The 144179-nt window shown below is 34.1% G+C and overlaps 12 protein-coding genes and 2 pseudogenes across 17 annotated transcripts; 10 read left to right on the forward strand and 4 right to left on the reverse strand.

Moving 5' to 3' along the window:
• The first annotated feature begins 7773 nt into the window (after window positions 1-7773).
• On the forward strand, window positions 7774-12133 carry LOC145585636 (LOB domain-containing protein 30-like). Its single transcript, XM_081642341.1, has 2 exons — window positions 7774-8142; window positions 11489-12133. Exons 1-2 carry the CDS (start codon window positions 7795-7797, stop codon window positions 11894-11896), a joined length of 756 nt encoding a protein of 251 aa, XP_081498467.1. The 5' UTR covers window positions 7774-7794; the 3' UTR covers window positions 11897-12133.
• Window positions 12134-14640: 2507 nt separating this feature from the next.
• Window positions 14641-28962, forward strand: LOC145586737 (brefeldin A-inhibited guanine nucleotide-exchange protein 2-like). Its single transcript, XM_081643644.1, has 11 exons — window positions 14641-16075; window positions 20539-20856; window positions 21282-21627; window positions 21998-22420; window positions 22517-22806; window positions 23575-23848; window positions 24714-25213; window positions 25300-25621; window positions 26426-26804; window positions 27174-27859; window positions 28007-28962. Exons 1-11 carry the CDS (start codon window positions 14829-14831, stop codon window positions 28613-28615), a joined length of 5394 nt encoding a protein of 1797 aa, XP_081499770.1. The 5' UTR covers window positions 14641-14828; the 3' UTR covers window positions 28616-28962.
• Window positions 28963-30113: 1151 nt separating this feature from the next.
• Window positions 30114-31440, forward strand: LOC145585637 (putative calcium-binding protein CML18). Its single transcript, XM_081642342.1, has one exon. It carries the CDS (start codon window positions 30279-30281, stop codon window positions 30966-30968), a length of 690 nt encoding a protein of 229 aa, XP_081498468.1. The 5' UTR covers window positions 30114-30278; the 3' UTR covers window positions 30969-31440.
• A 2543-nt stretch (window positions 31441-33983) lies between these two features.
• Window positions 33984-37725, forward strand: LOC145585638 (NADH dehydrogenase [ubiquinone] 1 alpha subcomplex subunit 2-like). Of its 2 annotated transcripts, XM_081642344.1 has the most exons (5): window positions 34039-34106; window positions 34207-34297; window positions 34421-34517; window positions 34711-34817; window positions 37281-37725. In XM_081642344.1, exons 3-5 carry the CDS (start codon window positions 34432-34434, stop codon window positions 37382-37384), a joined length of 297 nt encoding a protein of 98 aa, XP_081498470.1. In that variant the 5' UTR covers window positions 34039-34106; window positions 34207-34297; window positions 34421-34431; the 3' UTR covers window positions 37385-37725. The 2 variants fall into 2 exon arrangements, with proteins under 2 accessions (XP_081498469.1, XP_081498470.1); XM_081642343.1 differs by lacking the exon at window positions 34207-34297 and having other exon boundaries at window positions 33984-34106.
• An 11950-nt stretch (window positions 37726-49675) lies between these two features.
• On the forward strand, window positions 49676-50800 carry LOC145585640 (AT-hook motif nuclear-localized protein 22 pseudogene; annotated as a pseudogene).
• A 5079-nt stretch (window positions 50801-55879) lies between these two features.
• Window positions 55880-67607, reverse strand: LOC145585641 (kinesin-like protein KIN-UB). Of its 2 annotated transcripts, XM_081642345.1 has the most exons (19): window positions 67137-67591; window positions 65407-65507; window positions 65151-65273; window positions 64168-64353; window positions 63788-64009; window positions 62319-62466; window positions 61947-62096; window positions 61603-61691; window positions 61052-61255; window positions 60764-60886; window positions 60427-60561; window positions 60186-60317; window positions 59792-59927; window positions 58595-58687; window positions 58344-58469; window positions 58067-58192; window positions 57403-57546; window positions 56627-56755; window positions 55880-56533 (listed from the first exon to the last, which is right to left on the reverse strand). In XM_081642345.1, exons 1-19 carry the CDS (start codon window positions 67285-67287, stop codon window positions 56373-56375), a joined length of 2679 nt encoding a protein of 892 aa, XP_081498471.1. In that variant the 5' UTR covers window positions 67288-67591; the 3' UTR covers window positions 55880-56372. The 2 variants fall into 2 exon arrangements, 1 of the variants encoding a protein (XP_081498471.1); XR_014100698.1 differs by lacking the exon at window positions 55880-56533 and having other exon boundaries at window positions 58029-58192; window positions 67137-67607.
• A 6834-nt stretch (window positions 67608-74441) lies between these two features.
• LOC145585642 (uncharacterized) lies at window positions 74442-82936 on the reverse strand. Of its 3 annotated transcripts, none has more exons than XM_081642349.1 (13): window positions 82531-82936; window positions 80693-80877; window positions 80383-80492; window positions 80168-80248; window positions 79813-79916; window positions 79564-79650; window positions 78626-78828; window positions 78062-78263; window positions 77923-77973; window positions 77732-77785; window positions 77508-77567; window positions 76625-76749; window positions 74442-75832 (listed from the first exon to the last, which is right to left on the reverse strand). In XM_081642349.1, exons 1-13 carry the CDS (start codon window positions 82795-82797, stop codon window positions 74677-74679), a joined length of 2685 nt encoding a protein of 894 aa, XP_081498475.1. In that variant the 5' UTR covers window positions 82798-82936; the 3' UTR covers window positions 74442-74676. The 3 variants fall into 3 exon arrangements, with proteins under 3 accessions (XP_081498475.1, XP_081498474.1, XP_081498472.1); XM_081642348.1 differs by having other exon boundaries at window positions 76625-76746; window positions 77687-77785; XM_081642346.1 differs by having other exon boundaries at window positions 77687-77785.
• A 1450-nt stretch (window positions 82937-84386) lies between these two features.
• Window positions 84387-87479, forward strand: LOC145585643 (uncharacterized). Its single transcript, XM_081642350.1, has 2 exons — window positions 84387-84411; window positions 86149-87479. Exon 2 carries the CDS (start codon window positions 86279-86281, stop codon window positions 87317-87319), a length of 1041 nt encoding a protein of 346 aa, XP_081498476.1. The 5' UTR covers window positions 84387-84411; window positions 86149-86278; the 3' UTR covers window positions 87320-87479.
• A 643-nt stretch (window positions 87480-88122) lies between these two features.
• On the reverse strand, window positions 88123-91233 carry LOC145585644 (peptidyl-prolyl cis-trans isomerase CYP18-1). The gene is made up of 5 exons (XM_081642351.1): window positions 91155-91233; window positions 90947-91021; window positions 89226-89387; window positions 88684-88842; window positions 88123-88440 (listed from the first exon to the last, which is right to left on the reverse strand). The coding sequence occupies exons 1-5, from the start codon at window positions 91155-91157 to the stop codon at window positions 88357-88359; spliced, it is 483 nt and encodes a 160-aa protein (XP_081498477.1). The 5' UTR covers window positions 91158-91233; the 3' UTR covers window positions 88123-88356.
• Window positions 91234-93710: 2477 nt separating this feature from the next.
• LOC145585645 (uncharacterized) lies at window positions 93711-96414 on the forward strand. Its single transcript, XM_081642352.1, has 4 exons — window positions 93711-94054; window positions 94762-95001; window positions 95134-95351; window positions 96140-96414. Exons 1-4 carry the CDS (start codon window positions 93776-93778, stop codon window positions 96321-96323), a joined length of 921 nt encoding a protein of 306 aa, XP_081498478.1. The 5' UTR covers window positions 93711-93775; the 3' UTR covers window positions 96324-96414.
• A 1193-nt stretch (window positions 96415-97607) lies between these two features.
• Window positions 97608-103458, forward strand: LOC145585646 (uncharacterized). 2 transcript variants are annotated; one of them, XM_081642353.1, is made up of 7 exons: window positions 97608-98065; window positions 99379-99836; window positions 100284-100398; window positions 101502-102158; window positions 102424-102507; window positions 102731-102841; window positions 103032-103458. In XM_081642353.1, the coding sequence occupies exons 1-7, from the start codon at window positions 97745-97747 to the stop codon at window positions 103311-103313; spliced, it is 2028 nt and encodes a 675-aa protein (XP_081498479.1). In that variant the 5' UTR covers window positions 97608-97744; the 3' UTR covers window positions 103314-103458. The 2 variants fall into 2 exon arrangements, with proteins under 2 accessions (XP_081498479.1, XP_081498480.1); XM_081642354.1 differs by having other exon boundaries at window positions 97609-98065; window positions 102970-103174.
• Window positions 103459-106976: 3518 nt separating this feature from the next.
• Window positions 106977-108500, forward strand: LOC145585647 (fasciclin-like arabinogalactan protein 10 pseudogene; annotated as a pseudogene).
• A 4098-nt stretch (window positions 108501-112598) lies between these two features.
• On the reverse strand, window positions 112599-117111 carry LOC145586739 (uncharacterized). The gene is made up of 2 exons (XM_081643645.1): window positions 116887-117111; window positions 112599-116649 (listed from the first exon to the last, which is right to left on the reverse strand). Exon 2 carries the CDS (start codon window positions 116597-116599, stop codon window positions 112778-112780), a length of 3822 nt encoding a protein of 1273 aa, XP_081499771.1. The 5' UTR covers window positions 116600-116649; window positions 116887-117111; the 3' UTR covers window positions 112599-112777.
• An 18388-nt stretch (window positions 117112-135499) lies between these two features.
• Window positions 135500-139047, forward strand: LOC145585648 (growth-regulating factor 9-like). Its single transcript, XM_081642356.1, has 3 exons — window positions 135500-136339; window positions 137529-137975; window positions 138466-139047. Exons 1-3 carry the CDS (start codon window positions 136108-136110, stop codon window positions 138882-138884), a joined length of 1098 nt encoding a protein of 365 aa, XP_081498482.1. The 5' UTR covers window positions 135500-136107; the 3' UTR covers window positions 138885-139047.
• The last annotated feature ends 5132 nt before the right edge of the window (window positions 139048-144179 follow it).

The raw sequence follows: 144179 nt of genomic DNA on the forward strand, positions 1-144179 counted from the left end.
TGAACTGAGCTGAGTTGAACTGAATTAAAATGAATATTTTATTAGAGAAGGAAATTAAACTTAACTAAAGCTGAAAAGAATAGACCCTTATTATATTTTTACTATTATCATAACTCATAAGTAGTGTTACTATTTCTAATTTAACTCTAGAAAAATAAGTGGCGGATGAATCAAGCAAATATAGAGATTGTCAAATGTGGGAGTTGAGGAGATTTCAACTACTCAAATATTTAGCTAGTTTACATTAGTCACGCATTATATTCTTTGGTTGAGAGATGGTCTCATTTCATGTATCGTAAAAATCAATAATAAGATTTGTAGAAGTTTCAAATCTAATTTAGTTTTTTTTTTTTTTTTTAAAAAAAAAAAATTAGGGTCTAATTATGGTAAAATTATGGTCTAATTTAGCTTCTCCATTGATACTTCTATTACTCTTAAAATTTTTCGATATAAGCTATCTAACCATCATATACCTAATTAATTTGCATTATGTTACCAGCGTTAGATTTGATATTCAACTAATGAAGTTCGTAAAAATTAAGTTGGGAATATATATGAAGTATTACATAAAAAATGTTTAATTCAATTTATTCGGACTTATTCTATAAACTTATGTAAGAATAAATAAATCATTTCTAAAAAAAAATTGCTTGGACCTATACGTGTTATGTAGTACTTATGTGTTCCATTCTTCTAATTAATATTCAGTGTGATATATTTTTATTATTTTTCAAGCTGACAAAACATTTTATAATCCATATCACAAATATATAATACTGGATTATTGATCTATTATATATATTGATGTATATGGGACGTTATTAAATTAGATCAAAGTCATATTCTTAATATAGTGTGATTCATAGTTTTTATATATACTCATGTGATAAAATCAATCCACAAAAATGAAATTGATTTTCTTGTTAAAAATTGTCATGCTATTAGAGCCATAAATAAGTCATATGACATCTATAAACACTATACACATATGATTATCAACAAATTTGTAGAATTAACTCAATAATAAATGACTTGCTATTATTAGTTGTATGAAAAAATCATACAACAACGTAAGCTACTAATTATATATATATATATATATATATATATATATATATATATATATTTACAAATAGTCTAAAATACGTGGCATTAAGTATGAAAGCTTAAAATTGAACATTGGTTCATTTGCCCACCGTACCACACGGTTTGGACAAGCATCGAACGGCGCGGTATAACCCCGTAATGAAGTATCACCATTCACCAAATAGAGGCATAGTATAGACCATACTTGCTACTTTCTTTTTCTGCCTACATTCTGTTTACGTGGTACTACACCTACTCCTCTACTATACATCACCATTTTGTTTGCCCTACCCTATATAATTGTTTGTCAATAAATCATTCCATCTATCCAAATTAAGATTAACCTTATTCTAGGGTAATTAATGTATAATTTCACTTAATAATAATATAAGCGTATAATCAAATATGATTGCTTGAGGTTTGATCGATATTATTAGGGTAGGTTAAGTTCAGCTTAGCTTATATATATGCTTAATTTGAAATAAATAATCGAATCAGATTGCAATTTTGATTAATTTCATTTACTTATTGCTAAATATCGATCTTTACCTTCATATTTCAAATACTTATGCAAATTTCATATTTTAAAAGTACACTTCATTATTAATACTACACAAATCTAATGTAATAATTTTTTATCTTAAGGAGTGATGCATGTACAAATTATGTCGAAAGTTAGTCAAATAAGAAAAATTTAAGTCAGTCTAATATAAGGGTGTTTTTTTATTTTATTTTTGTGATTGTAAGTCATATACAACACACGATTACTTATCAAAATAGTTGTCCTTGGCAAAACACATGACATGCAACAACGAATGAACTCACTACTCATAGCATCACCTATACAATCAACTAAAAATAGTTACTCCGTATTGATCAGTAAATATCATGTCGCTGGTTGATCATTGTATGTGCAATTAAGAATTCAAAATGAATATGAAACCAAAAATTGGATACACTCATACACACCATCAATTCATTTCATAAGCCATTTAGCCAATAGTCATAGGGTAATATGTGCAAGTGTGCAACAAATATGCATATGCATGTAACTAACGTTCCATACACCTCATAGGAATTGGAATTGGGGAATGAGGGTTGTTATTTGTCGCTCCCATTTTACCGGGTAACGCTCCCTTTTTTTCTTGAAATTCCAATTTTACCCCTAATATATAAATACGGTTTTTTCCTTCCCGACCAACATTTCTCACTTCTTTACTTCTCTCTCTAAATCTCTTACTCTCAAACTCTCTTACTCTCTAACTCTCTAAAACAATTTTTTTTAAAAAAAAAAAAAAATTCCAAAATTGTTCTTCATTTTTTAAAAAAACAACAATCATCATAAACACAAAAGAAAATGAGTGATTCGAGGCGGATTAGGCTGAGATTCGGAGGGAGGACCTTCGGCGGCGCTGGTGGCAGGGGCGGAGGCGGCGGCGGCGATGGTGGAGACGAGGTTTTTTTTTTTTATTTTCGGATCCCAGGAACTTCCGCCCAAAATTTCCGGATGTTCCATGGAGGATCCGGAAATTCCAAGCGGATCCTCCATGGAACTTCCGGAAATTTTGGGCGGAAGTTCCAATTTTTTTTTTTTTTTTTGGCCCGTTAATAAAATTGTTAATTTTTTTTTTTTTTTCGGATTTTGTTTTTTTTTTTTTTTGTTATTTGGAAGTGTTATGGTGATTATTGTTGATATTATTATTATTGTTGTTGTTATTATTGTGCTTATTATATTTTAAAAAATATGATAATTTTTATTATTTTGTTGATATTAGGTTTTTATTATTAATGTTAAGGTTATTGTTGTTGTTGTTAATTTGTTTTTTTTTTTTTTTGGATTTTGTTATTTTTGTTGTTATTTTGAAGTGTTATGGTTAGTATTATTATTATTGTTGTTATTATTATTGTTGATATTATTATTATTATTATTATTATTATTATTATTATTATTATTGTTGTTGTTGTTATTATTGTTATTATTATTATTATTATTATTATTATAATTATTATTAGTGTTATTATTTTTAAAAATATGATTAGTATTATTATTAAACTAATTTGATATTAGGGTTTTTATGGTTATTGTTGTTGTTTAATTTTTTTTTTGTTGTTGTTGTTGTTGTTGTTGTTGTTATAATAATATTATTATTAGTGTTATTAGTAGTACTATTATTAATATTTTTAATTATGATTAGTATTATAGTTGTTGATATTAGTGTTATTATTATTGTTATTATGGTTATTGTTGTTGTTAATTTGTATTTGTTGTTGTTGTTGTTGTTGTTGTTAGTTATTGTTGTTGTTAAGGTTATATTTGTTGTTGTTAATTTGTATTTGTTGTTGTTTTTGTTGTTGTTATTATTATTGTTGTTATTGTTACGGGGACATCTCCATCCTGAAGTCATTTCGGCAATTGTAAATGTGTCGGATGTTTGGATGATCATCAGGAAATTGCTCAGCAATAGTGGACATGATGTTACGGGGAGCAACCTTGGACTTTGTCATGTTCCGCACAACCTGTTTTGCACCCGGACTCAATCCGCTCACTTTACGGTGACCCTCTGGGTACACAATCATTGGGTGGTTATGTGCCCCGGTGTGATCATTTTTCGCAATGATCTTCCAACTTTCGGTGCTGACATCATAATATATCTTGATGTAGAATGGACAACCATTAGCTTTGGTTTTGGTGTCCTTCCGTATCGCGTTCTCCAAATCTCTCGGCTTGCTCCTTCGTGACCGATTACATCGCAAATACCGATACGGCCGACCATATCTGGTTTTGTTATAAGACGATTTCACCAATATAAATCCCAATTTTATGGAAACACCATCAGCCCATGTAACAGCATCGTCAAATGTAGGAAAAAACGTATCGGTGACAAAATTCCCACTATAATTCACACCGTCACCGCCTTCCTCAGATTCCATATCCTATACAAATTAAACAAAACATGCTTTATGTCAAAATAATAATAATAAAAACAATAATAATAATAATAATAATTATAATTAAAATAATAAAAATAATAAAAACAATACTAATACTAATAATAATAATAATAACAATACTAATAACAATACTAATAATAATAACAATACTAATAACAATACTAATAATAATAACAACAAATACAAAACAATAACAATATTAATGATAATAAAAAATTATAACAACAACTACAAAACAATTTATAAGACCATAACGTTAATTAATAAATAAATAATAATAATAATAACAATAACAATAATAATAATAATAATAATATTATTAATAATATTAATATTAATATTAAAATTATATTTCTACTAATTAATAATAACAATATCAACAACAACAACAACAATAAAAATAACAGCAACAACAACAATAATAATATCAACTACAACAACAACAATAATATCAACATATTACTAATAATAATAATAATAATAATGAAACAAAAAATAAACATATTACTAATAATCATATTAATACAACAAAATTACATTAATTATCAAATACTAAATCACAACAATAATCACAAGACCACGAAAAAAAAATACATAAAAAAAAAACTTAATAAACGTACTTAACATTTAAAAAAAAAAAAAAAAAAAAAAAAAAAAAAAAAAAAAAAATTATAGGGACATCCGCCTAAAATTTCCGGATGTCCCTAGGTACATCCGCTTGAAATTTCCGGATGTTCCTTGGTACATCCGGAAATTTTAGGCGGATGTACCTAGGACATCCGGAAATTTTAGGCGGATGTCCTAATTACCGAAAATAAAAAAAAAAAAAAAACTTACAGAATGATCCGACGCATTCTCCGGCGTACGTATGTTCCACTCGCCGTCCATGACCCAAGACCCGTCGGCAAATTTAACGATTTTTGAAAATAGAAAATTTAGGTGGTCGTGGGGACCGATTTGGTTGCAAGGTCGTGGGGACCGATTTTGGGAAGCTCGGGACAACAATGTCGTGAAGTAAGGGGACCGTTTCATGTATTGTGTCCAAATGGGGAACAAGGTCCTTTTTATAACCCAAATTGCATAAAGGGCATAGTGGTCCATTCAAGTCAAAAAGGGAGCGTTACCTGGTAATTTGGGAGCGACAAATAGCAGTTGAGTTGGGGAATTTACTTATTATCTCAACAAATTAAGACGTCACCTAATTAGTACGATACTCTTAAATGTTTTGGGTGTTCAGTTGAATGCGCAAATTTCATTACATACTGCTCTCTAGTTTGAATGATATTTGTCGCTTCTTTAAATGGTAAGATACAAGATTTTTAAGTGACAAACAGCATTTTACCACTTTCATGTATGTGCAATTTGCACTTATTACGGATGACATAGAGCCTAGCTAAATCATGTTTTAGATTATTTAGCAACACGGAATATGTCATTTTGCGACCATATTTATGTGATTGACGTGTACATGAACGCTCTATGTGTTGCAACCCAAATTATATATTTTCGGAGCAAAATTCTAAATTATTATCGTTAGTAGAAAACTGTACACGATGGGTGCATTGAATCAATAAAAAATTTTAAAAAAAATAAATTTGTAGTGCTTACATAAAATACGAAGTATTTGGCGATAGAACTATTTTAGACACAAAAATTTGTGTATACCCTCTCTGTCTTAAATTAGTTTGCCTAATTATTCAGTATTTGGTGATAGAACCATTTTACTTTGGTGTTTAAACATCATTTACGGAGAATTATCTTAATAAAAAAGCTAGATGTGAAGAGAGATGAGTGTTGGGCCAAGGGTAGAGGCCTAGAGGGGAGAAGTAATAAAATAAAATTCAACTTAAACATTAAAATGTAGCTACTACTGAAAAAAAAAAAAAACCACTAATCAAAATAAACTTATTAATCACAATTTGTAAACCATTTTGTTACTATGTATGTTTATCTAACGGCAAACATAAAGTAATACATACCAAAATAAAACCACTATTAAAAGTAACGGTGATTTTTGTTTAATATAACTTGTGGGCGTCTGGCGATACCACCAATAAATACGCTAAAACATGAGTTGGACAATCGACAATCGACAATCAATAATCAACAAATGTATCTCCTATTGGCAAGAAGCTTTTCAGTTATAAACTTTAAATGAATGAATAGTAATCTTTCTAATTACACAAACTTAGAATCCATAAATTACGCAAATGATGAGTCCTTTTCAACAAAATAGAGAGATCAAAGATTATAATCTTTGTTAAGAGATGATTTTGCATATTTTGCCCTCTACGCAGCTTCAAACACGCAGCTAAGGGAGGCAAGTTTAGATCGACCCTAAAGGACACGTTCCACACTCTCCCTACTCCATACTTTTCTTTGAAAAACCATTGAATAAAAATAAAAATAAAAATAAAATAAAAAAAATAAATGTGAATGAACACGGAGTACTAGTAACAGTCTTTGCTAACAAACTATAGTCTAAAAGACTAAAACAATAAAATTTAAGAGCTAAAGGTTTACTTCATGACATCATAGAACATTTCCTATAACTGTTACATGCTCTCTTTGACGAAATTAGTTATAAAGAGATGAAACTAGCAAGTTAGATGAAATAGTAAAAGTTGGCTACTGAAATTGAGAAGTTAGTTGATTGCATGAGCTGTTTGGACTATAAAACCGTGTTTTTTCATTATTCTTTAATATTTATACATTGGTAAGTGAAAAATCCAACAAATTCAAGTACTCCGTTAATATTTTTGAAAGAAAAGTATTATTTAAATCACTAAACTTATTAAAATAATTAAAGATATATTGAAGAGGGCAGAAAAAAAAAATAAAAAAATGTAGCTCCATGTTTTCAAAAGCTTCTCACTTAAGTCATTAGTAAATTCCTAATTTTTTTTTTCATGATACATTCATGCCAAACAACACTAATTTAATTATTCAAAGTTTCAAACACATTAAAATTAAATGTAGCCTAACAATTAATGGATTACCAAATAGAGCCACACATAATACAACATATATCGAAAATGACATAATTGTGTAGATCTCAACTGATAGAAATTGAAAAATAAAAAGAATTTCTCGTGAGTTAAAACCAATTGTAAACAACTAACCAGATAACACTGTCACATGGTATTACAGATTTACAGTAACGGAAATACCTCATGTATCACACATATGCAACATAAATAAAAATCACCACGAGTTTAAGAAGGTGCAATTACAAAGAAAAGGGACTCTGAGAGAGACATAAACTCAAAATAAGAGAGAGAAAACCAAAAAAATAAAAATAAAAAAAGCATGTAATGTAAAGTGCGGTGCTTTGGGTTAAACTAAGCTAGGACTCATCTCATGTTTGCTTCACGTAAGCAGCTAAAATGTGTCTTTGCTTTTTCGCGTGGCTTTAAAGATTTGTCCTCCTCCTTCTTCCTCTTCTTCTTCTTCCTCTACTTAAACATTTCGTTTCTCTCAACCCCAAAAAAAAAAATATTTACAAAAAATTTAGTGAAAAAAAAAAAAAAAAAAAAAAACAAACAAACAAACATCATTCATCCCTAAAAAAACAACCAACCCAATAAAACACTCACCTACTTTTACATACACCCTTCTTCTTCTTCTCTTATATCAACCCTCTTCTTAATTCTTTCACCACCAAAAAATAAAATTTATGTAAGAACCCTAGTTAAAAAAAAGTCGCTTTTGATATTGATCTGTACTGAATTGAATTGAATTGAAGTGATCGTTACAATGAGTTGTGCAAACCCTGGGAGTAGTAGTAGCGGAGGGGGAGGAGGAGGAGGAGGAGGGAGTGGAGGAGGAGGAGGTGGTGGCGGACCGTGTGGTGCTTGCAAATTCTTGCGTAGGAAATGTGTGGTAGGGTGCATATTTGCCCCGTATTTCGATTCGGAACAAGGGGCTGCTCATTTTGCTGCGGTGCACAAGGTGTTTGGAGCAAGTAATGTGTCAAAATTGTTGTTACATATTCCTGTGCATAAGAGGCTTGATGCTGTTGTTACCATTTGTTATGAGGCTCAAGCCAGGCTTCGTGACCCCGTTTATGGTTGTGTTGCTCATATCTTTGCTCTTCAACAACAGGTACCATTTTATTAATTATTTATTTATTTAATTAATTAATTTATTATATCCTCGAAATTTAAATAAATTTAAACTTTGTGGAATTTTTATTTTTCAATCTAAATTGGTTGAAATTCAAGTTGTTTTTTTGATGAATTATGGTGTGGTTGTATGACTTGTATCTTGGTGGCTTTGTCCTTTTTTTTTTTTTTTTTGATGGGTTAAGTTGTTCAAAACTCATTTTCATGAAGCTCTATCACTTTTGAATTAAATTTAATGTACAAGCATTTGATTTGTGTACATACTTGTATTAATTAATGATCCGTTTAAATGGTAAAGTCTCGTGAGGTATGAGTAGTAATTTGTTTAATTGCATCATTTTCTTGTGTAATTGATTTGTAACGAATAAAGATAACAGTTGTCTATTGCATGTAATGATGTTCAGTTACCAAAAGAATACTCCGTATGTGGTATTCACATTTAACCCACTAGTTTGTTCAAATTTTATTAAAATTAACGGGCGAATTTATGTTTAGAAGATTCATTTTCATTCCTATTTTTCTAGAAAAAAAAAACCTATTTTTTTTTCAATTATATACGCATGAAATTTTCCTCCAAAAGAAAATCATGTAATCAAGATTTAATTTATCATAATTAATTAAGATGCTTACTGACTTATTTTTTTTTTTTTTTTTTATCATTCATTGAATAATTAAAATTGAGTCCATTGTCCTTGTTCATTTAGATGACATACAGGTCACATTTTTGTACAGTTTCATCTAATACATATAATCGAATTAAATGCAATTGATCTAATTCTCTCTTATATATAGGATACATCTATATATAGATTTAGAACATATATAAACATTATTGAATTATTAGGGAAAATGCACTCTAGGATAAGACCAATAATATGGTCTATCTTATTATATTAATTTCATATCAATTAAGCATTAAGGTGTCTTATATAGTGCCATTATTAAATGAAGAATAAACTACACTAAGTAACTTCTAAGCAACCTAGCTATAGTTGAAATTATATTCAATGTTAGTATACAAGTTCTAGTTAACATTGACGATTAAGAAAATCATTAATTAATGACTTAACCAAAGAGGGAAAGAACAATCTAACACTACTAAGCTACATTGTTCATGTACCTCCAAAAAATTCACAATTTAGATATGTAAACCATATTACTTGTCAAATTGGTTGGCCCACTAATTTAAACTTTCTACAAAGAGAATTTTTTTGTAATTATTAATATTGTTCCAATTAGAGAAATTCATATAATGTACCACTTATTAAGATATATGTATAATCTCTTATGTCTTTAATTATAAAAACGCATCAGCTCATTTCATAGTCTACGAGTATGTGTAGTGAGAAGGTAACATTATTAGATCATTACGGAAAAAGTTTAGTAGAAACTTGGGGCCGGGGATAGAGAGAGGGAATAATAATGATTGTGGTTAGGGGAAACAAGTATTCAACTGCGTTACTGAAATTGAGGATACATTTGGATTGCCATAAAACAAAGAAAAATAGTATGTTTGGAGGATCGAAAACTGCAGCTAGCATTAGTAATATTTGTCTGGTATTGTGGTGTTAAAGGTTGGTTAGCCAATTTTTTTGTGCTACGTGAATTTAGCAGGTAATAAGGAATTGGTCGGTTTCTCCTTTATTTTGTTTATTTTTCTTCTTTTTCTTTATTATTAGGAAGATAATTTAATTTTCTAAACTAATTAGCAAATAATTTATAAACTACATGCGTAGTATTTTTCTTTTCGATAAAAGGGTGATTTATGTATTTATTTTCTAAATTAATTTTGCTAGAAAAAGAGTTAACTTTACCCTTGTTAATTTAATTTCTAAATCACCATTTTTTATGTATGTTGGCTTACCAATCCCCCACATGCTTCATCAATGGCTAAGTTTGTAGGGACATTATGTGTCATTTTGACTTCTAATTGAAAATTTTCTTCCCTCATTTTTCTTGGTCTTGAGTATTCACTAAGGTTAGTAGTTACCTTGAATTTATAAAAATAATCCATCATAATTTTGTGATACTAATATAGTTGATTTTGAAAAATTATAAAGATTTGATAGATTTGGGACCATTAAGCATGAAAAATACTTATTCTACCTATTGAGTCTATTACTCATTGAATGTGGCAAAAACACACAAATTAGGATGCATTTTGATCACATTAAAAAACCATAATCCAAGCTAATCAGTTTTAATCAAGATTGATCGGTTTCAATCATGTGTAAATATAAAATAAATATCACAGTTAATCAAGTCTAACAAGTGAAGATTAGATAAAAAGAATGCACCAATACTTAAACAAAGATACGAAAGATAAACATAATTGTTGTTAAACTCAATACTATATACTCCGTGGATGATTTTAATTTTTTTCTCAAGGAAATAATACGCATGTAGTTTATAAATTATTTGCTAATTAGTTCTAACCGGGTTTTTTTTGATTAATTTTCCAGCTTATAATATGGTTTTATGATTGTATGATTTGCATACATGTTGCTTTTTTCTATGTGCTACTTTTTAATGTTTTCAAGAAGAGGTGGATCGATGATCCATATGTTTATGGGATCGAAGTACCATGTTAGCGTATTTATGCATTCAAGTTAAGATAATTTGTATAGATTTTCCGCAAAGTAGCTGAGAAAGAGATTGAAAACAAAACATGTAATCATATGATTAACTTGGAAGCATACTCGATCTAGAGTTTATATTAAGATTCTCTTGAATATATTAAGAAATAGTATGTACATACAAAACTCCTTGTCTAAATTATTTATCCAACATCAATTTTAATATGTGCTTTAGAGTTATCTTCTTACACGTTAGTCTCATATATATACAATCTTCATAAACCTTGAATATAAATTTATTCTTTTGTGGAGAATATATTACACTTTTGAAATTGATCTGAATGTCATGGTGTCTTGACCCTTGGTAGTAAAGAAAATACAATCCCCGTAATTCTAAAGTAATATATTTATAATATGAGTGGCGGTTTATTATTCTCGAATTTCTCAGTTTTATTATTTTATACGTCTATATTAGTAAAGAAAGAGTAGGTGATGTTTGAATATCATTTCATCTCATTTTTCTTTCAGTATATAATTATTTTTATAAAAGGCCAAGTTTTTTCGTAAAGAAATAAAAAAAGTATAATTTACTATATTACAGGATGAAAGCAGTACACCATATGATTTACTATTTTAAAGGATGAAAGTATGAAAGTATCGCATCAACATACTAACGATAGTTTCTGTTAAGAATTATGTTAGTTAATTTAGTTGTACTAAAATTTTTTAAACATGTTTTCTTACTCCAAGGTTGTGAATTTACAAGCGGAGCTCTCATACTTGCAAGCACATCTGGCACACCTAGAAGTACCAACACCACCACCTCCGCCGCCACAACCACTAATGCCGCCACCACAACTATCAATCGCCGACCTTCCATCAGCATCTACCGTGCCCGCCACCTATGACCTATCCTCACTATTTGACCCAATGGTCCAACCATTGTGGGCCATGCAGCAACAACAACAGCAACAACAGCGAGGCCCAATAGACCAACGCTCATATGGATCAGGTGAAAGAGGCCCAAACATTGGGCCTTCATCTAACATTGGAGGAGGTGATCTACAAGCAGTGGCACGTGAGTTCCTTCATAGACATGGATCACCAAGTTATGGGCACATGCATGATCCATCACCTTCATCAGCCATGTCTAAATGAGATAATTTGACTCCAATTTAACATCAAGTACTTGACCCGAAACCGTTTTGAAATGGTTCAGATTAGGGAATTTGGGTTTATATCAGCACAATTTGGATAACTGATTTGCCCTTTGTCGTAATTATTATTGTTACTATTAATTTTTTTTTTCTATTTATCTTTTATCTTGCCTTAATTGGAATTTTATGTTATATAAACTCTAGAAAAAGAATTAAATTTTCGTTAATTACATATAGGTTAAATAGAAAATTCAGTACTTTTTATGCTGTCTCCAAATTTGTTTTAAAAATTTGCTTTGCCTCATTAGTTTCATGCTTTTAAAGGGTTAATCTTAACAAAATTTACTGACTATTAGAAAAGTGGATCCTTGCTACTTTCATCTTTAGCTCTAATAAAATTAAACAATGATCCAAATAGAAGGCCAATGTGCAAAAGAGGGATATTAGCTAATTATAAATTTGGAAAACTACAAAACCCTAAAGTTTATGGTGGGGTGATCAGGCCACCATCTTTAAAAGTTAGTCGTTTATGAAATCTATCAATAATTGTTTAGACTATATTTGACATCTTTCGTATGCGTGGATGTTCACCGTTAATAGTTTGAATAGTTACCTAATACTAAAAGTTATGTTTTATTCAATGTTGAAAGTTGTTATCTTGAATTCTAATACATTTTTTTTTTGTATTTGTATCTAAATTTATTTTAAGAATTCAAAATTTGTTGCAAATCAAAGTAATCACATGTTCGAGTTTCATATATGTGTGATGGTTTGTATGCAATATTGTATTAGATACACTAACACATATGTATCTATAACTGAATTTTCTTTGAATAATAATATACTTAAATAGTACCTTCTCCAAAATATCAACATAAATTTATAAATATTTAACAAAATTGTTAGAGGATCAACTCAACCAAAAGCTTAAACTGATGGTTGAGACCCAGGAATATGTTTTTATACTCTATCACTCCCCCTCACATGAAAGGCCCTTTGGGCTTGAAATGTGGATGCAACACAGACCCACCCATACCTGGTGCGAATTAATTCCACTTTGAAGGAGGGGTGGATGAGATTCGAACCCGTGACCTTTGTGTCACGCTGGCTCTTGATACCATGTTAGAGGATCAACTCAACCAAAAGCTTAAACTGATGGTTGAGGCCCAGAAATATGTTTTTATACTCTATCACCATCAGTTTAAGTTTTTGGTTGAGTTGATCCTCTAACAAAAATAACTATGTAATTATGATAATTATTTTATCGTAAAAGAACATCAGGTAATGCACGTTGTTTTGACTTTGACCCAAGCCCAGCAGCTTGTCCGTCCAAATCCATTAAATATTATCTAAATTCGGGTTGGCTTTGATCCAATATTTGACTGAAAAAATATGTCCAGTCCCAAATTTTCTTTATGCTAAGGCAATTTGGGATATGCTCGTGTATTATACTTCGTATATTGTACCTACATGTACACTTTGCCCTTTTACATAATGCCACAATTTCACACTACTTTTAACAACAAAATAAAAATTAATTTTAAAAGGAAGAGCATATTATACATCAAAAAGAGAAAAATCTCTTATTTGGATGACTAAGTAGTTCAAATCACAACACAACAAAAGCCAGACAAAGCTATAGTCGATCGATAACTAAGTCTGAAACTGATCAGACTTGGAAATTTGGAGTTAAACTCCTTACAAACATACATGTCATATTGGCAATTTGCCATAAGGTGTTGCTAACTGATGCATGGGTCATATCCAGAACTAAGGCACATATACCCTGTTAACTGTTTGTCACAGTTTCATGCTCTAATAATATACTAACGCACATATCCACACCATGTATTGGTATGTTTCAACAACCAAAATGTAGCTTCAATATGCAATAGCACCATCATATTTCTCCTTAGTGGACTCACTTACAAATTAATATTGTCCTCAATTTATGCATTATGCTCATTATCTCTCTAACGCATACATAAAAAACCAAAGTTATTTTTTGGTTAAAGCTAGTTTAAAATTTGTTGTATGTTTCCATGGGTTGTTCGTGGGTGTGATAGTTGGGTTGACACGAGAATGGATGATGATTACTAGCATTGGGTGTAATGCGGTGTTGATGTTTGTGGCCATTGGGTGAGCTTCGATACTATTGGTTGTGACAACTGATAAGTGAAAAAGTGAGAGAAGGATAAATATCATCTTAGTGGTGTTGATAGATAGAACTTGTCGATCGCATTTAGTAGTTCACTTTGGATTAAGTTTTTAAATATAGGTTTATTAATTTTGCTAAATTTATCAAATAAAACCGTTGATATATCCACTACACAACATTACTAGTTGTTAAATTATCTCAATCGAAATTAAAAATAGTAGATTATGTTATTGGTTGCAAAACTTTATGTTTCCAACCTATTAGTCAAACTTCCCAAGCTATCATTTATCCGATGCCAACAAAGATGCATGATTCCCACAATTTTAATAGTTTTTCTTGATTCATCATTTTATTTGTTTCTTTTAAACAATCTCCAATTCCATGTGGAAGAGAGAGAATTAATCCCCAAATTTAATTAGAAAAAAAAAAAAAACACCCTTTAAATTTTTAATTATTTTGAGATGTAACTTTAATTATTTTCCTTTGAGTGATTCACAAACAAAACAAATTCATCCAAAAAATAAAATTAGAAATAAAAATAAATTCATCCAAAAAATTGGGTATGACTTTTAACTGAGCCACTTCCTCACTCACTAATAAGCACAAACAAAAAATCAAACAAAATCCTTCAAATTTCTCGATCTAAAAATTCCCCAAAAATTTCCCGATTTCTCTCTCCTCCGATCACCAATTTTCCGATCAATTGCCGGAAAATCGAACCCTAATTCCCAAATTCAACCTCTATTTTCACCCAGATCTCGACGATTAATCGGGAATGGCTTCTTCGGAAGCCGATTCCCGGCTGAAACAATTGCTGGTGCCTTCTCTTGAGAAGATCATCAAAAATGGTTCATGGCGGAAGAATTCGAAGCTTGTTCATGAGTGCAAATCTCTCCTCGAGAAGCTCAATTCCTCTCAACTTCATTCTCTCTCCTCTTCTCCTGAATCGCCGTCTTCCGCCATTGTTACAGCTGGTCCGGTTGTCGATAGTGGGACCCACGAGTATTCTCTAGAAGATTCCGAGCTCATTCTCTCTCCTTTCATCAACGCTGCTTCGTCTTCGAACCCTAAGATCGCAGATGCTGGAATCTCTTGTTTACAGAAGCTAATCTCACATGGGTATCTTCGAGGTGAGGCAGATTCAACTGGGTCGAATCCCGAGTCGAAGTTGCTTTCCCGAGTTATTGACTCGGTCTGTAAGTGTATTGAGGGTAATAGTAATGATGAGAGTATGGAACTTGTTGTGTTGAAAACTTTGCTTTCTGCTGTTACTTCGACTAGTCTTAGGATTCATGGGGATTGTTTGTTGCAAATTGTTAGGACTTGTTATGATATTTATTTAGGGAGTAAGAATGTGGTGAATCAGACGACATCGAAAGCGTCTTTGATTCAGATGCTTGTGATCGTTTTTAGGAGAATGGAGGCTGATTCGTCGTCGGTTCCTGTTCAGCCGATTGTAGTTGCTGAGCTCATGGAACCGGCTGAGAAATCGGATGCCGATCCTGGGGTTACTCAGCAGGTTCAGGGGTTTATTACTAGGATAATTCAGGACATTGATGGGGTTTTGCATACAGTGAATGTAGGTGGTGATAAGGGTGGTGGTGGAAATGGTGGGGCGGTTCACGATGGAGCATTTGAGACGAAGGTGAATGCCACGGTGGAGGGAACGAATCCTGCTGATCTGCTGGATTCTACGGACAAGGATATGTTGGATGCTAAGTATTGGGAGATTAGTATGTACAAGACCGCGTTGGAAGGAAGGAAAGGGGAGTTGGCGGATGGGGAGACCGTGGAAGGGGCTGCTGGGATCTTGGAGAGGGATGATGATATGGAGGTTCAGATTGGAAATAAGCTGAGGAGGGATGCATTTTTGGTGTTTCGAGCTTTATGTAAGTTGTCAATGAAGACGCCTCCCAAAGAGGCAATGTCGGACCCTCAGCTTATGAGGGGTAAAATTGTTGCTCTAGAGTTGCTTAAGATTTTGCTGGAGAATGCTGGCACAGTTTTTAGGACCAGTGACAGGTAACATTCTCAATTTGGTTCCTTCTCCAATTTGATTGAGATGCTATTCATTGCACTTAAAAAAGAAAATAGAATGATGCTTAATGCCCTGAAGCTTATGACTCGGTGATGTGTAGGTGCAACTATTACACACGCATTGTGCTATAGAACTGTTCTTTAGTTGAAACTTAGATACATTTTTTTCATGTTCATAGTGGATTTATTAAAACAGTCATTGGATTTTGGGATGGCTGAATTGCATGCTGTCTCACCTGAAATTTGGGAAGGCAATATATTCAATGCCAAAGGGAGTGTAGACTTGGTATATCCTTGTATACTGCTAACACCATAGCTGAAGGTCGTATAGATTTGATAGATGATCTTGAGCATACCCATGTCAACTCATTTAAGAACAAAAACTCACATATATAGGCGACATTTCATCGGGCAGGACTTTTAAGCTGAAACTTTCTCTTGAAATTTGATAACCATAGAGGCAACTACTTAGATTATTTGTTTCCTTTTAGCTCCTTTCTTTAAGTGCAGGACCTGAGAGCCAAGAGTATTTAAAAAGTGTTACCTGGTCAGATTCTAGATTTTTCTTTAGATGAATATAGAAGGTGTATAGGAACATATGCTTATCCCCAGTTCCTACAAATTATCATTTAATTTTTTTTTTTTTTCCTTCGAAAATATTATTCCCATTCCTTTTTGTCACTTTTCTTTCTTCCCTCATTTAAACACCATTGGGTTTGTCATTTGTTGGGATGGGTGCATCTTTGCATGTGGTATGATATGGTGATATTGGGGTGAAGAAATCTGATTAGAAGTTTATTTACCTTTTCCTTTTTAAAATTTTATTTAACCTATAGTTATGAACTTATGACTACAGCTGGTGTGGCATATAAGTAATAATTTGAATTGATTGGGTTATCTTGGAAGTTGTTTGTTGTGCTAGAATGTGTTAGGTCTCTAACCTCTGCTTTGTGAACAATTGAACATACTTTTTGACGGATTTGGATTATAGCTTATTAATGGTACCTAGATGATGTATGGTTTTGGAATAATTGCTGGTTGGTGGCGGAGCGGATTTTTTTTTAACTTTTTATTTATTTACTGTGTTCTTTTGAATATTTGCTATTTAAGAGTTGTTCAGGCTGGAATATAGTGGTTCATGGTCAATAGGAGCTCCTCTATAGGACTAGTGGTGATGTCATGTTTAATTTCTTGAATATCCCAAGTGCGGCTTGGTTCCTTTCAGTCTAAAGAACTAAGGTTTTGGAAAAACAAGTTCTAATAAAGTTAAATCAGTATAAGGTGTATATAGTTAAGGTAAGGGTTACCAAGTCCAATTCACAACTACACCGAAAAGGGGTTTCAGGTGAAAAAAACGTAACCTAGGAAGGCTGCTTTGACAGTTTAGTGGTTAGCTCTGAAGTTAACGGGCTACTGATTTTTGCGGATATAGTTTGTGCTATCAGATGTTTAAGTGTTTTTTTTTTTTTTTTTTTTTTTTTTTTAGCAGAGTTACAAATGTTGGAGCTAAGTCATCTTCCTAATGTCCTAGTATATAAGCAGTTTTGGTTCTATAGGGTTGAATCCTGTGTGCAGTGTGCTTCCATGTGAATGTTTTAGTGCTGCTGTTCCTATCATGACACCATCCTAGGCAGGTTAAGAAACTCCATGAAGATTTCTCTATTCCCACATGGCTTGGTAGTATTTTGGCCTGCCATTTGCTCTCTGTCATTGGTCCATCTCTTTTCATGAATTGAAGAAAGAAGGTCTTCCTATTTTTTCAAAAGCTCTGCCATACTTAAAAAATTTGATTGAAATAATTAAGAATTGCAAAGATCCAAAGAGATCGATAGTGTCTGTGCATAGTCCTACCAACAAAAATGACAATGACAGAGATATTATAAACGTCACCAATCCATTGGCAAGTTGATGTATGGGAGGGTGTTTTAAAAATAGTATAGTGGGGGGAATGAAATAGGTGAGAATGAATATACAGATCTCCATTATGCTGTTTCTCATAGATTCAGCCAATGAAGGTACTTGGTTTATAGTAGAGTACTAGAGTGGGGTATCATTCAACCCCAAATAGTAGATTTGACTAATGAATAATTTGTGGTGGTGTACGTTTTACAGTAGAATGGGCTTAAATCACATTTTTTCCGATCCTATATGCTATTAAGAGTAGCATATCGAGGAGTAGAATTGCTTTACTTAAATAAAATATAGAAATCTAATTTATTACATACAAGCAGTACATCAATCAACACAACAAATTTTTGATTTTTTTCTGTACGTATGTTTTTATTCTATATTTTAAATGTTACTCCCTCCATCCTTTAATCACATTCCTGCTTTTCTTTTTGGGTGTTTCAAAATTACATTCCTACTTTCCCTTTTTATTAAGTGAATTTTTACCAAATATCCCCAAATTATCCCTAAATAGTTGTGATATGACATTACTTTAATTATTTTTCTGTTTTGCAATTAATGGTTGCACAGAAACCATAATTTTCTCACTCATAACATTCTGAATCCATGTGCAGCACTATAATTGAATATGATTGGTCCTTTTATTTTTCATAAACAAATGTTATTGGTCCTTTTTCTTTTCAAAGGATTGATGACATGTGTTTCATTTAATATCATTCTATCTTTGTTTTATTCTAATACAACAATAAATGTCTTGTAATTCCCATTGTACTTTCTAATCATGGGTTTTAAGGTTTCTTTAAGTTCCTTAATTCCCGTGTAAATTTAGAAATAGGAATGTAATTAAGGGACGGAGGGAGTATAAAAAACTGCCAATAGAGAACTGCTAGTTTACCAAACAATTTCGCAAAACATGGTATCTAAGACAGTAATTTCTACTGCTCATCAAATCAGTTATCTCTTTCTCTCTGCAATGTGTGTTATTAAATATGCTCTGGGCAACTTGCTATCCGCTGTTTGCCAAATAGGGACCGTAACAGGATCATAAATGATTGTACTTTTTTGGTGTAAAACCGAAATGCCTAGTTAATCCTTTGAATATTGATTGTATTTTGTACTACTGTGTTAAACAGAATGTACATGTACCTGTGTTCATTTACTAAGTCTAAACTAAAACATTAAACTGCTAATTGAGCATTTCTTACATCCTTCTGCAATGATTCTTATATAAACTCCAATCTACTAATTGCTAAATAGGGCCTAACTCTTGGCAAGAACATCATCTATTTCGAGCATGTTTTCTTACTTCAAAGTTTACACACCAAAAGGATTAGAGAAAGGCATTACTTCAAAGCTGCATCTTTTACTTATTCTTCCCCAAATTTTTGATATGATAGTTGGTAACACCAGTGAATTGCCACTTGTATTTTTTGGGTTGGCTGGTTCAAGTGGCTGAAGGCTTTGTTTTATTTTCCTTTTTATATTGCAAATATTAAGCTCTTATCCTTTGTGCTATAACTATACATCGAAAATGTTGTTTTAGTAGTTTCAAGTTTTACATTTTTTTTTAAAATGAGTTATTTTCTGAGCACTAAATCCTACAAGCATTTTAACTTAAATAATATTTATTTCAAACTTTGGAACTTTTGCAGAGTTATTTTCTTAACACTTTGTTTGGATTGAAGGAAATGGAAGGGAAATGGAGGGATAAATTATCTTTCATTTGGATAACAAATGAGGAAGGGAATTGGAGGATTTAAATTTTAAAAAATTGATCTCTCCAACAATGGAGAGATTTGGAAGGAAAACTAACCTTTCTTTCCTCCCCTCCCTTTCTCTACCCTTCCCTCCCCTTCTACTCCCTCCCCTTCTTTTCTTTCCCATTTTCTTATCCAAACACACCGTAAATGCTTTTACCAGTAAGCTGTCCTCAGTCCTTACCTATGATTCATTGACCACTGACCAGTGGTTTTGTAATTTTCCTCATTGGTGATGCTCACAGTTTTCGTTTTAAACTATGATGGTATGAATCTTCTGAAATATCACATGCATCATTTCTGTTTAAGTGGAAATAAATGTTGGACTAAAACAGTTCAGTCTCTTCGTTCTGAGAGTTTGAGCAACCACTTCTTGGTGTATATTGCAAATTTGCCATATGTCACCAAGGGTATTGTTACTTGTGCATTGTGGGGGTTTGGATTGCATAGTCATCAGGATCTGTATTTGGAGCTGTGGTTACTATAAAATCTTTCATTCTTCTTCCAGGCTTTGCAAATTTATTCTTTTGCAAGTTTCTTGCTCTAAAACGTTTACCTATGTGAACGTCTTTTCCTGTATTCTATTTCATTGTTTTTATATCCTCTCCACATTTTAGGCCCAGGTCAAATTTACTACTTGGTGGTTGTCTACCTGTGTCTCATTGATGTTTGCTCTCTTATATTTTCTGAAGCTTATATTCTTCTAATGTATGGTGTTTTACTTTACTCATATATGTTATTTCTCTTTTCATATTTGTTATTTCTGTTTTTTTTTTGACGCAGATTTTTGGGTGCTATCAAGCAATATCTATGTTTATCATTGCTTAAGAACAGCGCTTCAACTCTCATGATTGTTTTCCAGCTTTCATGCTCCATCTTCATGAGTTTGGTAGCCAGGTTTAGAGCTGGGCTGAAGGCTGAGATTGGAGTATTTTTCCCTATGATAGTTCTAAGAGTTTTGGAAAATGTTACTCAGCCAAATTTTCAGCAGAAGATGATAGTACTGCGTTTTCTAGAAAAACTGTGCGAAGATTCTCAGATCTTGGTGGACATATTCATTAACTATGATTGCGATGTCAACTCGTCTAATATATTTGAGAGGTACACCTTTGTTCCTTTATTTTCTTCTCATTTGTAATCTTGACACTATTCATAAGATGATAGAATCTTCACAATTACTCTTTATGTATACAACATAACATAGTCAAGTTGGGTCTTATTTGATTTGTCTTAATGAGCAGTTTACTAATATTCAATTCTTACATTTTTTTTCTTCTAATGTGCAACTAATGATATTTATATTTATGGTCAAAGTCTTGCACTGACAAACGCACATAATCAAAATGGGAAGGACTTTTGGGAATGGAGGGAGTATGTAGTTCAGTAGTTGTAGAAAATCCTTTAGATCTTATCATTCTGGGAAAATCTCCTCCCTTCTTGAATTTGATGCTGACCTATAGAGAAAAGTGACTTGATTATATCGCTGTTAAGAGGCAATCTAGTAATTTATTGCCTTATTGTTGCAGAATGGTCAATGGCCTTCTTAAAACAGCTCAAGGCGTCCCACCTGGCTCATCCACTACATTGTTGCCACCACAAGAAGAGACGCTGAAATTTGAAGCGATGAAGTGCTTGGTTGCTGTCTTAAAATCAATGGGGAACTGGATGAACCATCAATTACGCATCCCAGATCCTCATTCAGCAAAAAAATACGAACCAGCAGATAGCAGTCCTGAAGCTGGTAGTCCTCACATGGTAAATGGCCATGGGGATGAGCCTCTTGAAGGATCTGATAGTCTTTCTGAGTCTTCAAATGATGTTTCTGATGTGCAGACAATCGAGCAGCGCCGAGCATACAAGCTGGAACTTCAGGTATACTATGAGAAATTGCCATGCACACTGTATTTGGATTAAAGGAAGGAAAAGGTTTTTTTTTTTTTATTTTTTATTTTTTTTTTTTTGGGGGGGGGGGGGGGGGGTAGTGGCTAAAGTTTTAATTTGCCGGATGAACTATGGGACTCCGTATTCTCTCTTTAATAACCGATTTGGCTAAAAAACCAATCATATGACTATAAAGACTGTATTTTTTGTTAAAATTCATCTTGTATTACCATTTCTATTTCACCTATTCATGATGAGAACTTTTCCTTAAAGTACTGCATCTAAAGTTAAGCTTTTATTTTCTTTGAAATGCTTTTGTTTATGCATTTAGGTGTTTGTGCTAATGTATAATATATGGCAGGAAGGTATATCTCTTTTTAATAGGAAACCAAAAAAGGGAATTGAGTTCCTTATTAGTGCTAATAAGGTGGGCAATTCTCCGGAGGAAATAGCAGCGTTTCTGAAAGATGCTTCTGATCTGAACAAGACTTTAATTGGTGATTATCTTGGCGAAAGAGAAGATATGTCATTGAAAGTGATGCATGCATATGTGGATTCCTTTGATTTCCAAGGCAAGGCGCTTGATGAGTCAATAAGGGTCTTCTTGCAAGGCTTCAGGTTGCCTGGTGAGGCCCAGAAGATTGATCGGATCATGGAGAAGTTTGCTGAACGTTACTGTAAATGTAATCCTAAGGCATTCTCTAGTGCAGACACAGCATATGTACTTGCTTATTCAGTTATAATGCTCAACACTGATGCCCACAATCCTATGGTTAAGAATAAGGTATAATATGTGAATTTCTTTTCCATTTGAAACTCATCTGATGTTTGAAGTTAGTTTCCACTTAGTCCTCTTTTCATTGTATTTCTAATTATGCAGATGTCTGCTGAAGATTTCATCAGGAACAATCGTGGTATTGATGATGGAAAAGATCTTCCTGAGGATTACATGAGATCCTTGTATGAACGAATAACCAAAAATGAGATTAAGTTGAAAGAAGAAGATCTAGCTTCTTTGCAAAAGCAGTCTTTGAATTCTAATAGAATCTTAGGCTTGGACAATATCTTGAATATTGTGATCCGTAAACGAGATGAAAATTACATGGAGTCTAGTGATGACTTAATAAGGCATATGCAAGAACAATTTAAAGAAAAAGCTCGCAAGTCCGAGTAAGTGTCTCGTTCTTGCTTTATATATTGCTCCCTCATTATATATTTTGCTTGAAGGTTTGAGATAATCGAGTTTATACTCAAGTCCAATTATCATCGCCTCTGTAATAACGCCTTTCTTGTTGAGGTCTTAGTTCATGAGATTTGATGTAAATAGTGTTGGTGACAGTTTGAGATACACTCTTTCTTGAAAGTTCTTTTTGAGCTTATTTACCTTATCCACATTGTGCAGCACTCAGTTGTTGTAGGCTAAAATTGTCTTCAAGAGGGGAATTATCTTATGGCAACTTTTAAAATGGCTTAGACTCTTGCTAGTAATTAGAATATTTCCAATACCCATGTGCTTTGATGATTTAGAATTTTAGCAAGCTGTTGCTCAAAGAAGGGAAAAGGGAAAAAATAATGGTATTGAATGTGAACTTATTCTCTTTCACAAACCAAAGAAGGGGAGCCCATGTTTCATAGTTCATGTTGTTGAATGGTATGCAACTTATTCTCTGTTGTATCTTGTGTGGATAAACAATGTGATGATTTGTTCTTAATTTTTTTTTTTTTTTTTTAAATAAAAAATTATAGCTGCCTACTTGGTTTTGTCTGTCTGGGGCCTCTGGGCCTTCTTTAATCATTTTTAATGATACACTTGGCTTAGGATTTCTTGTTCATTGTATCAGTATTTGTTCTTGGTAGGCTCTTGACAAAAGTAAAGTTTGTTATGTATGTAAGGTTGTTGATTGGTTTTAGTTATTTACATTATTTAGCCATTTGCAGGTCAGCTTATTATGCTGCAACAGATGTCGTAATTCTCAGATTCATGATTGAAGCTTGCTGGGCTCCTATGCTAGCTGCTTTCAGTGTTCCACTTGATCAAAGTGATGATGAAGAAATTATAACCTTGTGCCTAGACGGTTTCCGCTATGCTATCCATGTAACATCAGTGATGTCCATGAAAACTCATAGGGATGCTTTTGTGACGTCACTTGCCAAGTTTACTTCTCTACACTCTCCGGCTGAAATCAAACAGAAAAATATATATGCTATCAAGGTTAGTTACTTTCTTAGGTTCCCGTGTCAATCACTTGAAAACATTTAGCATTCTTTTTGTGTAAAACAAAAAAAAATTATTTACAAAACAACCAAGCCATACAATTACTGACATATACATACTTCATACTTGCATCACTGACTAGATACTGTGACGTTTCAATTATTGAGTGGATGAGCTTTGGATTGAAACCATATTTCTAATTAATATCTGTTGTGAAGTATTAGGTGTTTTGATCACATTTCTTGTTAAATATCTAATTGAAACAGCTTCTCTGCTGACTGCAATTGATGTATGACTGCTTATGTAAGACCCCTTTTATCATCTTGGAGATTGTAGGGCCTTGTTATATGAACTAAAGTATGCAGACTATTGACCAGTATTATGCCGCATGCTATATAAAGAATTTTTTCCTCGATTGGATTTTCCCTTTTTACCATCCTCATTTATATATGCTATATGTTTTTGCATGTCTGTATAGTATTATTCTTCAAACTAGCTCGAATAATCCTTGACTCCTTATCTGCCACAAGGGGAAACTATGGTTAATTTTCCTCATATTTTTGAATACTCTCTTTGTTGTTCTTGCTCACAATCATTGAGAAAGAATAAAATGAGGTGCCCTGCTAATAGTTGCTTCTAATTGGTTTCCCGCTACTGTTTATTGTAGCTCCTATTGGTAGTGTGAATGTAAGAGGTTAAAAGGAATTGGATTTTAAATTGAAGATTAATGGACATGTGCTTCACCCAATACTTCAATGTTTACTTTTCTTTGTATTTTAATGCATATTTTGCCCTTCATTTTCCCTTGGAGGAGATTTTGGTGATCTGCTCACAGATAATGTGCTTCCTTTCTGCTTCACAGGCAATAGTTACAATTGCAGATGAAGATGGCAATTACTTGCAAGATGCCTGGGAGCATATTTTGACATGTGTTTCCCGTTTTGAGCATTTGCATCTGCTTGGTGAAGGTGCTCCCCCTGATGCAGCTTTCTTTGGTGCTCCTCAAACTGATCAAGATAAGTCAAAACAAGCCAAGTCCAATATTCTTCCACTTTTAAAGAAAAAAGGTGCTGGAAAAATTCAATATGCTGCAGCCGCTGTGAGAAGAGGCTCTTATGACAGTGCTAGTATTGGTGGGAACACTTCTGTTACATCAGAACAGATGAATAATTTAGTCTCTAATTTGAACATGCTTGAACAAGTTGGAAGCAGTGAAATGAATCGTATATTCACTCGAAGTCAAAAGCTAAATAGTGAAGGAATAATTGATTTTGTCAAGGCACTCTGCAAGGTCTCAATGGAGGAATTACGATCTGCCTCTGATCCACGAGTCTTTAGCTTGACAAAAATTGTTGAGATTGCGTAAGCGTCCCGTGATATTGCTATCATAATTCCTTTTGATCTTTTTGATGTCTAATACTTTAATTTGTTCTGAATCTTGAAAACAGGCACTACAACATGAACCGCATTAGGCTTGTATGGTCAAGCATTTGGAATGTGCTTTCTGATTTCTTTGTAACCATTGGATGTTCTGAAAATCTTTCAATTGCAATTTTTGCTATGGATTCTTTGCGCCAATTATCAATGAAGTTTTTGGATAGGGAAGAATTAGCTAATTATAATTTTCAAAATGAGTTTATGAAGCCCTTTGTCATTGTGATGCGGAGGAGTAGTGCTGTTGAGATTAGAGAATTAATCATCAGATGTGTGTCTCAGATGGTGCTATCTCGAGTAAACAATGTGAAGTCTGGATGGAAGAGCATGTTCATGGTATCTGCTTCATCTATTATATTTGCTCATGTTGTCTACTCTTTTTACTCTTTCAACAATATGACTAATGATGACCCATGTTTTGGAGATTCAGTCTGCTGTGGATCATCACTTCCTATACTGCCTCATTTGTATATCTCTGCCCAGTTCTTCGGGTTGTTCTACCTAAATTAACAAGAATTGGAAGCGTTTTTAATTGATAGTGATAGAAACAGCCTCCTGCATTGCCCATATATCATTGTCGCTTCATGTTTAATCTTGGAATTTCTCTCTTTGACTATATGTGTGGCAGAACTGAGAATTGATCAGAAGTGAGTGTGTAAAAATATTAAAACAATGTTGGTGGTCACAGATCTTTCCTTCCGTGGCTTGCTTTTCCTTTTCAACCATTTATTTTTATCTAGGGAAATAACTCGGGATTTATGATGGCTGAAAGGTTCCCAATACATTTTCTTGATTAAATAACAACTATTTTATTAATCTACAAACAAGTATACAACAATCTTCCCATCAATTGTTTCCCAGTATCTTTTGTTTAGTATCATGATATCCCCTAGCTTACATGAAATGGATTAATTTTATATTGGTGATGTGAAAAAGAATTATTATTGGTGAAAAGAATCACAATTGTTGATAGGGAAATCCTGTTGCTTATGGTTTGATTCATTTGATACGTCACTCCCATGCCCTACCCCCAGAGAGACGTTACAGACATTCTTGCTTCTTAAGATTTGGATATTCTGTTATTGTTTCAGACAATTGTTGTGTGTGATTTTTTGACCTATTCGTCGTTTTTATGTGTAGGTTTTTACCACAGCAGCATATGATGATCACAAAAACATAGTTCTGTTAGCATTTGAGATTATGGAGAAGATTGTTCGAGACTACTTCCCGTATATTACTGAGACAGAGTCCAGTACTTTTACAGATTGTGTAAATTGCCTTGTTGCCTTTACTAATAGCAGATTTAACAAGGATATCAGTCTCAGTGCCATTGGCTTCCTGCGCTACTGTGCAGAGAAGCTTGCTGAGGGAGATCTTGGTTCTTCAGGCAAAGATAAGGATAAGGAAGCTTTGGATGTCTCTCCATCCGTATCGCAAACAGTGAAAGATGGAAAGATGGAAAATGGAGAGTTGGGTGACAAGGTTGACCATCTGTATTTCTGGTTCCCATTGTTGGCTGGTAAGATACATGTTTACAGCTTAACATATGGAGTTGTATTATTATGTTTGTTTATCATACTTTATAGATGTGTATTGTAAAGTTTGAAGCATTATAATTGAAAAAATGAATCTGTGAGCAATTTTACAACTGAACATTGTGTTCATTGATTTTTATACTAAAGATATCCTACTACCTATATTCTCACTTGTATATAGAGTTGTTTCTAAAAAAACATAAAATAAAATTATATAGAGTTGGAGTTTGTCTAATTAAACTTTCTTATGTTTCATTTTGTCCGTGGGGTGTTCTGTATTACATGCTGCAGTTCTTAGTGATAATAATGGTGGAGTATGTTTAGGAAGTTGATTATTCCATTCTCCTTTGTAGGCCTATCAGAACTCAGTTTTGATCCAAGACCAGAAATCAGAAAAAGTGCGTTGCAGATTTTGTTCGACACTCTACGTAACCATGGCCAACACTTTTCGCTTCCTTTGTGGGAGCGAGTGTTCGAATCGGTCTTGTTTCGTATATTCGATTATGTTCGCCAAGCCATTGACCCATCCACAGAAAACTCATTTGGAGAGGGTGGTGATGGCGAAATAGCTGAATTTGATCAAGATTCATGGCTGTATGAGACTTGTACATTGTCTCTTGAACTAATTGTGGACCTTTTTGTCAAGTTCTACTCTACTGTTCATCCCCTTTTAAAGAAAGTTCTGATGCTGTTAGTGAGCTTCATTAAGCGACCTCACCAGAGCCTTGCTGGCATTGGTATTGCTGCATACGTTCGATTGATAAGCAATTCTGGAGATCTCTTCTCGGATGACAAATGGCTTGAAGTGATCTCTTCATTGAAAGAAGCAGCCTTATCCACCCTTCCTGATTTTTCCTTTATCTTGAACGAGGATAGTTCAGTTAGGAATATCGAAGAGTCTGGTGGTGGACAAGATCTTGCTGAAACTACCGGGACTGGTACACATGATTATGATTCAGAGAGCTTAAGAACGCAGCAATTTTATGCTGCTGTGTCTGATGTCAAATGCCGTTGTGCTGTCCAGCTCTTGTTGATCCAGGTATAAATACTTGAATGTTCTGTTGCATGTTCTTAAATAATGAGTACATAGAAATAATTGTTAACTCTAGGCACGTGGCAAATCTTGGACCAATTTCTATTATGATGATTGCAGAATTTTGAAAGCATGCCTTGTTTAAATTTGCAGGCTGCCATGGAGATCTACATGTTGTATAGGACACATATTTCAGCGAAAAATGTTAGTATACTTTTTGATGCTTTGCGGGCAGTGGCATCACATGCACATAAGATAAACTGTGATGCAAATCTATGCTCCAAGCTACTGGAGATTGGATCCATTACCCAAATGCAAGATCCTCCACTTTTACGCCTTGAAAACGAGTCTTATCAAATGTGCCTCACACTCCTGCAAAATCTTATGCTTGATAGACCTGCAGACTTCAATGAGGAGGAAATAGAATCCTACCTTGTCAATCTCTGCCGAGAGGTTCTTCAATACTACATTGAGGCTTCATCTGGGCAAGAAATTGAGCCTACTACTGGTAGCGGAGCCCATTGGAAAATACCCTTGGGCTCTCGAAGACGTAGAGAGTTGGCTGGACGTGCACCTCTTATCGTGACCACTCTGCAGGCTATATGTAGTTTGGCAGAAACTTCATTTGAGAGGAACCTAGCACGGTTCTTCCCTCTGCTTTCCACTTTGATCAGCTGTGAACATGGATCTAAGGATGTCCAGGTAGCCTTGAGTGAAATGCTTAATGTGTCAGTTGGCCCCCTGCTGCTGCGATCCTGTTGATCATTTCTGGGTTTCCTCCAGCAGAGTTAGCTGTATTATATAACTTCACCAAGCACCAGTTACGATTTTGTTGTCATTTTTGCTTCAGAATATTTCTAGCTCTGAGGTCAATATTGTAGTTTATTTAGCTACTATATCATAGTTAGTATGGCCGATCTATGTTTCCCGTTGCTTCCATACTTCATGTGATATATAACTAAGGTATGGCGTGGCATCAGGTTTCATTGAGTAAGATTACAGGCTTACATCGGGAGCTTTGTTGTATGATTTTTTAGTCAATTAATTTTTTTGCATACATTCAGTGTAAAAAATATTTTTCTTCAATGAGCAGTCACAGGTTTTGGCAACTTCCCATTTTTATGGCTGAAAAATATAAATTATCTTAACATTTCGAACATTTATTCGTCATTTCTTGGATGAAGATTATGCCAAGGCGATATCATATATTCATATTCAAGACGATTACACAATCTTCACCCTCCTTTATGAAAAATATGGTAGATAACTAGATATGCTGCAAAATTTGTTGGTAAGGTTCCTAGTCTTTTGTCAACTGCTGGGATCAAATAATTGTCCAATAATGAAGCTCAAAAGCATAAAATCTCATACACAATTCAGTCATAATATGCACTTCTTTCTAAACTTCATGATTAACAAGTTGTTGAATACAGTAGGAAAACAATTATTTGTGAAGAGAAGAAGAATAAACAGAGGAAGGGAATACGAATCTGCATATACTACGTAATAAAAATCATCAATATGAATTTGGATCGTTGTTCAGCCAACTTCGCCTCAACTTGTGGATGTTCATCATAGTACTCCGTAGTCCGTATACCCAGAATAGGCTGTGAATGAGACATACCCAAGTAATTTTCTTAATGTGCGTGCCAAGTTGTACGATTATTATATTTAATTAAGATTTAACTTTTATCTGAAACTTACACATAGTATAAAACAAGTTAAAATAAGTTTGGACATAATATAAGAAGTTTATTACGTAGCTATGGTTTTCTATCTATCATGATCATTTATAGTATGGTAGGTACTAGGCATTACCACACCAGCCACGCACCGGCCACTGGCCACCAAGCTATTAATTTATTTGGTTATTTGGTTGACGATAACAAGTGTAATTTCATACGAGATTAATTTATAAAAAAAAAAAAAAAAAAAAAAAAAAAGGTTTGAATTTCCCACCTAATGGTGGAATTACAAAACCCAATCATACTAGTACAATAATTGGAAATAGATACAAATAATCATGAAAAATCATTGAATGTACTGCATTTCCTTTCTTATGATAGACAATTTGATTACAACAGAGGATCCAAGAACAAAACTATTACTAGATTTTTAAGTGGCTGACCTTTTCTAGAATCTGGATTATTCCAATGGTGGGTCATACTTATCTTTGAAATCATTCGGTATTATTTTAGAACACAGACTAATAATAAAGCTCAGCACATGGAATTTTCACATGTATATCCTTACTCTTAGTAAGCATCTTATCATATTATTACCACTTTTTATATCATATTTAAATTAATCCAATGTGTATTGTATATATAAGTTGTCATCTCCTATTAAAACTCCCAACTTTCCTCAAACACCCCAAAATAAAAATATCTTCTTTACTAAAACCCTCCTTAAATCTTGTATAATCATGCTGAAATCTATCAAAAGTTCCTTGATTTCGACACGAAAATCGATGAAAGCCCTTGTTTACCAACACAAAATTCTCAAGAAGTTTATGAAAGCATGCAAAAGTAAGTCCAAGAACAGGGGATTTAATGGGTTTGATGGAATGAAAACATCATTTGCAAACATGGAAATGAGTAGACAATTAGAGTTAGTGTTCAAATTTATTGATGCAAATGGTGATGGTAAGATATCTCCTCAAGAATTAAGAGAATTTCTCTTGTGTTTTGGGCATGATAAGTCTAAAGTAGGTGATGAAGTTGCTACCATGTTAAAACATTTGGATGCTAATGGTGATGGTTACGTTGATTTGAATGAGTACATGAATGTCTTCATGATAAGTGATCATCGCGATCATGATCATGATGTTGTTAATGGTGAAGATGATGTGTATGTCGACGAAGATCATGATGATGGTGGTGGTGGTGGTGGTGGGTTTGAAGAAGATGATCTAATGGATGCATTTCTTGTATTTGATTGTGATAAGAATGGTTTAATTTCAGCCAAGGAATTGCATCATGTACTAAAGAGGTTAGGTTTTGCTAATTGTAGTATTAAGGAATGTAATCTTATGATTAAAGGGGTTGATAAAGATGGAGATGGGTTTGTTAATTTTGAAGAATTCAGGCTTATGATGATGGGTTATGCATGGTAATTATTGATGATGATGAGATTATTGATGATCAAACCAAAAGAGGATGACTTCTTTTTGTGTTTGTTTTGTGATGAAGGAAGAAGCTAACTTTTAGATGCTTATGTTTTTTTTTTTTGGATATTGTTAGTTTATGTAATTTCTTTGATTTTGGTTATTTCATTTTTTTTGTATAGAAATTTGTATAATGTGTGGTATAAAATTATGCAGTATGACTGCATTTGTATCTCATTCAGTGTTGTAGACTTGTAGATAGTCAAAGTGGTTTGCTACTGTAAGAAATAACAAATATCAATGATTTTTCTTGTAAAATGTCATTAGACTTGCTTGTTTTTCAGCAAATGATGTGGTTGCATCATTTTGTTTGACAAAAGCATATATAAGAAATTAAACCAACAAATTGTTGATCGTGTGCTTCACTCAAGTTTAAATACGCGTAGCTTAACTACACTTTTCTCATTAAGATAATTTAAGATATTTCGCCCTTACTATTTTCCTAACCAATTAGACAAGACATTCTCTAACAACTAAAGATGTTTGAAACTACACCAGATATTACAAACGTCGCTCTATGCCTCTATGTATACTTTAGTTCATAATAGAGATGTTTTGAGAGAGGACATGGAGGTAGGGCCTGCAATGAGCCTTAACAAAAATAATTGTAGTTGGTCTTCCTAGTTCAAAGTTCAAACAACGGGTGAAAGGATCGATCCAACATTTGTGCTAAAAAAACAATAAATACTTGTGTGTATCCCTATCAACTACCAAGATCCTCTTTGGCTTCTTCTAATAATTGGATTGGAAGCAAGAGTAAAAATGGATTGGAGCAAGAGTAAAATTGGTAGTTAATTTTGTTAACCAAAATCCTTGTTTTTTTTTTTTTTTTTTTTTTTTTCGAGGGCAAGCGAGCTATTGCATATTATTATTAAACAAGGAACAAAGTGAAAGGGGATTTTGGATGATAAATTTCACCTTTCCGAATTACCCCTTTCAACTTTTAACTACCATCATAAATTGGGAAAAAAAAAATTCCTATCCTTTAATTTATTATAAAAATAAAATGTTACCTTAAATTTTTTTTTTTTTTTTTTGACGGGTACCTTAACTTTTTAAGATAACACGGAGTACTAATCAATCGTTTTTTAATTACTCAATAAAAAAATTATAAAAAAAAAAGGAAAAAAGCTCTAAAATTTTATAACCTTTTTTTTAATAATTTTTTTACCAACTGTTATTAAATTTACAAAAAGGGGAGAATGAAATTTTATAGGCTTCTTATATTGCTCACATCCGTTCTTAAAGTAAGTTTAGCCCTAAGTCTTAAGACTTGGTTGTGACATCATTTTTGGTGGTCCCCATTGAAAATGATATTATCAAATTCTTGTTAAAACTCACTAAGACTTGCACAAATTTATCACTTTAGCCCTAAAACTCAAATATATGTCATATTATACGTAGAAAAGTGTAAAAAAAAATAAAAATAAAATAAAAGTGAAGTGGGTCCCAATCTCAAGTCTTGAGTTGAGTCTTGGAATTTCAAGACTCAACTTGAAACTTGCTTGAGATTTAAGAAGAAAAATGGGAAAAGTCTTAAACATAAATCTTAAGATACAAGATGATGATGTCACCCCAAGTCTTGGGGTTAAACTTGCTCTTAGCTTGTAGAAATAAAGAAAAAAAGGTTAAAAAAAAAACAAAGTATATAAAAATGGGGGTTGTTAAACGTAGCTCCCCTTTTACTAGGCATCGCTCGCATCTTTTTTAGGATTTTTCATTTTTACCCCTATCAAATAAATACCCACGACTCACCCCACGGCACTCATAACTCTCATACTCTCATTCACTCTCATTTTATTTCTCTAAAAAAAATAAAATTAAGTAAAATCAAAGGGAAAAAAAAAGGCACAACATTGATCACAACAACAATAAAAGTACTAGTACTAATTACTCAATTAATCACAAAATTAATAATAATCATAATAAGAATTATAATAATAATAATAATACAAAGATTACAATAATAAATTTGATTAATTAATCAATAAAAAAAACTACATACATCCGCCCCAAATTTTTGGATCCACCTAAAAAATTAGGATTCACTTAAAATTTTCGGATCCACCAAGGAAGATCCGGAAATTTTAGGCGGATGTGGGAGATCCGCCTAAAATTTCCGGATCTTCGTTGGTGGATCTGGAAATTTTAAGTATATCCACCTAGGTGGATCCTAATTTTTTAGGGGGATGTTTTATTTCAAATTTTTTTTAAAAAAAGTACGTCGACTTAGAATCCTCGGACGAAACTTTCGGTGTCCGAACATTGTCATCATCCATCGTCCTAAACCCGTCGCTAATGCTTAATAATTTTTTTTTTTTAAAAAAAAAACTCGGATTTTTGGTGGTAGATCGAATGCGGTGGGCCAGGGTCGGATGTGGTAGTGTCGTGATTTTTTTTTACCACGTGGTAGTAAGTGGAGGGGTCGGGAATGATATTATACCATCATACACTACAAGTTACACAAAGGCAATATCGTCCTTCCATGTCAAAAAGGGAACGATGCCCTGTAAATGGGAGTGTTGTTTAGCAGTTCACATGATAGTTTTTACCCAAATTTCATTATTTAAATCTAGTACGAATTACTTTTTTTTTTTTTGAAGAATAGTACGGAGTACTTATTTGCACAAAACTTAGCTATTTGAACTTTTAAGTGTTTAATTAATTATTTAACTCATTTGAACCTATAAGTGAAATCATGGTAAGAAGAACTAGGTCTATACCTTAGTTGTCACAAATCAATCACGTATTATTACAATTGAACATAAAGTTTACGAATTGATTGGATCAAGTCATCGAACTAGACTTAACATTTTTTTTACCAATCCTAAATGAGAACAATTTACCATCCTATAATCACCTCATAGATGGGTTGGATGGCTTGGTCAACAAAAGAGAGGAACCGGAATAGGGTTATTTTGCAGTAACTCGTAAAAGTGGTCTTATAATAGTACTCGTATATTGGTTTTATACAGCGATCCCTATCAAACATTGACCATACCAACCATCCCGTAAACCTGATTGAAGCACACTCCATATTCTCCATTGAGGCGATTTCTGATATTTCTATCCGAAGCAGCTTCTGAGGTAAGATGTTCATTTTTATTTTATTTTTTTGTAATCATTGAATTTCAATTTCGCAATCTAGGGTATACCGTTGATCTAATTCTCAGTATAATCAATTTAGGGTTCTTCTAAAGTCGATTATTGAACTATTGCTTATAATTACTAAGGTGTGAAAGATCGTAACGACCGATTTTGTTGCTAGAGAAGAAAATGTATGTTATTTTTCGAGCGTAATTTGATAATTGAATCAGTATATGTAATCTGGGTTCTTATTCTTGTAGTTTTTAGAGTCAAAGATGAAATTTTTCTAATTTTTTGGGAATTTATCAATGTAGTTTGAATAGTCATGGCTTGGAGAGGAAAATTATCCAAGAACCTGAAGGAGCTTCGGGTCCTATTTTGCCAAACTTCTCCTGCAAGTGCTGAAGCACGGTACGCTTTCGAGGATTTTTCGGATTGCTGATTAATTTACCCCATTAAATTTGCGATTCCTTGAATTTGTATATTTATTTTGTATTATGATATTGAGTATGATAATGGGAAAGCCTTAATTAAGCTGCTTTTTTGTGAATTTGGATTTGAGCTGTATATCCTTTTTCTTACACTTGCCTTTGAATTGTCTTAGAACTTTTGTTGAGAAGAATTACAAGGAGCTAAAGACATTGAACCCTAAATTGCCGATCTTGATTCGCGAGAGCCGTGGTGTTGAGCCCCAGCTCTGGGCTAGATATGGTAAGGATTAAGGAATCCTACGCTTATATTTGATTTAATCCTTTTCTCCCTTCGCATTTCATGCTCATCTATGGCCTTTCAAATTCTGAATATATGTGAAATGCTGGTGAAGATAATTAGTATTCCTATCAATATGTCATTTCTGCTATTTTGTTATCATGGTGAAACTGTGAAAGTCTCTTTTCGTACTTTGTATTTTTTCTTCTTGGTTTTGTAAGTCATTGAATTTGTGCAGTTTGATCTGAGAAGGGTAATCCAAATTTCTTTCCTGTGATATCTTAAATTTCGCTTTGTTTCTATTCATTTCTTTCATTCTGATGCCCTTTTCCCCTTTTCTTAAAACCACATTGGGAAGAAAATCTTAAGCCTGGAAAATCTGTTTGAGGGATTATATCACAACTTAAGTCCTGTCCATGGTCCTTAACTCCTTATGTTAGCGCTAGTGGTCAATGCCAAGTGATTTACACCCCCACTGGTCACAATTGTGAAGTTCAAGAAAACATTGCACATAGTCTAGAATTAGGATTGCCTGCTCTGTGATGGTACCTGGGGCTGTCACCTTTAGGAATTGAATCCACATAGAGGAGTTTGTATGCTTCTACCTTTTGTTAAACATTGACCTCAGCAGCCACTAATCCTTCACACTTCACTCTTATGCTATGTGAGTGGAGGGGAAAAACCACCTTGATACTGTCAGAATTCAGTCAGGCCTTGCTGTTGGCATGATCTGGGCATGGAATGTGGTTAAAGGAGAGAGAATGAAAATAGTATTGATAAATGGGGGTATGTAATCAGGAAGGATATCCAGAATGTAGTCCTTATCTCATTCATTTGGGTTGTATTGTTGAATGGTGATCTAATAGCACCTTTAATAAAGCCTCTGCTTCTCTATTTTCTCATGCTTTCTTTCTTTTCTTAATTTTGTCATAAATTCTTGCCAGTCTCTAATTATCTCAGTCCATTATCAAACCACCCTAAAACGGTTATGATGCGCCTGTTGATTAATCATCGCAGCTCAAGTTTTTAGGATATTTTTGGTCATGAGCTCTCTCCACTTTGAAGGCTCTTAAGTTCCAATATGTTAGGGACTTAGGGATTCCAGTTGTGGAACTCTTGAGCATTCTGCTGTGCTCATGACCACAGTTTAGGTGACTATGTTTATGCCAGACTTCATTGTAGCTCTGATCTTCTGACCAAAATCTTAAGATACCGGCAGATCTAATGACATGGAATAACACACTGCTAAGCTGGCCATGTTTTAACTATATATCCTGAAGGTCATAGGACCAGCGGTTTGTGAGTGAGTATGTGCTATCTGAAGATTGTATCCATAAAACCTTAATTCACAACGGAGTGCTTGGGAATGAAGTTAACAAACTTAGAGGTTGTTTGGTTGGATCATTTGGAATGGGTTGGAATAGAGTTGGAATCCATTCCATCAATTTTTTTTTTTTTTTTGTTTGGTCGAGCTTTTTAAGTATGGAATGTCATTTCGGGGGCTTGATTGAATCCTTTGCGATGGAAATGCCCTCTTCCCCCAATCAACTAAGGGCAATTCTAACTCTATTCCATACCTGTGGAATCCCATACCCACCACTCCCCCTAGAATCCACACTTTATACTATTAATGAAGCATATAATCCGTTCCAACATTACAAAAAAACTTTAGATTAGTATGGGTTTTAGAATCCATACTTTTCTAGTATGAGATTCCATACCAATCCATTCCAATTTAATGAACCACTCTTATTCAATTCCTCTCAATTGCTCACGTTCAGAGTTTTTTAATTTTTTTTGGTAAATACTCGTGTTCAGAGTTAGAGTACATTATAGCTATCAAGAATTTAACTATTGAGGACCTCCACCTTTTCTTTCTGCATACTTTTCATTTTAAATCTAACCTATAATTTGACCCTCAATGTCCCCTTTATACTTGCATTGCGATACATTACTGTAATATTACCTTCTTTTGGACATTTCAAGTTTTCTAGAAATATGTTGGACGTTGCTTGATTAATAGAGAGTGATTATGAACTTATGTGTTTATCTACATTACTTGAGAAATTATTTGTTAACAGCCAAAATCTGATGTCAAACAAAGCAAACCTTAATTAGACACTGGCTTTTGTAGTTCAGGCTATCAGCTAAAAGCACTTATGTTAAATTCTACATGATACTCGCATGATGAACGATGGAAGCACTTTGTTATCTATGCTGTTCTAGTAGTAGATTAGGAACACACATTGTAGATGTGTCCAAAGTAGATGAAAATTTTCTATTCCATTGGCATTTAGGATTGCTGTCAAATCTGATGCTTAAAACTGGTATTGGAAGATTGAAAAATTGTGAATGATATGTTTCTCATCGGTGACATTTTTTGTCCCAGCAATGTCTTCACTCTTTGATTGGCTACTTCTGAATTTTTCCACCACCAAATTTGACATATTTTACTGTTTTGTGTAGACTTTGGTGTTGAAAAAGGTGTCCGATTGGATGGCATGAATGAAGGACAGATTTCAAAGGCGCTTGAGGATCTTGTGAAAGCTGGGGAAGCTCTTAAAGCTTGAGACTTCTTCAGTTCTTCTTTGAGCAGTTGGACCCCTGCTAGATGAGCCGAACTGTCTGTCAGTTCCCTTATTTGCGTCAACCATACTTAAGGGAGTGAATTGCATTTTGTTCTTTTCTTATTTTCCCTATATTATCGAAATGAACTAGCATTTGTCCTCTATTATAAGCAGCAGAAGGGCATGAAGCTACAGTCACTGTTCAACTGTTGCCTCTTTGGCTGTTTCAGAGTTGAAAACTGTAATAAGCATCCTATAAATGCACCATTAATCATTTGGGATTTGTTCAGCAAATTTAACCAAAATTTTTGTCTACTATAACAAGTTAAGATCTACTTGATTGTTATTTTGGGTAGGACTCAATGCTTAATTACCAAGCCCAATTCCTTGTCTCGGCCCATTGAAGAAGGGCTAGGCCCATATTCTAATCTGAGCTAGTTTTTTTTTTTTTTTTTTTTTTTTTTTTTTTTTTTTTTGAAAGAAAGATCTAATCTGAGCTAGTGATTAGTCCATGTTTATACTAATGGATACCTTATGTAGCTAATTTGCCTCCATTACTATTTATCTTGAATATACGCTTTTTTCTTCCTTTTTTTTTTTTTTTTTTTTTTTTTTTGTATCTGAGGTTATAAAATGTATCGTACGAAGTACAATCAAATATAACTAAATAAATTAAAAACTGGAGATGTCCTTTTCCTTCTGGTCCCTGTTCTACCCCTTGTAAAATTTTCACTCAATCAGGCTGTTTGCAGGTTTTCCTTTAGACAATAAATTTCTTACTATATTCACCTTATTTAGTACCTTAGATAAGTCAACTTTATGACAACTGAATTCGAATAATCTCAATTATACTTATGTTTTAATAAGCTAACTAGATAGGCTAAATAAAAATAAGTTCAAATGAGATTAATAAGATGTCATATGCACCAATGAAGAGTAACTACAAAGCTATTATAATTAAGAAATTTGCCAAATAGACTGAATTATTGAGTTACTAGCATAGTAAATTATAGTCTTCTTTACTTACACTATTTTAACAAAATTAAACTTCAATTTTTTCAATAATCAAAATTTACTTTATGTAGTCAAACATTACCTCATATCCACTAGCAACTTGGCTAAATCTTCATCAACTATCATCCAGTTGTTTATATTTTAATTTCAATGTGATTCTCTACTTAATTATTCAAAATTAAATTGATCATTTTCTACTAAAGTGTACTTGTTTCATTGTCTGTCATATGGTTAGTTACCATCTAATTAATTAAATTGCCTAAAATATCTTTAATATTTCTATTTTTATACATCATATCTTACTTTATAAATAAGGAAAGTGCATTATTCATTCCTCGAAATAATATTCATAACCAATAGGTAAGAAATGTCAGTTGATTAGGTCTAGATCAAGCACCACTTTTACTAATTTAAAATTAGATTAGGCGGATAAATTTTTTATTAAAATTAATTAATTAGATCTCTTTCTAAGATTGATAATTAAATTAATTAACACTTTGAACAATTGTCGTAGGTAATGATTAGCCTCTTTCCAATGTTAAAAAAAATATTGGTTGCTTAGAGATTACTAGATTAGAGACTATCTTATTCATATTCATATAATCATACATAAAACTTTTCAGAGATAAACTATATTTTTTTGTAGTAAAGTATTGGACAAACATATATTTCTCTTAATTTATCAGTACAAAGTTGTCGAAAGATTTGCCTATAAATGGCTACTGAATAATTAAATGCTTTAAATAATGCAAGTACCTGATTTTGTTTGCATACAACCTATGCTATGTTTATGGAAGGTTCCAATTTTTATAACATTTCCAACGAAGTTGGAAATACATAATTAAACACGAGCCTAGTCTCCCACAAATAAATGTACTAGTACTATAATTTAAAATGTGCAATTTTTTTTTTTTAACAAAATTTTATTAATTCCCATGATAATTAATATGAGCATGACATCTTTTGTTATAAATAGTTTGACATAACATGTACTAAATCAATGGTCTTATACTCAATTACTCTTCTTTTTTTTTTTTTTTTTTTTTTTTTTTTTTTTTTTTTTTTGAGAACATACTCAATTACCCTTCTAATACAACTATATAAGATACTAGCCAAATTTATAAAAATTTTCGCAAGATTTTAGTTAAACAAATACTTTGTAATATTATATTCATCCTATCAAAACAATTTTGATATTTTATTCTCGAATTTAACATATCTTATTTGCCCTGGAGGAGCAGGGAGGGCGGGGGCTTGGTCGCCCTCCGTTGCAAATAATGTAGGTCTTAATTAATGCTCATCTAGCACCAGACCAGTAGGAAGTATCAAATCAATAATTTAGTTTGGGAGACACAGAACACTTTTAGGTAAGACAATTAAGACTCTTAATCTTATTGAGGATTATAATTAGCTGTTAATGCTTTGTTATTACTTTATTTTACTATCAATTTATCAAATCATGCCTGTCAATGGGTCAAATCATGAATACTTATCTGGCATCAGGGGATTTAGGAAAGTTGATCCTCTAAAACCTCTTTTATTCTAGAAAAAGTATCCGAGATTGTTTCACTTAGCTAATTTGACTGCAAAACCTTTTGAGTACATTTGGTGCATAGTAAATTTACCTACATCAACTAGTTGTACAATAATTATTTACTAATTTGGGATAACTTTTAACCTTTTAACCTAATTTAGGGTAATTATTATTCGTTAAATTTTTTTTATTAAAATTTAGAAGAAAATATTTTAAGGACATATAATTTTATAAATCACGAGTGTTTTTTATTTACAAGGTCAATCTCTTGTAAAGAGAGTATTTTAACTATTGTACAATATTTAATGTACAATATTAATTGTACACCCGTTTTGTTTAAATTTTATATTAACACAAAGTGACCTATAAAATATAAATATTGTATATTTTATCATCTTAATCTATGAAGTTTAGATAGAAAAGTTATTTGGAGATGGAAAAATGAAATACTAAAAAAATAGAAAGGGTAGCTTTTTATTTATTTATTTTTTTAATTTTTTTTTGTGAAAATAGCTAGATTTTAAACCAGGCTAAAAAAAAAAAAGAAAAAATAAATAAATTAAAAAAATTATTTATCAACACTTTTTTCCCTATTCATAAAATCATTTCTACATTTAGTACCTCCCTTTAAAAAAAATGATTAGAACACTAAAAGTCCATATATTAAACATGGCCATTATTTAAGACTAAATATATGGGATTCATGCCTAGCTAAGTTGTTTATCTCAATTAAAAAAGGATTTGTAACATCATCATGAACGGGCTTAAGCTTTTTTTATAAATAGGAAAATGGACAACTATCTAATGAAGATTGTAGTTCTAGTAAGAGAGGTTTTTTTTAACAAAATACGTATGTAATCTTTTCATCCCTTAATTAATTAAAGTGCATCATATTCACAAAGTTTTAAATAATTTGAATATATTAAAACTTAATTTAGTTGTAATTGGTATTTGAATTATTACCATGGACTAGTTGTAATTGGTATGTGAATAACTGAATATTAACCTTAATTTAAATTTAGTGTTTCATAATTGAGTTATATAAGGTGAACAAAATATAACCTTACTTAAAACATATGATAGTTAAAGATAGTGCAAATTCAACTTGACTAACTTAATATTGGATTTATTATCAGAACTTATAAGCTAGCTTCTTGAGTACTAAGCTAATTTATTTTTGATATGATGGAGAAAATTGCAAAGAAGAGAACTACCATAATAGGTTTATGTAACAAAACTACAACATGTGAATCCTTAAGTATCAAAAACCAAGCAAATTAAACTTTATGATGAGACGGAAGAAATACTCTATATAATATTAAAACTTCTTCCGATATATAACAATACAATATTAATTTAATAATATGGGGTTAAAATTAACAATACGACAAAGGAATCTATGATATGTAAGCAACAATTAGCGTTGACAAAAAGCCAGCAAGAAATAGATCAAAGAAAGAGAGAGATTATTGATGAACAAAGTAGTAGTTGAAGTTGTGATTAGAATGATTCCAATTACCACATCGCTATCCATCACATGGAGACCTCATCACCTTAATTTTTGGTCGGTTGTTTAATTCTTTTATTATTCACTAAATTCAACGCTAGTGCCCAATTATTTTACTAATCCTCTTAATTACATTTAACTAATCAAGGTTTTGTCCTATAATTAAAGGACCACTTTTGGATTAAGTCTTGTAATTGGAGGATAAGTGTTAGGGGCGGGAAAATTGGAACAACCTCAAAATCACTTTCCACCCTAAAAAAAAAAAAAAAAAAAAAAAAAAAAAAAAAAAAAAAACAGTAAAGAACATGCAACATAATGCAAGATTCGAGGGAACTTAATTAGGTGCTCATCACATGTGAACTTATTTCTATGTTTTTGCTTAATGTGGTCCATAAACTATATAATAATATATGTATAAAATGTAATGTATCTTTGCATAATATAAAGTAGCTTTCATATAAAAACTATAGTTTATTCATTGGTAAGTGGAGTATGGGCTTTGATTTCTTATGCTTCACTCTTATGTGTATGTAGTGATAATTATCTAACTAATTAAAGGAGAGTTGATTAAGACATGGTTTAGAGTAGTTAGTTTATTACTTCTGTTTTTCTACCAAAATAATTAAAATAATTTGTTTGAGTTGGCATATTTCACCATATAATTGCAAGTTGCTACAATTTTCAAGGTGTATCTCTATATTGCTAAGCTAGCTACTTCTCTCTAAAGGGAATGCTCTCTTAGCTGTTTTTGTACACCAAAACTTAATTGTTTTCTTGCTCACTAAATTCAATGAAAATTGATCCATTTGTTTTTAGAGATTGTGAAGCATGGCATCGTTTATTTTATTAGATTAATGATTAGTTTGATTAAATAATTAGATGCCAACATCGTTATAATATTGTTTTCTTGAAGATAAATGACATATTATAACACAGACCGGAAAAGTAAAGGAGAAATTTTCAAATTAAATGTGAGTCTGATAGTATCGAACTCTGACATCTCGTCTAAAGTTCTTCGATCAACTTGGCCAATTGCTAGATCAAAGTTGCTAGTTGTAATTAATGACATGACGAAGGGCCTAATATTCTAATATTAACATTGATTTCATGCTAACATACATGTCTCTAACCCTTAATTATTTGTTAAGTGAAAATATCAATAAGATTTTTTTTCCCTCTTTTATTTGAAGAGTTTTATAAGAAAAAAGAAAGTTAGATAATGGTCACATCAAAACCGCACGAGAGGGTATATATATAGGGGAATGTTTTTATATATACTTCGTACTCATTTTGATATTATTATTATTACAATATCAAAAAAAAAAAAAAAAAAAAAAAAAAAAAAAAAAAAAAAAAAAAAAAAAAAAAAAACTGTTTATAAATCACTAACAAAAGTGGAGTTGCATGGTTAAATAATAGCTTATTCCGTATGATTTTGTCTCTTTCGATATTGGAGCATTTTGTGAGACAATTTGGTATATATATTAATTAATATATAATCTTTTTTTGACTACATTAGCATGGAAAAAATTGTTTTATATAAAACAGTTAATTTAAATTCATACTCTAAAGAAACAATCATTGTAATTAGAAGAGAAGCTATTATTTTAGCCTTTTAGGAGGTTTGATAGATTTGATTGAATAACGCCTTTTTATAATTCAACAAATTAAATCAAGTTCCATTGACTTCGAAGATCATGTATGATTGAACTTATATTAGGGTAACAAAACTGTGGATATTATTTTTCTCCATCTTTGACTAATTATAGTATGAATGTATGTAATTATGTGAAAGGAGATTTGGTTAGTGTGAGGGTTGACAACCTTATACGAGACAAGATAGAGAGGGTTATAATGAATATTGGGTATTTAATTTCAGACTTTTTTTTTTTTTTTTTTTTTTTGACATTAAAAACTATTCCGTGTAGTAACAATATTGTGATCAGTTGTGTTCTTATAAGATTATTTTGACTTATTTTAGAAAAAAAAAAAAAAAAAAAAGATTTAGGTAAAATAATTTTAGACACAACAAGTTCAGATACAGTCAAGAGTTTAAACAAAATAAGTCATAAAGATAAGTTCAGGCACAATAATATTACATTCGATGAAACGATTACATTGGATGAGGAGAGTTGAAAATTTTAAGGTACAGGCGGTGGTACCATGCTTGGTACATACAAAAAACGCAGAAAGAACATGTAGCTAATTTGTAAAGAACGTACAACTATTTTGTAAAGAGTATATATCTGTTTTGTAAAGAACAACTATTTTTTTGTTATTATTTTTTATTTATCTAAAGAACATCTATAATATTAATAAAGAACATTTTGTCAAAAAGAACATGATAATATTATGTTATAAACATTATTTATATATACCCACCATAATTTAAAGATGAAATTCAAAGAACATTTCACAATAAGCAATGAACATAATATTACAAATAAAAGTACATTACACTGACAATAAAAGAACATGGAAATATATTCTTTTCACTCTTTTTTGGTAAAAATACGTTCTTTTTACTTTAGGTATGTGTTCATTATTATTTAATAGTATGTTCCTTTCACTATAGATATATGTTCTTTACATTTGTATAATATGTTCTTTCCGCGAGAAACGTCTGTACAATGCATAGTATAGGCGCCTGTAGAAACCACGCACCGGAGGAGAGTTGGCTTAGCTAGGCGCGTAGTATGATTATTGGATCGAGTGAATTGCTAGCTCTTGGTGTAGGTTGGTAATCGATATACTGCAGCGTGGGAGTTGAGGCCAGGCTGAAATGTGGATGAGCTAGCTTAGTGTAACACGGTTTGGATAAAGAACGTCATATTGAGCTCACTTAGCAGCAAAATTACTTATTATGTAGTACTCGTGCTTTCTTTAATGGGATGTTCCACGTATTTGCTAACTCATTTTCTTCTAAATAAAGGTGTTAAAAACTAACATAAGGATCGACCCAGCCTAAACAAAACTTGATTTAAATTTTGATTTGCACAGATACAATAATATAACATGACTCAAATTGAAATAGATCATGCATACCCGATCTGATTTGAATCAGATCCCCAAATCGACACCTTTAGTTCCAAGACATCATAACCTTGGATGAACTCTTTAATACTTATGTCTAAAGCAAGAAATAAAAACTTAGGAATTATCCAATGTACAGTAAGTTGTTGATGAAAGCAAATAAGAAGAAGAAAAAGGGCAGCAAATGCAATGCATCTGACAGACATAATAGCTTAACGAGCATGTCCAAATCCATGTGTACTACTCCTTACTCCGTAGCAGATAAGCCTCATTGCCCCCTTTATCTCTCTATTCCCCACTTTACCCTTACATTCCGCCATTGAAACGCAGCGTTTTGTAGGTGGCAAAGACCGCGTTACGATTAATGCGCAGCGCTTTAACTTTTCCTTTTTTTTTTTTTTTTTTTTTTTTTTTTTTTTTTTTTTTTTGGGTTTTCTTAACCTTAGGGCACGTGAATGAGTTATGACTTGACTGTTTCTTGTAACATAATAAATATGCTGCATTGCTGCCATATTGTCTCTCTAAAACCTTAACCTATTTGAATTGGCTGATAAGAGTATTGTTTCAACTTAATTAAAGGTCTTATATTTGATCAGGAGACACTACACAATAATATAATTTGTCGGTCGGAAAAATTTTCTGCCAATTATGGATCCATTTTGTTCTAATTTGAATTAGTCTAACTAAGAGTCTATTCTGATTTACTGAATTGAGTTGAACTGAACTGAACTGATTGGAGGTGAACTAAACTAAATTGAACTGAATAAAATAGAGCTGAAATGAATTGTTTATGAGCTGAAGAGAAGGAAATTAGGAAATGAACTGATTGAAGCTGAACTAAAGTGAACTGAAGTGAAATTAAGCTGAACAAGCCTTAAGTAATATACGTAGTAGTCTTCTTATATATTGAATAGAATTTAAAGCCTTTAAGTAAAATATTCATGCTACTTGTTTTTAACCATATTTTAAAAATCTGTTATTACTACTATTACTCTAGGGTGTGCATTACTACATAAACAAATATCAGATCAAATGTTTGTTAGTGAAAAATAAGTATTTTTTGCAGTTTCTTACCGTAAATATCAAGTTTATGTAGTATTTGAAAATTGAAATTCTTTCTACTCCTACGGAGTATTATTTTTACATTTTTGGGAATTATTGATTCAAACTGAACTTTGGCCCATATATTAACCGTTGAACAAACTTTAGACTCTGATTTCAGTGTCAAAACTTGTATCGTTTCTTTCAACAGCTAATGCATACGTGTGTGTAACAATAATCTTCATCGGAAAAGTTAATATTAACTCTTACTATTTCAAAATGGAATATTTGACTCATATTAACATGGAAACTTACTTTGTATCATCTACTACTATTGAATATTTGAATTGACACAAGTGCTTTATCGTTACACTAATCTTAACAGCACAAACTATGTACTACAGTACATTATTCTCATCTTTATAATTAATCATAATTTATATGTAACGAGTATCTTTCTTATTTGGATTGATCTGTCAAAGTCACTAATTAATAAGAGTTGTAACCATTAATCAATCCACCACCTTAAGGTTGTGTTCTATTAATTAAACATGTTCAAATAAGTTTAAATAAGATAAGTTTATGAAAAGTAAGTAAGTTATGAGGAGTATTAACAAGAGCTACTTAGGACTTGTTCTTTTCAATTTAATTTCAGTTCAATTCAGTTCAGTTCAGTTTCTAATTTTCTTCTCTCATGAACAATTCAATTAAGCTCACTTTACTTCAGCTTATTTTAGTAAATCAGAACAAAGTCTTAAAATGCAAGTTATAATAAGTTCATTTAACCTCAGTTTAAATCAGTGAAAATCAGGTGAAAAAATCCCCCTAAATTACATACTTCGTACATGATATGAGCTCACCGGACCATCCAAAGTTACAAGTTAATTCCTCCATACATCTAAACCACAATGTATCATATTATATTACTAATAATTTAAATCAAATAATGAATCTACGTAACTATTAATTCCGGACCTAAGTCATGGTTAAGAACAGTAATCCCTGGATGGGAATAAAAGTGAATGGTAATGAAATTGGGGTAAAGGGACACGTGGTAAGCATATGATAAGGGTGGGAGAGTGGGACCCAAAAAGAAGAAGGGAGACGGCCATGAGACACGGCCTGAGCAAGAAAGGGTGTTGAGACCCGTAAAACGACTCCAATTTCCCATAATCAGATCATCCCCCCATCATCTTATTAGCTCTTCCACATGCACCATTCTCTTTCTCTCTCTCTCTCTTTCTTCCTGGTTTTTCCAATTTTATTTCATCCCCTCTATATCAGGAAATTGTTTGTAATAACGCCTATTTTTTCTACTTGTTATTTTTTTGTCTTCAAAGTTCAAAGACTCTGTTTGGACTGTCATTTTCTTATTGTCAATGTTTGACTAAATTAAAGGATTTATTCTCTTCCGTTTATTTTCATTTTAATTTAGCTCTAATCAAGTTCAGTTCTTAATTTCCTTCTCTTATAAAACATTTAATTTAGTTCGGTTTAGTTTAGTTCAGCTTAATTCAGCTCAGTTTAGTAAATCAGAACAGACCTGCAGACTGATTTGACCATTTAGGAACATGATCGCATCTAATTAACACTCTTCTATCCTTCATTTTTCTCTTAAAATCATAACTGAGTGAAAATATGAAACCCTGTTTGATTTATTTACAATACATCTATTAGTTATTATTGATATATTATCTTGTGATAAAAAGTTTTTTTTAGTATGCAGATGTTAAGATTGGTCTTAAATGAAAACATCAAAAGAAAACAGTAAATGTGGCAAAAATTCATAAATAGCCATAGTAGACTAGCCACAACTATCATACGATAAACATTATCCCCAAAAATATATACCATAGCAGAAATCATAGTCATACAAGATCATATAATGCCATAATACAATGTACTTCAATTCTAGTCCACTTATTTTGGCTGCTAAATTTTTAAACTACTGCTTGGTTTATTTGGAGTATTATAAAATGGCACACAGTAATTTGTTACGAAGTACGTGATGAGTTACGCAAATTGAAGACAATAAATAGTTTAAAATTAAAAGACGGTACTGTAATTAGATAACTATTTAATTAAGGTGTATATATATCATATATAACATAAGACATGGAGAGATGAGGGATGGAAAATGGACAACATATTATTATTATGTACTTGTACAAGTTTGCTAAATGTATGTAACTCATTAATTAAGGTACAACCTAATTATTAACAGGAGCTAAAATTAACAACAAGAAAAGAGAGATGTTTAATTAATTAATAATTTAAATTATTGGGTTGGTGGGGTTATGGGGTGTTTAATTGGATGATATATTAGGGGGCAGGGTTTAAATTAGGTCATATTAATAAAATGGGTCAACATCATTCAACCAAATATGAGGATAGGGACAAATTTGGAGTGTATCTGGGAGGGTCCCATTTTTGAGATGAGGGGCACTTTCTTTTCTTTTCTTTTGTTTCCTCACACTAATTCACACGATACAACCCCATTTGGCCATTCATCTTTTTTCTTCAAGTTCCCCTAAATTAATGAACATTAATTACATATTCTTGATTGATTAGGGAGTTTATCAGATCATACCATCGGTTGTACAATAGAAATTGTACTGATTTGATTGTATAGATGAGTTCTCAAAGTTAGTATATATTGAGAATACGAAGTATAATAATTTTAATAAAGAGGATACTTAATAAGATTATATATATATATATATATATATATATATATATATATATATATATATATATATATATATATATATATATATATATATATATATATATATATGATTAATTAGGTTCAACACATTAAACTAAACCACACCACTTAACATTGATTTGTTTCCTTCAACTATTTTTCATTAATTTTGAGACAATTAAGGTCTTATAAATTGAGTTTGAGAGAATTTAGTTTATATAAATTTAAAACAAATTAAGATCGAAATTAAAATGAGTTTACATTTGTTAATTTAGGTAAAATAAGAACTACCCAAACTTAATATACAAATACAATAATTTTCAATTAATTATCTAAGTTACAGAGTAAAATAAAATAACTACAAGGATTATAGATCAGAATTCATATACATGAGTTCTTATTTACAGAACTTTTTATATACACCTGAGTGCACGGTGTACCCAACTAAATTAAAATTAGTTTTTGTTTTTAGTTTGATGATTTAATAAATGAATAATCATCTAAGTGAGTAAAAATTACCCTTAGAGCTTATTCTGGTTTACTGAACCGAGCTGAACTTAACTTAACTGATTGGAGATGAACTGAATTGTTTATAAGAGAAGGAAATTAGGAACTAAATTGAACTGAACTGAATTGAAATTAAACTGAAAAGAACAGGCTCTTAGTGTACCATATACTTCGGTAGTGTTTATAACAATATCTCCTTTATTTCAAATACAATGGAATTAAAAAAAAAAAAAAAAAAAAACATATTCTATAAGTTTTTTACATGGTTTCACATGAGCTCTAATCTTCACAATTTAAAAAATTTAGACCAAAATACCATAAAATTTTTGAAAAAATCCAACACCATCTAATAATTTGTTTTCATTCACTCACTAGTCAGTAGTCACCGCCCATGCGCATGCTGCCTTTCCTCCTTTCTCCTTACACAAATTCTCATAACCCATCTTCTAACAACCTTATGTCCTTAATCCCTCTTACACCCCAACAAAAATTAAATTAAAATAACTTTTTAAAAATAAAATAAAATAAATAAAATCCTAACCCTTTAAGACCTAACCCTAACCCAACTCTCCCAAATTTCCCCCCCCTTTTTTTTTGTTGATTCTTATTTGTTACCCCTCATCAAAAAAATATATCATCAAAGCACACATCTCTCTTAAAATTTCTCTCTCCTCTCAAACTTAACCCAATCTTCAACTTCTTCTCTCCAACACTTTCATTCTTCTCCCTTCATTCTCAACCTAAAACGTTGCTCTACTCTTTTTCTTGCATTTTTTCCGTGATTCTTTTCACCCTAATTTTACCAATTATCTTTTCCATCAATTCCATTTTTCAAATATGAAAATTTTAATTCTTAGCTTCTAATCATCATTTTTTCTTTCTTTCTTGTTCTAGTTAATTAGGGTTAATAATTCATATAAGTCCTTCATCGTTAAGGTTGGTTTTATTGATTTCGATAATATGGATCAAGTAACTGCTCATGGAAGGCCTCTTCCTCCTCCTTTTCATTCCAATAGTCTTCATCTAAACCCTCATCATCAGTTTCACCACTTTCAGCAACAACAGCAACAACAACAACAACAACCGCAACTTGTACTTCAACAACAACATCAACAGCAACAGCAACAACAACAACAGCAGCATCATAGCTCGGAAGCTGAGCAAAGCGGAAGTAGTAGCGACCTTAAATCGAGTCTAAAGAGGGAACGAGACGACTCGGGGGCTGCTGATAGCAAGAACGAAGGCGGAGGAGACGGCGAAAGAGAGATCCAAAGACGGCCTAGAGGAAGACCAGCTGGATCCAAGAACAAACCCAAACCACCTATTATTATTACAAGAGATAGTGCTAATGCTCTTAGATCTCATGTTATGGAAGTTGCTAACGGGTGTGATATTATGGATAGTATAACTAACTTTGCTCGTCGTAAGCAAAGAGGGGTTTGTATCTTAAGTGGAACGGGAACTGTTGCAAATGTTACTCTCCGGCAACCGGGGGCACCGGGTGCTGTTGTTACCTTACATGGGAGGTTTGAAATTCTATCTTTATCTGGGTCGTTTTTACCGCCCCCAGCTCCACCTGCCGCTTCTGGACTTACCATTTATCTGGCTGGAGGTCAAGGCCAGGTGGTTGGGGGCGGGGTTGTAGGGCCTCTTCTGGCATCTGGCCCTGTAGTGGTTATGGCCGCGTCTTTTGGGAACGCGGCCTATGAGAGATTACCACTAGAGGAAGAAGAGGGAGGTGGGGCCCAGATGCCAGGAGTAGGCCCTGGGAATAATGGTGGCGATGGATTAGGGTCACCGCCACCTGGAGGAGTAGGAGGGCAAGTCATGGGCGATCCCAGTAGTAATAATAATAATAATAATAATAATAATGGAAGCGGAAGTGGTGGAGGATCAGGAGGAGGAGGGAATTTACTACAAGGGTTGCCACCAAACTTGTTGAATTCATTGCCACCTGAGGCTTTTTGGGGTACTCCTAATAATCGACCTCCTTATTGAGATTATGATGATCAAATGTTAGTACATTTTACTCCTTTGATGGGTTAATTATAAGTGAATGAATGTTTTAGTTTTCTTTTGTTTGAATGAATGAAGCTCTTTGTTAAGTTGGAAACTTTTACTACTCACAATTTAAGTAGAGAGAAAGTTTATCCCTCATCATCCTGCTTTATTATTTCCTTATATTTGCCTTATCTATGTTTGTTTGGACAATTTTCTTTTGTTTAATTTTCCCTTCTTTGATCTTACATTACTTTGGATGTTAATAATTTTCATGGGTTTTGTTTTTGTTATTGATTTGTGATAAACCATCAACTTACATTAGTGATGCTAATGTCCATGTGTGAAATTTAATTTGTAAAGCTGCTTAATTTCAAGTTTTTACACTTCATCTTGAATTCTTGATCATATAACATATATATACAAGAACATTATAATTTTAAAAATTAAAATTGTCCACGTTTTCAGTACCTCTACTATTTCTCTCCATGTTCTATGTGATTGTTATATGACCGAGTTAAATATAAACATATAAAACTATCAAGTTTTTTGTTTCTATTTTAAAAATAACAGAGTAATTAAAATAAAACAAAACGGAGGAAGTATTATAAATTTTGTAATTTAACAAATTAAATGTTTTTTTTTTTATTATTTTTTTTTTTTAGAAAAGGTGGGTCAATTATCCAAAACCTTAAACTACTTATGATCCATCTTTAATTATAATTATGAAAGAAGTATATAAACATATATTTTAGGAAAACAAAAAATAATGAATAAGCAGAGTAAAAGTAGGGAGAGTCTTTGATCACTTTCTTTGTACTTACTTCACATGCAACTCAGCGCCCACCAACTTTTTCTCACTGCACGCATTACCATCATTCATTCCCATAACTTCGCTTTTATCACATAATTAAAAACAAATTAATTACTATTCTAAACATGTTACATGACCATAATCATAGAGATTAGCATCAACTTAATACACACTAGACAATATAGCATGGGCATCACATACAACATTGTTGGATAGTGGTACATAAGAAGCTAAAATTGAACACTGAATGATGGACAGTGTATGATTATATTTAAAAACACGGAATTAATATTACATGGATACACCTATACATAACGGCCTTTAAGGCTGTATATAAACATTACTAGGGCTAAGGGGGTTGGGATATATGATGTATTAAGAGTGAAGATTGGAGAAGGTTAGAAGTAGTGAGTAGTGAGTAGTGTGCATAGAAGAAGGTGATTAATGAGTGAACATATTGGTGATCTGACTGAAGGATTGCACATTTGCACGTGCGCTGCTACTTGATGCTCTGAATAAACTAATTTTAAGGTGCTAAAAAAGTTCCTTTTCGAGGCATTTTTTTTTATTTATAAAATTAAATTAAAATAAAAAAACATTTTAAAAAAAAAAGACTGAACAGATTCACAGCTCAACACTTAAAAAAACAGAAGTATGTAAGTTAGATTAAAAAAAAAAAAAAAAAAAAAAAAAAGACAGCAAGACCCACACACCTCTCCGGCTTGAGAGTTTGTGAAGCTTATAACCATTTTTATTTCTGTTAGTTTCTCTCTCTTCTTTCTCTCTCCTCTTACTTGTTTGCAATTGAGAGGTTGTGTAAGAGTGGAAGCTTGTTGTTCACTACTCATCACTGTTTTTGTCTCTTAAATTTATTTTAGTTTAGTGCACCCTTTATTTTCACTTTTAATGTAAAATAAAATAAAGTATTTTTTTATTATAATAACAATAGGATTTTTTAAATCTCATTGAAACGTATGTTAGTACTCCGTATTATTTTCTCTGCTTCTAAATATCCGATCTTGTTAAAGTGTATTGAGTTACTCTAATTTCTCGGTTTTAATATGTATATATGTAAGTTAAAATTTATTTATCTTTAATTAGCTTTTGGATCGTTAACCTTTACTTGTCGACATCGTGTTTAGCAAAGAATTTACTTTGACTAATGATACTAACTACTAAGCATAGGTAGTTCAATGAGTTGATCTTTGCCTTCATTTATATGTACAAAGTACAACAGTCTTTCCTTTATCGGTAATTAACTAATATACGTAGTATAATATATAATCTCAAATGAGTATATAAGGTTATTAAAAGCTGACACGACACGATAATCCGACATGAACCCAACACGAAATAAGCGGGTTTGGGTCAAGAATTTTAAACCCGTTTACATTATTGGGTCGATACGGACACGACACGAAAGTAAACGGGTTAGGTTTGGGTTGAAAATTTCAACTAGAAACCGATACGTATAACCCAATTATATAAATGGGTTGAACGACAACTCGTCAACCCGAACCCGACACGCTTAATCTATTAATTGAATAGTAAAAAAAAACTAAAAATTTTTATTTAAAACTTGTAATTTTGTAAATTACCTTGACACCATTTATACATTTTGGTAATTTTTTGGCAGTTAATTTGGCGAAAAAATTATAATTTTCATCTTTTGTATAAATCTAATTTTGCGATTAATTTGAAATAATTCTTATGTATGGTTATACAGTTAAAACTACTAACTTTAAACCCTTATGGTATATATTGTTAAAATTACTAACTTAAAATTGTTGTAATATCTTTAATGAACTAATGATGTCTGTTTTTTTTTTTTTAATTGAATATTAATTAGTTTATTACATACTATGTGGGTAAAAGGTTACACGGGTAACCCGTTTAATAAGCGGGTTAGGTTTGGGTCAAGGGTTTTCAACCCGTTTAATAAACGGGTTAGGTTTGGGTCAAGGGTTTTTCAACCCGTTTATTATCGACACGAACACGAATCCAACACGACACGACCCATTTGACAGTCCTATGAGTATACTTATTTTATGTTAGGTGTTACAATAGTAGTTATTAGCTGCAATGTAGAATTGTCTCAAATGAATTAATTTAAATTTTTAAACCGATCTTCTCTTTGATAATTTAGAGTTTTAATTATATTTTATTGAGTGGTACTAATTAAGCTTTTGTTATGGGTTAGTAGTGTATTGATTTCAGTGTCATATATACTTCTATCATATACCGTAGAAGAGACAATTGAACATCTAGGAGGCTATACTTTGATTTCCACAAGGCTTTGATATTGATTTACGGAAGTATCTTTGGACTTCGAACAAATTACAACAAAGTCATTTATCGTTTCCATGAAGGTCTAAATAGCTAAGCTATGGTTTATTAAACTTCATTAGAGTTCAATGCCATTATTTTAGCTCACTATGTTTTGTAAGATAATTAGTCCTAATGCTTTCTACATTTTCTCAAATACTATTGGTTTGAATGTATGCGTAGCTTACAAAGAGACAACAAGTTTCTGTCTTACAGTCATCTCGTAACTCCACAAATATTAGGGTAAAAAGGCACAATATGTGTATGAAGAATGAGCGAATAAAAAAGCCTTACATGGAAACCCTATCCAGCTTCCCATGAACTTTGAAGCTTATAAAGGGATAATAGGTTTGTGTCTTGCAGTCATATCGTAACTTCACAAAAATTAGGGAAAAAACAGGTACAATATACTTCTTCCGCTTCTATTTACTTGACCTATAGCCCTTTGACACGCAATTTAAGAAAGAGATTAAAGAAGATAAACATAAGCTAAATAAAAAAAAAAATTAATGTCATGGAACCCCAATTTATCCCTTTTATTGGTGGTTTTATTTGTTTGTAATAAAAATATCGTTTCTCTTCTTTAATTAACTCTTTAAATTGCGTGTTATGGGACTATAGGTCAAGTAAATTGAAACGGATGAAGTTTGTTTTAAGAATGACCAAATGAAAAGAAAAAAAAAAACCTTATTATACTACCTTCATTTCATATTATTTGCAATGATTTGACATAAAGTATGAGTGAAAAATGTCTATTCGTTACAAATAATATGAAACGGAGATAATACTAAATTTTTTTTTTTTAGCTATCATGTTGAGTGAATCCTAACCTTAATGAGCTGCCTTAATTGTCTTAGCAACATTTGTCCGTATTATCTTCCTTGTCGTTTTGGTAAAGTTTGATAAATGAAGAGATAAAATAATTATCCTTTGTCTTTGTCTTAAGCTTTGACGACAATGCATGGGTTATCGATCACTAAGCTTCATTCAAGTACTGACGCTGGGTTTATTGTTGTTCTTGTCGTCCAACCTCGATATTCAATCTCTTGCTTACAACACACATTCATGTTTCTTACTCCATAATTAGGATCTTAATGTATGTACTGTATGTTAATTCAACCACTACATTTCACTCGTACCCAAACATCCACTTTTTTTTTTTTCAAACCACCCTACGTGAATCACGCCAGCTCTTCCCACCACACATTGGCACGGTCACACCCGCCACTACTTTCCTCGCGCTCCTCCGGCTGTGCACCTCTATCTGCCATGTTATCCAAGACACCACAAACATGTACTTCGTGTGACAATGACATTCATAAGCTAGGGTAGAGTGAGAGATGGATCAAGCGGTTAGAGCTCCCCTTCTAGTTCCAAGAGATCTTGGAATCGATTCTCATCAGCCCTTGTGACTCTCTAAACACCCAAAAAAAAAAAAAAACTTATAAGCTAGGGTACCAGTGCTTGGTAAGTTGGTAAGGTTACTCAGCTAACAGTAAATTGGTTGCAGCATGGTAAGGTGGCAGGAAGTGTTAGTTGGATTGCCGAGGAGCGAAGTGTTTCATTTTACTCATATTATTTGAAGTATATACTACAACAAACCACAATAACAAAGTCTTAGTCCTAAAATGACCTAGATACTTCAAATATCTACTTTGAATTACGAGTATTCAATCTTATTAACATCATATTGGAAAATATAGCGCAATATTACTTTTTCCCGGTTGCTTGTTGCAAAATAATTATACTACCTCTATTTATTATTATTTATTATATATAACTTTAGAGTATTATTTGTGAGACATTGAAAAAAAAAAAAAGATTACACACAGTAATTCACAGAGTTATGTAGTATTTTATTTAATAAAATTGAACGAGTATTAAAAAAAAAAGAAAAAAATACACATATAACAGTATATTTAAAAAGACCCTACTTGATGATATATTATACGAAGTACTTCGTATGTATGTTGGAGTGCAAATACAATCATAGTTTCGTTAAATCAAGAGACAAGATTAGACCATATAACTTAGAAATGGAATTAGATGACCTTATTTTAGTTGAAGAGAACACAACCTTAGACTTGTATAGGAGAAAAATGGAACAATTTACATTAGAATTTACACAATTATGAAATGAAAATAGATAAAATGCTACAATACATTAGGCGAGACCTCAATAATGATATCAGTACTACTTTCTTTCCTTTCATAGATGTAATCTGGGAATCCCATGGCGTTAACCACAACTCCACAAGAACCCAGTGAGAATCATTTATCCATCTCAGGTGTGGCAGGTGGCAGGGGAGCTCCCCTTTCGAACCGATATACATTAACTATAGGATTACAAAACTGACCACCACCACTGTGTATGCGTCAGACTAGCGAAAAACTCCGTACTGACTTGTTCAGCGTTGTATAGTTCCTCTTCATACTAGAGGCACTGCACTGCATCCGGAGAATCCTATCTGGATTCACTTTATGGGTGAGAATATACAATCATCATCAAGATTATATCTCCACCCGTAACCTACTCAGCTCTGCTTGGAAAGTGGGGCTGGAAATAAGGGTTCGACGGGCAAGAGTCCTAATGTCTTCCCGTGAGCAGTCCCGGGATATGCGTACCAGCTCCCAGAGTGCACCCCCAGCAATCATATCTTTCACATTTACTTCTGCGGAATTAATGTACATTATTTTCAACTGTCATTTCACTGAGTTGTACCATTTCTTTTTACGAAGTTTGAAAAAGATAGGTTTTTACTAACCATGCTGAGCTAAGTGGCACAATGCAAGCTCAATATGCCGCCTGATCGGTGAAGCTTCATTATTGGCATTTTGTACAATCCAAGGAAGTGCACCATCCTCGAGAAGTAACGATTTTCCAGTTTTTGACCCTAAAGTAAACAAGGCACAAGCATGAGAAACATCAAAGGAGCCTATCGAATCCTAAACAGCAAATTCTCCTTCCATACTCAAATTACTCCGTAGTTGTTAAACCATTAAGAGCTATGTACGTTTGAATCAGATTTGATGCTGGGACAATACACAAAGGAACTTTAATACTACTGAAAATTGTGCATGACACCTTTCCAAGGGCTTTCTCAAAACCTAGGTGTTTTAGTAAAAAGTCCAATACCACAATTTCCGTGGACACTTGACAGAAATGAAGAATGGAGTTGGGACAAAACAAGAAGAAACTCGTTTCTCCCTCCTAAAGCTGGTGATCGCATTCCACCACACCTATTGAACACGCATTCTACTCATCAACTATCAGAGCAAATACCATACTTTGTAATCAAAATTGACGAAAAATTTAAACATTAGAAGCCATGCTTCACTTTTGAAAACTGAAACCATTTTACTCTTCGAAATAATGACAACAGGTCCTCTAACGACACACAAAGAAAAACAAGCCCTAGACCTTTAGGAAGCCCTGGAAGCTCATGCAACAAAAGTTCAGAATAAGTCAGAATACATCAGTCGGAGAGAGACTAGCCCCTTGCTTAATAAAGTTACTCAACTAGGCAAAGACGCCACATACCTTGAGTTGCACCCCGAGATTCGCATTTAGCGAAGTTAGCTATTCCACGTGCAATCTGAGAAAGAACATCAGGATGTCTACATCTTACCATCCCAAGCAATGCCCTGATGCCACCCTCAGCTCGTAGCTTGACCTGTAGCTTATCTGGAAAAAGCAAACTCAAATTTAAAGACTATAAAAGCTTAAATAATTTAAATACATCTATCAGACAGAAAATAACATCAGACTGGAATCACTTTTTGATGTGAACTTAATGGATAGCTCATAGCTCTATGGAGATTCCTACTTTAACAATTTCTAAACAGTATGATTGTAGGACAATAGAAGTTACTCCTATTATTACGGCAAGGAGAAAATGAAAGAGAAACTGACAAAGCATAACCAAGATTGACACTACTAGCTAGTAAAATTACATGAGGTGAGAGATACAGGTGTCACAACTGTCACATTTAATTTGTTTCATTTACTAAAATACCCTGTGATAGAGATCTACAATTAATGGGAGAGAAAAGATTGAATTCTCATAATTTTTCTAAATGTAACCAAATCAGGAAAAGACAACTTCTGAAATTGATCATAGTTGACAAAAGGAACCTAATGTAAACTTATTAAAGCATGAGACTAACACTGAATGGGCTGCAACACAAGAGATGATATAAATTACCATTCCCGCACAGATTAGCCATTGCTCCAGCAACCATGCGAAGAGTCTGTGGATCTTCCGCATCATCGGCTGTTATTGATAAGAGACTGATTCCACCTTCAGCAACTATATGTTCTTGATTGGCTTCTGCAAGTCCCAGTAAAAGACAGCATGAGAATGAAAGCAAAACTACCACTTGAACAACTAAATGCATGGCCTTCCAGAAACAATAAAAAAAATTGACAGAAAAAAATACAATAAAATAAATTATAAAAATAAAATAAAAATAAACATTTACCATTCATTGCAAGATTGGCAATTGCTCCAGCTGCTACACGGCGAACAGTTTCATCTTCATAGCTTCTAAGAAGCATTAACAAGGAAGTGAGCCCACCAGCAGCCACAATCCTCTCTTGGTTTGTTTCTACATAACCAACAAACTCTTTTAGGTTTCAACTTCATATATGATTCATATGGTGTTTACTTTAAATCTACACACGAGATGAATGGCAAAACAACTCATAAAGGAAATAAGCAAAATCTTACAACCTTCAGCAGCAAGGTTAGCCACAATTTTCACTGCATGAATACGTGTATTGGCATCCTCTGACTCAAGCATCGATAAGATTCTTTGCAATCCAACTGCAATAATGAATGAAGATAAATCTAACTTGACAAAAATAACAAACATAAATACAGCAACCAGGTATCATCCTTTTTTGGGAGTACTTCATTAATTCAAGTTCCATTATATCCTCTACCCTCCCCTGCCCCAAAAGAACAAGAAATGAAATAATCTGATGGCATTTACATAACCAAAATATCATTATCTTGTACTAAGTTGCATTCCTGTTTTCCACTAAAACAAATCCAAAAACTTGGTATTGTTGATGCTTTAACTCTGATCACTAGGTGCCCTAAACAGAAAGGATAATCTTAAGGGTGGAATCTTAAACAACAGCAAAGTTCCCTTGTAAAAAATCTCTTCATAGTTCTGAATCAGAAAGAGCCACATTTCCAGACATGTGTTTACTTTTGTTTATGTGAAGTTGTGAACCCTAATATGCATTGCCTTTGTGAAAGTCTGTCTAATTACCTATACATTTCAGCGACCCTGATAAAATACGATACTGAAAATGTCACTATGCAAGTGGAAGACTGTAAGAAAATTAATAACAATCACAGATGTCAGAAGTCACAGCACGCTGATGGAATATCAATCCCAGAAAAGCTAGAGCAATAAACACTTAGTACAGAAGATGAATATTGAGAACTCCATATCCTGCATTTTACTACCTTGGTTACCAACCAGAGATATTATAGGATTAAGAGCCATTTAGAAAGCAATAATTTCCTATACAATAATAAAAATATTTAAAGCATTAAGGGCTAGACTGCAAAGATTATCAGAAGAAAGAAAGTATGCTTAATGTCCTCGTGAAAGCCACAAACTGATAGGAAGTCGGAAAAGGTTAAGAATTATAATAGCACTTTGCTCAGAAGATAAATCTTGAGAATACATCCTTTCAGCCCCGCCCTTCCCAATCTTGGTCACCAAACAAGGAGATAGTTCTATAATTTTCTAGTCATTGTTAAAGGCTTTAATCTCCAAATGACATCAAGACTTATTAGCCAAACTATCCAACACTAGTATGCATAGATCTGTTCAATCAAGATATGATAATTGAAACACAGTGATTCAGGATGCCAAACATCAGATGCATCAAATACACACCTTATTCTCACCTTGTTCAAAGAGAGAATTAAATGATGACTTGGGTCCATTTTCTCTGTCTTTGTTTTGGGATTGTCTACTTGGGGATGTGAGTGATTGGGGACGAGATCCATTTCCCGATTCAAGCCTTTCAATGTACTTCCTCATCTAGTGACACAAAGTTCAAGTAGTGATCAAGTCAGAAAGTATCCAAATTAGAGATAGATTGTGTTGCTACCTATAAGAGAAAACTCCTTCCACCCCAACACACAAACTCCAGAGATTACAAAGCCAATTAAAAACTATGTGACACCAATATCACAAGTTAAATTCTTGCTCAAATAGCTTAGCATTGTTATTTGTATATGCAATAACAATCACATGGCTAAAAAAGGATACAAGGCCGTAAAAAAGAGAGATAAAAACCTGATTGGCTTCAAACGTAAGCTGCAACAACTGGCTTTGTAAAGATGTGATTTCTTCTTGAAGCTTTTTCTTCTCATAAGCTTCATCTTCCAGCATCTGGTGAAGTCTAACAAATTCAGCAGTTCCACCTCCCTACAAATACAAAAAAATCAGGTTAAGGAATGGATAAAAAAAAACAGGAAGAAAAAGAGGGTAAAAGATGCTAGATCACAGGCACCACCAAACAAAAGTGAGAACACACCTCTGAAGATGTCAACTGAGATAGTTGATTTTTCAAGTTCTTGGCCTCCTCCTCAGCTGCCTTTCGTAATTGAATTTCATTTTGAAGAAGCCTTTTAATTTCAGCAACTTCTTCGGATAGAGACACATTTTGTTCCTAAATGAACGAGGCACCAGGGAATCAATGCACTTAACATGCTTATGGAAACGATATTCAGCAAAAGTTGTACATATTATATTCAAAGCCAATTATATAGAAGTATATATCTGTGAAAAGAAAACATATGGCAACCAAAGTAACAAACACTATATCGGTGAAATCAATAAACACTATGCAACAAGTGTCAGCAGTAGTATACCTCTCTATCACATGGACCATTGCTGAACCCATTCTTCTGCTGGTTTTGCTGATTCGTAATCCACTTCTCCTCAAGCTTCTTTATGGACTCTAAATAATCCATTTGACACTTTGTTCTTTCTTTCTGGGTTTCAAGAGAACAAACTCAAAAGGTTAATAAACACCTCAAATGGAATGGAAAGCAGAGAGCCACCCACTCCAAAGATGAATAGGTTTTAGAATCACAAAATATCCTCTAAAATAAGAGTGCAGTAGCAAAGAAGCAAAGTACCCAACATTTTCAACAAACCTCTAATTCATTAGAAAATTTCCTTTCAACTTCAGAGACATGGTTCTCAGCTTCTAGACTTATTTTTCTGACTTCATCATCAAATGCTTTCTGCCGCCTTTCTCCCTCAGCAATAAGTTTGTCCAGTTGTACCTCAAGTCTTTTGGACAAACTTTTGTAATCAAATTCTTCCTTTATTCTCAGCATGTTTTCAACCTTCATGGCCTGTGACAGAGAAGTCTCAGCATCCAAACATAACAGATACCAATCATATTATTCATACATTAGTTCAACTATGTTGCCCATTTTCAATAAATTTCAATATATTCCTACATCATCCTCAGATTATTAGAAGTTTCAAATTTTCCCAAAAGAAAAGCATCTCTCTTTTTTTTTTTTTTTTTTACTGTCTCTATCCTACTTTATCCATCTTTTCTTTAAACCCACTCATCTAATCAATATGAAACGGACAGAGCACAACAAAACCTAATCACAACAGATGTGAGAAATTATGCTAAGTAGTAAAAGAGCATTGTGCAATCACATCAATTACAGAGAAAAAGGCTGCTCACTCTTTGCCCAAACAATATAGTGCTTGTAGTCTCTCCACGATGCCGGGGTGAAGGACCAATTGTTACAACCAGGGATGTTCTCGCAGACCCTGTATGTCAAAAGAAGTACATGAAAACTTTCTTAACGTATCTCAATATCTGTTTCTTTTTTCTTTTCTTCTAAGCCAGCTTCTTTTTAGATTTACACACAACAGGGACAAAACATTTGCCAAGAGATTTGACTCATTTGAGTGAAAACAGCTAGCATCATGCACCTAGCTGAACGAGTATGGATATCACATGAAATCCACTGGATCCAATAAAAACCCTCAATATTTCAGGAAAGTGAAACTATAACGCCTCACCTCCAAATGAATCTCTAAGCAACCTCGTGAGTTTGGAATCACGTACTGGAACATGAGGGCTATTCTCTGCAAGTGCATTGATACATTTTCCTAATGCAGTAAGGGAGAGATTGATAGCCTTTGCTTCCTCCAAGGTATGGCCCTCACTTCCTACCAGCAAAAAAAAAAGGAAATTGACTCCAGTAATGATCACTTTTTTGAAACAGAAAGTAATCATTTACAATCCAGAATTATGAACATAGGCCAGGAAATATATAAAATACATGTTGAAAACAATAAACCTATACACTAAGTAATAAGTAGGAAATGCTGATGCAAGATATAAATGCACCACAATATATTACAAAAGTAGTAGACTATTCTTATCTGTACCTGACTTGTGAACACGCTCAGAACCAGCAAGATCTACCACCACCAACTTGCCCTTCCGCAGTATTGGTGGATCACAGTTTTTCACTGATTGGTTCTCATCCTCACTAGAAGAAGGCTCTCCTCCTCCAATGGACCTCTTAACTTGTATCTGGAATGGGCCATCAACACCAAACATGTTGCAATACATTTGTGGATATTATTACAAGCACATAGAAACATAATAGAAAGAGCAACTCACATGAATGAAAAAGATAAAATAAAAGAAAAGAATTTCCAAACAAGTTGCCATACAATATTTTATATTGAATGGAAGAAAAGCAAAAGATATACTTTGTATTCAACTCTTTAACCCACTTTACAGACGATAGCAATCTTTAACATCAATGACAATCAGGCTAACAGCCGACAAACAGGGTACTCTCAGTGCTCTAGGTGCTTTTGGAGAAGAAACCGTGTTCCACCCTCTACACCATTTATATTCTCAAGCCTTATTTCTTAAGACTTCTACGAGATTAGATAGTTAGCTTTTCTCCTTCTTTGTGTGTTGCCAATCCTCCTAATGTCCTAATCTTACAAAATCCAGTAAACGTAATCTCTCTATATTCTGCTGGTGTAATTTCTTGGTTCTTAACTAAATAATATGTTAGACCAAGCAGAGTTTTTGCACTATGATGGTGTAATTTCCAAGGACCGAGTTTAATTGAACAATCAAATTTCAGTTTATTTTTGAATGCCTCAACAACTGAATGAGTACTAATCACTTTGGAACCAACTAGTCCATCTTATGCCTATTAGTAGTCCATACATTGAAGCAATTATATTGTTATTGCACAATAACGCTTTGTGTAACCTGGAATTCTGGATGCAATTTTGCACCACAATATCTGTGACAGGCCATTACATTATAATGTTATCCATTAAATCTCACACTAAAAGCATAGCAGTAGTTAATTTTGCATCCAACAAAAATAAAACTATGGCATATTGTGCAATTCATGTTTAGTGTCTCTCAAATGATCAGAAAGTAGTGGGGGAACAACAGCACATCATTTTTTTTAGCTTTAAGCACTACTCGAATGAATCTCATACTTGTAATTATTATTGAAGCACAACCACTTAAATTTGACAATTTAAGATTTTAAACCGTTATGCTGGAAATAAGTAGGACGGAAAGCGACAATTCGAGTGATTGATGGGACTGTCATTCAGATACACGAGATATTTCTTTCAAGACTTGGCAAACTTTTCACAAATACTGTCATTCTTATATTGTCTGCAATTATTATTATCATTGTCATCACCAGCAGCAGCAGCAGCATTAATTTTAATCAGCATTTTATACCAGAAGTTCCATATTCAAAGTGTTTAATTTCCAGGCATAAATAGAGATGGGAACAAAATGGAACCAGAGAACACGAAGATACTAGGGAAATGGCTAGCATGATATAAATGAAGGAAAATATAATTACCATAAGGATGGCGTGGCTCCTAGAAGATTCTGTATTCAGCTTTGTATTAGCAGCAAAACGATGAGCTTCCCCTAATCGCAGGAGATCAAGAAAGCTGTTTTGGTCTCTTATCTCAACAACAGTTGCACCAGGCAAAGAAACCTCTCCTGTTCTGGGATCCTCTGTGATAGGAATATTGTCATTTGCAGGATTAAGAAGATCTTGAATAGTCTCCATATAAAGCTGCACAAAATTTATGTATTAGTAAGAGTAAAACAGAAAAAATAATAAAAAAAAATTTACAAGGAAAGCTTGGCTAGCTTGGAAGAGCCATAAGGAAATCTATAAAATGCACATTACTAATTTAGTATGCTGCTTTTTCAACTATAAATTTAACCAACCTGTATGTATGATACATAGACTGAATCGGTATCTAAACAGATGTCAGCAAGGATATCCTCCATGGAACGGACCATGATACCTCGATCAGAAACATCTTCTTCTCCTAACTCTCCAAGAGTAAAAGTTTTTCCTGTACCGGTTTGGCCATAAGCCAGCACGGTTCCATTGTAACCATCAAGCACACTCTAGAAAAGCAGAAAAAACATATCAGTCACTCACACAACAAATTCTTAATTTAAGTAAAAAAAACTGCAGAATAAAGTAAGGAGTGCAGACACAGAAGTCATGAAGAAGAAACAAAAATTACTGAGTGTTAGACCTACATCCCTCATATAGGATGAACCGATAAGCATACATCTGGTCCAGCCGTCCACATGTGTAGCACTTTAAAATTAAATCTCATCCCAACAGAAATGAAGAGAAAAAAATAATATATGAAGAAGGATTAAAAATGTGAAAGATACCTAATGTGCCTCTCAGAAGTCAGATCACAAGAAACAATCTTAACATCCCACTATTGATTAAAAAGGATAAGAAGCACATTAATCAGAATAGAAACCATACAAAATCAGCAAGAAGTAATGGTTCATTAGGGAAGCAGAAGTGGGAAGGTAAAAAACAGTGCAGCCTACTTGTTGGTCACAATATTAAAAATCGAACTTGACAATTAAGCAACAAAAGAGAAACCTGACTACCAAAAATACTCAGACTTCAGTTAGGTCTTCCAGCCACTTATTGTGCAAAGGACATCTAAAAATGGTCCAATGCAATACTCTTCGACTCATTCTCAACAACAATGATATCCTTTAATGAAAAAACAACATACAAAGCTACTAGACATTAGATGTCCTCATTAAACAAAGAAAACCATTCACCACAATCACCCAAGCCACTTTATCAATTGTAATACAGTAATATATATGCATCACATTAATATGGGTTTTAATTGAGGTTAAAAATTACAAACACATTGACAACACACCTCAACCACAGGCTTTGCAACAAATTCATAGACACGCTTCTGGGACGAAAACTCAGTGAGCAATTCATCAAATTCATAAGTGTCTGAGTCCCAATTGTTTTTACGAAGCTTCAACCTTTTGAGCTGGAATAGAATGTCAATTGATTAGCAGTAATACTACAAACCACACACACTTTATGGTGATATAGAAAGAGATGCAAGTTAATGCAAAAATACAGAGTTCTTGTGCAAGAGACATAGACGGAAGGGGAAAAACCTCTGGTTGCAACTCTACACAGTCAGCATAATCTGCATCTGTAACTGATTCCTCTGCATTTTTAGGCCTCAGTCTAACAGCTACTCGTACTCTGCCTGGAGCTGATGAAATAATGTAAATGAATGAATTAGCAGGAGAGAGAAAACTAGAAAAGAAGTGTATTTACTTGCAACTAGAAAGTCTTTGGACCATATGATGGAGGAAATAGTAGAGATAAAAATACTGATAAATTAGAATATATAGAACTCTACTGTACACAAGAATTCTCTTGTGAAATTGTCCCTATAATAGGACCCAACAGAATCATTTAATACCGGTGTTGTTAGGAGGAACAGATAAAGATTAAAAGCATAATAAATGAGTCATTCAACTGATGATGTACAAATACATCTTAGCTTCTTCCCTATAATCATAAACACTACGTTTTTCAGGGATTAAAATCGAGACAATGACACAAGAACTGCAGCAGAATGCATCTTCAAACAGCCTCTTTATCAACTGCATCAGGCTATAGTACTTCATCCGTGAGACATAATTGCTGCTCCAGAAGATATAATCAATAACAGCCAAATATTGTGCTTACTACGGTTTTTTTTTCCTTTTTTTCCTGATATCCTGACAAACTCTCTGCTTAGCTTTTTTACTCAAGCATGGATACACCCACCTAAGAGAAGAAGCTGGTCTTTTCAGATTAAAAATTAGCACCCCGCTATGTAATCCCTTGGAATAGAACAACTATCATACCAATAATCTTCTTAATCCACCTTAAGCTACAACAATATGCAATATCCTATCTCCATGAAACCACTGACCAACCAGAGTCACGTGCTTAGTAAACCAAGAAGGTGGGACTAGAGAGTAGCAATTGAACAGACAGAATCTGCATTATCCGGAACTTCAGATGTTCTATGGTGATTAGGATTCTACTCCCTTTTGGTCACAAATTTCAAAAGTGCAGCTCATCCATCCAATACTATCCAAGCATTCAAACAAATTCGTAATTTCAAAACCTGAAGTCCGCAATTTCTCCTAGCAAATACTCCTCAACTTCTAATAAAAAGGCACTTCAATATTATCTTCCAGCAGTCATAAACCATCCATTTACATTCTCCATAGAGTAACCTCACATTCCACACCACCAAATCGTCAGCCAACTGATACCATACCACACATTCTCGTGCCTTCCATCCGCAGAGAAAATCTAGGTAAAAGATTGTAATAATGGCAACGAAAAGCTCTTCGCCAATCCCATTCCTACCTCCATTCTGCATTTGATGTCATAAATTCAGTAATTCACCTCGGTCGACTAATTTTAACCACAATGTGTAATTCACCTAGCTCGTCTAACTCTACCGCCTCAACACCACTTTTAAACACAACCTTGATCATTCCACTGATCACACAACACACACCACTACTATCCACTAATTCCAGTTAACCAATCAAAGCATCATTTGCTCCACTACCAATCACATTACACTAATTCTTGCATACTACACAAAAATCACAAACAGAAAACAAGCTTCACAGCAAAATCAATTAAAAACAAAGGCATTGTTCAAATCAACACTAAACTTACTAATTTGCTCCAAAACTTAATCACTTAATGTTTCAAAATATAATTAACACAAACACAAATTAAGTTACAAAATCATCAATCACAGAAAATGAAACAGATCGAAAAACAAAAATTATTAAAATGAGAAGAAAAAAAAAACTGAAACCCTAACCGTCGGAAAAATCTCTAGCAGCGGCGGCAGCACCACCAAGGGAGGCGGTACGACGAACAGGAGTCTTAGATTTGAAGGAAGAAGACTTATGATTAGTAGCAGAAGACGGCTTAAAGGAACCTCCTCGAAAACCGCCATTTTTAGTAGCCATTAATTGTTTGAAGCAATTGTTTACAGTTGAGAAAGAGCTTACACCATAAATGAATATACTTGTGGAAATTCCAGAAACATCATCCAAGCAAGATCAATATATTTTATTTATGTTGGAAAATTGAAATTGAAATAAGAGTGTAAGAAAAAGAGGAGGAGGTGGTCAAGAGATAGTCAACAAAAATGGTGAGTTTTGAATGAAAAAGGAGAAGAGAATGGGTGTGTCAGGAAGGTGGGGTTACTGAATTTGCGGGGACATGAAGAGACTGTGAGTATTTAAAGTGTGTTTTTAAGTACGAATATGGAGTTAATTTTGACGGTGGTGTGCTTATGAATATCATCATTAGTGTTAATTACTTACTTTTCGCCCTTTTGTCTCTACCTCCTTTTCTTTTTCAGTACACTGCCTTTTTTATTTTATTTTACTGTTTTTGTTGGAATGCTTTATATTTAAACCACAAATGTTAGTCCCAAATAGGATAAACTTTTCAAAATAATTGTGGAAGATGGATTTGCGCCAAAATCTAATTTGTCAACAACGTTTGAATTGCAACTTTTCATGGAGTAACTAAAATTGTGGTGAAACTCAAAATTATACGCTATAAATCCTATAATGGGTGAAAAATTAACAAGAAAATTATCAAAAGTGGGAAAGAATACGGAGTATCAAATTTTACTAGTGTTCTCGAGTTCTAATCTTATCAACTTAGGGTGCAGATTTTCTTATCATCCCCTCCACTTCTAAGGGCGTGCTTGGATTGGGGGTAATATATTAAGGGGCCGTTTGGTTCACAAGGGGAAAGGGAATGACTAAGAGAAAGGGAAAGAGGGAGAATGGAAAGCAACCTCCTTATTTATTATAGGTTGTTTGTTCACAAAGGGAAAAGGGAATGAAGATTGAAGTATCAACTCACTGCCAACAACCAACTCCAACCCCCCTCCCCCCAGCGGCGCCGAGCTCCCCCGCCCCCTTCGTCGGTCCCCACCCTCCCTTCCGGCGACCTACTCCCCTTTTCCTGCAACACCGCCGCCGTCCCTTGTCCACCGCGCCGCCGCCCCTTTTCCTTCTAATTGTCGATGTTGTCCCTCTTTTCTCTCTTTTTTAAGTGATTTTTTGATAGATTTAGTAGGTTGTTTGTTAATAAAGTGTCATATGTTGTTTTTTGGGTGTTTGGGGGTTGTTTATGGGTTTTTTTGTTGAGATGATTAGGGTTTTTGGGTGATTTTTGTAGTGATTTTCATGATGGGTGTGGTGATTTAGTGGGTAATGAGTGGTGAACGTGGTGGGTGAGGGTTAATTCGAATGAAGTTGGGTAATTTGGGGAAGATGGGTTTTTTTTTTTTTTTTGCGGGTGGATTTGGGTGGTTTCGGTGGAGAATGGTGGTTTTAGGTGGTTTTGTGGTGGCGGCAAGGGCGTCGGCGATTTTATGGTGGCTAGGCGGTGAAACTGGTGGTCAGTTGGTAGTTCTTGTGGCTGGATGGTGGCTAGGCGGTAGTTCTGGTGGTGTCAGGTGGTTGGATGGTGGCTAGGCGGTGGTGTCGGTGGTCAGTTGGTAGTTCTGGTGGCTGGATGGTGGCTAGGCAGTGGTTCTGGTGGTGTCAGGGTGGCTGGATGGTGGCTAGGCGGTGGTCAGTTGGTGTTTTCAAGAGTGGTCAAGGTAGTTAGAAATTTGGTCAAGGTAGTTGGGTGAAGAGGAATTTAGGGGTTTGAATGATTCCCTTGGGGGGGTGGTGGGGAATGAAGATAGAGGAAAATGGGGTAATAGGACGGGTAAAGGGAATGATTGATTTTGTCTATCAAACATCAACAAAAGGAATTCATGATAGTTGATTCTCATTCCCTTTGTTGAATATCTCCAATCAAACGGTCCCTAAGAGAATAATAAAAGTCGAACTAGTTGAAATCAGATTCGGTGTTTATGGATATCAAAAAATTTGAATAAGACAGATATCCGATTAGGCCTACCCAGTATAAAAACGTAGGTATTTGGACAGAAACTGTAACTAAAAAGGCATCTCCACGCTTTATAATGGGCCTAGTTTGCTGGTAAAAGAGGTTAAAGGCCCAACGAGGAAGACCATCCCTTCGGGTCCAAAGAACGGCAGCACAAACCAAATACCCCATATAAGTGATATAACAAACAAATACTTATGTACAAGTACAAAATTTAAAACCTTGAAGTCCTTGATCCATAATCTATTAATCTTTTTTTTTATTTTTATTTTTTTTTTTTTTTTTTTTAACACATAATAAACGATTATATTAATAAATTAGAGTTTAACATAGGACAAAACCAACCTCATTCTGCAAAACAAAATGAGAGGTTGGTAAATAGCTAAAATCATAAGACCATATTCTAAACTGAAAATTAATGGTCTTAAGACTAAGATTACACACTGTGCCCCATCGAAAAACAATTAAACCAAGTTTCTTGACAGCAACTATACTAGAAGTAAGATATGTATGCAGCAGATTACTCCTCGTCAGAGTCTTCATCAATATTCAGAGCAGCTACAGCAGCTAGCTCCGCATTGTAAATAGAGAACATCTAATTAATTATACATATGCGAAGTATGGTATCTATCTATTAACTATTACTAAAACAGAAGTTGTTGACGTCATCATTGTCCACGTGTTGTTTTTTCAATAAAAAAATTCCCGCGTAAATACAATGATGATGTCCTTTTTTTTTTAGAGCTATCATATTTAACATTTTTGAAATTTAAATATTGGAATTTTCTACATTACAACTAAAACCTATCAATTTATCGTAGGAAATTGAAACAATTTTAAATAGCACACTAATAAATGACCTCCTACATTAAACTATGAATTAGACAACGTTGAACAGATACTATATCATAATTTTGATTAAAATAAAAAAGGTAAAAATTAACGAACGCCATCGGGGCGTTGGATAAGCTAGCTAAAAGTACAAAGATTAAATTAAAAATTAACATTAATTACACCGATCGACGCGTGATTTTGACATGTTTTTCCAAATTAATACCACTTTAGGTGATATTTTAAATGCATATCCAATAAAAAAATTTAAAACTACAAAATATACGTAATTGTTATTATTCATGTATAATAGCGATTTATTTTTAAAATGTACAAATTAAAAATAGGCTTTATATAAACCGTGCATCACACGATTTCTAACCTAGTATCCTAATAAATAATAAATATCTCCTAATTGAATAAATGGTCGGATTTGTATGTTGCTTAGATACATATCGAACAATACAAAGCATGAGAAAATAGGGATTGGAAAGTAACTATAATATAACCTAATAAACTCAAAATTCTGCCTTAACCAAAACTTATTACTGTTGCTACTACAACATAAGTCATTGCCTTAGCAATCCTGTTAGAGTTATGATATGCTTTAATTCGGAAACAAGAGTATACTAATGAATCAAGTTATGATCAATTAATACTTATTAAACAATTATGGGATAAATCCCCCAACCTATTGTTGTTTGACTAAGTATTAAGTAAAAATTAGACCTCAAAAATAAAGATTTGAGAAACATAATTTATCCAATACTATCAAATACATTGCTCTCTTGTTTGAAACGATATTATTATTCAAAAAACAAAAAGTAAAAAGAAAAGAACAAGTGTTGTAGTATGATTTACATCACAAGCTTAAAATTAGCTTAGCTTACTCTAAATGCACTCTATCAAACTATAAAGCTGCTCGCCTGCTCATTTATATATCTAAAACATTGAGGATGCACTTCAAGCATACTTTACTAGATCATCTCATCGGATCGATTCAATACGTGTTTTATTTGTGAGATTCATACTGAGTTGTCGTCGTCATCGTCGTCGTTGTTGTTGTTGTTGTTGTTGTTGTTGTTGTTGTGAGGACGACAATTTTGTAGTTGAGCTAAGAGAACCTTGTTTTCTTCATTAAGATAAGCAACTTTCTTCATTAGCTTAGCATTCTCCCTCAATATATCTTGGTTCTTCAAATATAACTCCATGTTTTTCTTTAATAACATCTTATTCAATGACGATTTTCTCATCTTCCTGTTACATTTGTATCATTATCATGTTAAAATAACGAATAAATCAACAATAATATTAGGATATTATTAATAATAAAAAAAAAAAAAAAACGTACTTGAAATTGTATAAAATACTTTGATATATATAAAGAATTAATAATTACGTACCTCCTTGTGATTATCCAGTGAATATTGCAGCTTCTCATCTTTCTACGATGATTATAATATAAGATATTAAAAGGGGTTATTTCTTTGATACTCATACACATAATTAGCAAAAAAGAAAAAAAAATTAGGGGTAGAAGAAAATAGAAAGAGTTTTAAAAAAAATTTGTTCTATTTATTTTTTGGTTTAATTTGCTATATATATATATATATATATATATATATATATATATATATAGGCTAAAGGAGTAATAATTTGCTCTGATTTTGTTGTATATTTATTTTTGTGCCCACTTTATGATAGTAATTGTAAACAATGATGGCAATAAAAGTAATGATGATAATAGGCCAGAAAAATGGAAGAAAAAATATGAAGAAGACGATTGATCGAGGAGGTAAAGTAATAGTTGTAGTAGTATCGTTATCCATCTTGGCTTTTTTTAGGACTTTGCATTTATTATTTATGTCTCTCTAGAAGACTAAGCTAGTAAAGGTTTTACTTTTACTTATGTCATTTTTTGTTTGGGATGTGGCAACTTACGTACTTCACAATCGCGATTATCATCTAATACAAGGTATTTTACAATCACAATTGATTTAAGGTCTTATCTTAGTTTCTTAATCAAAAAAACTATGTACGTATATTATCTTGTTAATTAGTTCATCCAAAATGTCACTATAAATGTGTATATATATATTATATTATTATATCATGTGTACACTATATATAATACGGAGTACTTCATTATGTCCTAGAGTTAATTCAATTTGTGGGGGAGCGAGGTGAAGCCATGGCCGGTGAGTCGGTGACCCCCTCCTCCTCCACAACAACCAATCGTCATTTTATTTGTTCCTTAAAATGAAATACTACTTATGACATAAATTACATCAAAATTTTAAAGTCGAACTTTCTTTTAATCATTGATATTGACTTATTACTGTTATTAAAGATAAAAAAATTTAAAAGTCGATAACTAGCGACTGATTTTCTTAACGGTCGGTAATTACTGATCGTTTATAAAACCAGTCGCTAATTTGTCATTCAACTGACTAATTTGGTTCCTGTCGGTAATATTGGTCACGTGTTCTTGAAGTGTGTATGCATGAATATGCTTGTGAAGTAGATATTAAAAACTGCATTAAAATAGGTAATATTTCAAATATAGATTATTTCTATAATTTATAAATGAAAAAGATATATGCAGCCCTATAAGGAGCTAAAAGTGAAAAGAATTAACAATAAATAAACATTTATTTCACCGCGTCGATAAATTTCCATCTTAATACTTAAAAAGGAAGGATATTAAAAGCTATATGCAACCCTACTTCTTTAAATCCAATTTTATTAAGAGTAGTTAAGCTGCCTTGGACTTGAAGAGTGTTTAATCTACTTTTACTCGTACCTTCTTATCCATAATTCTTAGGACTACATATGTTTCTTCGGCCAACGATTTTTCCACAAGTAATATAATATTAATCAAATCAAACATAGCATAGGGATCCCTATCAAAATTTTCCCAAGGAAGCAAACAGACAAGATGCATTAAATGGCAAAGGGGTCACAGACTCTTGATCTGAATTTGATTGTATTTGCAGTGAGCAAATTGAATTGAATGGCAACCTTCATTTTCATCATCATACTACTTCACATGGACACCCACGAAAGAGGCACGTGTTAACGAAAATGGAGGAAATTCATTCATTGGATTTTGAAGAAGAGATATAATAAGTCAATGTTGTTAGGCTTCTTCTTTTGTCCTTTTTCTTCATCTAATCGATTAGGAAAAGCTCATGTACGTTACTTTTTTATGATTTTGGACGATGAATATATTCGCACCATACGTTTATCTTTCTACTTTTCTGACGTTCATTATGTAATTCATCATCATTTTAGTTGGAAAACTAACGGTTCAATAGTTGCATGTAATCAGTATAATACAATGACTTCCTACTAGTAGCTTTTAGCAAGCTCATTAACTAATTCCATACGTTTTTAGCTGGGTATTTATGTTATTCGGATTTGAATACTCGTGTCAGATATGAGTACATGTAGTGTCTGATTTGATTGTTTTGTGAAAATGATTTGTGATTTTGGTCCAAATTAAACTGTTAAAGTGTCCATATCTTTATAAAAGTGTCGAAAACATTAGTAATTTAAGTAATTGAGACGAGACGAAGAGTTCTAGACATAATTCTAGCTAGTAAGTAGCAACATAAGGTGATAAAGATAATATTTTAAGAATATTTTCAGACATTCTCCCGTTTGTCATACAACATCCATGAGGGCATTAATATGCAATGAAGAAAATCTGTTGCAATCTACAATTGGATACATAGACATTCAGCATTAATACTAATTAATGTACGAAATAATTGCCAAGGCCAACTTCAGTACATTCTTGTTAAGACCAGTATAATTGCTACGCGTAAATGATTCATTTGTCATAACTATTGATAGGTGTAGTACTAGTTTTGGTTTTCATTAATATGAGGGACCATATTTATTATTTGGCTAATGGGGTAGAAATTTCATAACAAAGTATTAGTCTCAAAGTTCCTTATTTTGGACAAGCTATTACTGAGGATGTTAACTAGCTTAATTTATAGTCTTAAGAGGGCGGTACCTATAATATGATACGGAGTATCAAACACTGTATCATCAAAAACTTCGCGGCTCTCTATACTCTCAAAAAAGGTACAACTTTACCATAGAGTATTCAGCAATGGCATAATGAAGGCAGAAGGTAGTCCTCTTTGATTTTTCCACCACCAGCATATTCTTTTATTTGACAAGATATTGACAAAATGCACCAAATTGAACGAACAAAATGTAGCAGCATCAAAGCCAATTCATATCAATTACCGTTAAATTGGATTGTACTAATCCCTTGGATGCTCAAATGATTAAACTCATAATAATTCTTAAGAATCCTAAATTAGTTACAACAACAATCAATGCCCCTTAGATATAGGTGCCAACATCTTCCTCTGATAAATAAAATTTAAAGATTAAAAAAATGTAACCAATCTGCTCCTAAACAAATAAAAGTGGGACTAAAGACAACTCTAAATAATTACAGCTTATACACTATATTTACACTTATTTTCCTGTAACTCACCAATCAGCAATCAAAAAAAAAAAAAAAAAGAAATGAAATTAAGATGGGAAGAAGAAAACGGGATACGAAAATATGACCATAATAATTATCCCACAGAGTCTTCCTGGGTATCATCATCGTCTTCTTCCACTTCATCGTCTTCATTTTTATTAGCTTGGCCATGAGCCTGTGTTTCATCATCTGATTCTGACCCATCATCTGCATCTACAATTTTGCTAGCTTCACCGCATTCATCATCAGTTTCCGACTCAGAGTCAGAGACTTTGGCATTTTTCTCTTGAGAACTATTACCAACAGAACTCTTGAACTGCTCCTTTACATCAGGTGCCATGATTCCAATCATATTACTCAATGCTTGAATTTCTTGGTCTGAATGCATTGTCCTAGCAAGAGCACCAGAGGGTAAACTTTGAGACTCAGCCACCTGAGTAATGGAATCATTTGTAACTGCTTGATTTTCTCTCTCGTTGTGAGGAGATTCATTGTCTCCATATACAGAAGGGTCCGTACTACAAGCCCAGCTCCCAGCAACTTCTGATGCCAAAAGATCTTCTGTTCCGATGCCTCCAGGTTTTGCATCCTCAGTAGCCTTCACTGCTTCCTCTCTGTCATTCAAGAGAGAGTCTTGAAGATTGTCTTCACACCTATGAGGGATCTGCTGCTCAGTTTCTTGCACATTTGTGTCCTCATCAAGCTGCATTGTGTCCCCAGCAAGATCACCAGTTTTATTCATTTTTGTCTTTCTTTCACCATCAGCACCAGGGCTTTCAGTTTCAAGAACTCGCTCAGTTCCATCACCATCACCTTCAAACATGGGAGCTGTTCCAACACCATCAATGTCAGACCCAAACCCAGCTTTAACCATGCCCTCATCAACGGGAAAGTCAGCTTCTTGGGTATCTTCATCATCTTGGTTTCTATTATCACAGTCATGCTTCTCAGTGGCGCTACCTTCTTCGCTGGAAGTCTCAGCCACTCCACCTTGTTCATGTCTCTTCGCTGAATTGCTAGGGCCGGCCTTAGCGGCAGCATTAGTTCTGTTACTTGTAGCTTCAATTCCAGCAGCTGCATTTCCATCATCATTCATCTCTGCTGTACGGCAGAGAACATCTACAGAGGCATTGTCATAATCCTCCTCATCTACTAGAGCCCTCTGCATAGACTTTAATTGTTCTTGCTGCTTTGTGAACAGCATTTTGATCTCTTCTGTCGTCGAGTAAAATGCACGCAGCTGTGTTTCCCTGCATGGAGAACATGTGCTTGGGATAAAAGTTCAAGATGATTTCAAGTAAATTCAATTCTAAATTAAATTAAGCTTCATCTAAAAAGAATCATTTCACATGGATTATGCAAGCACTACACAACCAAAATGTTGATACAAGTTCAAATATATAAGAAGCCTGGAATGTGTGAAATCATATAATATATCAGAAAGCACAGAGATGACTCAAATGATTATCACTGATATATTATAACAATTGAAAGCAAGTAATTATACAAGGGCTTAGAGAATCAACGATCTGATGGTGCCACCTGACTTTCCAGAAATTAGCTGCCACTCAGATTAACAAAATAAAAGCCCCAAGGAACTTAAATGAAAAATGCAACTCTCTATTGAATGACTCCTGAGGTGCCAGGCACACATCAAAGTTCAACTAAACTTTCCAATTTATAGTTGATATGTACTATGAAATCGTCTAGGGACATAAGCATGCACAATCAGAACACCTTCACTGAAAGTCTTATGCAACAAAACAGAATATTCACTAAAGTTTGCAAAACACACAAGAGTACAAGACACAACAACACAGCCGTGCCATATACAAAATATCTACTACATATAATCTACCATATGGAAGTGACAAAACAAGAGAAAATAACAAAAATAATTACTAATACAACACAAATTGGTGAAGTTCAGTTTCAATTCATACCATCATAGAGTATGTATCAAAATAAATTCAACTTTCATGGAACTATTACTTGCACAGGAAAAAGTCTAACAGACCAATGCCTAAGATTCAAGATCTTACCGCAGCATGATTCTTTCCCGAGCACCCTTTAACCTTCGTCTTTCAAATTCAAGATCCCGCATAGCAGCATTTATTTCTAGCTCAAGTTCGGAGACCTTGGCCCATGCTTCTTCCCGAGCTGCCTGCTACCACCATCAAAATAACACCTTTTTATATAAGCAATATAAACATTTTTGGTTTTCACTACTGTTCAACTGCCTTGATATTTTGATAAGCTCAAATCATCCATTAAAATATAACATTTTGCATTTTTGTGGGTAGTTATTCAAAAAAAAAAAAAAGCAGGTGGTAAAATCAAAATTTGGGTTAATGAGGGGTGGTAATTTACAATATTTCGCAAATATAATGCCATACTTATTGACCCAAAACTGATGGATTGACCAATCACCAGATTGCCAACTGTCACATAGTAACTTGATTCAAGCTCAAACATAGCCATTAATTATGAAGCCCCAATATTTGAGATGAGCCAATGTGCACAACTAATGAATAGAAACCTAATGACTAAAACTTTGTTCGGATTGAGAAAATTGAAGGGAAAGGAAGAGAGGAGAAAAGAAAGCTCCCTTGTTTGGATACTATTTGATAGTAGGGAAGGGAAGGGAAGGGAAATAGAGGGATTCATATTCCCTCCCTCTTTAATGTTAGAAAGAATTGGGGGGGAAAATGCAATCTTACCTTCTCCCTCCCCTTCCTTCTTCTTCCCTCCCCTTTCCTTTCCACTTTGCTATCCAAACAAACCATAAATGAGCTAAATCAGAAGCAGAAACCACCATAAAGATTAACCAGTCCTGATCTCCACCCCCCTTCCTTTCTCCATACAATATCAAGTAAAAAGGACAGAATGAAAAAAAAGAGAGAGACGTAAAGTTTCCCCTTGTACCTTTTCTTTGTCAAGCTCTTTCCTCATGCTCCTCGTTTCAACTTCAAGTTCTTCCATTCGCTAAATAAGAAGTGCAAAAGGAAATATAATCAACTAATAAAAAATAAGTATCAGCATCAATTAGCATTACAATGTGACAGAGACAGACAAAGTTCGAGATTGCACAATAAAACACATACTTTTTTTCTGAAAGTAGAGGACTTTTGTTCGTTTGATATTTGAACCTCAAGTTGGCGAACTCGATTGTCAGATAAGACCAACTTCTGTCTAGTTTCCTCCTGTCATGAGCCAAGTTGTAAATAAAGTAAGATGTAATTACTGCTCAAAAGGATCTATCCCTTCCCCAGTCACCACTCCCTCTTCCCAAAAAAAGGTATTATCCTATCGAGAATACAAACTTCAAAGACACCCATACCAATTTGGATCTCAGACTCTCCACCAGTGATGAATTCTCTCTTTCTGCTTCCTGATAATAAAAACAAAACAAGTTCATCACCTATTGTTTATAACTACAGATGAAATACAAGTTACAAAAAAAAAAAAATCATGGCAACCTGAAGTTTACTAATAATTTCTTGTTGTTCTCTTTCTCGCCTCGAAGCAGCATCCGATACTCGTTTTAATTCTTCTTCAGCCTCAGACTGAACCCTTTGAATTGAAGCTTTCAGATCTGCAACAGCCTTTTCTCGCTCTTCTCTTCTCTGGTCACGCTCTTCATCTAGCCGTGTTTTCAGTTCAGCTATAGTTGCCTTTTGGCTGCAACAAACAAATCATAAAAGGGTTACCTTCTGCCTTGAGAAATTATTCAGAGTTGCATATCACTCCTTCAGAATACAAGTTACAGCATTCCAGATGCAAATCAATTAACCAACTCTAACATCACAGCATTAAAATAAACCATGAAATCAAGTATAACTCTGATGTCGAGCTTTATAGATTAAGAGAAATTTTGGGAATATTGGGATCTTCAGAACCACACATACACAAAAGAAAGCTGAGTCCAGGCAAAAAAACTGCAGCATCAAGAGGGATTCTTGGCAACCAACAGTTAGAGGCCATTGCACCAAAATTTTAGTCATTCAATTTTTAGATCTAATATCCTGCCAAGAGTAATATACCTTTTCATTATTTCATTTGTTTCAGTAGATGACTGCAAAGCAGCAGAAAGTCTTTCATTTAGATCTTCAACAGCATGCTTTTGTTCGGCAAAACTTTTATTGGCCTCAGTCAATTCCTTCTTTGTAGATTCCAATGACACATTTAGTTCATTCAGTTGATCATTATAAGACTTCGAAACAGACTCTTTGAGATCTTTCATCTCCTACAGGATCCAACAAATAAAATAAAATAAAATAATATTTATAAAATGGAAAATGATATATAAAGCCCAAAGGACAGCAAACAACAATAAGCAAAATGAAACAATAATTAAAGCAATCGACTTCTGCTATGCATTAACAAATCAATACCAATTTAGGATAGATATTAAATGCTTATTTGCAGCCCGCATATATCATTAACCATATAAAATGTACCAAAAAAAGGAATAATATAGCTAAAAAGATAATTAACAACAATGAGAAGGGCATAAGCATGATAACCATCTAAGATAGATGTGCATGAATACAGAAAAAATGTATGATGTGAAAAAGCTAATGTGCAGTCTCCTACTCTCCCCACCTTCATCCATACCAAGAATATTTAAAGTCAATCTAGATGAGATTCATGCACAAAGGACCAAGAATGGACAAAAACATCGTATGATAAATACATGCAATATTTTTAGGAGAAAAGAGGTATTGCAGAGAGAAAACAGCTCATTTAAGTACTGTGGAAATTACTACTCTCTTCTCACAATTAGGACATCGCTCACAGATACATGGTCACCTTGGTTCAATTTGTTTTTTACAACAGAATCTACACTCTATTTCCATCTTTCTGCACACACCATCCCCAGTGTAGAAACAAAGACATTCAGCCAGTCACGTTCAAATTCTACAGTTCCACAAGCCAAACAATACCTAGTAAGGGATAAATTGGGAAACATAGCGCATACATTTTGATGACGTTCAAGAACTTCACGATTTTCATTCCGCAATGCATCAATTGTAAGTACATGATTTTCCAATTGCTTTCTCAAGTCCTGCAGAAACCAAATCCATAAGCATATAAGGTCTTCCATCCCAAGAAAAAAAAAAAAAAAAAAAAAAAAAAAAAAAAAAAAAACATGTAAAGTATGCATGTTACTTATAGCTCTTAGCTAATTTTAATTTCAGAGAAAGATGTAAATTGTATCTGGCGATACCGTATTTGAACGTTGAAGGCTTCGAAAGTCATCAAGAGAAACAGGGCCCTCAGTAGCGCCAATACCAATGCCCTTAAGTCTTTTGGTTTCGGGACCAAACTCCTCTGGAAAACAAATAAAAGTAACATACTTCATATCCAAGCACCCTAGAAACTTAATGTATAATTACTGATCCACCATCCGTGAAGAATGGATACAGACTTTACAAAAACTAGCACCAATTTTGCATGGGTGCATAGTTTCTGTTGACAAGTGAAGCAAATATATTAAAAAAATAAAAATAAATATAAATAAAAATTAAAAAAAAATAAAAAATAAAAAAAAAAAAAAAGAAAGAAAGAGTAATAGCTAATACCTGCTTTTCTCTTCAATGCGGTACCATCAGATGAAGGGACAGATGATGAGACTTCTCGATAAACAAATGCAAATGCATGCTCTACAGCCAAAACCACGAATCAGAGATGTTAAAAGTGCAATTCAGTACATATTTACCAATTCAAGGACTGAAGTGCAACGCTAGATTGAAATAAGTGCATAGTACATATATATCATCTACAAGCAACACAATACCATGCTGAGGAGGAGCTGCTAGTGATATGACATCACCATGACAAAGCTTAGCTTCAAACTTAGAGCTGCCTCGCTTCAATCTCTCCCAATTCAGATAAGATCCATTGGTGCTGACAAGGTTAAAGATTTTAAAGTCAGAATTCATTAACCTTCACAATCTCACATGATATAGAAGTAAAATCTTTCTCAATACATTCATATACTAAGAGCCTTTGCAGTTTGCACATTAAAAAAAAGTATTGGGGCATCACTACAAATATGAGGTATATATTTTTATAACATCAAATGCCCGTCTTCGAAAAAGAAAAACCTTGTATCTTTTAGAAAGGCGGCATTGCAGAAACCAGAAGGATTCTCAACATCTTCCTTGGGAACTCTTTTCCTAGAGATTGCACAATGTCGTTGACTAACTGCATTTGAGTCTATCTGAAAACGCACGTCATCTACTACTCGTCCAATGCGATGCTCATCGGCAGTTAATAGAATATTTATTCCCTGTTCACAGATATTCCATTAATCAGCTAAAGTGCTTAACATTGGATTAAAAATTCAAAAAATAATAAATACCAGGACTTGATTTTACAGTGCACGGTAAATATGACCACAAAAACACGTCAGAAAGTAACTGAAAAAAACTGACATGTTAAAATAAAATAGGTCAACAATGGTAGAAGAATAATTATACAAGTTGTGGCATATCGCACAAAATTACTTTCTTTTTAAATGTATGGGAAACTTACAATATAACAAGGCCTTGTTCAGCGTAGGCGCTTAGCTACAGTTTTTTCAACTCTCAACTCACTTTATGAGTGTATTGCCAATGCAAAAGGAACCTTTATGGGTACATAAAATGCACACATCTCATAATTAAGGATTTAACAGTTTCATTTATTGTGAACTACCTCTTCAAAAGTAGTGTATGCTTGATCCTTTTTTCATCTCTCAATTTAACATGGGACAGTCTAAGGAGATCCATTATCAGTAATTACTAAATTTGGAAAGGTGATAGCTTTTCCCAATGAAAGAAGCATGAGGATGAAGTTGGAGTGAATGGATGGCAAACATCTCTAAGGACTCTAACTAAATATAGCAACAACATGCTAAGACAGTTATCATACTGAGGAAATCAGTTTCTATCCCTACCCTTGTAACTTACAAAATTAAAAACACGTTCTCGTTTGATTAACGAAGGATTCCTTAGAAAGGAAGACTTCGTTTCATCAACCCTAACCTTTCTCTGTCTCCTAAAGAATCCTGTAAATTTTAAAATCGTTTAAGAGCACCTCATCCTCAACATTGCATTTCCTGTGATACATATTACATAAACCAAAAAATTAGTCTATTCCAAAACCCAATCCACCTTAGACTCACTATGTCAATAATCTGACTAAAGATTGTCATTTGTCAATGATTGTAAAGCCCTTAATTGACAATTTTAGATGCAGTTACATCAAAGATCTCACCCTAATTCCCAAATGAAAAGAACAGTATTCCCCTTCCTTTTTCCATACTTTATCCATACAAAACAATTTTCTATACGAGAGGTTCTCCCAGGCATGATGGATGCCGTCTCATCTTCTTCACAGCTCATAATCAATCTCATTTAGGTTTTCTACAATAGTTCCTCTTTGAAAATTCCACATCATCATTAACATCCGTAAAGAACACTCACACCTACCTATATAATCTTCTTCATCATTGGTCACAACATGCGCCAGTTAATGTTCCCCTTCAAAATAAATTGCGACATCCACTCATCCTTTCCCTCCCATAAACAACACTCAAACTTTTACAACCAATGTCATTAATGTTCCAACATTAGTTCCTTCCATATATTCAGTGTCATCCTTTTCCACCTACAAACAACATTCAAAATCCAGGCTCAACCCGGAGTGTTACTCTCATAGTCCATTTCGTAGAAGGAACAATAATACGAGTAGTGAATTATTAAGCCACATTGATGACATCAATATCTTAAATAACTAATCTCACCCAAGTGAAGATTCAATATTTGCAACATTCTAGCTCAAACTACACAAAAAACTAACACCTTTTTCTCAGTAATCAATACAATACCTAATTCAAAAACAAGAAAACCCTAGCAATTTGCATACAAAATATCATACATCAGTTTTACGAATCGATTACCTGAGACCGCTTACGAGCATTGTTCGAAATAGCAGTAAGAACACCCCAAACATCAGGATCAGAGCAAGGGAGAGGTTGCGCAGCGATTTTGGAAGCGACGGCGATAATGGCGTCTTTAGGGGAAACAGGTTTAACCGGCGAAGGTTCATCTTTGGGTTGACAAGAACTAGATTGAGATACAACTAGACCATCTTCTACCTTTCTAGGGCTCGGATTTTGATCCGGCGTAACTTGGATTCCTGGCCTCCTTTCCTCTACAATCGGCATTGATATCCACAGTAAGCTGCGATGAAACCCTAATTTGCGAATTTGGGGAAGAAATTAGGGAATGTGAATTGAAAATTAGTGTTTGAGAGTGAAGAATTGAAGAGGAGAGAGAAAATAGGGTGTTGGTAAAAGCACTGTATGTGTGTAAACCCTTGAACATGAATTGTCAGCACTTTTAAGAGGGTGGAAGAAGAGTGACAATCGTACGCTAAAAGTTTGAGGAGAGAGAAAATACCCGCCAAATAATATCCTACCGGCGGGCCCCACCTAACAAAACTAACTTTATGATAATACGGAGTACCATTTTATGTTAGGGTTGTACACGGGTCCAAAATCGAGTTCAAATTGACTAGAATCTTTTGAACAACAAGGTTGAATTTTTAATAATGCTTGGATTGAGGTTAAGATTGGATTTTTGGGTTTGCTTTGATTTTGTACTGTTAAATTAAAAAATTGTTGTAATGCTCTTTTTGTTTTTGTAATTATTGCTTTTAACAATAACAAAATTACACTCATTGACACCAATTTAAAAGTATGTTGCAAATATTGACACAAACTAATGTCACTTGTAAAATTGACACCAACTTCCTTAAAAAAAATAAATTTGACGTTATAAGCACTAAACATTCAATAATACTCTACATATGACATCTATATAGTCTTATCTTTCCAACACATTAAATACTTTTTGAAACAAGTGATTGTTGAAGAGGAATTTTATACTTGTACGAGTGTTAAAAGACGTAAAATTAGTTGTTGAGTGTCATTTATGTCAATTTTGTAATTTTTATAGCAAGTTGGTGTCAATTTAGCAAGTAATATAAGTTGGTGTCAATAATTGTAAAACTTCACAAAGTTGATGTCAATAATTGTAATTTTGCCTTTAGCAAATGTGATAATTTTTTAAAAGCATTACACTTTTTTTTGGTTAAAATAATGCATTTTTATTAGGAGTAATTTCCTTTAAAAAAAAATGCCCAAAAAATGAAAATATCAAAATTCTTAAATTATGTTCTTTTTACCCTACTCTTATTTTCTATTTTACCATTGACGATAGCATAGACATTTATTTTTGGTTGTTAAAGAGAGGGCTAAAGATTTTACCGGTTCACATTAAATTAACAAATTTATTACTTCCTCCGTCCCTTAATTCAAAGCCTCATTTCCTTTTTAGGTAAATCAAAATACAATGCTTCTTTCTATTTAAATGTTGATTTTTTTGACATTATTATCCTCTTTTTGATGAGTTATCATCTTTATTCCTTTACTTTTTGAACTTTTAACATCAATTCTCAATACTTTCTCTCTCTATCTCTTCAATTATTCTCAACTACTTTTTCTTTCTCTCTGTCTCTCTCTAACTCAACATGCACATACGTACTTTTAATCATTAGTTATAAAAAATTTACAACTTTTTAATTTCCGCTCAAAAATCAAAAAAGATTTTGTATTAAGGGACGAAGGGAGTACTGCGTAATAAGTTTTGCTTTTGCAACAAAGTTTGATTTGAGATCTAACCCCTAATACGAGACAGAACACATAAAAAATATAACATAGCTTTAGAAAGAGAGATTGGGAAACTGTTCCCGCAGTTATTCAGAGTTCAAACTCCAGGTACTAATTTTCTCCAACAGCTTTCACTTTCTTGTACTTGTTGATTTACTAGTATTTCGATTGCTTTAATTTCTGGGCATGAAATCCAGATTAATTTAGAAGAATAGGGATATTCTTGATTTGCTTATACTAAAGTCGAGACCTTATTGATTTATTTTCATTAGTAATGTCCGCACTCCTTTTCTCACTGTCAATGGAGTAGATTGTTTGTTTTTCATAAATCCCGCCACAAAGGGCAATGATGTAGACGAGATTAAAAAGTGCTTAACTTGGTGTTCTTATAGTTGTGAATCTAATTAGCACTCATTAATTCAGATTTCTTTTTCTATTGAATTCCTAAATTTTTGTGTATGGCTAAATTTACTGGTGATATCTATATGTATTTAAGTTATTCTATTGCTAGTGATTTTTCTTGTGAATGTGAAGTATTATTCTGCTATAAAAATTGAGTCTTTTTTTTATAATTGCTATGATTTGCTCATCAATTTCTGTGATTTGCCATATTTGAACCTTCTAGGGTTTGTAAAGTATAGGGAAATTGTGAGGGTGATAGTGTTAAGTTTGCCCAGTTAAAGTGCTTGTCTAACAAGACTGAAACCGATCAATCAATCAAAGCCTTAAGTCCATAAGTGGGATCGGCTACATGAACCAAAAATGATTATTCCATGTAGTCATCCACAAAAATCTTCCTCCTCCATCCCTTACGATCAAATACTTCATCATCAAGCAAATCCAAATACTTCATATCCTTCCTAACTCCTTCCGACCAAGTCATTTTCGGTCTCCCTCTACCTCATAAACAATTATTGAAAAGGGTTACTCTTTAGACAAGATTGGATCTTTGTTAAGGGAAGTGAGGGCTAGTTGGTTGGTTGCAACTCGAAAAATGAAGCCATTTTTGCTAGATGATCTAATTGTATCTGCCAACTTTGTATTGTTGGCACTCAGTGCTGGACACTACAAGAAATCAGGTCAAGGAGGGCGATTTACTTCGCCCTCTTTTATACATTTATCGCCCTCATGCTTGCCCTCTTAGCCTTGTATTAGTTTCAAAGGGCAACTGTAATATTTCGCCCTCTTTGTTAAAGATCAAGGAAGGCATATTCTGCCCTCTTTTATCAAAAAATTCCGGAATACAAACGATGTGTGCTGATAAAGATATTGCTTCATGTTTGCTACTATGAAAGAGTTTTTGTAGCAATGATGGGGTAGTTGCAAATGACAGTCCAATAAGATGGTTGCTGTCAGATCATCAGTCGATAGAAAATACGTAGTATAAGATCATATGAACCAATATCAGATTATAGGAAGTGTTCATTTTATCATTTTAGAAAGTGAAAACATGTTAGCTGTAACAATTAGAAAGGATGGGTTTATGGGATTGGCAGTCAGTTGCTGTGTTTTGTCTTCTGAGAATTTGCCTAGGAGGGGTAGCTAGTAATTGATAGCACCTCTTTTTGTGGAAAAGATTTGTTCAAGTCCAAATCTTATGACGTTTGAGAGGGAAAGGGATTTAATTACATATCTCTACTAACAAGCTGAGTATTTGAAATGGATTTACAAGCTGATCTGTTCTCATATTTACTTATTAACCTTCACTGATGTTGGTTTCATGCTCATTGATTGACTCTTTTCTAAATATATTTTTGTTTACTTAGCTACTGTACTATTACTGATGTTAGTTTCATGCTCATTTATTAATTATATTGATATATAATCAATTCTATAATCTGCCAGGTGTTTCGAAATTGGAGGAGATCTAATAAAGAGCAAAAAGTTGGATTGCCTTTGAATAGCAGGAATTTTAAGTGTGGAATCATTGTTTAAGGTGCTTTTTATACCTTATGCAACTAATCCAAGTAAATCCATGCTCTCAAGCGTTGCTTCACCACAAGCCATGATTAGAAACCCAATAATTGCAGCCATGAATTACACAAAGAAGAAAGCTGCTGTACTTTACCACTACCCTTGCCCTGATGGCACCTTCGCGGCCCTTGCAGCACACCTTTATTTCTCTGCTACTTCCTCCCCAGTTCAATTTTTTCCGAACACTGTCTACAGTCCCATTAAGGCAGACCAGTTGCCTTTGCAAGAAATCGGTGATGTTTATCTTTTAGATTTTGTTGGACCCTCTGGGTTTGTTGCTGATCTCTCATCCAAGGTGGAGAAAGTGATCATTCTAGACCATCATAAAACTGCAATCGAGACTTTAGGTGGTGAAACCTCATTGGGTGAGAATGTAACAAAGGTGTTAGATATGGAGAGGAGTGGGGCAACAATCGCTTATGATTACTTCAAGCAGAAGCTTAGTGAAGGAAATAGAGGCAGCCATGAGTCCGTGCTTGCTGAGTTCAATAGAATGAGAAAACTTTTCGAGTACATCGAGGATGGAGATCTTTGGAAGTGGCGCCTTGAGAATAGCAAAGCTTTTAGCAGTGGGTTGAAGGACCAGGATTTAGAATTTGATTTTCAGAAAAATCCCTCCGTGTTTCAGCAGTTGCTCTCACTAAACCTTGAATCTGTTATAAATCAAGGTATTATAAGCTTAGATCATAAGCAAAAGTTGATTACTGATGCTCTTGAGCAATCTTTTACAATCAACCTTGGAGGTGGGGCATTCGGGCGTTGCCTAGCTGTCATCGCAGATGAAGCTCTTTCAGAATTAAGGAGTGAAATTGGGAATCAGTTGGCTTGTAAGAGCCAAGACCAGAACTTAAGGGGCATCGGAGCTATTGTTTACAAAGTTCCCGAGCTTGGGAATGACCAGATGTTTAAAATAAGTCTTCGGAGTGTCAAAAGTGAAGACACAACTCCTATTTCAGAGAAATATGGTGGTGGTGGACATCGTAATGCTAGTTCATTTCTGCTAAGATTGGCTGATTTTGAAGCATGGAAGATGAACAGTTGATGTTTTCTTTGTTAATTTTGTCAATCAACAAATTTTGTAGCTATTTAGTTGGTAGCGTTGACTACAATTACTCTATTATTTTTTTTTAAGAAAAAAATAGAAACTAACTAGGGCAGTTAGGCATGTTTACTTATGAAGTTATGATTTAGATTTTGAAGTCCTACATTTTGTAAGAGAAAACTATAATGCCAGTCTTCTTGAGAAAAACACAGCGCCAGGGTGTGTGCTTTTATTACTTCAATTTTGCCAACTTCAACAAATGCTTTGTCCAGGGGTTTTTAACTTCAAATCAAAGAATTAATTTTCAGGCACAACTTTGCTTGCTTTACTGAAAAAAATAAAAAAAAAAAATTTAAAAAAAAAAAAAAAAAGAGGCAAGTTAGGATCCAAATTTATGCTCACGAAAGGGTTAGAAGACTGAAACAAAGATCCTTCTAGCATGGGGTGAGAATTGAATCTCTCTCACAGTCACAGGGTTAGAAGACTGAGACGAAGATCCTCAACCACTAAGCCAACCTTGATTTTCAATGTTTTCATCCCTCTTTGAATTATGGGAAGCTAATCAGTAAAACTTCTCACATTCAACAATGAAGTTTCATGTACTATATGTCTGACGTCTGTACTCCAGCTTTCCCCAGTCCAAACTCAACACTCTGGGAGCTCATCTGACCAACCTTGATTATATAATCACTCAAGCATGACCCATTGCATCAGATGCCAAAAGTCGCAATGATCCATTGCATCAGATGCCAATAGTCGCAAACATAAAAAATTGGAAACATCTCAATGTGTCATGAACGACATTTCTCAAAATGTTAGATTATCATTAATCATCAGTGTACTAAATCCTAACCAATTGAACAGTTTACATGGTTTTCACAAACTATGAGCCAATGAAATTACAATACCCACTGTGCTATACATTGTGCAGGAGAGCAATTGATATCGTTCAACTAGTCACTAAAATTGCAGTTTAAAGTGAATACACTGTCATCTACATAGTATATGATGAGGAAGTCGCATCTTGCCCCTGAATGCTAACCAGCAAGGGGATTAGCATGTATGGTGACACGGTTGAGCCTAATTTCAGCAAGTGGGCGATCCCCTGGACCGGTTTTTGTCTGCATATGCCAGGAAAAAAAAACTTATTAGGGACAGATGTCATTGAGGAATTGCAAAAAGATCACAAGGCAGAGCATCATCATGGCCCTAGAAAGAGGAAAAAAGAAGGAAAAAAAGGGCATTGCAAGACTAAAGATGTAGCCTCGTATGAAGAAACTAGATATAGGAAACCATGCAAAAACAACAGTTTCCATGACAATTGGTAGCACAAGCAGATATCAAATTCAAGTATCCAACATTACCTTTTCCATAAGATCAAGAACCTCAAAGCCATGGATCACCTTTCCAAACACAGTATACAATCCATTCAAATGAGGCTGCTTAGCATATGTTAAAAAGAATTGGCTTCCATTGGTATTTGGACCACTGTTAGCCATTGCCAAGATTCCCCTAGCATTGTGCTGCAAAAGAAATATACAGAATATTCAATATAGAGGAATTAATTTTGAGGTTCTATTTGTTGTTCTCAATAGTTTGTCATCATTAAGAAAAGAAAAGCAAGACATTTACAGCTTTTTCTGGCAAATCAGTCTCTGCTTCAATATCACACACATTAATCGAACAATGGAGTAACTTAAGTACTTAATCATATGAAGTTACCTTACAGAGTAAAACACAACACGACTTGTAGGTAGGTAAGGTTTAACAAGAATTACAGACACATGGAGAATTTTAGCGTCCAAGAGGTTCCAAACAAACTCATGTATAATGACAAAATTTGAATGAAAGAGGAATGAATTAATGTCCAGATAGAAATCATACGCTAATATAGTTCATAAAATACCTTAAGAGACTCTCTTATCTCATCATTAAACTTTTTGCCCCATATACTTGTACCACCTTTGCCAGTGCCAGTTGGATCTCCTCCCTGGATCATAAAACCTTTGATGTTTCGATGAAATATGGTCCCATCATAGTACCCACTGGCGCATAGAGCCAAAAAGTTCTGGAATATCAAAAACGCATTTGAATCATTGACAAAGAAACAAATGATATCAAATTAGAATGAAGTATATCTAAAAAAGATGACTGGTTTTTTGTTCTAATCATCTCCAACACCTATCACATTCACTTAATCCATAATAGGATTTTGTGTTAGGTAATGGAAGATATAGCTTTTATATACAAAGAATCAGGAAAACTGAAGCAAAAAAAAAAAAGTGCTGCACCTACATATTTTATCACATGGAAAGCAAGGTAGACAAAAGCTTTTGCCAACATAAAGGACAATGAACAATGAATAAAAACTAATTAGAGTTGTTTGACTCAGGCCTCAGAGGAGAGGGAAGGAAAAGTATTGAGGAAAGGAAAAGAAGGAAAACACAACTCTTCATGCTCCCGAACTGTTCGGACACGAAGACCAGAAACATATGAAGTTCTAAGAACCTTTCTTGCATTTGAATAAGTTGATCTACAACAACTCTACCCACTTCTCCTCCCCTCTTGTTCATCTTTTTCAGGATAGGTGATTTTGGAGATGAGTGCATATTAATTTTCTCCCGCTTCCTAAACTTCCCACTACCTATAAAATCCTAAGCTCATTGGATGGCATACAACATATAGCATAAATTTTCTTTAAAAAAATATGTGTAGGAGAAAGAATGAACACCTCACTAGCTTCAGTATCAACTTATCCAAATATCAAGCATGTAATTCTGAAAAATAGAATACCGTGCAGAAAATCCATGCCAAGCAAGACACAAAATGACAAAACAAACACTTAAATTCTTCTAGTTTGATCTCAAAAGGAGTACTCATCAAATTGAGATTAGTCTCTAATCTCTATCGATAAATATTGAGTACAAGGAACCCCAATCACAATTACATTAGAAAATTTTATCAAGGTTGGCAAGTTTGTATAGAGTCATATTCCATATACCAACCCGAACCATTTCCATTTGGAAAGGTCCTTTAGGGATAACTATGGAGTACAATAAAACTTCGATAGTCCAAAAAGCACACACACATAGCCATATAACTTCCAATGCCCTCCAAGGCTTCACATCTCAGAACACCATCCTCGTAAGACAAGTACAAACTTCACAAAAAATGTTAGCAGTATCCAACTATCCAATCCATAATTTACTTCTATACTGAAACTAGTCAAATGTAATCAAACTCCAACAAAACCTTTGTACTGAAAAAGTCCCAATCTCATCTAAACAACAATACAACCCCAATCTATTCACAACTCCCCACCCCAAAAAAAAACTATTTTTATAAACGCCTTAAACCCTAAAGCAACCTTGTAAACTACCCAAGTCGTTACCGTTCAAATTACACTATCAACGTGACCATTAAATACAGACGTATAACAATAAAATCAGTTTTTTTACAAAAAACAATTCAGCTCAAAGATACAAATTTCACCTCTCTTCTACAATGATTCCATTAAATTAAATTCATCAACATGAAATAACTGTTCCCAGTAAAACTAAGACATTCCAAATTATATAAACAAGAAAAAATCAACAAATTCTTCAAGTAAAATTATGCTTAGTATACCTCAGCAGCTTTTGGAACTTCATCACAAAAGATTTCGCATTTTATGTCGCCAAGATTAGTGTGAAGTGTCACTGACTGCCAGCATCAATATACAAAACGCCAATTTTTATGCCGAAAAAACAAAAAGCGTTAATTTTAAGCGACGCAAAAAAAAATAAAAAAAATAAAAATAACGACGAAATTCATGAGTACAGAAGAAGAAAAATACCATTTTAATGTTAGGAGAGAGACAGTGAAGAAACCGTTCAAAAAAAAAAAAACAGTGAAGAAAAAACTGAAGTTTTGATACTCGCGTTTTTTAGAATGCTAGATTAATCGATTCTGTTCGTTGATGGAAATGGGTTCCTCGCCGACTTTAATTTAGGAGCAGAGGCCCATTTGGTTTGATAAGGTTTGGCCCAGCCCATTAATCGTTTAAGGTCTACTTTTTTCAAAAGCATCGATTGAGATTTTACATTATTTATTTATTTATTAGTTTTGACTTAATTTTTAACTAATATATACAAGTAATAAATAAATGTTATGTTGTTGGATTGATTATTTTTGTAAAAATAATTTATAAAATCTTTTAACTAATATCAAAATAAAGATATTGATATTTAATGTTATGTCTTGTAAAATGTGCAAACCTAAGTGAAGCATTAAAAACCAGAGAAAGTATTAAATATCAATTTATGCGATACAATAACATTGCGTTTGTTATGATAATGAATGAGATCTATCTCAAATTCTCAAGTAACTATTTGCTTTTGGGTTTGCATGGGATATCTTTTGTATGGTCAAATTGATATAGGTACAATGTATGGCTTGTTATAATTGAGACAAAAGAAAAAATAAAAATAAATATTGTACTCTCTAGTCTCTACCTTCTATCAAATATATATATATATATATATATATATATATATATATATATATATATATATATATATATATATATATATATATATATATATATATATATATATATTACATAGTACCAATCACACTAACAAACAAAAATTAGAGAAAGTATTGCGTGTGTACGGACGCATGAACTATTTGGTGCGGGAGGCTTAGCTGATATATTTTACTTGTTGGCTGATATGTTTAATGTGTTGGCTAATATGTTTCATTTGTTGGCTGATATGGTTTTTGTGTTAGCTAATGTATTTTTTTTGTTGGCTGATATATTTTTTAAAATTTTTGATAAGTTCTTTTTATTGTCTGATATCATATATCATTTGGCTTATATGTTTCTTTAGTTGGCTGATATGTGTATTTTAATTGTTAGCTTATACGAAGTATGTATTATTTTGTTAGTTGATATGTTTATTTTGTTGGCTTACATGTTGCTTTTGTTGGCTTATACGCTTCATTTGTTGGCTGATATGTTTTTTCTGTTGGCTGAAAAGTACCTTTTGTTGGCTGATATACTCTCTTGTTAGCTTATATGTATCTTTTGATGGCTGATATACTCTTCTTGATGGCCTATATGTATCTTTTGTTGGCTGACATACTCCACTTGTTGGCTGATACGTTTTTATTAATGTCTTATAAGTCCCTAGTGTTGACTGATATAAAGACATTAATTGCCTGATATGTTCATTTTAACGGCTAATATACATCCTTTGCTGGGTTATATGTATCTAACATTAGCTCCAACAACACAAATGTATAAGCCAACCTAAAATAAGCCAACAACACAAATGCATCAGCCAAATAAATTCATCTTCAATCTCCCCTAAAGTTCAATCTCCATTATCAAATCCTTTAAATTCTTCGTTCAAATTCAATCAACAAGCACAATGGCGTCGAAATGCGGTAGATTTATGAACAACATCACTGTCTTCTCTCAAATCCTCCATTAATTCCGCTACTAAATCTGCTCCAAGGTCTGCTGCATCAATTTCTCAAATCTTCCCTGATCCACATCCTCAAATCTTCCTTGAATCGATTTCTCAAGGTCAATATATACATGTCCACAATACATTTGCTTATTATTATGTTTAATCCACAGTCAAATTCTATCATTGAAGCATGCTTAAAAAAAGCTTTATTGTGGTTGATTTTCATCAACAAAATTAGCAATATACTAACACATATCTATAAAACTCAATTTTAAACTCTATTTATTTGTTTATTTTCTAATATAAACTTTTTACTCTAAAACTTTTAATTTTAATTTATAATAAAATAACCGATTATGTTCGACTAACACGATACACACGTTCGTACATAGAAAATTACCGCTACTCTCCAAGGAAACTAGAGATTTTTTTTTAAAAAAATAACAAAATAATAAAAATAAAAACATGTAATTCATACTCCCTCCGTCCCCAAAACTTCGACCCTTTTGGCCTAATTTTAGTCAAAATGATCGACCCATTTACATTAAAATACCCACCAATTTACAATAATATTTGTACAAAATTAGCTTTCTCATATAAAATTTCGTTTTTTCATGTATTTTTAATACTTTATCTCTCTAATTTTTTACAAACCCCACGTAAATTTATCTTTCCAATATGTTTTTATTTAAATTTCTTAATAACCTCGAAATCAACCTAAAGGGGTGGAAATTTTGGGGACGGAGAGAGGATTATATTCACACTAATATGACACAAATTCTTAATTAAGACGGACTTTTATAAATTTATTGTAATACGAGATAAAGCTATTAAAGTTATCCTCAAATTAAGCGTATTGCCTACAAACTCAAGTCCGCCTATACAAGACTTAGGTTGGTATGAATGACATCACCGCCTAACTAATTACAGTTATTTAGTCTTTCTAAAACTCTTATCAGAGTAACAACTCCTCTCTTCAATCGCTTAATAATAAGAAGCAATGCAAGATAAACTAAACTATAAAGTTTCTCCCCCAAATTCCGCAAAGATGGAGGTAATCAACGCTGATTACCAGATACTTCAAAACGACTGCGTTCAGTACGACGAAGAATCTCCTTTGTTGTTACCAATTAATCATGAAATTGAAAATAATAATCGTGTTGTTAATCGAAGGTGGTTAAATATGCCATTAACATGGTTGATGATTGTTCTGGGTACTATAATTGCAATTTCTGCAATTGTAATCATCAAACGCTTTGCCCCATCTTTCGCCAAGAAGGTCCCTTTTCTCTCTCATTCATACTTGTGATTTTTAGGGTATTATGAATTTGATTTTCTTGATTTTTTTTGGGTTTTCTAGGGTTATATTTTGAAATTGATTAAGGGCTATTAAGATTATTGGAGATTAGTTGTTTGACTGTAATGGGCAGGTTTTGTTTAGTGCAGGAAGATTATTTTAGGAAATTAATAGCCCACTTTCCAATTTTGGAAAACTTAGTATTAGTAAAAATTGTGATATTCCGAAAATGGAAAGGGAGAAATTTTTGTTTGCAAGTTTTAAGTTTTGATGGAATTGTTGCAATAATATGTTTTTAACGATCCATGTAATTTTACCTATCTCACAATGCTCCTCCTATGACGTGCACGAGCACTTAGCGAGGAGGCATACAGATACACCCAAATATAGAATGGACATACAGATAAACCCCGAATATAGAATAGACAGGAGACTTGGTCTTATAAGAAGTCATAATATACTCCTTGAGTTATGACATATTGTTGAATCTTGAGTAATTGACCTGTAAAAGTATATGATAGCTACACTTGCAATAAATTGGTGAAGGAGTATGTGTTAGCTACACTTGCAATAAATTATGATTAGCTACGTTTGGAAGTTTTGTCACAAGGGATATGCACTTAAGACTACTCAAATGTTTTAGCTGTTAAACTGGATACTTAACTAGATTGTCATTCTTCTTTTCGTAGGAGGTTATTCCTGTAGTACTCTGGCTGATACAAACTTGCAGTCCGCCCGTGCTTGCAGCTATTTTGTTTGCTGCAATAGCCTTGTGTCCGCTTCTACTTTTGCCGACTGTGCAGTTTAAGTGGATTGTTGGAATGACTTTTGGTTATGGAATTGGCTTCTTGCTGATCATGGCTGCAGTAGCTGTTGCTGTTTCTTTGCCTTATTTCATAGCTTACCATCTGTTTCTTCACAAGATCGAAGTAAGTTAGCAAGCATTTCCCGTGTTTTCTGATAGTGATTTATTCGATTCCAACTTTTTTCATGAGAGGAAATTTCTAATTTGGCTTATCTAACTATTGCTTGCTGTTTGTTGCTTATTGTATTTACGTCAGAAATGGTTGATTGATCATCCTGAAAAAGCTGCCTTTGTTAAATTTGCTGGTGAAGGCGATTGGTCTCATCAGTTTCGATTTGTTGCTCTGATAAGACTTTCTCCATTCCCATATGTGGTGTTCAATTATGTTGCTGTTGTTACCGGTGTTAAGTATAGTTCTTACCTGGTGGGAACTCTGATAGGGATGGTGCCTGATGTACTTCTTGCAATGTACAGGTTAGTTTTTGCATTATGATTTTGAAAAATCTCTGGTTAATTCATGAACTACGTTCCTCTGAGCTGATTTTCTGGTCTCACCCTGTCAAAGTGTCGATTATATTTCTTGATGCTATACATATCTGCCTTTTAGAGTCCTAATAATTTATGTTAATGATTTATGTATTAAGGATATAATGGAGTGTGTTCTGTTTCTGATATTGGCTTACTGCTTTTTCAAAGGCTGAAGCTGATTGAAATCACCAAATGTATTCTTATTTCAATTTTGTATTTTATACTTTCTGTTCTTATAGCATCAGATGAATTTCATCAGTTTTAATTCCGTAACTGTGACACTCTTTCACAGGAATGTAATACAAGGATATGTATGATTTGCAATGCTACACGGTTTGAAGTGTAACATGTGTCAGAAACTAATACGTACTGTGTAATTGTACTCTTACTACGATTACAACTCAATATTGAATTCGTTTTGAATTTCTTCCGTAGGCTTAGGAGATGGAGCATATTGTTTTCCTGATCCATACACTTGTAGTAAACCTTAAAAGTTAAAAATAAACAGATTTTGATGAGTCTGTTCCATTTACATTTACATTTACCAGGGGGGGGGGGGGGGGAGGGGATTCCGAAAATTGCCATGAGCAATCAATGAAGTGTCTCACGCTATTTTATTGCTGTGAAATAGTAAAATGTTTTCAAGTTTATTTCATTAATTAATCTGAAATTATCTCATACAAGATTTTGCTGTTTGTCACACTTGTTGACATTGTTGTTCTTCTCCTTGGTAGTGGAAAACTGTTTCGCACAGTGGCACAAGCAATGGAGGAGCATACTCATGTTTCAAAATACCATTTGATTTTTGATGGCATAGGCTTCTGTTTATCTGCGGTATCCACCATCGCCATTGGGTTTTATGCAAAACGGAGATTGAAACAACTTCAACAGGTAGAGGAGCAACAACAATTGAGGTAGCATATCTTCCTTGAAAGACTTGCACAATTCTTCCACGTTGAATTTGATAAAGTAGGAGATAATTCCCAAGTTTTGGATATGTTTCAATATGTAAATATCTATACATCTAGTGTACATATTTTGGTATTAAAGACAAAGTTGTTGATCAAATGAAGAATTTTTGAGATGTGCAATGAGATATCAAATAGTTGCTCTTTCTTTTAGCTACTAAGTTATGATTGAAGGAATTGTGGTGAAATTATACATAACTTGTAGTTTCTTACATTTATTGGAAATTTTTTTAAAAATATTTAAGGATTTTAATAATTATTTTACTAATTAATTATTATAATTAAACGACATTTTAGCAAAATTGCTTTTAAATGGAATTGGCACAAAATCTATATTTGAATTTTGATAATAAGAATATTTTGAGTACAACACGAATTATTTTCGAATTTCCTATAATTAGAAAGATTAATAAGATCTTGTCAATGGGTTATAGGGTTGCATAGGATGATAGAAATCAAAGTAATTAGAGTCTACTACTCTGTACCAAACAATTGAATGTAATATACTCCGTAGTACTCATTTTTCACTTATTCTTTAACCAATTACGAATCGATGATAAGAAGTTGATTATTCACCTTAATGTACAATTAATATGCAGCCCTTAGCGCTGTATATAAGCATTTAATATCCTTCCTTTTTAAGTATTAAGTTGAGAATTTATCGACAATTCACGAGTAAATCGGTGTAATAAATGTTTATTTATTGTTAATTCTTTCCACTTTTAGGGCCTGTTCACATTTATTGAATTTTAGTTCAGTTTAGTTCACTTCAGTTCAGCTCTAATCAGTTTAGCTCCTAGTTTCCCTCTCTCATAAAATATTCATTTCAGTTCAACTCCTATTTTCCCTCTCTCATAAAATATTCATTTTAGCTCAACTCAATTCAGTTCAGTTTAGCTCTAATCACTTTAGTTCAGCTCAGTTCAAAATGTGAACAGACCCTTAGCTTCTTATATACAACCCTAAGGGCTGCATATATCTTTTTCTTTAGTTTAGTTTAAAGTCATATTAATTCAATTAAATTATTGAAAGTCAATTTAGATTTTTTTTTTTAATTTTTAAGTGACATTGTGGTAGCTTACATTGGGAAAATGGTCAAATTGGAAAATGGAAAAATTATTTTCCATAAATATTTTAAGGAGTAAATTAATTTCGAGATTAGATTAGTTCAATTCAAGTCTAATAAAAATCAAATTTTAAATTGAATATATTAGGTTGAGGAGTATCAGATACGAGTCAATTTTATCCGATCTGCCCTCGCAGGAGTCGCAACGCAAGTAACTTCAAAAACTTCCAATGTTTTGCGTAAAATAGGAATACTGCGTAGCAAAAGCCAAGAAGCCCAATCGAGAGCAAAACCAAACGCCAACCATGGCTACCACCGGCGGCAGCCAACAACCCGATAAACGGCCGCAATCAATCTTCGACCTCCCTGAAGATTTCTTCGACTGTTGCCGTCTTCTTCCTCCCGCCAAACTCCATCATCATCCTCCTTCTTCATCCACCGAAGCAGCCCTAACTTCGAAACAGCAATTGCAGGAAGAAATTCCAGAAGATGATGAAATTTTGAATGATACTTGTAATTTTAGTGATATTAGTATGAATACTTGGTCTTGCAATATTTGCAAGTCTGAATTCGACTCTCTTCTTGACCAGCGCTCTCACTTCAAGTCCGACCTTCATCGTTTCAATGTAATTATCCTTTTTCTTTTAATCTATTTTCGTTTTTAATTTAAATAATTAAGTGTTATGTTATTGATTATGTGAGATTTGATAATGTTTGGTTGTGGAATTTGATTGAGTTTGTAATTTTGTTGAGTTATAACAACCATTTTTATGTTGAATTTGTACATGTTAATTGAACTTACTTGCTTTGTCTATGTAATTTTGTTGAGTTATAACAACCATTTTTATGTTCTGGAATCGGTACTTATGTCGAGAATTAATAGGCGCGTTGATAGTGTAAACTGTTTTAGTAATGTGACAACTGATCCGGGAGTGGAAAAACACTTCCTTAGAAATTTGTAGGTGGAAAAATATCTTGATTAGCTCGAAATATATAATGAAAGGTGAGTTTTATGGAGAAATTTGATGGCAAAGTATCCTTATATAAGTTGAATGACAATTTTGTTTTTGTATGATTTTCGAAAGGTTACCTTTTGTTGGATTATCATTTTCTGCATTATGTAAAGCAATAGAAAAGAGCAGCATTGAGTACTGGCATTTGGTAATATGTCACAAATTTATTATTTTAAGATTGCTGAAGTATGTATTGGGTATTTGAATGTTTTTATTCTTCTGAAATTTTGGGTATTTGAATGTTTTTCTTCTTCTGAATTAATAATTAAGTGTTATGTTATTGATTATGTGAGATTTGACAATGTTTGTGGTAGAATTTGATTGAGTTTGTAATTTTGTTGAGTTATAATAACCATAATTATGTTGAATTTGTGAATGTTAATTGAACTTACTCGCTTTGTCTGGAATCAATACTTATGTCGAGAACTAATAGTCGTGTTGATAGTGTAAACTGTTTTAGTAATGTGACAACTGATCCGGGAGTGGAAAAACACTTCCTTAGAGATTTGTAGGTGGAGAAATATCTTGATTAGCTTGAAATATATAATGAAAGGTGAGTTTTATGAAGAAATTAGATGGCAAAGTATTCTTATATTAGTGAAATGACAATTTTGTTTTTGTATATTTTCGAAAGGTTACCTTTTGATTGATTATCATTTTTTGCATTATGTAAAGCAATAGAAAAGAGCAGCATTGAGTATTGGCATTTGGTAATATGTAAAAAATTTTGATTTTAAGCTTGCTGAAGTATGTACTGGGGTATTGAATGCTTTTCTTCATCTAGAATTATGGGAAGCATAGATTTTAGGAAGAATATATTTTGGTTTTAACAAATATAATGAGACTGAAAAAGAAGGGGTTTGTGGGTGAGGATCCTATCACTTGATCTTAGTGTCATTGATTATTTGTTCATTATTCATTTGTAGGTAAAGTTAAACCTAGCGGGAAAAGTTGTTTTGAATGAGGATGACTTTGATGAGTTAGCTTCAGACTCTTTTTCCAAAGACTTTGATGTTTCAAGTATATCGGGATCAGAAGATGAAGATGAAAGAGGATCCCGTGTTAGGAATAATACAAGGGACATGTCGGTTCAAAGTATTAAGCAGAAATTATGTGTCCATCTTCAGTCAGGAGAAAAAGTCTCGATATGGAAGTGCTTTCTTTTGAAAGATAACGAGGATGTTTCCTATGAGAACAATCAGTTAGTGGTTGTTGATGATAATGGACATGTTCCCGATTTGAAAATAATAGAGAGGTTGAAATCTTTGACTCACGAGCCAAGAGATAATACTCACTTGAGGATTGTATTGCTGGCCAGTGGAGGACATTTTGCTGGTTGCGTCTTTGATGGCAACACTGTTATTACTTACAAGACGTTCCACAGGTACCTTGCCTTATTATAAAAATAACTTTTGCTGCTACTACTTGTCTCTCCTTTCTAATTTAATGCATTTCTTTTGATTTCAATGTATGGGTCTGTTGAACTTGATGTAACTATCAAAGATACCAACTTTAAGCCATGGAGATTGCATAGAAGAAGGCAAATTTTTAATAAAACTTTGATTTTTATTTCATGCCTCTTTTTCCTGGCTCTCCCCTAGTTATTCTGTCTAATGGATGTTTGTATTTGTGCATTCATATCTAGTGTATTAGATTTTGTCTTATATGCTAAACCTGATTTGTGTCACTGTTGTCTCTATTCTTCAGGTAGAAGTTTAGCTGTAAACTGTGCTGCATAATGTATATATTCTGTTTTTCTTAATGCTAAGTTTAGATGTTTATTGTGACTTTTTCTTTCCTTTTGCTATATAATTGGTGCCTTTTGTATTAGATATGTTGTGAGGGCCAAGGCTGGTAAAAGACAGTCAACCAAAGATGCAAGTGGCAGATCTATACATTCTGCTGGAGCATCACTTCGCCGCTATAATGAGCTTGCTTTGAAGAAGGTATTGTCCTAATGACTGGTTATCGCTGTGCTGTACATGAACATGATACATATTGCAATATTTTGATTGTTTGAACATTGCGCAAGATGACTTGTAGTATATGTCGTTATATCATACCCTGCAAATGCAATTGAATGGAAGAAGTGGATCTATGTCTCTAGGAACACCCTACTAAGATTTGATCCAACTTGACTATATTTGGAAATATAACATAATGCCTAGAACTTTGCTTTGTATATGGGAATCTACTTGCTGGTTTGCTTGTGACTTTTGCAGGACATGCTAAGTTAAAGGACATAACTTTTTACCACAATTTTTGGTGCACTTGCCTTGTGAATTTATTTCTTTCCCCTACAGAATTTCCTTATATAATTTTGACCATTTCCTTATATTCTTTTGTATGCATATTTAGTTGAGCACTGACTGTTTTTCCAAGATCAAAAATTTCCTCTATCCTTTACAGTGAAGTAATCTACAGAATTGTATGAGTTATTCACGGGCGAGTTTAACTTCATGTAAATTTCTCCCTTTATGAAGTAATCTACTTCAGGCTGTTCCCTAATGCTTATAAATTGTGTTTCAAGTTTAGTCAAACTACTCATTAGTGCTTACCTTTTATTAAATGTAAACTAGAACTACCTAATGTTTTGGACGGCTCAGTTTTAGGTAGCCCAGCAGTTATGTGAATAGCAGGAGATTTGCAAGACTGCAATTTCTTAATGCAAAAGTAAGACCAACCTTAACTTCTAGTAATGCCTTTATAAAACAATGACTCAAGGCCAAGTCAGTTTCGTGTTGAGGTTTCCTAACATAATTGAAAGAAATTTTTGCAAGTGATGTTGTTTAGATTAACCATATATTTGTCTTTTAATTTATTTTTCTAAAAAAGGGAGGATTTAATTAATTTTGACTATTTCATAAGCAGAAGTTGTATTTGTTCTGATTTTGGCTGCTCTATACAGCTTTCTCATCAAGTTATACTTGATCCATCTTTTCTTGTCTGATGGAAATCAAATCGATGTTGCTTACTCTCTTTTGTTTTCCAAATGAGTTGAGGTTTTTAACCGTGATGTCATAGTTGTTGACACATTTATTTTGTTCAGGATATTCAAGAGTTGCTTGCTTCTTGGAAGCCTTATTTTGATGCATCTTCCTGTGTTTTCATCTATGCACCTTCAAGCAACCGCCAAATGTTCTATAATGGCGAGGGCCCACTCTTCAGCAACCAACAGTGTGATGCTAGGAATATTCCTTTTAGTGTTCGGCGGCCTACCTTAAAGGAAGCACGACGGATATATAACCAGTTAAGCCTAGTTGTTTATGAAAACGAGGAAGAGCTTCCTGATATAAAGCAGATTGACTTAAATGTAAGTTGTGTAAGTGATGCAAACATATTGAAGGGTGTCGAAAGGGAAGTAAAGGTGATTAAGGAGGATGAAGTTTCTGGAAGTGGCAAAATTTCTGATAAAGAATCCTCGTCAGAAGAAGGTGATAAAGAAATCGGACACACTACAACTCCATTACATGAAGCAGCGAAATCTGATAATCCTGAAAAGGTTTTGGAACTTCTAGAGCAGGGTTTAGATCCTACTGTCAAAGATGAAAGAGGGAAAACACCCTACATGGTGGCTACTGATAAGGAAGTCAGAAATACTTTCAGACGCTTTATGGCTTCAAATCTTGAAAAGTGGGATTGGCATGCTGCTAATGTTCCTAGTGCGTTGACTAAAGAGATGGAGGAGTCTCAGGCTGCAAAGCAGGTACTGTTCTTCAAATATTTAGTCGCCAAGCTCTGTAGTACATTTGTGGTTGCATTCTTTTTCTATAAAGTGATGCTTTTGGCTTGGACTAGTCTGATGCATCATTGTCATCTTCTGTGGTCTTTTTCCTCTTGTATATCATTTTTGAGCTGTAATTTTCAGTTCTTTTGGTGTGATTTATGTTTATCTTCTATTTTTTATGCATGTTTTCTTGATGTATGACATGGTTTATTATACTAATTTTGATCCGGCCATCAATGCGTAGGCTGAAAAAGATGCTAAGCGGAAAGCAAAAGCAAAGGAATTGAAGAAACAGCGGAAAGCAAGGGAAAGGGAAAAGAAAGCTGAGGTAATTCTTTTCTCGATTTGACAAGAGTTGTACCAACTCCTCTATTCCACTGTGCTATCAATCCTACTTGCCAGCTGCAGGATCCTGGTGCTGTGTTGTTATAGGATATGCACATTTTTCACATTGTAGGAGTATTAGCACGTAGAATTTCTTGTCAATGTGACGGCCCTATCAGTTACCGGCATTGTGTATCCTTCTCTAACGTTGTAGTTTATCCATGAAGGTCAAGGCTGCAGAATCCCAGAAGATAGCAACGGCCGCAGAGAACAAAAGTACTGCTTCACGTCCAGTTAGAACAGTTCAATCTGTGATTGCAGCGAGATTGTCCAAAGAGGTATACATTCACGAATCACATGGCATATTGGCATTCATAATTATCATGATATTTAAGGGAATTTTTGTTTTGCTGCCTCATGACTTTTGCGATTCTGAATTTCTGACTTATATTTTCCTTCTACTTAGGAGGAACCAAATTACTGCCTTGGGGCTTTTGCGATTCTGACTTGTATTTTCCTTCTGCTTAGGAGGAACTAAAGAGGAAACAAATTGAGGAGAGAGAAAAGAGAGCTGCTGCAGCTGAAAGAAGACTTGCCTTGGCTGCTGCTGCTGCTAATGCTCAAGGGGCTAGCAGCAACCCTACTACTGCAAGCTCCTCCCAACCAAAAACCAACATTGGCAGTACCGACACAGTTTGCTCCTGTTGTAATGCATCATTGGTGGGTAAAGTTCCTTTCCACCGATATAACTACAAATACTGCAGCACAACATGCATGCAAGTTCACAGAGAATTTCTTGAAGATGGTTAGCAAACTGGTTAGAGTTTCACCCAGTGCTTTTTTACTGTAGAAATTTCTATCTATATTTTTCATTATTATGTTAATGGCTTTAATTTAATGCTGTATTACAAACAATCATATCAATTACAGTTATACCACATTTTTTTGAGAGATTTATCATGGGAAAGATCTGTCTTGTTGACATTTTGTTACAGTAAAAACACACTAAACTCTGACCTATCTAATTGGAGTACAGTACATCAAAGGATATTTAAGACAAGGATATAAAATACATTAAAAAAGAGAGAGAAAAAGAAAGAAAGAAATAAACATATGAATACAAATGTTGCTGATTGTAATGAAGTTGATATGTTTGGTTGATGGCAAATCTAGTTCTCTTCTTTTGTCACCGACACGGGACAAGCCGAGGCTACTTGTGAAATTTGCTTCTCATGCTCAACGGTCCCCATCGGTCCTCCCTTCACATCACTGATATTATAGTTCATCTTTCCTTTTCTTTTTGCTGTTATTGGAGGATCTACCATTCTACCTTGCACGACTGTGTAGCATATACCATAGTTTCTAGAATTTTCGGTAATCATCAATATTCAATAGGGATCACAAAAAAATTTCTGTCGTCAAATTGCCAATGAAGGGAAGCTACTTCCTCTTCGGCTTTGCTTTAAATTATACAGCACTGTCATGTCGTTCGAAAATTGGTTTAAATTGTTAATTTTATTTTTATTTTATTTTTTTGGCGATATTGTTGGAGCTATTGAAATTTTTTGAAAGGAAAAGGATATGGGATGAGTGAAAAAAATTGAGCATCTTTAAGGGACAAGAGGAATATACAACTACCCGTTTACCATCCCAAATTCCCAATGTCACGAGGACGAGTTTTACATTTTTTGTCAAGACAGTGAGATAGTCCTATGGTATTTGTTAATTTGTATAGTACTTTCTGTCTATGAACTGGTGATAGGCTGTTGTAGTGGTCTTAAAAATTAAGCACGGAGTACCAAATTAGTTGCCATGATCATAGTGTTTACTCCCACGAGTGTTCATATATTTTGGAATATTTTTGGTGCCTTTATTTTTCTCCTTTTTTTTTTTATCTGTCATTGTTCTATAACCTCATTCTAAAACAAAAGGTATTTATAAAATATAAAATCTTACTGTACTAATAATAATATTAGCAGATTAATAAAGATTGGTATTATTCCATGACCACCAGACAGACCAAAGAGCAAAAGGCCAAAGTTTTAGCCAAGTGACTTACATTTTAAGGGTCGGACAAGTTTTAATTATTTATAGGGCAACCTATTGTACTGTATTTGTTTCTTTAATGCATTACTTTTCTAGTTCATTCTCAAAGAGGAGTGTTTAAGAGGTTGGAAGTAGATTCTTTTTTGTTTTTATGTTTTCATTATTTATTATCATGATGCAAATAGATTATCTTCAAGTGTAAGAAAAATTGCAATAATGCAACTCTTCCTTGCAGTTTGTATTCGCAAACGTGTGATGAATTTGAAGCTATTTGTTAAAGAAAATTTGTTTGAAAGCGTCATTGTTTAAAGTATTTTCTTACAATTAATTAAGTAATTTTAACATTTAAATTAAAAAATTTAATCCATTTCTCATTTTCGTGAATCAACCAACAACAGTATTAGAATGTGATAGTTCAATATGCGATTTAGAGTTGTATGAAAAAACGATTGAAGTAATAGGTTACATACTTGCATCTTTACACATTGTGTAACTACAACAACAAAAATACATCATAAAAGACTTGAGTTTTTTTTTTTTTTTTTTTTTTTTTTTCAGGTTATAATTTACAAGGCAACTTTTTTCAACAATTGCTATATATTTACTCAATTTAATCCTATGGTGTTGTTTCTTTCTACTAAAGGTGAAAATCCTTATTTTCTACAGCACAGTCATGTACTACTTTGATGGAATAAAATCATGATTCATGAACATTTATAGAAAACGAGATAATTGGTTGATGGAAGGGCATTGATAATAAGTGCTTGCCAGCCCTATTTCCTTTTATGCTGAATGATTTGATCACAGAGTAAGCAATAAGATGGGATATTGGGATATATTGTGCTGTTCCTGCCTAAAAGGTTGCCGCTTTTTTTTTTTGTTTTTTTTTTATTTGAACTTATTTTATACGGAGTACTGTACTAATAAATCTAAATGATAAAAGTCTGGGTGAAATAAGTTTTGATGAATCCAAATACATTATAAGTTCGGAGAAAATTAGTTACTGTGTATTTTAAACAAAATAAGTAATAGCAACCACAACAACAACATAGTACATTACACTTCTACATGCACTTTCTAGATAGTTTTCCAATTCAATTAAGATTTATCCAATAATAATATGACTGTTGATAGCTTAATTTGAAGTAATTGTGTATTAAAAATCCAAACAAAAGTAGTATTCTATGGAGAAAAGGGGCTTATTATCATATTCAAACATACTATATAATTGGTTAATAGAAGTAATTGTATATCTATAAAACCCAAACAAACGGCATACTACAATTTATTTGATAATCCAAACAAGCATTATTTGGAAATATACCACATTAACACTTTCCTTTCTCTTTACAATCCCATTCAATTTAATGTTAATTGCTACATTAACAATAATCACATTTAAGCCAATATTTAATCATTGGGAGTTATATAGAATGGTTTAATACATTTGCCATTTGTTAAAGTTTATGCATTTCTTCAAAAAAAAATAATATAAAATGCATTGTGCATTACTATGAATCTGCCATTCAATTATCCTAATTTGATTGGATTTTCTAAAATTGTTTTAATATCAAAATTCATAACAATGTAATCAATGTTCATGTATTCAAAATAATTTATTTTCTAGTTTTCTTTTTCTTATATGTAGCCTTTATGCTATTTTTATACTAGTTTTTCTAAACAGTAATTACATCCACATAAAAAAAACGTCAATTTTCCAAGATAATTATCATCACTAATTAGACAAAATTTCTTAATATTACAAATCAAACAATAAAAAAATTACATACTATATTATCTTAAAAAAATCATCATGCGAAAAAAATCCATAGCCATAGCCACCTATGGCAAATAGCCAAATATGCATCAAAATGGTTCATATTTGCTGGCTTGGTGTTGACACCACATTTGTCCATTTTCTCACTATTATTGAGGGCCATCCCAATTCACATCATTTTTAGAAGCATATACTTTCCACACTTTATTTCCTTCTTCAACATTTTTCCCACTTAAAAACGTTTCAATTCAAACCTAAAAATACATAACAGCTAGTTTTATATCCCATCTTAATGATCATGATTCCTACCTTACCCACATTTAGAAATTAAATCATATCCTTCCCTATTTCATCTCTTTTTCCTTTTCCAACTTGCACTATATATATATTCTTTAATTTAATAAAATTATTACAATTACCATTTTTGACCGTTACTAAAATCAAACCCAAGGTTAATTTAGTCATTTCACACACTCCCACCCTCAGTCTCTTCCCACCAACTGTTTGAGTTAAAACAATAAAACCTCCACACTTGACTCACTCACTAACTCAAATGTACTTAACTTTACCATGGTTAACTAAACTCCCTTAAACCCCACTTAAACCCAACCTTAGTTAACTACTCCTATAAAAAGCCCTTCATTTTCTAACACTCCCTTACTTCCCTCTCTTTCTCTCTCTAAAACCATTAACAATGGCTTCCGCCATGAAAACCACGGCAATTTTCTCTCTCCTCTCAATGATCGCCGTATGCTACGCTCACAACATCACCGAAATCCTCTCCTCCGACCCGAGTCTCTCTCAGTTTAATTCCTACCTTACACAAACAAAACTCGACGACGAAATCAATTCCCGCCAAACCATCACCGTCCTCGCTCTCGACAATGGCGCAATGTCCACCCTCACCTCCGGGAAGCCGCTATCAGTTGTCAAAAACATTTTATCGCTCCATGTCCTGCTCGACTACTACGACCCGAAGAAGCTCCACTCCATCGCCAATGGCACGGTCTTGACCACAACATTGTATCAGACCACCGGCTCCGCCTCCGCCCAAGAGGGTCAGGTCAACATCACTGACCTCAAGGGCGGGTCGGTCGGGTTCGGCTCGGGTGAATCCGGGTCAAAGTTAAACTCTACGTACACGAAATCTGTCAAGCAGATTCCGTACAATATCTCTGTACTTGAGATCAGTGCTCCGATCATTGCTCCGGCGCTGCTCACCGCCGCTGGCTCCGACGTGAATCTGACGGCGGTGTTGGACAAGGCCGGTTGCAAGACATTTGCATCGCTGATTTCGTCGAGTGGAGTTTTGAAGATTTTCCAGAATCAAATGGAGAAGGGAATCACCATTTTTGCGCCAACTGATGAAGCTTTCAAAGCGAAAGGTGTTCCAGATCTCAGCAAATTGAGCAATGCAGAGGTTGTCTCTCTCCTCCAATTTCACGCGCTTAGCAGCTACTCTCCCGTCGGAACCCTAAAATCGACGAAAGGTAAGTTAGCTACGTTGGCTCCCGGCGGCGGAAAGTACGATCTATCTCCGACGACTTCCGGCGACACTGTTACGCTTCATACTGGCGTCGATTCTTCTAGAGTCGCCGGAACTTTGCTCGACTCAACTCCTGTTGTCGTTTACTCCGTCGATAATGTACTTTTGCCAGTGGCGTTGTTCGGAGAGTCTCCGGCGCCGGCACCTGCTCCGGAGAGTGATTCTCCGTCTCCTGCTCCGTCGCCGGAATCTGACTCTCCTTCTCCGGCGAGTAATCCGGCATCTTCGCCGCCTTCTCCTGCGTCAGCTGATTCGCCGGCGGGTGATTCTCCGGCGGAAAGTCCAGGAACCGATGCCGACGAAAGTAGCCCGAAGAATGCTGTTGCTCAGAGAAAAGGTTCCACGTTGTTTATTGCAGTTGTTTTGTCAGTGGCATCCGGCGTAATTTCGTTGGTACTTTAGGGATAGGATTGTCTTTTTCTTCCACGTTCTTTACCTCGGTTTGTTAATTACGAGTAAATGTTATTATTACCGTTTTTTCTTTTTAATTAATTTATTTGGTTTAAGTTAGAATAGAAGAGTGAGATTTATTAGTATGGTTTGGACTTGGGTTTGACTGAGAGAGACAGATTCACTTGTTCATGATACTGTGATTAATTAATTTAATCGTGTCTTTTCTTTTCTTTTATTTCTTTTTCCATATCTTAATTTAACATTCAGTCGGTGCGTGATTTTGTGCTATTAATTCAGCTTTATGTCGATTCAATTCGTTTAAGCCGGACTCTCTTAATATTTAAAATTTAAATTAAATAATGATTTAATTATTCTACTTCGTATTAAGATTTTAAGATTATTATTATTAGTGGGGAAAATCCAACGGCGGAAACTGGTATTATTGGACAGTGTGGGGCACGTGAGTTTGTTTGTAAGCTGGTGTCGAATTTTATAAAATGGACACTTTAATTAATGGGTGGTAGACTGGTAGGTAGGTGAGTGGAGGCGCACATGATAAAAAATGATATTGAGACGATGCATTCAAGATGATCCACGTGGTAACCATGCATTTTTACTGCGATGGGTTAATTTCGGACAGTAATTAAGCAAGTAGGAGTAAAATAAACTGCAATTAAAGACTGCACTTATTGTACTTATTACTCACTGCTGTTACGCTTAATATTGCATTAGTAACTCTTATTTTTGTTTATTATGGATTCGTATGTTAATTTTAGCTAGCTAACGTACGTTATGTGAGATGAGAGTAATTGTTGACTCAGATGGTAATAAAATTACCCGATTTCAAATTTGGATTTGGATTCTTTTGAATTATTTTGGTCTTGAAATATGATTATTTATTACAAAATCCGAAGTAACCTTGAAACAATCTGAAAATTGATTTGATCCAAGAGTAATTACAACATCGACTTATGTTTATCTGAACTAAAACTGACTTGACCAATTCATTTTACAAACCTGGATTACAAATTCAAGTATTGTTTGTAAAGATATTGCCAAAAATAACAATTGTAAGCAACTTACAAGTCATCTTCTTTCATTTTTTTTTTTTTTTTTTTTTTTTAATTCGTGTATTTTGTTATAACAAGAGTTTGATTAGGAGTTTACATTTATTGCATCACAATGATTAACTTAGATTAGTTGGTTTTTGTAAATTATCTACTGTTTTTAGCCTGGAGAAAGTGCTGGTCTGATAATTTTGTCAAAATAGTCGATTCCAAATCATTCTTCAGCGAAAATTGTAGGGAGTGGAGATTAAATTCATATTTTTTTTTATAGATAAAAAGTGTGAATAAAGTTCTGGAAATTACATTATCCAGAAGGTTATATTCCCAATAAATCAATGTAATTGATAAGGTAGGAATATATAGTGTTGTGAGTTTTACAGCCTTACAGGTATGAATTATGAAACTAATTTCCTGCAATAAATCTCTGATCACCAATACGGCCAATTAAGGGAAATTTTCATCATATAGTTGTGGTAGCGGCCCACGTTTTGCGGAATTAAACTTGATTTAGACGTTTAATTGTTGATTGTTAGAGTGGTATTAATGTAAAGGCAAAAACTAATGAGCGTCTCCGGGACGTTAGATAAGAGAATTAAAGTGCAAATATTAGAGTAAAATTAACATTAATTACACCGAACGACGCGTGATTTTATCATGCATTCCTAACTTAATATCATTTCAACCAATATAATTACTCTTTATCTAACGCCCCGGGGTGCTCGTGAGCAAGATCCGATATTAAAATAAAAAAGAAAGAACAATAATACTAATAATAAAATGGCTACAAGGAAAATATAAGAATAACTTAAATATATCTCAGTTTTCAAAATTGTCAAATCATTGATAGTATACTCCATATACTGATTTAAAATAAAAGGCATTTGCTTAAAAATAATAGGAAACGGTTTATAATGATAGTGCTTATATATTTTTTTTTTTTTTTTGAAACCTAGTGATAGTGCTTATATAGTTATATTTAATAAATACACTTTTCATCCCTAAATAGTAAATATAGTTTCCCTTTGAAAAATAATATAGGAATTAATAAATAAGAGAAGGAAATATTTTTGCAAGACTCTATAATTGATAATCATTAGCCATCTCTCTCTCTCGTTCCTTATCTAATGTTTTTGCAAGACTCTCATTTCTTATCCAACATTATTGCAAGATTTACAAAATTAATCTTTATGGGCCCTTCCACTCGCTCTCATTTCCCTTTCCATTTGCTTTTACGAAGTACTCCCTCCGTCCCTTAATACAAAACTTCTTTTTAGTATTTATTACTCACATAATAAAGAAAAAGAGACTTTTAATTTAGAGACGGATGGAGTATATATTACAGTAACACTTAACTTACATAGTTTTTAAATTTTGCTCTTGTTTTCATGTCCTCAACCCACATTATCTTTCTCCTACTTCCTTGCCTTCCTTCTCCTATAACTTCTCACGCTTAGATGAATCATGTTTATAGATATAGCTAATTCCTACCATACGTTAGGTATATATGTGCTTCCGAGTCAATAGAATTCAAGTCAATATGGCATCAAGTAAGAGAAAGATTGTTTCAAATAAAATAAAAAAATGAGAAGTATTATATCAAATTTAGGAAAAAAAAAAAAAAGTATTTCTGATTACACATATAGCATGAAAGTGACTATACAAATTACAAACTAAGATTTTAAGATGTTAAGGCCCCAACACCCCTGCTCACACCCCCCCCCCCCCCCTCCCCTCCTCCTTCCCCACCCCAAAAAAAAAAAAAAAAAGAAAAAAAAAAAAAAAAAACCTATTTTCTGATGAGTGGGTGTATAGGAAGTTCTTTGGAACTTTGAAGTTGTATTCCAAATACTTATATGTATTCACTTGCACAGACTTTAAAGAGGCTTTTCTTCCTATAGCTGACACTACATGACAAGAAATTCAAGATGATTGGCAAGCTGTTTAGAATACATATTAGTTTATACTTAGTTGAAGTCCTTGAAGAATACCAAAAACTTATTACAAAAATAAAATAAAATTGATGAACAGAAAGGGATCAGTTCAAATGATATGCCTGCTATTTTCTTGTCACAATTAATAGATAAGCAAATTATACCTTCTGGCTATCTACACCCTCAATCATGTCAAGACGAGATGTGGCACTGATGCTGCACAATAGAAACAAACATTTGGAAAAGGTTATTGGAAAATGTAATAAGCTTAAAAAGAAATTGATGGTATTACACCTTGGGGAGCAAGGAGATTAGCCACGGAGTCCCTTCACAAACTGCCCTTCGATCATTGATTTAAGCCTCACCAACCCTCTCAAAGCCCGTAGTGCTCTCCTTGCCTGGTCACAAAGCTCTTTTGATCAATAATACTAAATACTGGATATCAACATATGCATTTTGATGCTCTACATACCTTTCACATTTAGTCTCAACAGATTAAAATGTGAAAAGCCTCATTCTACACATTGTTCGAAACAAATAACAACAATCATATCACTAACTCATCATACATCTAGTGAAAGTAATATCTGCAAGAAATAAACCCCAATAGTCACACCATGCATCCTTTATTGTATGCTTAAAATGATGGTAAAAGATATATGTTTACCTTCTGCACTACTCCAACAGCTGCTTGTAATGGGGTTGAGTATTCATATGTAAGCTGCACAAAAAACATTGTTAAATTTCATTCAAGCCGGAAAATGTACAAGTTGTAGTGTTTAAAAATTCAGCAAAAACAAGAAGCAAAAATGCAGAATGCACGCCTTCCCTGTTAGTAACTCACTCTCCCACAGTACAATAGCAAAACTGAAGACAGCAGCTTTATGAAAAATTAAGAGCCCTGGCAGTCGTTGCAGCAACACACATCAAAAACCCAAAAAGGTGGAAGCTCGGTTGACCCTACAATTGTCAACAGGATAAATTCACGAGAACCCCAGACCTAAAATTCATTAAACTCTCTTTCAATGGCATCCTACCATTCAATCTGACCAACAAAAAGAAAAACTAAAAATACAAAAAGTATCAAACTACAGCAAAAGTGGGATTTTAAGCTACAGTAACTTGTTAATTATTATTTATGGGTTATTATTATTTATACAAATAAGTATAATAATAAAAAGAAATATTAATCCAAATAGTTTCTATTGAAGACTAGGCTAGTTCCCAGAAGACTACCAGCCTCATTCAGTCATTCATCCTTTCAGGTTGGAATCCTATTTGAAGCACATACAGGAGAATAGCGTCTAACAAAACATTTGTTTCCGGAATTCAGACTTCTGCTTAAAAAAAGAGTGAAAATTCAGCAATTACAGCAAAACTAAACAAAAGCAACAGAAATATTGAACACAAATCTAAACAATTACTGAGCATAGATCACTACAACAGGTCCGCTAAGCAACAGTTTCAAAGGGTGGAACAAGAGATCTGCAAAATCTGAAATGCATCATCTAACTTTACACAAACATCAACAACTCGGGTCTACTATAGATGTTTTCTCCTTCATTTTCCAAAGTCGGATAAGCAGCAACAAGAGCATCCTGAGCTCCAATATACAGAGAATTATATATCTTCCAGTAGACTTCCCTAACTTTCCTTGCTGGATGGAACATACCCTGCAGACAGTAGTTCAGTATTGCAGCGGCACCCAATGCAACTCTCATTCCCTCAATTGCTTCTGTAACAGCATTGATAACGTGAGGTGAAGTCTCAAAGATATTGGGCCACACGTAATTCATCAGGTGCACCAAAGCATCTTCACAGCCTAGACCTGCAACACCAAGTGCCATATGTTTCACGGCAGAAGCTGCAGTCTGACGATGAACCAGGTCCCGGTCCATAAGAGCATCTTCGAGGAGAGGAGTCACGGCATAGATATAATCCTTTCCCATTTCACCAATATATTCAAAGAGGAAAGACAGAGATTTAAGGACACCATTCTGCACGTTAAGCTCAGGAACACGGTATTCATTCATAAGAGCTGGCAAAACAGTGAAAGGTGAGCAAGTCTCAGCAACGATTGCAATAGCCACGGTTGTACAAACACGGTTCTGACGTTCTTGCACCTTAAGGTTGTTAAGCAGAGTAGCCAAGACATCCTGAGGTCCAATAGCTTTGGCGATGTACCCAAAGGTGTTGACAGTGGCTCTTCGAATTCCTTTCTTGTGAGCCTTGAGCATCTCCAGAAGCTCAAAGCATATCCTCATCCATTCTCTTGCAGGAACAAACTCTGCTCCACGATCTGCAATACGTCCCACAAGATCAATGCAGTTCTCCTGTACTTTCTCATGCCTGTTCTTCAAAATAGGAGTCAACCTAGGTAGCAGGTCTTTGATTGGTGGAGTCATCTTGGTCATACCGATGACGTTAACAATTGCTTTCAGTGCTCCCAAGATTGAACCCAGCACCTCTGGATACTCCTCTCCTAGATACTCGTACAAAACCACACCCAAGTGACCCATAAGCTGCTCCTCTCCACACTGTTTCATGACCACTGCAATTCGGGAGATGAGATCAGCAGCCTGCTGTCTTACTTTTGCACTCTTGTTATTCAAACGCCACTTAATTGTACCACATATCTGGGGGAGATAAGGTTTGACCCTTTGGCCGAGGGCATTGACCACAGCGCCAAAACCATTAAGCATGACATTGGCATCATCACTTGTCTGCTCTTGAAAGGCGTACAGAATACCATCAATCAGAAGCTCCTCCAAGCGAGATTCAATATCAGATGCCCCCAAGTTTGTCACCACTTTCTCTATTGTCTCCATGACCATACGCCTATAGGGTTCACTCTCATCTTTAAGATCCTCCACTATCCTACCAACTATATCAGCAACGCCAACCTTGTTGGCTATCTCTACCGTAGTTTCCACAAGCTGCTTGTAGTTTCTTCTGTCAAGAGCCATTCTCCTAACCCAAAAGTTCTTAAAGAACTCGGGAAGGATATCACTTCTAATGTAGTCAGCCTCTACACCCTCAGTACTAACACACTGCTTAACCACTTTCAGAACAATCTTCTTCATTTCTTCATCTGGTGACTGGAACTCCCGAATAAGAATAAACATAACTTCTTTTGTATAGTAGCTAGCATAAAGAGCATCCATCAATGGAATGATAAAACCAATGGCCTTCAAGAATGCAGCCAAGACCTTTCCACGGTGTGATCTGATACCTTTCCACAGCGGTTTCAATACAGAGTCAAAACTCTCAATACCATACGGGGCTGAAGCCTCAGCTAGAGCTGCCAGAGAAAGTGCAGTAATTGTTCTGACCTTCTGGTTCTCATCATTAAGACCATGTTCTATGATCTCCACCAAAGATCTTAAGTGTGGCAGCACAGCACAACCAATCAAAATGGCTATCTGTTGGACAATCTTAATACCTGTATGCCTAGCTTGCCATGACTTCTTACTTTGACAGACAGCCTTTAAAAATGGCAGCAGAGCAGGTATACCTAGAGCTGAAGCCACAACACTAAAAGCCCTCGCGGTTGTATTCCTGACATACTCATCAATGTTATCAATATCCGGTCTCATTGCAGCAATCATAGTGGCCAATCCAGCAGCCTTACTCAAGTTTGAAATAATCTCCCTCCCCTCAACACGGGCATAGTAGTCTTCATCAATTAAGAGTGGCTCAATAACCACAAGAATTTTGTGCACGAAGGGTCGAACCAACTCATCAAGCTTGTACAGCACCCTGTCAATAACTTTCACAAGAAGATGTCGTTCTTGGTCTTCCAATGTCGGCTGAATAAGCAAAGGCAAAATTTGGTTAAACAACGGACCAGCACCAAATTCTCTTGCTTTGTCAGTGAGTTGCCGCAATGCAGTCTTCCTCTGAGGAGGAGTACCATTTTTCACTTTAAGTAGCAACTTCATAATCTTTCTTTCCTTCTGCTCCTCTGGTGACAGCTCTTCCTCGTTTTCATCATTCAACAACGCCTGAAAATATTGATAGTCCTCTGGTTTCATAAATGGCAACCCATTAGCAGGCTCCTTTCCAACATCAAACTGCTGATTCCTGTCTTCAACTGGTATTTGATAAAGTGGAGTCCCCATTGGAGTGGGTGTGGCAAGAAGCTTCCTTGCTGGGGTCCTAATTGGCACATATGAAGCAGGAGGATCCAAGATCTTATATCCTTCAGGTGGGAACATGGAATCAAGCTCTTCATCAGCCAAGGGTCTGTTCCTCTCTTCAATATCCTTCTCCCACTTCATCAAGTTATACTGTTCAGGGGTTACGGGGCCACGCAGATTAATCTGCCCAGGAGTAGGTGTAGCCATATCAACCCCACCAACAGGTGTCACACCAGGGGTCATAGCCACAGGAGTTGCCCCAGCCATGGGCGTTGCACTCCCCATGGTAGCTGGAGTCTCATCCCACCTTGATCTCTGACGTTTTGGTGTCGGTGTTGCCATACCAGTGATTTTTGGAGTGGCATCCCACGTCGATCCAGCAGGAGTGGCACCAGGAGTGAGCCCACCAGCAGACGGAGTAGCATCAGAATCTTGTGTACGGCCAGGTGTTGGTGTCTCATCCCACCTATTCTTCCGAGCAGATGGTGTAGCATCACCGAGTCTCCCAGGTGTGGGAGTGGCATCCCACCTTCCAATTCCAGGGGTAGAATCGGCTAAATCCCAATCAGAGGAAGACTTGGCCTTCTTTGCTACACCCTCATCCCCTTGCTGATCCTGAGACTGATCCCACCTATTTCTCCTCTTCTGAGAAGGCTGAGCTTGAGCAGCAGCAGCTCCTTTCTCCTCTTCCAAACTCTTCTTCTGCTCCTCCTCTTCTTTCTTCTTTTTAGCAATCAATCGCAAAGTCTCCTCCTTGTCTCTCCTCAGCGCCTCCTCCCTCATTACATCAGCATAAGTCCTGACACCAACATCCGGGGTCTTATCCCCCATTGCAAAAGCATCATGCCTCGCAGGAGAAATAACCCGATCAAGCCTCCTCCTCCTATAATCATCCTCACGATCAATAATCCTTTGCGGCTTCCTCAACCCATCATCATAATCAGCCCCAGCACCAGGCATTTCCTTCAAAAGAGACTTCGGGGCCGTATAAGAAGCCAACTTACGAGCCACCTCATTATCCATAGCATCCGTATTATCCTCATCATCATCAACAGGGATTGACTGGACATAATCCTCCCTCCCACTACTCCCATAAAGATCAGTATCATAGGTAAGAGATGAAAGAGAGGCTAATTCCTGTTCCATCTTCTTCCTCTCCTCCTGAGTTTTCGCTATTTCTGGGTCTATCGACGCCATTTCTCAATTCTAAACTGATAACCCTAGTTTCAATTTACTTCAACAAAAATCTATATCAAAAACAGATAAAATCTAATGAGTGCAACCAGCAAAATTCAGTCGATTAACTGATTTAAACACAAACAATAATCTCAATCAAAGAAGAAAAATCATGCTATAATAATCAAATCACAAATTCACAGAAAAATTGCAAGAAAAGAAATACAATAAGAGATTGAATTGAAATTGCAAATCAGAAAAGTATGAGCAGCAATTAAAAACAAGAATCTAAAGAGAGAATTAGATACCTGGAAAAAAGGAGATGCAGTAAGCGATAATGGTGAAGAAGTTAGAGAGGGAAAAAAAATAAATCAGGGTTTCGAAAACCCTTAAAAAAAAAAGAGGAAAAATGAAAGAAGTAAACTTTAGGTAATTGTTAGTTATGTGGCGGTTTGGTTAGTTGTGTGCTGGGTGGCGCTATGACGGTATAGGGGATGGCGGTGGAGAGAGAGGATTGGAGATGGGTAAAATAGTAAATAAACTGATTTAGTGAAATTTTTTTTTTGGGCAAAGTCTCCAAAATTAAACTCGTCAAAAATACATAAAAAAATGTCTCATATAGAGGTGATCAAAATTCGGGCTGGATTGGGCTTTATTAAGGAAATCCATGCCCAAACTCGTTAAAAAGTGTCAGTCTTAACGGGCTTTTTTAAATGAAATTGTGTTTTTTGGCTTGCTCAAACTTGCTCGTTTTTAGGGCGGATCGGGCCGGGCTTGTGGGTCGAGCCATAGTTGATCACCTCTAATCCTACATAGCCAACACTGGCAACAACACAAACAAGCAAGGCAAGATAAACAATGTCCCTCGTTGCCGACAAGGACAAGGCTTGAATAAGATGGTGACGGTTCCAGATATCATTTAGAGCCATTGAGACATATTTGGGAACCATAAAAAGTACCTCAATGCTTGACTTTGTTAAATCCGTAAATAATCTGTATTGACTAAATTTGAAGGATTTTTTTTTTTTTTTTTTTTTTTGTTGAGGAAAATTTGAAGGTTATTTTATTCACAAAATCAAACCATTTTCGGAGATTTCAGGTATGGGTGATGAAACTCAAGTGACGACGAGGATTACATCTTAAAGTCATATACAAGTAATATTGTTTGGAACCACATACGATCATTAGTTGATTACGTAATGGCATGTGGTGGTCTTGAGTTGATGAAAGAAAATGTGTACTTCGGTACATACATTGCTAAGTTGACAGATTAAAGGCAAAGTGTATTTTCAACTACCCAAATGACTTTCATTCTAAGATCTCTTGAGGTTCATGATAAACATTCCGTCTTCTCTTATTTTTGAGAATAAAAAAGTCATATTATCCAAATTTAAAACTTATAATCCGCACTTTTGAACTAACAATTTTGAGAGATTTTTTCAAAATTGAAATGAATGTGTGTGGAGTCACCCAAGGTTGTAAAAATGGTTTTAAATCATAACAACTCTATCAATTGGTTTACAAAGTCCCGATGATAAGTTTTGTTTATGTTATTTTGAAAAATAAGGTAGTAGGACTAGTCAAGTTTAGAATGGATGGTTTTGATCACTAAGGGTCTGTTCTCATTGACTGAATTGAGCTGAACTGAATTGAATTGAACTGAATATTTTATGAGAGAAGAAAATTAGAAACTGAAGTGAACTGAAATAAACTGAAAATAAGCTGAACAGAACACGCCCTAAATTGGCATTCGAGGGGTCCTATCTATACACCTTAAAAGCCAAATTGGTGACAAAATGGTTCCTTCATTCCTATTCTTATGAACAGTGTACTTCCCCTTTTGCCCTTACAAAAGTCCCTTAAAAGAGTTGAATTACCGTTTTCTCCTTGATGTAGGTGTCCCTTGTACAGTTGCCACTTGCATGCTCAAGCTTCTCCTCTTTGCTTGGCCACGTGCGTGCTGATAGCTCCATTGCAAGCCACGTTGTGTTCACTCTTCTTTCATGGTGGATAGTTGTTGGAATTGCTCATAGTTGTTCATCCTACAATTACTGAATTTGTATTTTTTTAAGACAAAGTTCTTATTTTTTGTTGGCTTTGAAGTACTAATAGCGATTGTACATTTGTAGTTGTTCATCTCAAATTTTCTGAATTTGTATTTTTTGGCAGATTGAATTTTAAGTTACAAATTTCATTGTACAATTATTTCCTCTATTTTTAGGTTCATGAGTTGAGTGGTGATTCAATTTTTAGATTAGTTTGTACAGAAACAAAGCACATTTTTAATTATTCTCCTAATGCTAATTTTGTTTTGCTTGAACTTAGCTTTTGATTACTTTATTTTCAATGCTTTGGTAGTTGAATTGTAAAAATTGTGCGCTATTTTGAATTTCCTTAGGATTTATCAGTTTGTTGGCCTTGGTAATTTTACTAAGTTGATGTATGGAAATGTTTGCAAATCTTGGAAATAAGCAATTGCTTGCTTTATGTCACAGTTGATAGTGTTGTTGCTTTTCTTAAGCACAAAGATTGAGTATCCCTAATGATGGAATATCATCTTATTACCTGTTGGTTAAAAAATAGATTTTTTTGGGTTTAAAATTCTTTTGTTTGTTTAGCTTAATTTGCATGTTAATGTGGTATGTTTGCTTAATGATGTATTACTGCCTTTAAAAATTTCATGAATATTAGATTTGTTCAGATTAGTGTTCTGTGTACATTTGGATTTCAATCTTAAGGAAAAGCTAATCTAATTTGTGTCAAGATATATGTTCCATTTGCCTTTTGCATTTGCATATTTTGATTAGCCTTATGATAGATATACATCTTTTTACCTGTTGGTTAAAAGATTTGCTTATCTCTAAAAAACTGCTTTTGATGTTCACATTTTTTCATGGTTTTGGGTTAATATGTTTGTTTTTCATGGCTTGTTTGCTTATTAACTATGTTTAATTCTTTGCTGTTGATGTGAGTGGTTTTAACAGTGGCCTTAATGATTTTATTTGTTTCCTAATTTTTGTATGGGTGTTTGGATTTTATGAATTAGGCAAATTATTATTTGCTTAATCTGAAAATGTATCTTCCATCATTGTTGGATGTTAATTTAATTTGAATTGCTTGTTGATGTAGATATACCTTGTTACCTGCTGTGTAATAGGATTGTCTGCTGGTTTCATTTGTGTATTTCTGCACCCTTATGCGCATGCTTTAGATTACCAATGTTAAAATGCATTTGAGGGTATATGTGTTATTGTATTACAGCTGTGTAATCATGCTTAGCAAGTGGCTTTTGGGTTTCAATAGTTACATGTTACTTCCTATATAAAGGGAGCTGCTTCTCTTGCTCTTGCTCAGTAGAGGTAAGGGTACCAACAATACAGAAAGAGAGGAAAATAACAAACAAAACCTCCAGTTGAGGTAGTGTTTAATTGCTTTATGTTTCTATTGCTCTGAATATTGGATCAATTTAACCTCATGTACATTGTATTAAACTAAAGAGTATGACTGTTGTATTAAACTTGGATTGATGCTTTGGACATTGTACACATCTATTTGTACCGACTTGAATGTATAATATGGACTGTTGCTTATCTTAGTTTGTACAAAAAAAATGCATTAGCCACCTCCAACCATAACTAATGATCATGTAAATAGTTTTTGGTGGGTTAGATGGGTATTTTGTTTGGGTTTCTAGCAAAAGAATTGGTTTAGTTGTAATGGTAATGGCCACAATTGTTCATGTTTGTGGTTGTTCTAAAAATTTCTTTGCAAAAAGAGGGGGCTTGATAATTAGACAGTTTTTACAACTCAAATAATTTAGGATTTTTAAGTTTTTGTGGATTTTGGTTGTTTTAATGTGCCCTTTTGTGGTGATGTTTTTTTAAAATCAAGTCATGCAATGGTGTGTTTGAGGTTTGCGATTTCTAACACTTTGGTTTAAAATCATTAATTCTTAAAACTTATAGAGTTGTCATTTTTGTTTATATGCACACTTAATTTGAGCACATGTTATTGAGGTTGAAACCTTGTTTTTTGATCATAGATTGGTGATGCTTGGTTTCTGTTGTGTTGGCAGGTGATCTGAACCAGTTGTCCTGCATTCCTTGTGCTGCATAGGTTACTGTAAGTTTGCATCTTTTGCTTGCTTACTGTTATTTGTTGTCTATACTTAAAGAAGTCGGTGTTGTTATGTTTGATTATTGTTATTTATATATATATATATATATATATATATATATATATATATATATATATATATATATATGTATATATATATATATATATGTATATATATATATATATATATATATGTATATATATATATATATATATGTATATATATATATATTTATGTATATGCATGTAAATAGCTTGATGTTGTTGTGTTTGGCTATTGTTGTTGGTCCCTACAAGGTTGTATGTTGTTTTCTTTAGTTGTTAGTTGTCTAGGCACATATTTAGTTATTTGTTGTGATGATTTGTGCTTAAACACTTATTTGTTGTTGTCCTAATATACATGTATCTGTTGTTGTTAGTTGGATCTATTAGTTGTTAAGGCATGTGTCACTAAATTGCTGGTCTTACCCTTAAGTGTGTATCCTTATGTCTTATGGTTTTTAGGAGGTTTTTGTTGATTAGGGATGTAGTTTATTTTAAGATTAGCTGAGATGTTGGAGCTGCAATGTAAGGTTATCATTGGCTCTACCTGGCTCCTGCTGTAGACTACCTTCTGATGTGATACATTAATCGTTCGCACAGGTTATGGGGTTAGAACCACTCAAAGTAGCCATTTCTTTCCAGAGCTTACTCAACCAGGTTGTTGGGTTCTTGAGGTTGCCTGCTCCGACCTACTCCCTTGCAGGTGATGATGGGAATGCTGTCAACCTAAAGCTGGTCACTGATTGTATCCTGTCACCTTACATCTTTGAAGGTGGTGTTGCTGCTACACTGGATGTTTCTCGTGAAAATGCTGCTGAGCAAACTATTCGCTTCCTAAGAGCTCAGTATGTGTTACATATTCTTGACATCACTTCAGAGAATATATACAAGTTGGATCAGTGTGCCTTCTTGTATGAAATGAAGCGCATTTCCTTGGAATCACTGAATAAGCCCACAGTGAGTGGTCGAACTAAATGGCCTGCGATCCCAGTCAAGAAACAAAGTGCCAACTGCATCACCATTGACTACATTGATGTTCTCCGTGTTGTTGCAGTAGCAACTAAGTTCTGCGTGCTTTTTACAATGTGGACATAGTGGACCTGAACTATGGCAATGTTGTTTACTCTGGCATCAAATGCTCATTGGCTAGAGAAAGCTATATGGCTGTAAGGGAACGCGTTCTAGGCAAGCAAGGAGACTTGCATCTAGCTCCTTTCCTTGGTGAAGCAGACTGTGTGACACCCAAGTCTGGTGAAAACAAGATCCCAACTCCTGCATTGCCTCCGGCTGCCCCTCGCAAGCCAAAGGCTTCATCTTCTTTTAGTAACCGGCCTAGAGCACATTCTGCTTCGCTTCCAAGTGCTATATCTGTTCCAATCCCAGCTGACTTAGAAAAATTTTTAAGCGTAGGAAGACTTAAATTAGAGTCCTTATATCCCTGACTTATCTAGACTGCTAGGGTTATGTTGCTGCTTAAATATTTTGCGTTTCAGACTTTCTGATGTTTATGTAGCTTTTATTTGTCTTCTCTATGTTTTAGTTTATTAAGCTATGGGGTGTAATAGTTTTGTTTTCAGCAGCAATGTTCTATGTACTACATTATGTTTGTTTTAATTAAATGAAATTATCGATGTTATGTTTGGTATATATTTTGGTTGGCTTGTTGCTACTTCTCAACTGTCAGTTGTTATTTGTTTCATATTCATGCTTAACTAGATTTACTAAGCATGAATCAACACTTTATTTGCAGGCCTTGCTCATATATGCTATTGCTACAAGAGAGATTTTAGACAAGCGTGATTATTTAAATGAGTATGTACATTTTAGCTAAGGGGTTGGAAAACTAATTCAGCATTTTTTTAAAAAAAGGAACTGTTTACATTAGAGCAGATTTTATATTAGGATTGATTGCACTTAACACTATTATGACCATTGCAATTGTCATTGATACTTAACCATTTGGGCTTCTAGATAAGGAACCTGAATATGCAGACTATGTTAGGAAACGTTCTAGCAAGCGTTCACGAGCAATTGATGCTCTTTCTGAACCAGTTTCAGCTAGGTTAGAATTTGTGTTCTAAATTTATCATCAGTATTATGTATTGTGGATGTATTTTTCTTTGAGGATTTGTCCTTGCATTTGTACATTTAGTGAGGTTGGCGAAATCAGTGCACAAGGAGCTTCACAAAATAGAGGCACCAAAGAAAAATCTTCCAAAAAAAATACAAAGCAATCTAAGGGGAAAAAAAGGTAACCAGGTAGCACTTTCTTATGTTTTAAGGTTTGCAAACACTGGCTAACAATCTTCTCTTGGATTTCTTAATAGAAGCAGGAACTGCTGCTTGTGGTACTTTACAGACAACAGCAAGTCTTTCAGTAGATTATTCAGTAAGGTTGTGACACCTTAAATATTGGAGTGCATTTATTTCTATTTTATAGCCGTGCTTACACTAACTTCTTTGTTGATCTGTGTGTATATAGTGAATATGGCGAAACCAGTGCACAGGGTGCGCTGAGAAACATTAACAAAAAAAAGGGGTTAAAGGCAAACAAAACCAGCCTAAGAAGAAAAAAATTAGTGAGTCTACCTTCAGTTCTTTTGCCTAAAATTTCCCAGTGTTAGTAGGAATATGATTTTAGTATCTTATTTTCTAGATGAACCAGCTGCTGCTATCGGTCAGCCACTACCATTGACATCTTTACAGTTGGAAGCGCCTCATTATTGTCTTAAATGTGGAGCTAAGAAATTTCAGTATGAATGGCTTCACTTTTGTTGTGGCAGTGGGAGTATTAGAATTGTTACAAATAACATTCCTCCTGAGTTACATCGGCTTTTCACATCTCAAGATGAAGACTCATTGCATTTCAGAAAATATGCTCGTATGTATAATAACTTGTTTGCATTTTGCTCGCTTGGAGGCAAAACTAATGCTAGCTCTGAGAAAGGAATCTTTGTTTTCTTATTACATGGCCAAATTTATCACCACTTGCCAGATTTACTGCCTGAGAATGAAGTTCCTTAATACCTGCAACTTTATTTTTATGATGCACATTATGAAGCTACGCGCAAAACAGAAATTTTCCCTGAAGTGAGGGAAGACATAGTAAACATTCTAATGCTTGTCATGAGTGTAAAGCCATATGCTCGCTTTTTCAGATCCTTACGAGAACTCACTGTTTCTGAGACTACACAAATAATCATTAACCAGAGCACAGTTCTAGATCAGCGCGTGTATAATGCACCTTCAACTGATGAAGTGGCTGCTATATGACCAGAGAACGCATCTTCCAGTGAATCTAACAGTCCATACATAGTTGTACCAGGAAGATCCACTGTGCCTCATCGGATATATCACTATTATGGATGTTACGATCCATTACAGTATCCTCTTTTATTTCCAAGCGGTGATTGTGGTTGGACACAAGGTCTTAGGAAGGATTATGTCAGTGCACAGAAAAAGGCTATAATGGATATTAATCCTGTTTCTTCATGTGCTGTTCATACTGAAGAGGACCTGTTGGCAGAGGAAGCAAAACGTACGTGCTCAATAATAGCTAATTCAAATTATGTTGTCTTATATCTTTGCATGCCTAAATAGCCAAATTGATTGTCATTTTGTTGTCTACATACAGGTGCAGCAGACAATTCAGGCACCTCTAAAAGGCATATATCCCCTCGGGAATACTATTCCTACAAGATACAGATAAGGCCAGGGAACATGCTTCTTTGGGGAGGACGATGTTTTCAACAATACATTGTGGATATGTATGTTAAAATTGAGAACACAAGGCTCGATTTTTTTAGACGAAATCAGCAGACAATAAGAGCTGATTTGTACCAAGGTATTTTGGATACAGTTGAGGATAGAGAAACAAGTGCTAACAACATTGGCCGTCGAGTGATATTGCCTCCAACCTTCATCGGTGGTCCACGAGATATGAAGCGAAGGTACTTAAATGCAATGGCCCTTGTGCAGCGCTTTGGCAAGCCTGATTTGTTTGTAACGATGACGTGTAATGCCAAATGGCCTGAAATCACAGCCAGCTGAGCTAGCTCCTGGAGAAGTTGCCTGTGATCGACCAGACATTGTTGCTCGGGTTTTCAGAGCAAAGTTAATAGCTCTGAAGAAAAAAATAATGGAAGACATGGTCTTTGGAAAAGTTGCAGTTATGGTCTATGTTGTGGAATTTCAAAAGAGGGGTCTACCCCATGCTCACTTTTTAATTATCTTGGAAGATGCATACAAGCTAAAGGGGCCTTCTGATTATGACAAATTCGTTGCTGCAAAAATCCCTTCAACTGAATGTCCTTAGTTACACAAAATTGTTCTTGGCCACATGATGCATGGTCCATGTGGTAGTTTAAATCCTAAATGTGCATGCATGAAAAAAGATCATGGCAGTGAAGTTCTCTGTAAGTACAGCTACCCTAAACCATATTTAGAAGAGACTACCACAAATGAAGATGGTTTTCCCATGTACAGAAGAAGGAACACTGGTGAGCATGTAAGAATTCGCGGTGCTAATCTTGATAACCGCTGGGTTATACCTTATAATCCATATTTATCTATGCTATTTGACTGCCATTTAAATGTTGAAGTCTGGTCAACTATTCAAGCAGTCAAATACCTGTACAAATATGTGTACAAAGGTCATGATCGTGTATCTTTTAATGTTGTTGGTGAACAAAATCAAAGTGTTGATAAGATTGATGCTTTCCAGTCTGGTAGATGGGTTTCACCATGTGAGGCGGCTTGGAGAATATTTGGATTTGATCTCTTTGAGATGACTCCTTCTGTACAACTCCTTCCAGTGCACTTACCAAATATGCAAACTATTTATATGAGGTCTCATGAACAGCTTGGTTCTGTTGTGCAAGATGAAAAGAGAAGTACTACTGCTTTGCTAGAATTCTTTAGACTAAACGCAAACACCCCTGGAGGCATAGGGTATCAATACACTGAAATAATTGCACATTATAGGTGGGAAGCTAGCAAAAAAATATGGATTAAAAGAAGTTACAAAAAAAAAATGTTGGACGAATGGCTTTTGTGAGTCCTGCAGAAGGAGAACGCTTCTTCTTACGTTTATTGCTTGGTAAAGTCATTAGTCCTATCTCATTTAATCATCTTAGAACTGTAGATGGTGTGCTCTACCCTACCTTCCAGGAAGCTGCAATCAAGCTCGGGTTATTTCAACAAGACAATGCAGTTACATTATGTTTGCAGGAAGCATCAGAAGCACGGATGCCTTCTGCACTGAGGCAGCTGTTTGCAACTGTGTTGATCTTCTGCCAACCAAGTAACCCAAATGCTCTCTGGCTGCAGTTTTATACTTCACTCTCTGAAGATTTTGCATATCAAAATTCCAACCATCAAGAGAAAGTGATGAGGCTAACTGTAAGAGACCTTGAGAAAAACTTAGAAGCCATGGGAAAGTCATTGGAAGATTTTGGCCTAGGCCATTTGATTGAAGAAGACAATAATGAAATACGCATTACAAAGGATATCAAAGATGCACTTGAAGCACCAATTCCTCTAGAATGCATTGATTGTCGAGAGAAGCTCAACGAAGCTCAAGCAAATGCATTCAATAGAATTATGGCTCATGTCAATGAAGAGAAACCTGGTTGTTTTTTTGTTGATGGGCCAGGTGGGACAGGCAAGACATTTCTCTACAATGCTTTATATGCTGAAGTACGTTTGGCAGGCAAGATTGTGCTGCCAACAGCGACATCAGGCATAGCTGCTTCTAATATTCCCTCTGGCAAAACAGCTCACTCCAGGTTTAAAATTCAACTTGATTCAGAGATGTCACTCGCTTGTGATGTCCCAAAACAGGGAAGCTTAGTTGCTTTAGTCAAAGCTAATACCCTGATAATTTGGGATGAAGCGTCCATGGCTCGTAAAGAGAACATAGAATCTTTGGATTTGTTGTTGCGTAATCTCTGCCATCCTGATCAGCCATTTAGTGGCAAAGTAATTGTCTTAAGGGGAGATTTTAGACAAGTTTTGCCAATTTTACCCCGTCGTTCACAAAGAGAGGTTGTTGGTGTTAGTGTTGTGAGCTCTTACATTTGGCCCCTTTTAGTCAAATTTCGGTTAACAGAGAACATCAGAGCTAAAGAAGACTTACCTTATTCAGCTTTCCTCCTAGCCTTGGGGAATGGCCAATTACAATCAGATGAAAGTGCTTATGTACAGCTACCTGAACACATAGTTCAGAATATAGCTGCAAATGAGGATTCAATTTCTGTGTTAACTGCAATGATTTTCCTAGAAATTTCAAATCCAACATTTGATAGTGGCATATTCAATGAAAGAGCAATCCTCACACCAATGAATGAGGAAGTTGATGCCATAAATGACTACTTAATTGAACAGTTTCCTAGCATTCCTACTGTCTATCTAAGCTATGATTCAATCCTTGATGATAATTGCAACCTCTATCCAACAGAAAATCTGAACACACTTTGCCCAGGAGGGATGAGTCCGCATCAACTTGTGCTTAAGGTTAACAGTGTTCATCTAATAGTGTTCCCAACAACTTCACTGTCAATTTATCTGATATTGTCTAATAAAATTGTTGCACTTATTTTAAAAAATGAAACTAAATTATTACTGCTACATTCAACAAATTTAGTGCTGCTTAGGGTGTATTTCATTTATGTAAAAAACATAAACTTCACTGTTAGTTTATGTGATATTTTCTTATTACATTACTGGGCGTATTTGTGAAACTGAAACTTAATTATTATTGCTAATTCAGAAATTTAGTGCTCCTTAGGATGTATTTTATTTGTCTAAGGAAAATTACTGATACATCTAAACCCTTTGCCTTTTTCAATTTTGATCATATATGTGTTACAAATTCCAGAAAAATATATTCATACAGAGTTTATTAACCAAATTTTGTATAATTATTTATCTAATGTTAAAGAACATGTTTCTTTGTTAAATTGCACATCATAAATTATATACCTTGATTTATGAACAAAATTTATCAACATTTTGGAACAAGGTTCACTAAAAATCTCAAGTCAAGTGATTCTATACAACCTATAAGATTGTTAAATTGTATGAAATAACCTTTTCTTGTGTGTAAATGAACTAGATGAAACCTCAATATGTGCCTCTCGATAAGCTAACTCCCAAAAACAAGAGGTACAAGATTAAGGTTAAGGTGAAGAAAAAGTCTCCTGCAAAATATCCAGAAGGCAAGAAAGCTTTCCAGAAGCTTGTATTTGAAGATGATGAGGTATATATAATGCTCTGAATTTTGTTGTGTAGTTAGCTAAAGAAATTAGACATGTTCTGATACATTTTAATGGTGTGCTGTTAGGGGAATGAAATGAGAGGGACTTTGTTTGAAGATGACATTGAGAACTTTAAGACTGTTTTGGAGCACCAGAAAGAATACATCATATCAGATGCACCAATCAGGAATACCAATCCCATGTTTCGTCACAAAGAAGGTGACTACTACCTGTCTTTTGGAGGCACAACAACAATTCAATCACTCAATCCCAATTCTGGTCCTATTGTGCCAAAATACACTCCCATTGTTAAAGTCCCACCTACAAGCAATGAAGATGATTGCTATGGTAATATATATTATGTACTGTGGTATTTTTATTTCTATTGCAGCTTACTTCTTAACCCTTATTATGTGGCTTATGTGTAGATATTCTTGGAGTCATTGTGCATTTGGAAGACACACGCAAGAAAAAAATATGCAATGGTTATGAATTTGATGTACAAGACATTGTTGTTGTGGATGCCAGTGTGCAAAGGTTATTACACATTAACAGATACATTCAAGCAAATGAAACTTATTTATATGTTTTCTTTTAATAATGATTTGATATATATGCAGGATGGCTGATGCTCTTGTTATTTCTGTGTATGGAGAGTTAGCTACTAAAGAGTGTGCCAAATTAGCTTCTTGGTGTGAATCTTTCCTGGTGGTCAGTTTCCGACACTTGAAGGCAGCCACCCATGGAGGTTAATTCCTACTCAAAATACTAGAATCATGTACCTCAACTATATTATGGCTTATTTTTTATTTCGTTGCATAGGATTCTCCTTGGCATCTTCTATGTCCACAGTAATTGATCCCGATCCAGCAGGTCTTGAAGTTAGTGCACTGAAAGCTTGGTAAGTTCATATAATTTTTAAAGCTATTTTGCTTTCAAGATACTTGAGTATAATTTTTAAAGCTATTTTGTTTTCAAAATACTTGAGTAATGGTTGCAACTTTGTATGGGACAGGGTGCTGGAAAATGAAGATCACCTTGCTAATCATGTGGCGCACCAACTGCAGTCCAGGGAAGCTAGCAGCTCAAATGGCCTGACTTCAGTTGAAGATCTGAAGAAGAAAACAGTAATGAAATTTTCATTATTTATACATATGGAGATTACATCCTATAAATATTACATTCAATGAATTATTTTGATGTTAATTTCTGCACTTGCAGCCTCTAACAACTACTGCACATGAGCGCCACTGGCTCAAAATCGCAATACCAACTGCACGGAAAGAGGATATTATTGCTTATGTTGGATGCAACGTTTGTGGTAACCACTGTGACAATGTTGACACAGCTAAATTTTACTGTGATAAGTGCAACGATACTTGCATTACAGAAAAGAGGTGAAATACCATTTCACTAACATCATAACTTGCATCCTGTTCTATTGCTAACTATACCTGACTTCTTACAGGGTCAGTATCACCTTCTATGCAGCCGATGATACTGCAACAATTCGGTTAACAGCATATGGGAAGCAGTGTGAAAAATTATTGGGCCTGAAAAAAGCAGAACTGATTGAAAAGAAGGTAAAAACATTCAATATGCTGCTCTTAGTTAATTACCTATTGTCCATACTTTAAAGTAAACCAGGCCACACCTTAATTAACTGTTTTTCTTTGTTATGCAGATATCAGGCTGGGATGGCTTTGACACATTAGCTGCTGCACTTAAAGGAAACCCAGTGAAAGTTGAAGTTGGGCCAACAGGTGCAATCAAGAGGGTTGGCTACCTCAAATGGGTTATCAAATCAGTTGTTACAGAAGAACCCGTGAATGCCAAATTAGTTGGTACAAAAGAAATCGCGGATGCCAAATCAGTTGCCACAAAAGAAGTCATGACTGCCAAAACAGCTGCTCCAAAAGAAGTCAAGAATGTCGAATCAGTTGCTCCAAAATAAGTCATGAATGCCAAGAACTAAGGCTTCTTGTAAGAACACGTTATATCGAACAAGAGTTGCTTGTCATTTTGAACGTGTTCTTGCTGGACACCTTTTGAAACAATAGTAGGTTCCTTTTGCACAAGTCACTGGAAATGATTTTGTACTCCTTAAATGCTCTGCCATGTGAACTTTTATATAATTTGTGTACTTGCGTAACAACTTATGTATGGTTATCATGCCTAACTTCAAAACTAAGACCTTATGGCTGTACTTTTTTATGCAAGCATGATGACCAACAAATTTCAGGTCAAGCAATTATTGCTTTTATGTCCTATATTCCTTAGTGATGGCTTATTTGGTGTTGAGTGATGACCTTGAAATAGGCCAAGCATGTTCTAATTAAGATATTCAAAGACTGTAAAATGATACCATGGTTTTTAATTACTACATCAATTTGGTTCCAAGTTAGGAATCAATTTGAATAATAAATCTAATTACATTTTACTTCAAGTACTATCAGTGTAACTACCAAATTGAAGAACAAAATATTTCACCCAAAATATATCACACATTTCAGATCAAATTTGCAGCCAACATATTTCAAGCAAAACACTTCAAATTAAAAAACCGAATAGCATATTCCAACCAAGATATCCATACACCTTATATTACTAAATATCCAAAACAGATTCCTTATATAAACGAAGGCATCCAATCCTTACAAGCATAACAAAAATGGATTGAAGCCAATACTTAGAACAATAAAATAGGATAAAGAGAACTTTAACAACTACATAATTTCTAAATTACTAATAACTTAATCTAACTAATGGCTCTAATCTGAATTAAATCCATATGCATCATCATCACTATGAGAGACCTCAGGGGAGTGATAATGGTATGGATCACCAAAATCATCCTCCGAGGTATCCTCTTCAGTTCGCTACTCATTTCCTTCCTCATCATCTTCTTCGTCCTCGTCCTCTGGCCCTCCTTGTTGTGGTTGTGGTTGCCCTCCTTGAACTACATTGGCATTGCCTTCTTGAATTGCAGGTTGTTGTTGAACCTCTCCAGCCCGAGCAACAACTGATGACGGGATGACTTGCTTCTCAACGGTTTCCTCATCACTTATATCCATATCGGCCTCCCCACTTTCAACACCATCAGCTTGAATCTCATTGAACTTACTACACTCACCCTTGCTTTTACATGTTGGCCCTCTAAAACCCACAACTTTTCCCATCCTCACCAATTCTTCGTCCTTATCACTATCAACTTCAATTGGACAGTCAAAAGAGCTCCCAATTTTAGGCTTCTTATCCTTCTTCCTGTTTCGAGCTACTTCATCACACTTAGCAATTTGAGCATCAACATCCTTCATCTCCTCCATTAACATGTCCAGCTTCTTGGTAGCTTCCAACCGGTTTTCAGCCGCTGCAAAATATTGCCCCCTTAAATTATCTTTTCTTTTACCAAGAAAATTGCGATACCAATCATCAAAAATGGAATCATCATCACTCCCTGCCATGGAGAAATTCAAGAATAAAATGGAAGAAAGGAGATTGAAATGCAAAGACGTTTATGAATACAGAGAACTCAAACCTTGGCAAAGAAAATGGAAGATAGAAAGTTAAATAAAAGGGCCTTTTCAATACAGAAAAGGGATAGAGGTTGATGGCCATTAAAGAGTCAAGCCGTCACTTTTAGTGTGTCTCTTCGAATGTCTTTCATAGCATGCAAGACGAAAAAATTGTATTGTTTCATATAATACACGTAAACCAAAAAGACACTTTAGATCAAAACATCTTATTATCCGATATTGTTATACATCTCAACTACATAAGCATTTTCCAAAAATAGAATCTAAGTTTCTTTCTTAATTGTTCAGTTTAATATGTTACATATACAAACGCCATATAATAATTTCACTCGGCAATCTGAAATAATCATCTATATTAAATAAAACACATTTAAATCTTTTCAATAATTCGCCAAAAAATTCAAAATAAATATTATTCATTTACCAAACATATTTAATTTGGCTTATTTCGTTTTTATTAAATTCCTTCGTGTTTGTAAAAAATAAAAAAAAAAAAAAAAAAAAAGGAAAATAGATCTACTTCATTTAATCAACGATAGTTTTTCCAGTGAATTCAATAACCAACAATATTGAATGCCTCCCATATTTTACATGGGTTATTGTTTAAGATATTTACATACCAAATCCTATTAATTAACACATTGTTATTATTTTGATATATCTATCACCCCGACATCTTAAATGTTTTTCAATAGAAAATTTAGACATTCAACTTGTTAATACTAAATTAAAGGATTGTTATATAATGTTGTCAATTCATTCGACTTATTGATTCATATTTGATTTATTTATCCCGATAACCAAAATGCTGCACACGCAACGCGCGCGTGCACCATAACTAGTTAAGCTAAATAGTTAATGATGAAGGGTACACTAGTCACTTTACATAAGTGCCATAACTTTAGGTACACTAAGAAGTAAGATGTAAAGCTTTATTTCCCCATATTATCCAACTTACAGTTAATTTACAACACAAATTATTGGGTGAGGGCACCCGCACCCAAGGGTTTGTGAGGCTACCTTAATTTTCTCTTCCCTTTTCTTTCCGTCTCCTCTGCTCTCCTCCTTTGCATTATAGTTCAGTTTTATTTTATTTTTCCATTCATAATTTTGATTAACACCCACAAAATCAATCAATCATCAACCCTAATTGAATGATTTTCAATTCCTTCAAAAAAAAAAAAAAAAAAATGAACGATTTTCAATTCCTTCAAAAAAAAAAATGGCGATCTTGTGGTGGTTGCTGTTGGCAGGAGATGGTGGTTAAGATGCGGCTGGTGGGTTGCGAAGTGGGGCAGTGGAAGATTGGTGGCGAGTGCGGCTGGTGGAGTATCTATTGGTGGTGCGGTGCTCGGTTTCGATGACAATGGTGGATGAAGACAACAATGGTATATCTAAAATAGTGGCTGGTACGGTGGAGTACCGAGGCAGGGGGATTGGAGGTTCGATTGTTGGTGGCTGTGGTTTGCTGCTGGTGGAGTTGTGATTGGGCGAGAATGGAGGAAGAGAGCGAAAGAGGTGCGATGAAAGAGGTGGTAGTGGTGGGTTTGGTGGGTGTGTTGGGAAGTTGTCTAATTTTAATAAGTGGTGGTGATGATGATATGATATGGTTGACTTGTTGAGGATTTGTGATGGTGGGTTTATTTGTTTGTTAGATAAAAATACATTTGTTAATCATATAAGATAACAAATAACGCATATCAGTCAATTGATGTATGATATCAGCCAACAAAATGTACAAATCAGCCCAATAAAAGAAACTTATCGGCCAATAAAATAATGAAAAGATACATATCAGCCAACATATGGTACAAATCAGCCAACAAAAGAAGTGTATCAGCCACAAAAGGAACTAACAACCAACAAAAGATATATATCAGCGAACAAGAGAAATATATCAGCCAACAAATGATACATATAAGCCTACAGAAGGAACATATAAGCCAATAGATTGAACATATATGCCAACAAAAGATACATATAAACCAACAGAAGGAACATATAAGCCAACAGATTGAACATATTAACAAACAAATGAAGCATATCAGCTAACAAATGAAGTGTATCCGCCAACAAAAACAACAGGTAAGCCAATAAAATAAACATATCAGCTAACAAAATGAAACATATAAGCCAACAATTAAAATATGCATATCAGCTAACTAAAGAAAAATATAAGCCAAATTATGTCTGATATCAGCCAACAAAAGAAAAAAAAAAAAAACATATCAGCCAACAAAATGAATATATTAGTCAACCCAAAAACCATATAAGCCAAAAAATGAAATATATCAGCCAACACATGAAACATATCAGCCAACGAGTAAAATATATTAGCCAATTCTCCCGCACCAAACAGTTCGTGCGTCCGTACGCACGCAATACCTTTTCAATTTATAAATATGAGCTTTATATATATATATATATATATATATATATATATATATATATATATATATATATATATATATATTGTTTTGTTTACTAGAATGGTTTAATCTTTGCATCTATCTACATACCTTACTTTGACCCACATTTCATTGAAATATTTTGATAATCTTTGTAGATTTAGATTTTATAAACTAAGGGATCGTTTGGTTCGCACAGGGTAATCGGAATGGAATGAACAAAGGAAATGAATCGAAATGGAATGAAAATCCCCTAATTTTGCTGTGTTGTTTGCTTTGAATAACAAAGGAAACACTACCACCAATCCAACCACCACATTGCTTAACTTCCCACCATTTCTAGCCACCACCCAGCCACTCCACCACTCGTCGCACCTCCTCCACCACTCGCTAGCCTTCTCCGCGACCGCACAACTATCTTCTCCCCCGAAAAAACCTCCCCCAGCCTGCAAAACCCTAGATTTATATTCTCTCTCCCCATAAAATCGTGGGCGGCTCCCCCATCACCCTCGAAACCCTAGCGTCTAAGGTTTTGAGAGTGGTGGGAACGTCGACCGATGGTTTTACAGGGAGATAGAAGTTGTTTATAGGTTTTTTGCGGGGTTAGGGGAGGTTTTTTCGGGGGAGAGGAGAGTTGTGAGATCGAGGCGAGGGGCAGGGGGTGCGGCGAAAGGCGGGGGGACGACCGACGGTGAGGGGGGCTGGTTTTCTGGTGGTTTCGATAGGAAGTAGGATGGTGGTATGGTGTTGTTGGGGTGGCTAGGGAATGGAAATGGAAATACCTAGGGGGTGGGGAATGAACTTGGAAGGATTTGGGGAAATGGAGAGGGTAAAAGGAATGGAAAAAAAGGCTTAACAAACAACAACAAAGGGAATGAGGGCAGTTGATTCTCATTCCCTTTGATGAATACCCCCAACCAAACGGCCCCTAAATGTTAAATTTGACATAGTAAACACAATAGTGAAAATATTAACTAAGCAATATGCTAATAAAAGCTCGGATTGAAAATTAGTGCAAACTCTAAAAATTAATTAGATTATTGAAATCTATTAATCAAATTTAATGATCAATGGGCCAATCCCATTTAGGCCCAAAGCTTCTAATTTTAATTGTAATATGATTCCATAAAGACGGGTTTAAACTAATCAATTATAGCTTGATTTGATTAAATTGTTATTGATAGATTATTTCCTTGAAAATCAATATGATTGATGTTAATGTCCTATAATATTTAAAAACTTTATATAGTCAAATTAATTGACAAATAAGTTAAATTGAGGTTAAGATACGAGTAACGCACTAACCGAGCACGGAGTACAAAATTTTATTTTATTTTATTTTTCTTCTAAGTGGGGTATGAGTACATAGACAAATCTGTTCTAGGTTAGTTTGCTTTTTCCAATCTTTTAAATACATTTCATGCTAACGTATTGCGATTGTAAAAGAACGACGGTAAGAAAAATCGCAGTCCAATCCCTCCCTCGCTACAAGGCTACATGTCAAGGTAGGAAGACTGTCCATCGATCTTATATTATGGAGCACGTTCCACTCACAAATATTGAAAGCAATCAATCAAGCACACAACAAATATATTGACACCACACTCACTATTTATTCACTACTCACTCTTTCTGACAAGTATTTGCCCCCTCTGTTTCCTGCCAAAACCCCTCATTTTTCTCTCTCTCTCCTCCTTTCATCCTCTCCAGTTGTCAGATTTCCTCACCCCTTCTGACAATCTCTAATGACTTTGGTTTTTCAGGCCTTTTTTTTTTTTTTTTTTTTTCCAGTGTTTGTCATTTTCTACTTCATTTTTATTTAACCACCCACAAATCAACCTCCTTTCCCTTTACTAAACAAACTATCACAATGAAGCCTCTTGTCAACCTTTTCCCCACTTCTTCTGGTCAGTAACACATTTTTCTTGGTCGAGGTAGCCAATACATTGTTGGTGTACCACGTAACGTTAAGATCTTTGGTTAATTTTATTGTAATGATCTGATTTTTTTTGAATTGTGATGAAGGAGAAGGGGAGGACAGGTGGAGGATAAAAACTGAAGAAAAACAGGGGAAAAAAACAGAGGATGAATCAGAACCGTTGATCAGTCTTGCTCTTGGGATTGGTGGGTCCAATGAGAGAGAAAAAGACAACATCTTTGGCAGGATTGTAATGGTGAAAGAGGAGAACAAGGAAGTTGATGATCATGATCATAATCATAATCAAGCGGTGGTGGAGAGAAAAGGGTGTAGGATAAATTCAGTGGTCAGGTTTACAGAGTATCAGGTTCAAGAATTAAAGAAACAATTATTGATATTTAAGTATTTGGCTTGTGGTTTACCTGTTCCTTTTCACCTTCTTCCTCCTCATTTTTACCTCTACAAAAGATCATCTCCTCCTTTTTGTAAGTTTTTTTTTTTTTTTTTTTTCAATTTATTTGATATATGTTCTCAATTTAATCATGTTTATATTGTTTACTCAGTAGCATTTTGTAATTTATTTATATATATATATATATATATTTTTTGTTTTCATTTATAATTCCCCTTTTTAATTTAACTGGTTTTTTTGGAAGCTTTGATAATATGCATGTGAATTATGGTTTAAAGTTTTGGATTATAAATTGTAAAATATGTTTCATTTGTTGTGGTTGTTTTCTGTTTCTTGTTTACATTTTGGACTGCAATTCTTGGTTGGTTTAGGTATATACTGCTAATATGTTGACTTGCCTTATTTGCTTATTTATTTGTACATGTGTTTTTCAAAATCGGGTGATAAAGGTCATAGGATTATTTTGAAGACTATGTTGGGAAGACATTCCCCGTAGTTGGAATTGTTATGAGAAAATCGACAATAGTTGAGATTTAAATTGCGAATTTCTCTATGTCATATCAGAATTTGTCCCTTGTAGGGGACTATTGAATGAATCATGATCTTGAGACTCAATCGAGTAGCGCCTTAACATAAGGTTTACATGTCAAACGTGTGTTTTCTTGTTATCATTTCAAATGAGGACCTAGGGTCTTTTGTGGTTTTGGTCACTTTGATGACTTTTTGTGAGGGGATGCTAAAACCCTACTGTGTTGTCTCCTTTTAGAGATTGATCTTCAATTAAGGTGGGAAAGAATGTGTTTGTACTACAGAAGTTGGGTACTTGTGTGCATTTACTCTTTGGTTGATGAGTTTGAAATACAAAGTGCTAATGGATATGTTTGATTGATGCATTACGGATTTACAGTTTGTGGGATTGCCAAATGTACTATGAATCATCGTCCAATGTCGCTTATACTCGAATGTCTATGTTGCTGATAACTTAAGTTTTACATTACTGTGTAGGTACTTGAGCAATCATGAATGTAGGAGTTTTGGTTTTACTAGTTATGCTGCATTTGCATTCATTTGTACCTACTTTATTGAGCTTTTGACTTGATGATATAATAATAATAATAACAAAAATAAAGACAATCTTAAGAATTTAACCTTGCTAGTGTATTTTGTTGGATGATGTTGAGTGTTGACCGTTGAGTGCCTGAGGAAATGATTGTATGAGTATTGTTGATTTTGTTTGGTGTTATCATGATTTGTGGTTCTAGCATTTTTCTGCGGGAGTTTTGATCATCACCGACAGATGATAGATCCGGAGCCTGGGAGATGCAGGAGGACTGATGGCAAGAAATGGAGGTGCCACCAATCTGTGATTCCTAATGGGAAATACTGCGAGAAGCACATGCATCGAGGCAGTAATCGTTCAAGAAAGCTTGTGGAAGCCTGTCCATATTCCAGAACCACCAACCTCAAAAACTTAAACAAAAACATTAATTTTAACAAAGACATCAGACCAAGATTCTCAGATAATCTAGGTCCCAAAGAGCCAACTAAGGTTGTGAAGAGAGCTCAAGACTTAGGCACTTCTACTGCAGTGAGCTATGGGAACAACAAGCAAAACAATGAGGCAAAGTGTGTCGTTGCGAAAGATAGGATTGCTGTCATCAACCAAACATCAGGGTTGGATTTCTCACCGAAAAGTGTTCTTCTAAATGGTTAGCCTTTTTTCTTACAAGACTATTTTTATGGTGTTGAAATGTCGTTCCTGTTATGAATGAATTATTGATGTATATGTGTTCCACAATAATATAAATGATTCGGTTTGAATTCAAGATTCATCATCATTGACCTCAATCACCTGATAAATATTCCACTGGTTTTTGCATCATTTGGTGGGTCATTTGTTAAGAATGTTTTTCTGACAGCAAACCTTATGAACTCTATTATACTGACCTGCTGTTAATTCTTATACTTTTTGACATATAGTTGCGTATCTTTTTATTTTGTGTTCCACGTTCGAGAATTGAGGGTATATATACTGCATACTAGCTGATAATCTTTTTTTTTTTTTATTATTTTATCAGTCTACTCTAGGAGCTCGGATTTGGCCATGACGAATCTTCTCTTGACTTAGATAATTCTTGTATTCTTTCCCTTGTTTACCTCATTACCTGCTAATGGTTTATGTTATCTGTCTATTTTTAGATACAGGAATGAGGTGCCCGAGTGTTCAAAGTTGCAAGAGCAACACAGAATCTGAATCAAGGTGTAAGAGAACAGATGGGAAGAAGTGGCAGTGCAAGAAGGAAGTTCTACCATATCAAAAGTACTGCGCACAGCATGTCAACAGAGGCAGATTCCGCTCAAAGAAGCAATCTATAGGCTCATCATCCTCCAGGCAAATCCAAGCTGCCTATGGTTCTACATCCAGCCCCAAAATCTACGGAACAGGACAGGCCAAAGTGGGCTTGGGACTAAAGATCTCGCTTCCCACAAGACTAGATGATCCAAGGAGCATCTTCAAAGGAAGCATGTCTCAGAATGGTGGCAGTAGCTCAAGCACTGAGGCTACTGTAAGTGATGAGAGCACCGATGTTTCAGGCATAATTGTCCTTTCTCCTTGAGAGGTTAACAACGCGTAGTTTTTGGAGCTCAACAAAATGTATATACTAGTATATAAAAGGGCAGCTAATAGGTCACGTTGCGCTTACATTCAGCTTTTTGTAGGGAGTACTAATGCTGAAACTTTAACCCCATTTTGCATGAATTTGCTGTTGCTGATCAGATGTGGAGAACATATTAATATTGAAATATATGTACTACGGTTGTTTGAATGTATGTGATAAAAAAATTAAAACAATCCACAGTAGTATTTCAAAGATGTCCAATATTGATCCCCTCCTTCTGTTAAGTCGTTACTGAGTTTGGGTTAAAGCCAGCATAGCCGTGCAGGTTTGCTTGCCCCCGAATATGAACATGGCCGTGTTTGGGCTCTAGGACAACCATCGATTAGTATTGATTTTGTGAAGAACTATTAATACGGGGGAATTTCTGGGCCTATGTGTTTTAATGTAAATATGTAATAGGATGACAACATTGTAAATAAATATTGACATATACGTTTAACGTTTTACGGAATATATATCAACATAGTGGTACGGAAAAAAATAACATTATAATCCTTAAAATAACTTTTACGGACCATTGAATCACGTAAAATTATGTTTGGCTATTGTTATGTGGCGGTTTGGTTGGTTGTAGCTTTGTGGGCTGGGTGGTGCTATTACCGTGCTATAACCATTGTGGGCTGAGGGGTGCTATGACGATGTAAATGGGTACTTATTTATTTATTTATTTATCACAAAATCTCCAAAGTTAACTTTTCTCTTCTTTTTTTAAATACGTAGTAAAATAATTATCAATAAGCATACGAAGTAAATAGAATACATTGAAATTATTCTGACAAGTTTCAATATGACTATTCAACTAAGACAAATATTTTAAAACTAATGGAGTACGTAATTTGCAATGTTTCATTTACTTTCGTTCCTCTAATTTAAAAATTTATCATTAATTTCTTCAACTTTCATCGTTATTAATGTGAGTCCAAATGACACATTGCCAATCGGCAATACCAAAACAAGTTATTCCGATCTTGGATTATTTTCTAATCTGTATACTACTATACTAGTCATACTCATACATAGACATTGTCTTGTTTGAACGGCTGAACCCTCGAACAACCTTCAAGCATTCGTAAGACATGATAATCGTGATGAATGGGACATTCGGATAGATGGACTTCATGTGTGATTCTCGCGGATAATGATATTGTTATAAACTTATAAGTGGCATGTATTATTATTTATTTTGCTTTAAAGGAAATTAATAATTGGCCTTCTTGCCCTGCCATGCATTATAGGGCATGTGCTTATTTAAATTTTATTGTAAATATTTAATCTTTTAAATTTCAACGTTTTCATTTAGATGAGAGATTTCATTTTTTTTTTTATGCATATCAATATACGAGTATATCTTTAAGGAGTTTATCCATGAATATCTTTAATTATACAAGTATATTAATATGTCAAAATCATAAAAATCTAATAAGAGTATATGAATATAAGTACAAATTAAGTTAAATCTTACAATATTTTACGTGACTATACATGAGTTGTATGTATATTATACATGTGAATTTTAAATTGTTATGTCGAAAAAATAAAGAAAGTACCTACAATTAAAATTTACCTTTTGTGAAGACAAGGAGGTACGTAATACAAAATCTCATTGTGAATGATTGCTGACGAAGGCACGTATACGTACAATATCATACGGAGTAATTACGAGCTAATTTATATAATTAACCAATTTTGAGGTTGTTGTGACTTTGCTTGTACCATTACATTTACGTCTGCGTATGATGGGCGAAATTTATGTAGGAGTGATCATACACTCACCATTTCACCAACGTCGTGCCTTCTTACTATTATAGTGCCCATCTACGTCGATTAGAGTATTTAATCGTATATTATAAAGTTTATTTGGTAAAAATTTTGGATAACTTGGTTTGTATGGAAGGATAATTTGCCAAAAATATGATACAAACCTAGCTATTTGACATCGCAAAGTATATGATAAATACTACTCCATATTAACTATTTCGTATATTATGTTAGAATTGACAAAATAATACTCTTTTTGTCCACTTTCAAATAAAAGCATCATTTTAATATTTTTTTATACTCCTGAATTTAAATTAATCAAACTCTATCTTCAATTTTTTTTTAAAAAAATAAAATTATCCACATTAAGCAACAAAACTAAACATCATGATCGTTTTTTCTATATTTAATATTAATTAACCAAATCCCATAACAGACAAATAAGACTTCTATGTAAAGACGGATGAAGAATCTACTTAATTACAAGGTATATTTTTATAGAGGCAACACATTACAATAGTTTTTGGCATTCCATTTAATTTTTGTAGGTACGTGTTTGGTTTTCTATGAATTATATTAATTACTCCGTAGGATAAGATAAGTATAGAGTTCTATTGCATTTTTTTGGGATACTAAACTTACACAAACACTAATTACATTTTTCCGCACAAATGGAATTTGGGTCGATGCTGATGTAATTCGCACAAAATTGTCAATATAGATGTCATAATCCTAATCAGTTTAACAGAAAACAAAAACAAAAATAAAGTATAGATTTAATTTTCATAGAAATTTTAAAATTTCTGAAAAAAATTGAATAATAAAATTTCCTGCATTGACTTATTGAGCTTTGATGATGTCAAGTACATGAAGACTATTAAAATAACATGGTTGTAAACCAAGCTAACAATTAATACTGAAATAATCACAAGTCAGAGTAAATTTTTTCAGCTGCAAACTCTCCTATGACTACGAGGCTATGAGCTATGACCAAATATCAATATTTGCTTGCTTAGATTTTTTGGTACGGTCAATGTACAATTGTACAAGGGGTCAGGTTAGATATCAAATATGTTAGTTGCTTTCTAAAATTGTTTTTTTCCTTTAGATTGAATCTACAGAGGGTGGTTTAATACGCTAGATATATCTTGCTCCTTCTGCTCACAATTAATTATATTCATTAGGTAGAGTAGTCTCTTAATCGTAGCTAATAATTAAAAAATTATCTATAAGAATTGATTTATCATAGAAGTTTATTCTCTACCAATGAGTTCCATTTGGTTTATTTTGTTGTGAAGGTTTATTAATCTGTGACAAATGCTAAATACCATACAATCAATATTATATATAAGAATTGGTGCATGAATGAAAAAAATCTAAAGCCGGGGGTACAAATTAAAGAAAAAGAGAGATCGACGAACTTAAAACTTGTTACATGTATATAAACTAATTTATTGACGGATGCATCAAAAAGTACATACAAGCCTTTTATGTAGCTTATAATTACAAGCAAGCAATCCTTAATTTAAATCTATAGTACATTACTAGTCTATTGTTAATTGGTTTAACTAGTAAGCTCATACATAAATCGTGTATCTATAAGTCTATAACATCCATAGAATGCACACACTATAACGATCAAAATGTGAACCTTTGCTTAATTAGCTTTCTCTACTGTGCAGTGGGTTAGTTGCATGCACCCTATGCTTCTCCACGTGTTTCAATGCAAGCGTAATCAATAACTACTCTTATTAAGGGACTCGTCTAATCAAACATGTGCAACCTATTTAGCTCTTACATTGCATCTAATTCAATCAATACCTACTTACGTACGACAACTATTAACTACGATGGGATAAGATCGTATACAGTAAAGTTTATATATACGGTGCACATGAGACTATGCATTCACCCGTTCACCACGTAGTCAGATGATAACACACACGCATGAATTACACGGACCGGACAAAACCGGACTCTCACGAGAAATGTGGTCAAGCACTCAAGCTCACTCATATTGCATGCAACAACATTATTTAGTTGCTCGATTATCAAACAGAAATTAAAAACGTACATTCAGTTATTAATTGCTTTAGGAGCAGAAAATAAGTTGCATGGAGCATTTATATCGTGCATCAGAGTCGATCCACTTCAAACAAGAATCCAATAAAATTAATCTATCTTTATTATAATAATAAAGAAATCTTTTACTACTATCACAATCTTAATTACAATAATTAGATTAACACAGGTTAAATTATAAGGTATCGGTAATAAAGATAAATAATTACATTCATAAGATAACAACGAAAAAATAGATAATTATAATTTTCTAATGAGATTTTAGTCATTTTACATTAAGATCTTAAACATTGGATAAAATTTACAATTATACTCCATTATATATATATGATAAAATATTAATTATAATCCGATAATATTAACACAAAATAAAGGTTTAGTGCAAGTCTTTCTCAGTCAACTTTTTTCTATAAATTCAGCCCATTTTCTTCAGTTTTCCTCTCACTTTTCAATTCATTCATATTTTTTTTCTCTCTAATTTCTCTCTCTAAATTCTCTCTCCTCTTTTTCTCGTCTTCTTTCTGTTGATTCTTGAAGCTATTCAACAATGGTGAATCCTGATGTTATTCGTAGTATTCTCGGAATTATTGGTATGAATAATTTTCTCTACTTTAATTTTGTTCTTCCTTTTTTAGAAAAAATAATTGTATTAGTTAGCATTATTGTTCTTGAAAATCTTCTATTAGTTACATGCAATCGTTCAAACTTATCTTACGATCATTTTAATGCATGAATTTCATCGAAATAGTTTTCTTGATTACGTTATAGTAGTAATAGTAGTTCAAATTGCATAAATTATCATGAAATTCTTCTTAGTTTTTTTTTTTTTTTTTAAAAAAAAAAAAAATCAAGAAGTATAAAATGAAAAAAGAAAATTAGATTAATATCGATTTGATTTTGATTACTTACTTAGTAGGTTTTTTTTTTTTTTTTTTTTTTTTTTGGTAATTTTACAGTTATCAAACTCTCTTAATCACCTTTTTTTTTTACTAGTCTTGACTATAATCAAGAAGTTAGCTAACAATTAATTGTATAAATGTCGTAATTATGGAGTTAATTTGTATCCAAAACTTGATTAAGCTACGTCAAAATAGGTCATTGTTAATAATAAATCTTGATCAAAATTCCAAAATACGGAGTAATGAAAAAGACATTGTAATTTAATTAATTAATTTTGGTTAATAATTGGTAATGATTGAGTGAAAAAGTAAAAAATACGGCGTGTTGAAGAGTTGAGGTAGTCGTGAGTAAAACGGCAGGCGAAAAAATCGGCGAAATATAAGGTTGTTGTTATAATTACAAGTAGTAATTCTGTTATTAAAATTTGTATTTATTACCCAAATTTGATGCATGTACTATGGAGTACTAGAGTGCAACTTTCAGTTTGCTTAA

Source organism: Chenopodium album, chromosome 16 (genome assembly GCF_948465745.1).
Source record: "Chenopodium album chromosome 16, dcCheAlbu1.1, whole genome shotgun sequence".
NCBI classification, from domain to species: domain Eukaryota; kingdom Viridiplantae; phylum Streptophyta; class Magnoliopsida; order Caryophyllales; family Amaranthaceae; genus Chenopodium; species Chenopodium album.

Excerpts from the sequence above, each read along its gene's own strand:
- LOC145585636 (XM_081642341.1), top strand. The coding sequence starts at position 7,795 with ATGAGTTGTGCAAACCCTGGGAGTAGTAGTAGCGGAGGGGGAGGAGGA. Across the intron at positions 8,143-11,488 it reads TCTTTGCTCTTCAACAACAG|GTTGTGAATTTACAAGCGGA; the intron begins GTACCATTTTAT and ends TCTTACTCCAAG.
- LOC145585643 (XM_081642350.1), top strand. The coding sequence starts at position 86,279 with ATGCTCTCAAGCGTTGCTTCACCACAAGCCATGATTAGAAACCCAATA.
- LOC145585642 (XM_081642346.1), bottom strand. The coding sequence starts at position 82,797 with ATGCCGATTGTAGAGGAAAGGAGGCCAGGAATCCAAGTTACGCCGGAT. Across the intron at positions 80,249-80,382 it reads AGCAGCTCCTCCTCAGCATG|AGCATGCATTTGCATTTGTT; the intron begins GTATTGTGTTGC and ends TTTTGGCTGTAG. Across the intron at positions 79,917-80,167 it reads CGCATTGAAGAGAAAAGCAG|AGGAGTTTGGTCCCGAAACC; the intron begins GTATTAGCTATT and ends TTTGTTTTCCAG.
- LOC145585648 (XM_081642356.1), top strand. The coding sequence starts at position 136,108 with ATGGTGAAAGAGGAGAACAAGGAAGTTGATGATCATGATCATAATCAT. Across the intron at positions 136,340-137,528 it reads AAGATCATCTCCTCCTTTTT|CATTTTTCTGCGGGAGTTTT; the intron begins GTAAGTTTTTTT and ends TTGTGGTTCTAG. Across the intron at positions 137,976-138,465 it reads GAAAAGTGTTCTTCTAAATG|ATACAGGAATGAGGTGCCCG; the intron begins GTTAGCCTTTTT and ends GTCTATTTTTAG.
- LOC145585646 (XM_081642353.1), top strand. The coding sequence starts at position 97,745 with ATGGCTACCACCGGCGGCAGCCAACAACCCGATAAACGGCCGCAATCA. Across the intron at positions 102,159-102,423 it reads AGTCTCAGGCTGCAAAGCAG|GCTGAAAAAGATGCTAAGCG; the intron begins GTACTGTTCTTC and ends ATCAATGCGTAG. Across the intron at positions 102,508-102,730 it reads AAAGGGAAAAGAAAGCTGAG|GTCAAGGCTGCAGAATCCCA; the intron begins GTAATTCTTTTC and ends TTATCCATGAAG.
- LOC145585644 (XM_081642351.1), bottom strand. Across the intron at positions 89,388-90,946 it reads AAGTTCCAAAAGCTGCTGAG|AACTTTTTGGCTCTATGCGC; the intron begins GTATACTAAGCA and ends TTGATATTCCAG. Across the intron at positions 88,843-89,225 it reads AGATAAGAGAGTCTCTTAAG|CACAATGCTAGGGGAATCTT; the intron begins GTATTTTATGAA and ends TTTCTTTTGCAG.
- LOC145585637 (XM_081642342.1), top strand. The coding sequence starts at position 30,279 with ATGCTGAAATCTATCAAAAGTTCCTTGATTTCGACACGAAAATCGATG.
- LOC145585645 (XM_081642352.1), top strand. The coding sequence starts at position 93,776 with ATGCAAGATAAACTAAACTATAAAGTTTCTCCCCCAAATTCCGCAAAG. Across the intron at positions 94,055-94,761 it reads CCCCATCTTTCGCCAAGAAG|GAGGTTATTCCTGTAGTACT; the intron begins GTCCCTTTTCTC and ends TTCTTTTCGTAG. Across the intron at positions 95,002-95,133 it reads TGTTTCTTCACAAGATCGAA|AAATGGTTGATTGATCATCC; the intron begins GTAAGTTAGCAA and ends TATTTACGTCAG.
- LOC145585641 (XM_081642345.1), bottom strand. The coding sequence starts at position 67,287 with ATGGCTACTAAAAATGGCGGTTTTCGAGGAGGTTCCTTTAAGCCGTCT. Across the intron at positions 62,097-62,318 it reads TGAGCGTGTTCACAAGTCAG|GAAGTGAGGGCCATACCTTG; the intron begins GTACAGATAAGA and ends TTTTGCTGGTAG. Across the intron at positions 61,692-61,946 it reads GCTTAGAGATTCATTTGGAG|GGTCTGCGAGAACATCCCTG; the intron begins GTGAGGCGTTAT and ends TTTGACATACAG.
- LOC145586737 (XM_081643644.1), top strand. The coding sequence starts at position 14,829 with ATGGCTTCTTCGGAAGCCGATTCCCGGCTGAAACAATTGCTGGTGCCT. Across the intron at positions 25,214-25,299 it reads ACAAAAATTGTTGAGATTGC|GCACTACAACATGAACCGCA; the intron begins GTAAGCGTCCCG and ends TCTTGAAAACAG. Across the intron at positions 27,860-28,006 it reads TCCAGCTCTTGTTGATCCAG|GCTGCCATGGAGATCTACAT; the intron begins GTATAAATACTT and ends TTAAATTTGCAG.
- LOC145586739 (XM_081643645.1), bottom strand. The coding sequence starts at position 116,599 with ATGGCGTCGATAGACCCAGAAATAGCGAAAACTCAGGAGGAGAGGAAG.
- LOC145585638 (XM_081642343.1), top strand. The coding sequence starts at position 34,432 with ATGGCTTGGAGAGGAAAATTATCCAAGAACCTGAAGGAGCTTCGGGTC. Across the intron at positions 34,518-34,710 it reads CCTGCAAGTGCTGAAGCACG|AACTTTTGTTGAGAAGAATT; the intron begins GTACGCTTTCGA and ends GAATTGTCTTAG. Across the intron at positions 34,818-37,280 it reads CCAGCTCTGGGCTAGATATG|ACTTTGGTGTTGAAAAAGGT; the intron begins GTAAGGATTAAG and ends TGTTTTGTGTAG.